The 125,068-nt window shown below is 41.9% G+C and overlaps 5 protein-coding genes across 18 annotated transcripts in view; 4 read left to right on the top strand and 1 right to left on the bottom strand.

The window, feature by feature from the left end:
* Nucleotides 1–4,749: 4,749 nt before the first annotated feature.
* Nucleotides 4,750–13,466, bottom strand: stx2b (syntaxin 2b). Its single transcript, XM_080049242.1, has 10 exons — nucleotides 13,192–13,466; nucleotides 13,011–13,085; nucleotides 12,834–12,933; nucleotides 11,928–12,002; nucleotides 11,734–11,807; nucleotides 11,422–11,530; nucleotides 6,532–6,605; nucleotides 6,206–6,343; nucleotides 5,865–5,975; nucleotides 4,750–5,474 (listed from the first exon to the last, which is right to left on the bottom strand). The coding sequence occupies exons 1-10, from the start codon at nucleotides 13,219–13,221 to the stop codon at nucleotides 5,397–5,399; spliced, it is 864 nt and encodes a 287-aa protein (XP_079905368.1). The 5' UTR covers nucleotides 13,222–13,466; the 3' UTR covers nucleotides 4,750–5,396.
* A 1,343-nt stretch (nucleotides 13,467–14,809) lies between these two features.
* Nucleotides 14,810–45,472, top strand: adgrd1 (adhesion G protein-coupled receptor D1). Of its 2 annotated transcripts, XM_080039443.1 has the most exons (26): nucleotides 14,810–15,109; nucleotides 15,215–15,251; nucleotides 15,613–15,729; nucleotides 16,339–16,437; nucleotides 17,326–17,448; nucleotides 17,551–17,727; nucleotides 19,105–19,362; nucleotides 20,615–20,682; nucleotides 21,198–21,347; nucleotides 21,483–21,533; nucleotides 23,776–23,899; nucleotides 24,216–24,323; nucleotides 25,600–25,675; nucleotides 26,445–26,586; nucleotides 36,722–36,795; nucleotides 37,356–37,479; nucleotides 39,618–39,721; nucleotides 39,933–40,044; nucleotides 40,618–40,771; nucleotides 42,162–42,228; nucleotides 42,491–42,557; nucleotides 42,692–42,783; nucleotides 42,899–43,025; nucleotides 43,114–43,155; nucleotides 43,385–43,477; nucleotides 43,582–45,472. In XM_080039443.1, the coding sequence occupies exons 1-26, from the start codon at nucleotides 15,035–15,037 to the stop codon at nucleotides 43,675–43,677; spliced, it is 2,757 nt and encodes a 918-aa protein (XP_079895569.1). In that variant the 5' UTR covers nucleotides 14,810–15,034; the 3' UTR covers nucleotides 43,678–45,472. The 2 variants fall into 2 exon arrangements, with proteins under 2 accessions (XP_079895569.1, XP_079895570.1); XM_080039444.1 differs by lacking the exon at nucleotides 16,339–16,437.
* Nucleotides 45,473–46,154: 682 nt separating this feature from the next.
* On the top strand, nucleotides 46,155–59,581 carry ulk1a (unc-51 like autophagy activating kinase 1a). The gene is made up of 27 exons (XM_080050773.1): nucleotides 46,155–46,642; nucleotides 46,731–46,823; nucleotides 46,917–46,958; nucleotides 48,360–48,392; nucleotides 48,511–48,547; nucleotides 49,689–49,862; nucleotides 49,983–50,056; nucleotides 50,149–50,250; nucleotides 51,326–51,384; nucleotides 52,672–52,754; nucleotides 52,858–52,908; nucleotides 53,016–53,104; nucleotides 53,285–53,447; nucleotides 53,536–53,596; nucleotides 53,799–53,888; nucleotides 54,098–54,223; nucleotides 54,472–54,611; nucleotides 54,999–55,099; nucleotides 55,409–55,533; nucleotides 55,795–55,910; nucleotides 56,219–56,335; nucleotides 56,869–57,023; nucleotides 57,142–57,317; nucleotides 57,435–57,553; nucleotides 57,765–57,922; nucleotides 58,031–58,166; nucleotides 58,295–59,581. The coding sequence occupies exons 1-27, from the start codon at nucleotides 46,553–46,555 to the stop codon at nucleotides 58,336–58,338; spliced, it is 2,754 nt and encodes a 917-aa protein (XP_079906899.1). The 5' UTR covers nucleotides 46,155–46,552; the 3' UTR covers nucleotides 58,339–59,581.
* A 278-nt stretch (nucleotides 59,582–59,859) lies between these two features.
* Nucleotides 59,860–88,943, top strand: ep400 (E1A binding protein p400). 7 transcript variants are annotated; one of them, XM_080045091.1, is made up of 53 exons: nucleotides 59,860–59,996; nucleotides 61,543–62,870; nucleotides 62,985–63,092; nucleotides 63,219–63,291; nucleotides 65,317–65,711; nucleotides 65,810–66,109; nucleotides 66,502–66,687; nucleotides 66,812–66,952; nucleotides 67,057–67,135; nucleotides 67,307–67,338; nucleotides 67,437–67,494; nucleotides 67,585–67,674; nucleotides 67,817–67,930; nucleotides 68,034–68,206; nucleotides 68,296–68,473; nucleotides 68,556–68,692; nucleotides 68,804–68,973; nucleotides 69,231–69,405; nucleotides 69,513–69,649; nucleotides 70,167–70,353; nucleotides 70,651–70,820; nucleotides 71,332–71,519; nucleotides 72,401–72,697; nucleotides 74,742–74,906; nucleotides 75,395–75,547; nucleotides 75,807–75,877; nucleotides 75,997–76,286; nucleotides 76,615–76,817; nucleotides 77,149–77,318; nucleotides 77,497–77,693; nucleotides 77,834–77,945; nucleotides 78,166–78,459; nucleotides 78,607–78,681; nucleotides 78,831–78,968; nucleotides 79,066–79,110; nucleotides 79,281–79,434; nucleotides 79,935–80,170; nucleotides 80,257–80,430; nucleotides 80,527–80,574; nucleotides 80,698–80,834; nucleotides 81,171–81,227; nucleotides 82,438–82,516; nucleotides 82,861–83,031; nucleotides 83,127–83,172; nucleotides 83,254–83,360; nucleotides 83,515–83,710; nucleotides 83,795–83,934; nucleotides 84,096–84,314; nucleotides 84,499–84,670; nucleotides 85,022–85,158; nucleotides 85,339–85,500; nucleotides 85,600–85,674; nucleotides 87,770–88,943. In XM_080045091.1, the coding sequence occupies exons 2-53, from the start codon at nucleotides 61,575–61,577 to the stop codon at nucleotides 88,079–88,081; spliced, it is 9,219 nt and encodes a 3,072-aa protein (XP_079901217.1). In that variant the 5' UTR covers nucleotides 59,860–59,996; nucleotides 61,543–61,574; the 3' UTR covers nucleotides 88,082–88,943. The 7 variants fall into 7 exon arrangements, with proteins under 7 accessions (XP_079901217.1, XP_079901216.1, XP_079901215.1 ...); XM_080045090.1 differs by having other exon boundaries at nucleotides 74,742–74,915; nucleotides 79,938–80,170; XM_080045089.1 differs by having other exon boundaries at nucleotides 74,742–74,915.
* Nucleotides 88,944–111,275: 22,332 nt separating this feature from the next.
* The window catches only part of ncor2 (nuclear receptor corepressor 2), a 93,440-nt gene continuing 79,647 nt past the window's right edge, over nucleotides 111,276–125,068 (top strand). For all 7 annotated transcript variants that reach the window (XM_080043209.1, XM_080043213.1, XM_080043210.1 and 4 more), the window contains exon 1: nucleotides 111,276–111,479. The gene's annotated coding sequence lies outside the window, so the exon portion shown is untranslated. The remainder of the gene's footprint in view (nucleotides 111,480–125,068) is intronic.

The raw sequence follows: 125,068 nt of genomic DNA, 5'->3' as shown, positions 1-125,068 counted from the left end.
CTATTACATTAATTGTGCAGCGCGAAAGAAAAAAAATAAAAAATTAAATAATTTTTTTTTTTTTTTTTTTTTTTTTTTGGGGGGGTCGGTTGGTAGTCAAGGCGGGAGGCTGGCGTTGCTAAGGCGGCCGCCTTAGCTATAAAGCGCTGGGGGAAACACTGGTAGTGTACCTTTGGTGGCTTGGGCGTCCTGATTTAATCTTTTGGGGCCCGAGGTAGGTAGAGAAGTACTCACGTACAAGTGAAAGTCGTAAATCAATATAGGCCTAACAACTTGAGTAACATTGCAAAATGATCTACTAATTTATAAAGAAAATAGTAGAGAATAGCCTAAGTAAAAGATACAATACTACAAGCTACTGTTTTTTCCCATTTATACATTTAAACTCCATTAAGTACACCAACAAATAAAGATGTTTTCGTGCTTGTTGTGTCCTGTATATTAATATAGTCATGCAAATAAATCAGCAAAACAGATAACCCTGGACCATGTCAAAAAAGTAAATGGAGTGTCAACATGTTACAGTTTCCTCAAACTCTGATAATAGCCTATACTTCTCCCAGTTCCCAATCACACAAACACACAGCACAGATAGGTCGCTGTAATATTTATATGTGCAGTATTACTCTCAACATCAGTACCATCTTTTAAATATATATTTTGGATGCAGTAGAAGGTTGGTATTATTCATAACTATTGCAATTAGTACTTTCAAAATAACATTTAAGTATTATGAATGAGATAGTATGACCACTGTCATCATGTGCAATATGACTTTTTGTCACCATATGACTTGTAAACATCACAGGCTATCTATTTTTTTCTATAAGGCACTGTTTCCTCTGCATAACTTCACACTTTGTTTAGGTATTTTCTTTCATAATTACATTTTTTGTAGGCTATTCTTTGGTTTTGTTTCTGTTATATCAGAGCAAGCTGGGAAAATAACTTGGTTTCTGCTCTTGAATAAAGTTATCTTATCCTAACTTGGGCCAGTAGGCAAACGAGGACACGATGATGTGACGTTTCATAATAGTGCTGATTAAATTCTCATTGCCTGTTGAAGACCTTCCCTGGTTGACATGTTGTAGTCTATCCATCATGCCCCCATAAATTGAAGTTGTTTTATCTCACTTTTTGGACACTTTTTCTCCTTGTTTATTTTCTGTCTGAATTCATGTTCTTGCATTAATTAACATGACATAACGCACATTAGCACGAATATAGCATGAGTGGGCTAGTCGTAGTTTTGAAGCATGATATTGTATTGTGTTTGTGTAGCATTAAGCTAACTTTAACACAACACAAGTTCCTGCTCTTTGCCAGTGTAACGGTTCACCGTTGTACCACATAGACTGTAAAAAAAAAAAAAAAAAAAAATTAGCCTACAGACCTTTAGCCGGAACTTCTGAACTCTTCTCTGTAGGCCTACCGCACCTTAAAAAAATGGTAAAGAAAAAAGGTGAGGCCTAAGGTGCTCCTCTTCGAAAAAAAATTGTTTGTAACATTACGTGAGCTACAGAGTGTGTGGGTTCTGAACGCGCGTAAGCCTGACTATTTTCCTAACAAATTTAGGCTAACAATTTTTTTTGTTAGCCTAAATTAGCCAATGTACCTCTCCTACCCACCTGCAAACCTTCAACCCCTATAAGCAAACGCAATGTGTGAAATGTTAATTATATCAAGCGTAGTTGGTCATAAAACCTAACGTTTGGCAAAAACAAGCTAGCTAGCCCTAAACATGTTTGGCTGATATTGATTGGTCAGCAGCACTAACACCTGCTGAAGTATTAAAGGAGTAGCCTATCCTTAATTCTAAAGAGGCAACCTGTGAGGTGTATGAGCTGAGCTCTAATTTACCCAATGATCCAGTTTTACATGATGAGAGGGTAAACAGTATTGCTAAAATGTAATTACATAAAGTAAGACTTGAATAACAGAGTAGAGGGCACCACAGCAATATGCATTGATGCACCCAGTCTACTAACCCAAAAATAAGAAGTTGGCTACAGTCCTAGAGGCTTCACATTGTTTCACTCACTCACTCACTCACTCACTCACTCACTCACTCACGTTTAAGTAGAGTAGAGGTAAATATTTGGGAAACCAGAAAACCCCTTGACTGGGCAGAAGAAGCTAGTCACTGTTGCATTAGTTGGAGGTTTCTCAAGTTACTACTGTTTAGGACGTTTCTCTGGATGAGCATGTCGTACAAAAGGAGGACCTAGTTATAGTAGGAGTTGTGGGGAACACTTGGCATAGACTCCACATAATCTTACACAGTTCCTCCTTACAAAATGGCAGGGTGGCAGCGAGGGAGACAGATGTTGACAGCAACAGCTTGGAGTAAACTGAACAGGAGATCCATGGAGGCCAGCAGCAATAAGACAAAAGATAAAGGACGCAGCAGGTGAGTGAGGGCAGGTAAGGAGAAGGACCCAATGGCCGGTAGTTGTACCATAGTGGGATGACAAATGTAAAGTAGCAATGAGAAATAATAAAGGAGCAATCAATCTAATAATACTAATAATAATACATGATACTGTATGTGTAGTGCTTTTCTGTGTTCAAATCTGCTTTACATGGTCAAACAGATAAAAACAATATACTTTATTAAGGCTTAGGATATAAAGGAAAATAACTGCTAAAACAATTTAGTTTAGTGAAAATAAAATTTAATTAGTTTTTTCGATGTTGAAAAAACATGATGTTATGGAAGGAGGGGTTGCTGATCAAATTACATCTGATAGTAGTCGAAATGGAATATTTGTAATTGGAAAATGGAAGTGGAAGAACTGTTCAGGTGGAAATGGGGTCATCATAACAATGAAATTAACATGTTGTAGTGAATGGAACTCCTCAGGAGGCCATTATAGGTCCCACTCAATTGTCTGATAAGATAAATGATATATTTGTAAATATGTAATGGATCACTGTTTGCATATGACACTGCTTTGAAGAAAAGAGGGCGAAATTAAGTACGAAATTAAATTGTACAGTGATATGGGGATTTCAATTAGTCTTATCTGTGGAAAAACAAAAGTAGTAGTCTGCAAAAAGAAAGCATGTTAGATTTAGTGGTGTATCATGTAAGAAAAAAAAGTATCATGGGGTATGTTGCAAAAAGCCTGGAGAAGGGAGCTGATATTGATATAACATGTTTAAAGTCATTATCAGATCCAGTCTGGATTATTGGAAATATGGTATTTAGATCAATTAGAATTAGAATTAGAACTTTGAGGCAGGAGACATTTTTCTTTACGAAGGGTACAGCCAGTGTCGGGCTCTGCTTTATGGACTTCTCTTCAACAATTCAAGAACAGTTATTTATTTAAGATAAAAACTTCAATTTCACAAAAAGAATATCATGAGTGTGGAGGGAGGAGAGTGGGTATTTGGTTTGATGAAAAATAAAAAATGGAGGAAGGCTATATCCACAAAAGGGTAATGTAACACTAAGGATGCCAACTGGTGTAAAACATCAAAGAAAAATAAGCAGGGAAGCAGAAGACGAGTGAGCACGTAAACAAAGATGAAAATACAGGACTGAAAATGAATGACTAAAACTGGCTGTTATATTCAGTGTATATTCTCGCAGACTCCAGCATGGAATATTAAATAAGGAGTTATTCAAAACAAAAATACACGTAATAGAATGAATCCATGTCTCAAAATGTTATTTCTACACATTTGTTCTCATTTAGCAAAAATTGCGACACCAAGGCCTTGCCACAAAAATTCTCGAGGTTTATACATAATTTCACTTGCCTTGACATGTAGGAGGTCTTGCTCAGTGACCTGAAAACGCCCCCATATACAGACACTCACTGGCATTGCACTCTTGAATGGAAAGTTCCCTTTGATGTAATTCAAAGAGAGAAAAGAATTTGCCCTGTGGGGACTTACTTCCACTTTCTTCACTAATCTTGTTTGGTTGATTACATGGAAGTCAAGCGCTTTGTGCTAAGTGCTTATTAGTCCTGATGTAAGCAGCACCCTCTGCTTCTTTCTGTTTTCCTGTAAACAAACTGAACCTCCAAGCTTTTAGAATTTCAAAAGAACAGAGAGAATAACCTCAATTCTTTCTGACAAATTTGGAGATATTTACAATTTAAAATATCCGGAGCGATCTTGCATTTGCAACTAATTAATTCTACTTTATACCTTCAAAATGGAAGGGAAATAAACAAACAATACATTCTGCAAAGACGTTTTTATTCATTACATTATTTAATTATTCCGTTTTATTATAAAAAAACATAACTTACAAACACATTAAACAAAAATCTAATGTATCAACATGAAAATGTGTGCTCTTGAAATACCCTCTTCCAAAAGTCCTACGTTGTGGCATCGCATGACTATTTTCACATCTAATATTTCAGTCATCACACACAGTGATTGTGATAAATATAGTTCAATAAGTTAGGATTTAACATCAAATGTCAAAAAGGCACTTTGTTGAATGAATGTACAGTATGAATGCTTTTCAATCGAACTGAAAATATATATTTTTTCTGATTGAGACACAGCTAATTAGGAATGGTTACAGGAAATATCTTTTCTTTTTGTTGTATTTCTGAAGGACTCCTGAGCTGCAGTGGTTTTACATTCAATTCACATGAATTACAGTAAATATTCAAAGTGACAAGAGAACATAAAGAGCATACATGTAAACACAAATTATACAATCAATTTGTAAAGAGAATAACAATAGTTGAGATATCTTTTGAATATTTAGGCAATAATTCTACCAAGAGTAACAATGAAAAAATGACTCCAGAAAGTCACTGTGCCTGGTCAAGAAATAGTCTGGGAAATAACCCCCTGTTAAACCTTGACATATAATTTGTATTACATTTGGACAGAGCCAGCAAGCTGTTTTCTGTTTCCAGTCTTTATGCCTAACTAAGCCAACCGGAGGCCGGTGATAGCTCAGTTTTTAGCGTACAAACATGAGTTTGGTATCAATCTTCTCATCTAACTGTTGCAAACAAGGCAAATACATATTTTTCCAAGATGTAAAACAATTATTTTTAGTCATTAGACAAAAGAACAGTCAAAGTGATACCCAACATGAAAATGGCAGCAATGGAGCAACATATAATATGTTCATAATATCACAGCTAAGGGAAAGGGAAGTGTGCCATCAGGACTCTTTATGCTAGCTGCACATGGCTCCAGAACAGTGTATCGTGAGGTCTGATGTTACTGGAGCAAAGCAGATCACACACATTACACTTTATTCACTGTGGTCAAGATATCCTCTCTGTAAAGCTGTTGGATAGTGAAAGACTTACTATTATTATTACCTTATTATAAAGCTGTTCTAAGCTTTAACACTACATTGTCAGACTACAGCTGACTGCTATGGAGGTTGTGAGCCATGAAATCCATCACTCAAAGACTCCAACTATTATGATGAGAAGAAGGAGGACTCCGGCAACTCCACACATGGCAAGGCAGAGACGTTTCTGTCAAAAAGAGAAGGCGGAAGGAGTCAGAAGTGTTGCCTGTGGAGAACGGTGTTACAACAAATCCTATAGAGCATTCATCAGCTAAATGAATGATTCATTACATGAATATATAGAGATAAATGGGTGAATAAATGCATGTTGTGTTTTCAGGATTTGAAGTTGTGGATGAAGTGTTACCTCACACAGTGGTTCTCATACAGGGGGTTTGGTTAGTCCAACAGACAGGCCAACAATTAGTGCAATGACGGCAAGCAGGATCAACAGCGCAAAGGCAATGATAATGTATTTCTGCCAAGTGAAAAAGAGGTTGTTATGGCAGAACTTTGATATCTTTATGTATATATTTGTGAGATGTTAAGCAACTCCTAATTAGGAAGGAACACTTACCCGTCTGGATTTCTTCTGGTATCTCACTGCTTTTTTGGTCTCTTCCTTTGCACTGCAAATGTATTCGGCTGCGTTGGCGACGTTCTTCTCAATGTTGTTAACCATTTCCCCCTGTAAATGAGAACATTTGAAATGCTTTTTTTGATCGCGTCTAACGTTTTGGGTTTCGTCTTGGTAGTATTGGTATACGGAACATAGTAGCTACACACTGATACACATGTGAGGTGTGAGGAACAATCTCAAAGTAGAAAATATTAGACACTGACTAATAGGACTAAATGTGGCCTGTTTCTTATTGCTATTGAAGAGTAGATTTTTTTCCAATCAGATATAGCTGTTACCTGAGTTTCTACCAACATTGCCATGTCCATGAACATTGCGTGGAGCTCTCTGATGCTAGACTCCAGGCGCATGATGTCCTGGTGTCGTGACTCTATCTCATTTAAGGCCTGGCGTGTGATCTGGGAATCAGAAATTATCTGGGGGAGAACAACAGAACGAAGAGACGTGGTAAAAATAAAAAACAGATTTTTCCAGCTGTGTTTAAAAAGTAACACATTATAACACACCCCAAAATATTTCTCCTCCTCCACCACTAGATGGCAATAATAGGCGTTAAATCCCTGCAATAACAATATACTGCACAGTAAAGCATGAGAAAACTTACATCAGATGTGAAGATTGATGGATTTCCACTTTCTAACATGTCCTCTAGTTCTTCATTGGTGGTCAGTTTTCCAGCTAAAATAATAAATAGCAGGCAAAAATTATCCAGCAATGAGTTGAACCTAACTCCATTTGATTAATCACATAATGATGAAACCCACCCATATCAAGGAAAAAATGTGGCATAGTACTCGTAGTATTTAACCAGCTCCTAGTACTGTAATTGTGTTTTTACCAAATGTTATGTTAATATGTTGAGGATCATCCACACGTAGGCAACGTAGTGGGAGACACATACACTCACAGAGACTTGAAAGTGTGTGCGAGTGTGTGAAAACAATTTACCTAGTTGTATTGTGTTTCTTCTCACCATAATTTGCCTTTCTCTATATAATGTGATTAGATACAGTACTGTGCAAAAGTTTTAGGCAGGTGTGAAAAAATGCTGTAAACTATGAATGCTTCCAAAAACTGAACTTTTAATAGTTTATTTTCATAAATTAACATAAAGCAGTGAATTAACAGAAGTGAAATCTAAATCCAGCAGTGTCATCAGCTCAGAACAGCTCAGAACTGTCAGACACCAGTGGGACCCAGGTACACTCATCTACTCTTCTCAGTAGGACACCATTAATCCTGACCAAATATCCAACTCCATTTGAAGATATGCAGCACAAACTTGCAAGGAACCTCCACCATGCTTCACTGTTGCCTGCATACACTCATTATTGTACAGCTCTCCAGCCCTTAGGCGAACAGCTGCTTTCTGCTATAGCCAAATATTTAAAATTTTGACTCATCAGTCCAGAGCACCTGCTGCCATTTTTCTGCACCCCAGTTCCTATGTTTTAGTGCATAGTTGAGTTGCTTGGCCTCGTTTCCATGTCGGAGGTAGGGCTTTTTGGCTCCATGAAGACTATGAAGGCTTGTCGGGACAGTAGATGGGTGTACCTTGGCCCCACTGATTTCTGCCATTTCTGAGCTGATGGCACTGCTGGACATCGACTGATTTCGAAGGTAAATAAGCTTGATGTGTTTTTCATCTGCTGCACTAATTTTCCATGGCCGACCACTGCGTCTACGATCCTCAACATTGCACGTTTATTTGTGCTTCGTCGAAAGAGCAGCCCTCCCTTAAAATCTTTATCTGGGAGAGACATTGCTTATCCAGTATAACTACCGAAGGTCTCCCAGGCTGTCATCGTAGTCAGGACTGGAAGGAAGTGGAGGGCGCAGGAAGCAGGCGGAGTCACGCTTGCGTCACAGCATGCTGGTCGGCCCAGTGGCATCCGGACGAGCAGGGCTTGGTAGCATTACAGCTAGAGCTGCAACGATTGATCTATGAATCGATTATTAATCGATTATTAAAATAAGCGCCAACTATTTTGATAATCGATTAATCGTTTTGAGTAATTTTTTTATAAAAAAATTCCAAATTCTCTGATTTCAGCTTCTCAAATGTGAATATTTTCTGGTTTCTTTAATCCTATTATGACAGTAAACTGAAATATCTGTGTGTTTTGGACATAACAATACATTTGAGGACGTCAACATGGACTTTGGAAAATTGATCAACATTTTTCACCATTTTCTGACATTTTACGGACCAAAACACTAATCGATTAATAATCGATTAATCGAGAAAATAATCGACAGATTAATCAATTATCAAAATAATCGTTAGTTGCAGCCCTAGTTACAGCCACGTGCTACGACAAAGCCCTGGGCAAAGACAGCCGCCGATTGGTCCAAGAGGAAGTGAGAGCTGGCGTGGAGGATCTGTGTGCTAGCCAGATGGTGGGGATGCAACAGCAAGGCGCATGGACGAGATGGGAACAGGCAGTGGACCGCAAGATCTCCTGGTCTGAGTTTTGGCAAGCTGAGCCTTACCGGATCAAGTTCCTGATTGTGTCTGTCTATGACGTCTTACCCAGCCCATCCAACCTCTTCTTCTTGGGCAAGTTTGATGCACCATCATGTCCTTTGTGCCTCAGAAGAGGAACGCTAGAGCATATCCTCAGCTGTTGCCCAAAAGCCCTGAGAGTAGGATGCTTCACTTGGCGCCACGACCAGGTGAAGTCGATAGCAGAAACCATCATCACCAGCATCACTCAGAACAAGCCTCTCCTACCAGCAAGGCAGGCGATTGCTTTCATTCGAGCAGGGGAGAAGCCTACACCCCAGCTAAGGGGGGCAGCGGGACTCCTTGGAACCGCACCGGACAGGCAGATGAAGGCCGACCTGGGAAAGCAGCTCAGATTCCCAGAGCACATCGTGGAAACCACCCTGAGACCAGACATAGTTCTGTTCTCAGATTCAACAAAACAGGTGGTCCTCCTTGAGCTGGCAGTTCCCTGGGAGGAGAGCATGGAAGAGGCCAATGAGAGAAAGTGTGCCAAGTACGCCAACTTAGTGGAGCAAACGGGGGTGGCGTGCCGGGTGTGTGCCTGTAGAGGTGGGCTGTAGAGGCTTCACAGCGCAATCTCTCTGCAAAGCATACAGCATGCTTGGAGTCACAGGTGCACGCCAGAGAAAGGCCATCAAGACCACCACAGAGGCAGCTGAGAAGGCCTTTAGATGGCTGTGGATCAAGAGGGGCGATTTGTGGGTACATGCTACTTAGACACAAGCTGGGACTTGATCAATGATGTTGAGAGACCTGAAACACCCAATGACCCCAGGTTCCATCACTGCTGATGTGTCTGAGTGCACCAATAGATGTATATTAAACTACCTTGTTCACTCACTTAGCATTTTTAAAATTGATAAGAAAGTATTAATATTTTTAAAATAATTCTTAGTTAACAGCATTTCATTTTTTCACACCTGCCTCAAACTTTTGCACAGTACTGTATGTATAAATTCTGCGACAGAACATGAAAAACCCTGAATTCAGGGTCTTAACATATTAAGTGTTTCAGAGAGGGGTCGCTAAATACTCTTATTTTCAATAACCTTTTAGTATGACTGGATACTAGAGCTAAAGGTTCTTCTCATCAGACCTTTTTTTTAATAAAATAATAAGACCCACAAAACTAAATCTCAGAGAGATGGCGTTTCTGAAATCTTGAGAAAACGAGGTATAATTTAGAGGTATCGATTTTACACTGAGAAGGCTGCAGCTATTGATAGCTTGTTAGGAGGAAATTGAGTCCTGAGACTTTTGAATATAACAACACTCCCACTTTGTTTTATCTTAAGACCATTAAAAACTCTGTGATAGAGAAAACTCCCAGAGTAGTTAGTGTTGCGCTAATGTCTAGAATAAAAACAACACAAGTCTTTGCTTATCCCTGCTACAATATATACTGTTGTGTTGTTTAATCCCAAGATAATACATTAGTCTGGCGATGCTGTGAAGCGTCTGTGCATAAAGCCCACGGCTCGAGGAGAAGAAGCCTCATTGTACCTCCATCGATTGAGCCGACAGAAAAATAATGTCTCTGTTATCCTCCCGGGGGAAACTGCTACAAACACAATGTTGGCTTTCCCCCATGTAGTGGGAGATGTATTGTTAGCAAAATAGCAAATTAAGACTTCATCCCAAATGTTACAAACCCATTATGAAAAAAAATGCCAAGGTGTTTGACACTTTGCGGGTTACTGTCTCCAAAGATCACACTTTTTTTGAGAACCAAATGATTCCTCGTTTCAATATAATGCAGACTTCTAATTTAGATAATTTAATAATGATTACTTATAGCCGCTTCCTGCTGTTATTTTGTGTATTCTTGGGTAAGCGTTGTACTTGTTGTGACTAAGATTAGGAATTGTCTGAGGAACAAAGCAGCCCTAGTAGAGAGACAGCTGCTGAAACTCTATAAACAGAAAGCTTTCTCTTCCTGAAGCCATGTCTGCTGTTTGGGAAACGCAGTCCCCTGGAGAGACAGATACGTGTGCAGGTGCTGCCACACACCTTCTGCGACAGCTATTCCCTCAGAGAGAGAGAGTGCCAAACACAGCTAAAGCCACTGCCATAGATACAACTACTCAGAACTCATCGAACAAACAGTGTGTCAGTTATGAAAGTTGCAGTTTAATGGTGTGTGCCCACGAGCGCACAGACCGGTGGGTTTTCTGTGGCCCATGTCAAAGACAGGTGAACTACTGTAACACAGGCCGCTGAGCCCTTTGCCCCGTCTCCCAGGGCAACACAAACACAGCGAGGCGTCTCCTGTATCAGGCCCTTCCGTAAACAGTGTGGAGGAATAGAGCCTCTCATTAATGCCGGCCGCAGGGACTGTGGGAGACAGTCCTATTTTTTGCCTTCCACTATTGTCTCGTGTTACTTACGGTATATGTGCCTAAGACAAAGCAACTGACACACACTGTCTTTGCATTTGTTTGTGACAAAGATGACCAAACAAAGCTCTCTGGAAAATGGTGGTAAAAATCCAGTTAGCACAAGTTAAAAAACTGCTAAGCTGGCATGAATGTTAATACACCTATACATGTATACACTGCTGCTTCCTGCCCTAATCGTGCTATTTCAACTGTTATGTTATTTATCCTCATATAACTTGAATGCTGCTCTATTGTATATCCCATGCTTGGATCGTTCCTACTACTACAATAACTGCTCATCAAAACTCTGAAACATTGTGTTTTGGTTTGTGAATTTGGTTTGTTCAATGACAACCCTGACATCTTGAGGGGACCTGGCTGCTGGTGTCTGTTTATCAACAGAAGGAAACCAGTGTGGTCTGTTTCCTGGATCTTGTCCTCCTGACACAGCTTCAAAGTTTTGTTTGTCATACTTACTTTAGAGCTTGCACTCACAAGTTGATTGTGTTAAAAAAGGAGTGTTTGTATTTCGCATTTCACATCAATAATTATTATTTTTAAGCAAAGTTTCCCATTTCCTCCTTTCCTCCCATTATTTGTCACTTACTTATCTCGAGCTGTCTCTGGATCCTTCCTTTGCTTCGTTCCCGAAAGGACACTTGAGTCTCATTGTATTGGGTCATGACCTCCACAAACTTCCTGGAGAGCACCGTGTGCTGGAGACGGCGAGAACAAAAAAGGACGCAGGGTGAGAATGTGGGCAACTTTGTCCATAACTTTGAGAAATCTACAAAAAAAAAACATCCCCATTTCCCTCCTGATGTGTGTGTGTGTACCACTGACGGATGTGTGATGACGATCATGTTATGCAGGATATGTAATACGTGTGGAGTTATCGGTCATCAGTGTGTTTCCTGACCTGTGTTTTCTGGATCCTGAAGTCCACAGAGGATCTGTTTGCTCCATCATCTTTGGGCATGCTCTGCTCCATGGCTTCAGAGGGGAGAGAGTCACAGTAACACAATGTCACACAGCAGCAGGCAGCATAAGCTATTTGTGGGATGTAGCAAACAAATATCTATGGGCAACAATCACTTTGTGGATCCGACTCACATTTTAGCTTAGTCCGTACCACGTTGGCATTCCCTTTAATATCGTTGGTCAGCGCACTCAGTCGGTCCTTTGTCCCTTCACACAAATACACAAATATGAAACACGGAAGTTTGCTCATGAGAAAAAACAATGTCATCCAGTTAATCACGGACTCTCTCTCTCTCTCTCTCTCTCTCTCTCTCTCTCTCTCTCTCTCTCTCTCTCTCTCTCTCTCTTGTAAATATTGAACTTACTGGGATTTTTTCTTGCAACCTAGCAACAGCCCAAGCAATATTGCAGGGGTCACACAGCACAAAGCTTTTGTTTCTTTTCTCTGGTGACGCTTTCTACATCATGGCTTGTTTAAAACACTGTACCACATCACATTTAACACAACCACTGATGATACCATGGCTCTGCAAACTGGCTCTTTGTCTTGTAGGCTCCTCCGGGCCCTCGGCTCACACACTGAACAAAGCCAGGAACTGATGCACACACTGTGCTACATTCACAAACGTTCGATATTATACAGCTTTAGATCACTGGAAACGCTTGAAACACACTGAAACTCTATCTGATAAGTAGGACAAAATTGACATTGAACGCATGCCTGCAAACATCTGGAAATGACAGCATGTTGGAATCCCTGACTGTTGAAAGATTCCTAACAGGACGCGTACGAGGCAGAGCCTGAGATACAATGGTTGGCGAGTTTTTGGGGACAAAACAAAGCTGTTTCCTTCACAGGTTTCCGGATGAGGAGAAAAATGAAACAAAGGAAGTGAGACTTTGGTTGTATTTCCACTCTGTGCCTCAGAAGTCCAACTCCAAGCGGAGCCAAATTAACCCCTTAAACATGTCAACATTGAAATCAAAATGCTCTCTGTCTCATCCTGAACAATTTCTTTCATAAGGGCACAAACTTACTGTCATCAGGGTTGGGCGCAGACAGGATCATGCTGTGCATCTTCCTCACCTCTTCCACTTGGTGGGAGATCTTTTCAATGAGGCCTCTGACTTCTTCCACCTATAGACCAATCAATAACACATCAGCACCTCCTCCCCAAACCTTTTCAAATCCTGGAAGTTGATGATGATACCCACCCTCCTGAAAAAGCCCTCCATGAAGCCATCTCTGTCCAACACGACTGCAACGTCCTCGTCTGCTTGTGTCCTGCTCTTTACGGATGACAAATGGGTTTTTTAGTGACTTTCCTTCTTGTGTGTGAGAAGACAGTATGTTCAACCTGTCAACAGTGAAGAAACACCAGAAAAATACACTCACAACAGTCAGCTCAGCCAGCCGATCCTTCATCACACCGTTCACAGCTCGTCTCCGGTCGAAATAGTTCTAGCAAAAGATCCGCGGGGTCATCCTGAAAGTGTGGAGTAACATTGGGTCACCTTATTGTGGATTGACGACGAGATTGTCGGATCGAGATGAGAAACAGATCCGGACCAAAAGCAACTGCGTTAATTATTAGACGATAGGTGTAAGTTGATATAGGACGAGAATGCGTCAGGTCCAAAAGTGTCTACCCTATCGAAACTGGTTCTAAAATACAGCTCTAACAAGTAGGAGCTCAACAAACTGAAACCGCGTGTTTCTGGTCTACTCTGAGCCCAAATTTCTCACCGCACAAGCGTAATGGACGCGTAACAGAACCACAATATCTCTTTCCCAAGGATACGCCTTTTTCCCACCTCTCTCTCTCTCTCTCTCTCTCTCTCTCTCTCTCTCTCTCCGTCTCAGGGGAGTTACTATTCCACCTTCAATTAATTTTAATCGGACCATTATGATGAGTAGACTAAATTAATGTAATATTATCATATTTCTGGAAGAGTAAACATAAAAGTACCAAATATTAGCCTACATCATTCCATAAAAAAAACATCTCAAGCATACTTGTGACACGGCAGCCTACACGAGTCCTTTGTGGTTTATTCTATAAAAAAACACTGATACATTTTTCCCCAACATATGATGCATTTTACTTCGACAGAAAAACACACACACACACACACACACACACACACACACACACACACACACACACACACACACACACACACACACACACACACACACACACACACCATGGGACAGATATACGAGAAGGTTTAATAAATAATAGATAGGAACTGCTGCGTGCCACTAAACTATTCATATTCGGGCCACACAGAGGCGCTGTTCACTTGGATATGTATGCGAGTAGACATCGGTAGCCCGTGAAGGAAGTAGTAGTGCTTTGGATGACTCTGCCACCTGTGGATGTGAAGTAACCCACATCCCAATTGACACACATATGACATGTTATGCTATTTATATTGATTACAGTGTAAGGAAAGTTATCTTATTAATACACATTTGAGATGTTATTAACCGAGCCCATCCGGTCACATATAAAAGTCATAACTCGTGTTGCTACAGTCAGTGGTCTCTGCCTGCCTGTCAGTTAGCCGTTACAGTCCGCAGCATCCCTGTTGTTCCCAGAGAGTCCGGGGTGTTGTCCTGGAATTTAACCTAAATGTAACTAGTTATAGACCACGTATCTAATTCGTATCTTTTTATCTAAACAATTTTTGGATCGCTCAGCGCAGACCCTGATCTCATCCATTCCGCGCGCACTCTCCAATTACGCACAAATAATGCAATTTACGCACAGCTCGAACGCCCCTCCTCAGAAGATCCAAAAAATGACATCACGTTTTGCAATTCCCACGTTCAGTCCAACAAGCCAGTACGCCTCCACGGAGCTCCTCTACCCCTAGCAATTTCCAGAGGCAGGCAGAGAAGCTTAAAGAAAAAGGCTCTAGTCCGCTGGAGGAATAAGGATCACGTGCGGCACGTTTTGCTCGTGGAAGTGGAAGTTGGACATCATATTTGTAGCATGAAAAGGCAACTTCTGGAGTTTTTTCTGCCTCGTGCTTGAAAACTAAATTATAATTTTTTTCTTCTAGCACTGCTATTATTATTTACCTATATTTCTGAGCTTGGACACATGGACTGATCTGAAGTGTTCCCATCTTGGAATAATGAGTGACTCCTTCTGGATTCATCTCTATTTGGGGATTTAACAGTTTGTTTGTCTTTTGTTAGTTTTTCTGCTCTTTTTAAAAGACATTATATGGTACATTTTCCAAAAGCTATGGAATATTTTTTGCAAATTCATCTTTTTACAGCTTTTCTCTCCTGTATTAAGGTAAGCTCACGAAGGAAAAACACATCACAAGCAAAGTCCCACGCTCTCATATTACTGTCTGTTCATGTGTAGCAGCTTTTTGAAATAGATTTGATTTTTTTGCAGGTTTATGCTCAAGTGGTACAACCGTCGAAGCATAAAGGTAGTAATGCTTTTTTTGTGGGTGTTGTGATTGCGTTTATGTTTTTTCATACAGTGAAAAGTGCAATACTTGAATAAGATATAAAGTTGGGTCTGAAATATAAAAAAGATGTGATTTACCATTTATCAGCTCAGTTCCAAATCAGAGAAGCTTATTGATCTGTTTACTGCTTTTCTCATTAATCAGAATTGTCTGTTTAGCTTTTACAGCTGTTGGATTCATTATTATCAATCTTTTAGTTCCCCCTCTGAAATCCAAAAGGTAGTGCCAGGAAAATACATTTTTGATGAATGGGTTCTGAGCTTGATTGGGGGAAAAGCCCTTTTCTGGATGCTTGTTTACCCGTAAACTCTCCGCCCAGGCCTGCAGGTGTTGGCCACAGCCTCACATTATTGGCCTCTCGATGCTGTGGACGGGATCCATGAACTGTGGGACCAGATTGGAAACAGACCAGGTTATGTTAACGGAAGTAACATAAGTATGTGCATACATAAACCAGACTGCATTATACTCCCGGGAATGCACCAGCTCAATGTCTTTGTCTTGATTGCTCTCTGCATGGTCTTGACTCTTGAGCTGTTTTGTTTTTTGTTTTTTTCACCACCGACCTTCCAGCCACAGCCGTCATGCTTTTTGTTACATCCAAGCTTTATTGTACGTCAGATTTATCACTGGAATTAGAATAAAATGTGTGGTGTTTGGAGTAACTTGTGATTTAAAATGCTGCAATAATTTCCACATAATCTACAAGAATCTAAAAGGTAGTAAAAGTCTGGTAAAAATGTTTTTTTTTCTAATTATTCTGTGTTAGGTTTTCTTTTCAAAAGAATGATAAAGTTAAAGGGGGATCAGGTATAGACTTGAGTATGATGTGTGGAGTCACTCTGAGTGATGGGACATCCTCAAGTTAGGAGTCAAAAAGACCTGAACCTTTTTGAGCGCTGCCACTGTGCACCCAGCATCACTCTGTCTCATACCTGCACACCACGTCCCTCCCGTTGTTCTTCCTTTCACTGTTCTTCTTGTGTCTCCTGTTGTGTGTCTGTATAGGTATGAATCACTGTTTCTCTCCGTTGTCTTTGTCCAGCTCTCAGAATCCACAACCACACTGTGCTACCTTCCTCCCATAACTCTTCCTATGTGTATACCAATGACTCTGCCTACACTAACATTTCTGCAACAGTAGGTGAGAACAAAACACTTTCGGCTCACTGAAATTTATATGTGCACCACCGACTGCTCTCTCTCTCTCTCTCTCTCTCTCTCTCTCTCTCTCTCTGGTCCTCTCTGTATCTATCTACACACGGTTGAGCTGAGCATTTCACACTTTTCTCCTCGTTCAGCCTTGGTGAAGCACAAGACGAGCAATACTAAGCCTTTTAATGAATCATTATCGTTCATTAGCTCAAGTCAAACCAAAATTGTAACATCTATTACACTTCATTTGAGCCCCTTGTTTCAATCTATAGTGCGTAGTAGCAACTTTTTCATATGAATGAATGTCGGTTACATTTAATCCTTTGCCAAATGAGTTGACACAAAGTTGATCAAGCCTAGCAGCTCCACAAAACTCTCTCTGTATTTCTCAGTATGGCAGCGTTTATAAACTGGTGTCGCCCCTACACTGATGGAGCTCAACAAGCGCCCACAAAATGTTTCTCTTGTTGTTTCTACTGCTAAGAAAAAACTGGACATACAACAGAAGGCATAAAATTCAAAAAAGAAAGTGATCACTGTAGGCTTACCTCATGTAGATGCGCCAACAGTGTTGTTGTAATTACTCAGAATTACTCATGGGTCAACAGCAGTTACTATGTACTATAGCTTTAAGGTACTTTTATACCTTGTTGAGATGCAGAGAAAGCTGTAAAACCCAGATGTCTAACAGTTTTAAAAACAATTATCAATTGGCTATTTAGGGGATAATTTGATTTATCGGATGAACAGAGAACTTAACTATTTGAATATGTTGGCACTTAAGTAGACTTCCTGGTAAGCAGACATAATACTAACTAATAATAATACATCGTCATTTTGGAGCAAAGTGATGCCATTGATTTGTCCTTTGCTGCAGATATTGTTGAAGGAATGGTCAACAAGGGCATCTTTTTGAGTGGAGATAACGGAGGTACCTTTCTCCACTTTGGAAATTACCAGAACTCTTGCATTAGTGACCCAACCTGGTGTGGTCCTGAGGGTGAGTTGACTTTAGTTTATGCATTTATCTATCAATCAGCTTGTCATTTCTGAACCATTTCTTGGATTGATGGTGACAAAGTGATTTTCCAATGTTATCTAGGTATCACCTTCTCCTTCTTTTGGAAAAACCACGAGGCAGAGTCCCGTTTTGCTGTAGCCACTGGAGGGAAAGTTATCTCCAATGGCTTCTCCGTCTTCGCCAATCCCTACGGAGGATATGTGGAGTTTTACACACGAGGCAACAACCACAGATGGAAGGCCAGCATCGAAGTTCCAGGTACTGTTAATGAATTTGCCCTTGTATTTTACTGTTCTCCGAGTTACATTCCCATTAGGCATGCACCCACAAAGGATGTTTTTTTCTGTTCAAGGAAATATTTGTCTTATTTGTTTTGTTATTGTCAACCATGAATTGTTAGTTATGTGTATCTGCATTCATGGTTTGTTTAACTGAAACCAGATGTAGCCGCATGGAGTTGATTTGGCAAGTCAAGCATACATTTCATAAATCTTGCGCTGCATCACAAAAGGTTTATCATGGACATGTAATGAACTCGCCATTTCCCTCATAAATACCCTAGTGTGGGCGACTAGTAAAAGTCAAGTGTGACTAATACTTTGAATTCAATTCTGAAAATACAAATTGTATCTAAGAGATGAAATGATTTGGTCAACTGGTCTGACCAAATGGGAAGAAAAACATATGAGGCTTAACGTTATGGGAAACTTTTACGGGTCGGTATTTTGTTCTCAAATGTCATTTTTGTTTTAGCTGCAATTACTCAAGGTTGGGTTCACGGGCGTCATAATTCAATTTTGATTTGAGTGTACAGTTACCGAGGTTCAAACATCATCTGGTTCTCATACAGAGTGACAGGACAGTTCTCTCTTTTGTGTTTCACATGTGTGAGGAAAAGCCTTGGGGGTGCCAGATTAAACTTTAAGGTGCCCTACGATGTAATTGCCAGCAAAGGCAAATAATGTTACATTATACATTGAGACATCTCTTCTCATAAAGAAGTGAAAGCAAGAATTAAATTGTTCAAGTGTGGTCTTTGGCACATGTGTTTTATATTCTGACCCAAATGAGATGTGTTTTGCTCCTCTGGCTGAAGTGTTTAAAAAACAGTGAATGTATTGTCCTCTGGGACTCCCATTATTGTCAATTTTCTTATTAGAAAAAAGGGAAAATAAATTCCTTGTATTTTAAAATTGAGTGAAAAGAGCTTGCAGGACAATTTAGAGCTGAAGCAAAAGAGTAGATTTATTCATTAGATTATCGAAAAATACTGACATTCTTGTCGGCCTCAGTTGTATACTAAAACGCTACACTAAGATGGCATACATGTTCAACATTATAACTCCTAAACTTTAGCAAGTTAACATAGTCGTTATAGTGTGTTAGCATGGTGACGTTTGCATTCAGCTCCAAGCACACAGCCCAACTGAGCTGTTAGCATAGCTATAGTCTGTTGTTTTTCGGCTAAATATTTTGGTTTGAGATTTTTTTTTGGACAGAACAAGATATTGTTAGCTATTAGCATATGTTGCCATATGGATGGATGGATTAATTGACACCTAACATTTCCTAATACCTATATTCCTATATCCTGATTTCCTGTGCGTCTCTAAATAGTACATTTCCTTCTTTCAGGTCCTTACTGGACCCACACTCTCTTCACATGGACTAAGACGGATGGCCTTAAAGTCTACATCAATGGGACTTTCACCGCTGGTGACTCAGCTGGCACGTTCTCAGAGAACTATGGTGACCCCCACTCCGACCTTGTCATTGGAACACGCAACGACAGGTCATATACTCACTATGTCACTGGCGCCTTTGATGAATTTGTCATCTGGGAAAAGGCCCTTCCTCCTGACGATATTTTGCTCTACTACAGTGCAGCGATAGGTAAGGCATCACGCTCGACTGGATGCTATTTCCTGCCCTTTCTAGGACATGGCATATCTATTATAATGCTTCCTCCCTCCTGACTCCGCTCAGAGAACACGAAAATTTAAAAAGCAATTTCCGTCTGTGTCCCTGCTGCATTCCATCCACGGCATTCATGCATGACAACAAGATACTGAACTATACAAATATACCCCAGCTCCCTGTCAAAATGGCTTTTCTTGCACAACACATTTTACATGACCTTCCACCATAAAAGTGCCATGGCTCACATAGTTCTGCCTTATTAGTATGTATTGGAGTGCAGAGGCACGTTGGGTTGCTGGGGGCAGATCGCTTTTGAATTAATGTGACAGACAGGTTAAAACACTCTAGGACAAAAAAGAAACAGACTCTTGGCTGTTTTGTTCTCTCACTGTTCACATCCTTTGGTCAGTAGAGTGCCATAAATGGACAAAAACATTGATGAAAACTGAGAAATAATATCATTATTAAGTGTAATCATTAATTGGACCAAATGTCATAAGAGTCTGAGAAATGTTCAAAGCCCGATGAAATGTAAGTTTCTGGCTAGTATGATACTGATGATTACTGATTAATTCTTACTGGGCTTCAGGAAGAGCTGCATCTGTTCACCATGTATGAAATATAAAGTGCATTCTGCCTTGATTTCTTCCCCAAAGTCGTTACCAAAAAGCAATATATTCAACAGATCATCACCAGACACTCGGAGACTGTTATGGTTACAGAAAAATATTTTTACCTCTCCGGAGCACTTTTTTTAAATGTTACATTGAACCAAAGAAAAGCAGGAATGGTTCCGACCGATACCTCTAATGTACGTCCATATTTGGCTTTTTTTCTGGTAGCTAGTTAACTTACGGCTGTTTTCATTAAATGACAGCAAAGACATAAAATATGTCTCAACCTTGTACAGAAGCTAGTGGTGGAGTACTATGTGGTTGACTATCTTAGTTTTGTTGAGGTTGTAATCCATCTCCTTTCATGACTTGGCATGATCCAGCCTCATAAACTGTAAGCTGTATGCTGATAAAGACCAGTTACATCTCAGCAGCCTAGCTTGGTCAGGTGCAATAAAGGACCTAATAACAAAAAAACAAAGCAACAGTTAGCTACTTCTCAAATGGGCAGCAAAGGAATATCCAAACTAAAAGATTGAACACACAATACTGTATATTCACGTTACCAGTCTGGTTCCTAACCTATTGTAATAGAGTTTTTCGTGTTCTAGGTCAGGCCTTGGTTTCTGCCACAACACCCGAAGTCTCCAAAGAAGTCACTGCAACTACACCAACCCTTGTGAGTTTGTCAACCTTGCAGGGGCTCAGAAACAGATGTGATACCTTAATATAGTTGTATAAACAACATGAGTGATACTCGTGGTCTTCATAAATGTAGCATAGAAATGGTACGAATCATTTGCATACAGTTTAAGCGGGCCAAAACATACAATCTCATCATGGAGATGTGATGGCATGTTACTTTGAAACATTTATTTCTTATTGAAGAATTGTTTCCTCTTGGAGAGATAAAAGGAGCTGGAAAAGAGGGGGAGATTGAGAGCACATGTGAACAGACTTGTCCTGTTTTATTAATGGGCTTTGGAGGTAGAATAAGGATAAAGAAGTAGAAGAAAGTGGAGACAGCTGCTCAACACTACACGCAAAATGGCTCCCTGTAGAGCACTGGGCCGAAGAACAGTATTCCCCCAAATGCGGGCTATCAGTCACTAACGTTCCTGTGTGTGTGTGTGTTGGAGCTCGCCGCCTTTTGATAGTTAAGTTGACTAGATGCCTGATGTGTTGTCGCCCCAGAGAGCCACTGAAGTGAGTCCTCCTGTCGTCATCAGTCAGCATGAGGAGGTTCAAAGCTCCCAGGACCCGCAGTCCATGCCAGTGTTGGGCTTCCTGAAGGCACTGCCCAATAGGACCATTCCTCACAACACTGCCAACAACCTCACACAGGTCTAGGAGCACAGTCCAACGCACGCATTACACTTGAAAACACACTTCACACACACACACACAGACACAGACACAATGCCCACCCATGTGCACATGATGCAACAGTTCTGTGATGTCCATTTTCTTTCCACCCAGGCTTTTCTCAAAAGTGTGGAAGAAGTGCTGTCCTCTCCGGGGTTGCCAGAGGTAAATGAGTTCACGCTGTTGTGCAACGTTCAAACGTGACCAAGTGTACCATATGCAATTTTTAGTGAATACTTTTATCCCAGGCATTTTAAGAGTTTGAGATTTTAACACTGCATATTTTTGGCCCAAGGGGTGCCAAAGGCAATAACAGTATCTGGCAGCTTACGCTCACGTTATAACGCTATGTGGTCAAATCTAGTGGGGAAAACTAGTAGACACTGCAGCTGACTCTGAAGAGCTCTGCAACACAAACGCTCTAAATGTTCTGTACTGTGTTCTTATAGACAAACGCGTTGTCTGCAGAAGAAAGACATTCTGAGCAAGTGTGTGGTTTCAGTACATTGAGTGCTCATAACAAGCGGGCTTGTTTTTGTAGAAGCAAGCTGAAACAGATGTTCATGTATGAGAATGCAAAAGTTGGACTGTAGATACAGTGTTTAGTAAATCCCCCTTGTGATTACCTTCTCAGACAACATCCGTACCAAGTTACAAACATTTGACTATATCAAGTTTTTGTATGGCTTTAAATCTTACAATGTACTGCCTTCTTTGTACTTAATCTAATTCAATTTTATTAGATTAATATATATTTTTTTAAATGATTACCACTGTATTGCAACATCGGGATGTGTAATATAACCTATGCTACATATTTGTAACTAATGACTTTGTGACGTTTGATAGGACAAATTATAATAACATTGTTCTACTGACAAATGGAAAGTAGAATAAATATGAAACAAGACTCACATTTGCTCAAGTCAGCGTACTCCGGTGTTTTGTCGCTACAGCTAACTTGGTCTGGTGTGAACAGTAATTTATGTTGGCTATTGTTAGGTAATGTTTATGAACTTTAGATAAATATCTCTTCATAATGTACATTACTGAGTCAATTCATGGACTTTAAGACTCCACTTGTCCTACTCTAACATATTTTAGCATGATAGCTAAATGCTAAGAATTAGTTTAGCGCCTTTAGTACTATCCAATAATAGTCGTCTGTAGCCACAGTTGCAGCTGCCCCAGGGTGTATTCACACATGCCGTGTTTAGTTCGGTTGAAACGAACTCAGATGCACTTCCGCCTTCGGTGCGCATCTTTCAGGCAGGTGTGAATAGAGCAATCGCACTCGGGGGCGGACCAAACAAAAGCTCCGAGACCCAGCTGAAGAGGTGGTCTCGATGCGCTTCAAAACGCACTCTGCTGCAGTTCGTTTGTGGTGTGAATTTGTCCGGACTCGATCCGACCCAATTACAGGAAGCACTGTGCCTTTTCTTTTTTAGTAAATCGCCGTCAGCTTCACATTATGGGAAAGTGTTGTTGTCGCCATTGTTAGGAAGATTAGTTGTGGTTTGACCGGGAGCCCCCAGCGAATATATTACATTTGATAGACCGGACGCGTAAACATGCTGATATGTTCAGCGATCAGATGAAGGAGAGGGGAGCGTCTGAAGTGCGTGTTTTTATTTTGCTTCCCATGTTACGGGACCGTCAATACTATCCCCGTGTCAGTTTGGAGCTGAGCCGCGCCAAACTCACACCCAGCGGACACACGGCTAAAGCCTATTCCTCGCGAGCCGCGCGTCCAGCAGCAAAAATACAGTAAATATTAAGTTTCACATTGTAGGCTACAAGCCACACATTGACACAGGCCTACATATTATAACCATATGAAACAACCATAATTTTATGTTTTTTTTTTATTTATAGGCTAGACGTAGGCTAGGCCTTTTTATGTATTTATTATTTTGAACCCCATATGTATCAGTTATATATTTCGCAGTTTTCACTTCGTGCTTCCTGCTTCCTGCTTCTCTCCACCCCAGAATGTCTGTCCAATGAATGAATGACCTCAGATCACTTGTGGGTTTACTTTGTAATGCTGGTTCACTTGCAAAAGGGGTAATATGAAAGTGGACCACACCAAAAAAAAAATCTAAACTCTATTTGGTCTGGACCAAAGCAAGTGAACTAGCGGACTTTCCCAGTGTGAATACACCCTTAGTGACTTGGTCTCTATTTAAATGGTCATTTGTTTAACCTATATTTGTTTTTAAAGCTTTCTCTTATGAGACTTTCTTGGGGTACTAGCCTACTTTTTTTTTCTCTTTATATTTTAACATTTAGCCTAGGAAGACAGACCTCATTTTGCGAACTCATTCAGAAGATGCAACACCATCCAAAAGGTTAGCAACTAGGGAATTGATTGTGAACACTTTTCTGTTGGGTCATTGTTGAGCAGCAGTCCACCCCTGTGGTCAGCGGTCTGATCGAAACCGTGGACAGAGTGATGGAACATATGGTGACTAACCTGGAGCCCAGCCCGGGCACTCTCATCTCCCTGGGTGGAACATCTTTTGTTGCAGGTCAGTATGCTCTCAGCTCTGTGTGGACCCTGTTGGGCTAGAATAACAGCAAGCATCAACTTGACATCATTTGTTTTCTTATTGAGAGGACAAATTGGGGTCAGATTATGCCTCTCGCCGGTGTGGGTCTTTTTATTTTATTTTTGGCATAATATTTAGTTTGCCACTTGGCCTGCCTTGTGTGTTTCTCCCCATGAGTTGCCTCACATCTTTTTATCCACCCCTGATAAAAGCAGATGGGTTCTTGTTGCCTGCTGCTTCTCTGTCTGTTTTCTTTCTCAACAGTTCTCGCTCTTCTCCTATTGACTCCCCACAGATTACTCTCTGATGAAATTCCCACAGAACTACAACCTGCCACATTACCGCTTCCCCACGCAGGGCAAGAGCTACATCTCCGTGCCTGGAGAGGCTTTCGCCATGCAGTGTAAGTGCCGACATTACAAACTGCTGCGACATGTCTTGAGTGATGTACGAGGTGAACCTGTCCTAGCTTGAGCATTCTCCAGATAAAAAAGAAGGAGCTTTCACATTTAGCTGTGCTCTGATTCTGCCAAGGGAAAATTGTCCAGCCGGGAGCCTCTTGTTATTGGCCAGTAATTTATTATGGTTAGGTTTAACCTAAGACTACAAACTTAGCACACAGTGTAGGACAGGAGTGCCATGAGAGCTTTTGTGTGACTTTATGTTGCAGCTTAGAAATCCAACTATGACATTAATTTTGGCATTACCCTTTTATTCAAAACAGAAAGAATGAGCGAAAGAGCACTTTCCCTCCACTTTCCTTTGTCGTTAAGAAGAGGTGAGGTGAGCAGTAATTACAGTTGGCATTAAAACTCTGTTTGTTTGACTTTGTGTTCAGGTCAGATTCCCTTGGCTCCACCAGGCCTGCTTAATGCACTCTGTTGCCATACAATATGTGGAATAAACCGCTTTAGTATTTAATTTAAGGACTGAAGAAATGGAATATATGTTATAACTTCACACATTAGAGCCAGGGCCGGATTAATTTATATATTTTAGTACCTGGCTGAATAAAATGCTCCATGGGGAGGTTTTATATCCTAACTAAGCGTAGAGCAAGCTACACATTGGTGCTTTTGGATACTTTGTTATATTTTTACTTATTCTCTCTCTTCCCCAAGAGAGTTATACGAGCATTCTGACCACCTTGAGATCTGTTGTGGGACTTGCTGGGGGGCATTCTTTAGAAATGATTTTCTGGAAGGTTAAAAACTCCCCTGCAGCATGTCTCCTTTGCACATTTGTTTGACATCAGCAAGCGTTTTGTTGTCACAGTCAGCGGGGCTTGGGTAGAGAGCCTTTGAACGGAGGAACAGGACCATTAAGGATTTCCTCCAATTTCATTGTTTATCTTGCAGTATTGAGGTGGGACCGAGCTGGACGATAGGTCAGATCAGGGGGGGGGGGGGGGATCAGACCCCCTGCTCTCCTGGTGAAGTCATGTTGAGGTTTCATAAGATTTCCAAACATCTCCATGGCTTGCGGCGCTCTCTCCCTTTCACCCTTGTGCGAGCATACGGCCGTGCTATTAGCCCGCCGGTGCCAGCGTGCAGCAGCAAGGCAGCGTTAATTAACTTCCCTTCTTTGTGAGCATTTTAGCATCACTGCATTACATTCCCAGCCCGCTGGCCAATGCCGTTCATGTTCAACCAACGTGTGTGTTGTCTTCCTTTCCCCAGCTCAGACCACCATCGTTGGCCTCTTTTACCACAACATGCACAACTACTACAAGGAGATCAGCCCTGTCAAGACCAGGTAAGACAGTATAAAAAGTCAGATAGAGTGGCCTGGCACTTTTTAGTAATCCACTCCAAACCAATCACTTGGCTCTTGTACTTGGTGTGGGGTTTATCTAGGGAAATATACTTTGAACAAAAATGGTTCACCTCGAATAAGAGTTCAAGCCACTCACCAAAGCAAACTTCAGGCTTCTCTCTTTGTACTTCCTGTGTGGGGGACCGGGTCCACTGGCACTCAGACGCCCCTATTTCCTGAACCACAGAACAATGGTCCCTTGGGACCGGGCCTTATCTGTCCTCTCGCCTATCTCTCATCTCAGCACTCAACCTCCACTGACTGATACACCCTGCTATTAGCCCTGCATATCTACCCACCCACAGTACATTCGGAGCTGTTTTGTGACTGCTTGTTTCTAATATGGCTCTACCGCTGCCCGCCTTCTCTGCGGGTGAGAGTGTCCCCTCTGTACCATGATAGAGAGGTGATGCTTGTATGATTCTAATGTCACATATCGGAGTGCCCTGAAAAACTACTGATGCAATACTGCTGGTTGTCAGTGTGACAAATTACATAGACAGATGATCAAAGTCCCACTTAAATGCTACTGCTCTGGTCCAGTGTGTAACACCCATGTGAGTGCAAGATTACAATGTTTTTTTCTGAATTATCTTACTATTTGTTAATGTCACTTTTGGCCTATTTTCTCTGTTTCTGCCTCTATTTCTTTGTGTTAAACCACCTTTATACATTCCCTGTGTCTCTTCCCTCGTTTTTTGTCTCCTAGGATAAACGAAGCCGCTGATTACAAGGATCACAAGATCCAGGTTGCAAGCTCTCTTATCTCTCTGAAAGTGGAGCCTTCACCGGCCCTGTCAGTCAACCTTTCCGGAGCACCAGTCATCAAGATTGTCCTAACCCACGTCCTGGTAAGAGTCGACCCATTCAAATGTCACAGTTTCCTTCTCATGAGACTCCTGTCTTTATCAGCCATTTTTGCTTTTCTGTGTGAGTCAGTCATACTGGGAAAATGGAGAGTGCTTTTCCAGTTGTTGGGTGTGGGACCAGCCACCTTATCAGGAGAGAGAGAGCCACGGTTTGCCTGTGGTCACAGTAGCCGGTTTCCCCCCATATGAAATATATCAGCTCTATTTTTGGCTTTTTTTTCTTATGTAAGAAGATGAGTCTATCAGTGACCGAAGCCTGTGCAGCTGGGCACTCACCAGCACAAAGAGCAACGCCTATTTTGGTTTTCATTAGCCTGCCCTAAATTTTTCCCTCACGGAGCATGTGGCTTCCAGAAAGCGAACTGATTATGGACATTTGAACTGCAGGCTTAGGGGGCTTTGAATGGAACAATAACTTTCTTTTATGAACAACATACTTTTTCTTTGCTGCTTTATTGAAGGAGCTGTGCCAGTTTTCCATGGGAAATGAAGTTCAAACTCATAATATAAATTAACAAAAAAATGTGTATCGCATTAGGTTGCTTCCCCGAAAAGCCAGAAATGCAGCACTGCACTTCACAGCCATGTATATGGTTTTGATATTTAGCATATTGACATAATTTTGAAGCTATTGTTTTCATAGGAAATAATTGTGCTAATAGCACATTGGACTATCGTACAATAGTAGTAATGAGGCAGTTAACAAAACCAGTTGACTAAACCCCCAACAATGTAGCTCTGCTTTATTTACAAGTCCAACTTAAGAATTATTCTCTTGAAAAGAAACAGCAAAACATTTTTAATCTTTCTCCCCTCGTAGGAGAACAAATGAAACCCATGCAGCGTAAATTTGAAACCATGGCAATATTGCTTTGTTTGCCGTCATTTTCCCTTGTGAAATAAATGTTTATGCTTCAGTCATCTGGCTTGGTGCCTGTGACAATGATTACTGTGTTTGTTTTAGCGGACACCATGGGAGAGGGTTTATAATCCCCTTTGTTATGGGAGAGCTGGAGATGCTCAGCAGCTCTGCTGGTCTGTTGAGTCAAGGTGTTTCTATTTTAGTTGGATTTCTTTCACCTCTGATGTAAAGATAAATCAGGCTTCTCACATACTTTCCCCTTTACCCCGTCACGAATAGGCTGTTATACTTATTACTAAGGCGCATGGATTGAAACGCACCATGCCAGCACTTTTCAACTCAACTTAGACTGCATAGCTCGGACGATGATTTATATTTAGGAGCTGAATAGTAATTTGGCCCACACGGTGCTTTTGGCTGTGAACGGGTTGTTTTGCTATAACTGGTTTGGTTCACAGACCCGTTGTTGGATTTTTTTCTTCTATTTTTGGAGTTTTAGCCTCTCGGGCAGCTGGCGGATACTTATCACCTCCCTAGCTTAGAGGCAGAGAGGGTGGCTCAAACTGTATGCGGTGGACCTTTCCCATCATTGTTTGTGTTGCTCTTTACCGTGTGCTCAAGTTCAACCTCAAAAATGTCCTGTCACGGCACCAGTGCAGTGGCCAAGAGGAAGGGATTTACAACTCACCTCTCACAAAGTGGACAAGCACCCGGAGACTTCATTAAAACCTAGATAGGGGGGAGGGAAGGGGGGGGGGGGGGTTGGCTGAGTGAGTTTGAAGCAGAAATGCGTCAGCTTCCTCGTCTGTCTTTTCGTGCTGTCATGGTTAAGTCAATTGTCATCTGTTTTCCCTATCGGACACCTGCCATGATATAGTATACCGTTCTGTGGATTGATGGAGTCACCAACTTGTAAAGAGTCTTGTGTCGGGGGCAGGTACCACCCACTGAAGGTCAAACCCATGTGTTTGTTGTCTTGAGTGACCTTGCAGCCTTGATTGATGCCCTCTGAGTACACCGAAACTGCACGGTGAGATCATGCCATTCCCAGCGGACTCGGTCAGAGCCGAGGTGCCGGCATCATGCCGTTACGTGGCACGGAGCAGGTTTTAATACCCAGACAAGGTGTTATCAAGGCTTCTGGAGGCCCACATGCTTTCTCACGCCATTGGGCTGCCGTGTTGATTGGACCCTGGCTCCCTCTGTGATTTATTACAGCTGTCTGACTCTGGTTCAGTTTGAGAGAGCCTGAGTAGAGAAGAAAGGGAAGAAACTATGGTGGGATGGTGGGAGGCCGTTGGGGTCTGTAGTTAAACATTAATACATGCATAAAAAGGCCGACGCCTCCCCTCTGTCCTCTTCCTCTGTCAAAGCATCACACCGATGGTATGAAGTGAATGAATGGAAAGATTGATTTTCATGAGCAAAGTCAATTTATAGGGTCAAAACTGGGGGGATTTAAAAAACAGATTTTGACAAGGGGGCCAAACTGTTCAGGCTTATAAAGGAGTGTGTTACTTTGGCGGGTACACAAGAAGGGTCAAGGCGAAGGGTGGAACAGGGTGGCAGCAATGTAAGAGCGCTGGTGACCTCTGTCTGGGCCACACATGGATTTTATTTCATTTCATTTGGCTGGTTAGCTTGACATAGCTTAACGACTGGAAACAGCTAGCCGGCCTCTGTCCATAGCAAAGCAAAACCAGATCTGCCCACCAGAACCTCTAAAATTCACCTCCATGGGGGTTATGTGTCGGGCTATTTCTTGACCAGCTGTAATTCCCTGTTTCCAGTACTATGCAAAGCTAACAGCCAGCTGTAGCCTTCCATTAGAAGAAAAGACATGCGAGGGATATCACTATGCTCATCTAACTCTCCCCCAGAAAGACAATAACACTATGTTTCTTGGCGAAAAGGTTTAAAAATGAAGAAACTGTTAATACTTAATTCATCAAATTACTGTAACCTAGGTCACTATTGCTTTATCAGCTCAAATAGACTGGCCATGTGACGGGAGCAAAGAATAGAAAAAAGTGTGTGACTACATGGGTTTCCTTGGGTTCCCTCTCATAACTTAAAGAACATGAAAGAGTTTGGTGGGATGTGACAAGAGAGGCCAGGGGCAGAAAGGGAAATGGGTGGCTTTAGTTGACAAAAGACGTCTAGACTTGTTAGAGCTTCCTATACATTTGAAAATGATGCACTTATTGTTCAACAACTTTGATCATAGGCACTCAAAGGTTATGCAACACCTTCCGATACCCTTGCTCATAATTGCTTTTATAATTTATCAGCCCTGTTGGTCACAATAATAACCGCTCTTCATTGCCAGTCTTTTTATAACTCACAGCATACGCCCAGTTTAAACCTGGTGTGCAAAATCTCTCCTCTCTCTCTCTTTCTCTCTCTCTTTCTCTTTCCCCCCTCACACACACACACACACACACACACACACACACACACACACACACACACACACACACACACACACACACACACACACACACACACAACACAAACTCACACTCACAATCACACACACACACACACACACATACTCACACATCCATACAGCAAACCACATACAAACACAAGCTGTGTGAGCCAACACCCTGATAAATCACAGATGGTTATTGCTATTCCCCTCTTGCCAAAAGATTTGGAGTCTCTCTTCTTTGGGGCTTCTCCCATTCATCTCTATCGCCAATCCAAACCCCTTGGACCAACACACCCCCCACTACATGCTGCTAAGAGACACGCCGCTGATTCTGCCTATAAGGGTTCATCGGATGAGGGCAAACAAGATTTTGCGCTTTTGAGATAATGTTCATTTGGTTAATTCATCCATCCATTTTCTGCTGCTTATCCACATTCAGGTCAAATAATCTATCAGTGTATCAACAGAAAATGAATCTGCAACTATTATAATAATCCATTAATCGTTTAAGCTTTTTTATTTAAACAGAAATGCAAAAAAGGTCACTGGGTCCAGCTTAAAGGTAAAATGCAATTTCTGACTTTTGACATCTTATCTAATAGTACAGTTAAAATATTTGGATCTTGGCCTTTTGGATGAAGAGAACAAGAATCTTAAAGAGGCAGCAAGAAAAACTTTATTTATTCCATGTGGTATTTGGGCATTTAAAGCTATACTGCGTGACCTCTGCCACCCCCCATGGGGAATTCAGGCAATTTACAACAACACTGTGGGTGCATCTACAGCAGTGGTTCTCAATTATTTTCTGTCATGCCCCCCCTAGGGGACAGAAATTTTTTCGCGCCCCCCCCCCCCCCCCCCCCTAAATTGAAATACTGCTAATATTTATTTATTTATCTGTACAAAACCACTGTATGAGTTTCTGGCATGAGCATTCTGCATACAATCACCTTATTATCAAATTAGATAACAAAAATTATCTGAGATAACTTCTGCAGCAAAAAAATTCAAAGTTCAGTTTATTAGCTCAATTTGTAACATTTAAACAAGACTGCTCAGTCTGTGTGAATCTCAGGACAGAGAAACAAGAGCAAATGATTCACTGAGGTTTGCATTTAATGCCCCACCATTTGAGAAGCACTGATCTACAGTATGGCGTAAGGCTTTGTTGATCGCGCCTTGATCTTATTCCTGCTGCTGTACGTCCAGGTTTTTTCTTTGCAGTTGAATCAACAATTTAAACCAGGGGTTCTCAAACTTTTTCTGGACAGGGACCCCTTACATGCAGGGAAATTCCTCCAAGGACCCCTTGCTATCGTCACCCCAAATAAGCCTCCTTATAACAATATGTGTAGTCTACATTCGGAATATTTATAGATTGAAACCTTCAACATCACACCAGTATTCCTTCACCCCTCCCTTTATTATCCCTTCTTCTTCTTCTGTCCCCTTACTGTCTTCCAGAAGGTGTCTCAGCTTTCTGTTATACAGTGTTTGTCAAAGGAATTTGTGAGACTGCGATGGGGACTCAGGACCTTCTAGGGGGGTCCGGGGGCATGCCCCCCGGAAGGAAAATATGAACCTTTTAAATTAAAATGCATCAATCTGGTGCATTTTGAGAAGAAAACTAATGCTATACTATTTTCTGGAATATTTTGGATACACAGAGTTACCAAAAAGCAGATTTTTTTTTGCAGGTTTAAAAAATATTTTTCTGTTATTGCCTATCTACTATTTTTTAATGTCTCAATAGGCCCCCGATCTTCGTAGCCACAAACAACGTTATTTAAAAAATAACGAAAATGTACTGGCGCATGATAGGCCCCTGATCGCTGTATGCCCCTTGTTGTCCTTTCTATGTGAAGAAGTAAAACGCACCACTTCCTGTCCGCATCAGCTGCTGCGCGCCAATGTCGCTGGACGCCAACAGTTTGTAAACAAGAGTTTGTGAGAGTTTTGTGGAGCTGATGAGCCTAATCAACTTTGTGTGAGACACTTAAGCCATTGCCAAAGAGTTGACACAGTGTGGGAACTTTCAGTTTCCCAGTTTTCTGCACCAGGGTCTGCAAAAAATTATATATTTTTTCTTTGTCCAACTTCACCCTTGTTTTGAGTTGTGTAGACTTTTTATTATGACAGTCTCAAATGGCTCCAACCGCTCATGTTTTCTACACATTCACGTTCTTGCAGGAGTCAACTTACAAATGCACACATGTTGTTCCCACAGAAAGAGAGAAACCAGAGAAATATGACAGTGGCCTCATGTGAAAGCCTGCGGGGATTTAACACATGAATTCACTTCTCCCATTGTCGTACAAATTCACTTGTAAAAGGAAAAAACACACCTTTGTTTTTTTTGTGTAGAGCCAAAGTAACAAGCACAGTACAGTAACTCTATCATTTCTGGGTTATTTAATTGTCCCCAGTTTTCCTCACACCCAGCATACCTATCATCACATCTCGCTGTTTTTCGGTGTCTCGCTCCGGGACAGAGCTAAGACCACAGCTGCACGTCTCACTACATTTCCCTTGACGGCATGATCTCACTCAAGGCCAGTTGTGTTTTGCTGCATGGATTACGCTTGTTTCCTCACATGCTGTTCGTAGATCAGCTTAAGTTTGACCCCTGATTGAAAAGCCTTGTCATAATAACACTAAGATCTGTACTTCATCATAGCGGCAGGTTGCGTCAGTGTGTTGCTCTGATACATCGACCATAAGGTGGCTAAGTTGTTTCAATGGGCAGATTTTTCTCAGGTTTTGAGCCGAGGTTGCTCCCCTTGAGTCTCCAGGACTCTGTAAAGTTACACCATAACTTGGTGAACTTTCAGACATACTGCAATAAAGTGTTTCCTTCCCTTGCTAAATATAACAGCAGCCAATGTAGCTTTTGCAAAATACATGTATGGCCTGACCCTCCCTCTAGAACAATTGTCAAAATTTGGCCACACATTAGCCAGCCTTTGTGTTGACTCATACTTTAAAACATTCACCTACTGTACACTGTGACTGTAGTTTTAAGTAATGTCTTGCCGTCGTGTAAAGTGGGAGTTTTAGTGCTGTCGTGGGCCCCGCTGGCAGCTGCACTGTTAAAAGATTGATATCGATACCAAATGCAGAGAGTGCGGTCCAAATTACACCCTGGCTCGCTGCGCTCTCAAATATTTGGAAGGTTTGAGGGAAAAGGAGAAGATCGTCTACTTATTCACTCACACTGTTGTGTAATTTCTTTGCTGCTTTTTAAATTTAGCACAACCAAAGCCTGCATTTAGACTCCTCTGCCCCTGCGGCTGCTTATTGTTGTACCAGTGCTGGATGGAATGGAGTGGGTGTGTGCAGGACTTATTTTATGAGTGATATTTCATATTTATTCAAGGTCTACTCACTAGGCTTTTCTGTAGCGTTCAATTACGTTTCATGCTGACAAGCTAATATCAAGCTCTGGAAAAAGTTAGTGAATGGATTCAAAAATAAAGATTTTCTTTGTCAAACTCCAGTCATGCTTAATATTTCATATACTCTCAATCAGAACTTGGATCAGATTTGATTCAATTTTATCGCCCACTGTACTCTGTCAACAGTAGTCTACTGTTTTCACTGCAGCTTATGATAGTTTACACAGAAAGGGTATTTTTAAATATTGACATTTTCTGTAAAAGTCAGAAAAGCCTAAATGCTGGCGGTGAATGCAAAAGCTGCAAGTTGAGCAGTTGGAGAGGTTTACTTAAATAAAAATAAATTATCTCAGACCGCCTGTTTGGAGTCTACTGTTAAAACAAAGATGATGGGTGGTTTGCAGCTTTCGCAATCTTTTCATTCTTTGCGCCTTGCTTGAGAACCAGCTGTCAAAAGCTAAGATTTAGATTGGCCGGGAGTCGCCCAACGTCTTGGGATTTGCAGAGAGACACATGCTCTCTGCGTTTTTAATGCCGAAGCGAGCTCGACCACAGCAACTTGGGCTTCCAGCTCTGCCAGTCATGGGATGTCTGAAAAGACACCACAGAGGACAGCGAGGCTCGCATTTATACAAATTGCCGGGTTCTGTGTGTCATCTGCGACTTATGTGCTTTTGTGATTTTGAAGAGTGTTTATTTTCATCCCTCATCGTTTTACGCAGCAGGGCTCAACACAGTCATTAAAACAGCCAGAGGACGAGGCCTGCTTTGGGTTAGGGGGGGGGGGGGATCAGACGCCCGCCAGTGGTTCTCATGTTGATGTTGAAGGCCTTTTGTTTCCAATGACAACCAATTGATTGGCCCATCCGAATACACCATCAAATGTGTATTATGTAAAACGATATCTCATTACAGGCATTTTACAATAATGGCATGACAGCTCAGAAGTGTTTTCCCTTTTTAAAAAGTCGTATCATGATTTGTGGGATATGGTTACATGGACGCACCAGAAACACCTTAACTATCTATGATTTATCCTCCTGTCTCTATCTTAATGTTCTCCAGTATCATCCCTTCACTCTGAATCACTCTCCTGTCGCCAGCCTTCACTCTCATCTTGTCCTCTCCTTGTCTTCTTCTCTTCTCTTTATGAGGCTCAGAGTGATTGCCGTGGCGGTGTGTGCTGCTCTTCTGTTGTTAATAAAGATTTGGAGCACCAGCTCCAGTCTTGGCTCGTGGCTGAGGCCTCGGGGCGAAGAGGAAACAACGGCGTGCGCGCAAAGCTCCTCCAGATCTCCTCCAGATCTCCCCAATGCATTTTCTTTTTTTTAAGATAATTTTTTGGCATTTTTCAAGCTTTATTAGATAGTACAGAGTTGAAATGGGGAGACAGAGAGAGGGGAGATGACCTGCAGTAAAGGTCCACGGGTCAGATTTGAACCCGCTACCACCGCAACCAAGGCCGGAGCCAATATGGTACGCGCTCTATCCACTACACCACCGGAGCGCCCCTCAATGCATTTTCTAACACTCACCAGTTACTTTCAGGTTCCTGCACCTCGAGTTTTTCGGCTTTCGACTGGAAAACACACGCTGGATGTGCCACAAACAGACAGTTGCTAGAGAGGAAGCGCGGCCAAACAGCCCTCCCTCATGTGTGATGGTCTGTTAGTCAATGTATATTTTAGCTTGTGTCTGGCGCGTATTATGGTTGGACAATGATGGATCGTTTCCCTATGAGCCAGGGTTTACATTGTGTGCCTAATGGGGTTAATGAGCCTTCCTTTAAGGCACGGACAACATCAAAGCTATAGTGCGTAACTTTTTCATATGCAGTAAATGAATGTCTGTTACATTCAAGCCAATCACCAAAAGAGTTTACACAAAGTTGATTTAGCATATCAGCTCCACAAAACTCTCTCTGTATTGCTCAGTATGGCAGCAATTACAAACTTCTGTCACTCCCTGACACTGGCACTGGAGCTCAGAAAAATCCCAAGAAGTACCCAAGAAATGTTTCAGTTGTTGATTCTACTGCATAGACTTAACCTGGACGTACAGCAGAAGGTATACAATTATGCACTATTGCAGAATGCAGACAGGCTTACCTCATGTAGATGCGCCAACAATTTTGTTGTAATTACTCAGAATTCCTCACGGGGGTGACAGAAATTACGCACTATAGTTTTAAAGGTTCTGCAATTGTAGAGAGCAAATATGACGAGGCGTACAGTGTGCCTATTACAGTTTGTCTCTCTTCCACGCGTTCTCTTTTAAAAGGAACAAGAGATGTGAGTTATCAAAAGCCCACAGGGGAGCGATAAATTCACCCGCGGGAGTTGCTTTTAGCGCCTCACGACCGGCTCTTGATGACAGGGTGCATTTACGGCACGCTCTCCTGGCTCTTGGAAGCGTCGCGCTGCCTTGCTGGGCCGCATGAATATCCATCCGCTGCATTCATCACCAGGCTCCCCCATACATGATGACTAAAGAGCCGCATGTGCAGAACAGACAGAATGAGAGCAACGATTGGATTACACAATGAAGTCAACGTATTGTGTGCTATGCTTTGTAATATGAATCACTGGAGCCTATGGGCCAGGAAACAGACGGCTCTGACTGTCAGTTTCACTCTGGCTCTCACTTTTTCCAGAAGGAAATAGTGCAGACACAGTCCATCTAATCATACACTTATTCAGTCTGAGATTTCGAGGATTTGGATTGGGGGGGGGGGAGTGAGGAGAGGTGTGCATTCTCTCAGTAACCAACCAGCCTATTGAAGTGTTGTTTTCTTCACAAGACAGTATTGAGGAGGGTAGTGGTTTGACCTGAAAACCAGGGCCAAGCCCCAATTACTGCATTCTTGCACCGTAGCCATTAGCTCACTGTCTCCAGGGACTCCAAATCTCATATTAAGGAATGACACGGAAAAAGTGAGTTATGAACAAATGAGATTCTTGAAGGCAGTAGGGATTTAGACGCTCAATAGTGAAATAATCACCTACTACGCCGAGTGTCGATCTGTGCCCTGTCTGCCCTCTGGTATGATCTCACATCTCTGCAGCTCGAGTCTTTTGTTATTGGCATTTAGAGCAACCAATTTATTTACAAGCTGGACAGTATTTTTAGCCTCCATATATCTTGCATATCAAGATGGGATGCTTCTGTTGAGCATATGGTCGGGTAAAAGGAAGCCAAAGAGCACGTAGGAAAGAATGCCGCTAATTTGGGTCTAGTTTTCTCGATCAAAGCATACTTTCCGAAACTCATTGCTCTGAGTGCTGCTGGGAAAACAAAGCTTGTAATTGAATGAGCCGGCACGATCCGAAAGGGAAAAATGTTTCCCCCATATAGCTATCACTTACGATACTTTTCTCTGGTAATTAAAGATATGAATTTGATTTGAATTTTCTCTCCTTTTTTCAGAGCAAAGAGCAGCAAGAGCAAGTTCTGAACCAAAGCAATAGAGTCTTCCTCTACTGTGCCTTCTTGGACTACAGGTGCGTTCATGCAGCATTCAGATGTGAAGCCAAATAAATTGAATTGTTATTTTAATTTGAATAAAGGGCCCATCACTTGTAAAAAAAAGGTTTTATTTGCCTTTCCTCATTCAGATTAAACAAAAAGCTTTTACACAAGTTTCAGTATGGTGTATCTTGAGCAACAGCCGTCTGTTAAAAAGAAAAAGAAAACAAAAAGACATGGTTATCTGATGGATGAGGCCAAACGCTATTTAAAAATCATTAATCCTTTTCAAAGGGAGTGTGTTTTAGTTGGATGCAAAGGCTTCCTCTCCTTACTCTCCTTTACCGCTGAAGCTCAAGAGAAGATGTGAATTATTAGATTGCCCTGTCACACTGCCCTGGTACAGTCAGCAAATTCTTTTCCCTGTGTGCCTCCCACAATGGATCGAGGTTGAGTGATCCCTGCCAGCACTGCTCCTATAAATACCTTGTATCTGTTTTTCTTAATGTGAATTCTTCATTTGAACATCTTTTTTGTTATCATACCTCAGAGTATATTTTCTCTGTAAGTAATGCCTAATTGTCATCTTTCTCAGTTCCAAAGAGGGAGTGTGGTCCAACGAAGGATGTGTGCGCTCAGACGGAAATATGACGTACTCTGTGTGTTTGTGCAACCACCTTACCAACTTTGCCATACTCATGCAAGTGGTGCCCATAAAGGTATGACATATTGCTTTTAGCTATTGTTTTTTATATTGGATCCTCTGATAACGCAAATGTACCCTATACGTGACCAGCACCAAACGTCTGAGTAGCAAAGTTAGCAGCTAGATGGTGAAAACAGTGTAGCATTAAGCAGCAAAAGAGACAGATATTTATCTCATTAGTTGGTGGCATTTTAATAACAGAGCCCATAGGAGAGTTTATTTGGCAGATTCAACAGAAACACTGCCCACAAATAAATGCCTATTGTACTCACTATATGCCAGATGTGTATTAACCTGTGGCCAAGTCACCATTTATAGGGTGATAATATACTGTATGTTCAATTTTTTGTGCCTCCCCCAAGTGGTCATATAATTAATTATTATAGGTTTAACACAGAAGACATTTTGACACGTCACAGAATGAATAAACACACGTGTAAATGATCAAATTCATGATTCATGGCTGAATTCCATTTAGCTGCTTCAATTTGAGGGTCCTGGTCATGGATGTATTAAGGGAGCTGGATGCGGTGCTACCACTCAGCCAGTGTTCCAGCAGGCACACAAGGGTATTGTCAGAATAAGTCTGTAAAACTGTTGTCATGACACCTCGAACTGCAAATAAGGTAAATTATTGCTTTGTGTAATAGGAGTTAGCAGGAGCCGTAAGCCAAAAAAAACGTTTTGGTTTTGTCCACTTGGCGAGCAATTTTCGTTCAAATACATGGGTGTTGTATCCAGTTCTTATAATACGTCCATGGTGTCTGTATTTTGCTTGCTAGCACACTGTCAAACTGTCATGGCTCATACTTGAAAAGAACAGAGCCATTGTTTATGGTAATAGGAATACTTGGGCTTTTTCCTACCATGACTCGTCAAAACGTCTTCTATTTAAAAAAAAAAGGACTACTAATGATTTAAACCACAATGATTTTCATTCAGTTTCAATTCATTTCATCATGTTTTGTTATTGGGACAGTTTCAGAAACCTTTTAAGAGGAAGGTTTTCCCCTCTTCTCCAGCCATGTTTAAAAGTGTGTCCCTCCCTCTGTGTCTTCATCACAAAATAAGTAGCCTAGATTTGTAGGAACAACATTGGACAGGAAGCAGTGGTTTACCACAGAGTCACAGAAGCCACCACTGCAGCCTTTGGACATTTTACATCGTTCCTCACTGTATGTCAATTGTAAGCGGACCTTCAAATTCACAATGTCGGTTTCACTGGTGGTTTTTATTCAGAAGTACTTTGGACAACCATAATGAAGTGTGGTTCTATTGGGTCTCTGCACGGGTCAGTGGTCTATTTCCTCAAGGACCACAGTGTCTCAAGAGACCCCAAAATTACACTTTTTTAACCACCTTCCAAAAAAAAGGTCCCTTCAAAACATCAGGGATAACTACCACCCCCTTCTCTTCTTCTCACACTGTCCTTCGGGGTATAGCTCACTTCAACCGTATCTACACATAAAGAGATTTGGAATCCTAAACTTGTGTACATTGTCACCACAGTCTAGCTTTTTATATATATATGTATAAATAGAAATGTATATAGAAAAGAGGACCTCTTGTTGCAGCTCAGTAGGCCAGTGCTGTATTTAAGGAGCAGAAGTCTATTTGATGCTATACTTTCCCTCAGCCACTCTCTAATTAGTGGGCCGCCTTATCCCCCAGCTGCGAGGGAACATCCCACGTATCCCTTTTCTGGAGGCCCGAGACTCCTCTGCCCTCGTAATGACAAGGCACATGTGAATACAGTTAATGGAGAATCAAACCCAAACCCTCAAAAATAGCCTGAACTCCCAAACAACATCATTGCATTAGGCCGTATGCCACGGAAATGTGCTTATGGAGAAACATATGTATTGCTGTCGCCCTTTAGCTTCTTGTACATTTTGTTTATCCCAAACCCATATAAGAATAAGTATTTATCTTTACTTTAACAGTGACTTCTCACGAGAGCAAAACTGCTTTTCTTCAAAAACAGTTTAAACATGTAGAAAGAATACACTTTAATAAGAGGCAGTTTACAAATAACTTTGTGTGTGGTTCTTGTTGGTGGTACTGTGTACATAGCCCACACTGTAGGCAAAATGACGATTTTTGTAGATGTTGTCTTGTCATTTGCTGATGTTGATGTGTCTCCATACACAGCTCACCACCGGCCACAGGGTGGCACTGTCAACCATCGGTTATGTGGGCTGCTCCATTTCCATCGTCTGTCTTGCCATCACTCTGGTCACTTTTGCGGTCCTGTCGTGAGTGTCATCAGTTAATATCACCATCAACCTGTGATAGAGTACTCCACTCATTTTCAACATAATATCACATTCCTTATCAATCAATAGATTTACACATAAACCCTTCGCACACACATACTGTATACACTAGTCTACCAATGTACTGTAAATCTGTGTTAAGAATAATAACTGTTCTATAGCATGTGAATGTAATGTTGTGCTTCTGCAGGTCAGTGAGTACCATCCGTAACCAGCGCTACCACATCCATGCCAACCTGTCCTTTGCCATCCTGGTGGCAGAGATCTTACTGCTCATCAGCGCTCGTTTCGACCCGGGCACGGTGGGTACATATACACAGCACAGGGTAGATTTGGGCGATGAATGAGGATTGTAACTAGCCTGGTTCTACCAGACCATCATACTTCATTTCATTTGTACAGAAGGTCTGGAATCGCTCAATTGACAAACGTTAACTCACTTGAAGGCGGGTGTCTGTTGAAGTTTAAAACTATTTGGATCTGCCCAGTGCCACTCTGGATCTGCCAACCAACCATGTCATGCGGCATCTTCTGAGCCATTCCTTCTGTTCGCTGATTGGACCGGCATAAATCTGTCTGCAGAAAACCTAAGAATATACCGCACACACCCAGACTGACTACTGAAGGGAAATTAAAATTGAGCGGAAGTAGTAGGCGGGCGGTGCCAGGCTAGATTGTAACAACGATGAGATGACAATAAAGATGAATTGTTATGATAAAGTGATTCATGATGATAATGTCGATGATCAGTACGCTAAGATGATGTTTGAAATGCACTGCAGTGTATACATGTAATATGTGGTGAGGGGGGAGCTATTAAATGATTACAATCTATAATGAATGATAATAAATCCTGGTTATCTTCCCTGTCTCAGCTGCCTTGTAAGGTAATGGCTGTCCTGCTTCACTTCTTCTTCCTGAGCGCCTTTGCCTGGATGCTGGTGGAGGGCCTCCACCTCTACAGTATGGTGGTCAAGGTGTTTGGCTCTGAGGGCAGCAAACACTTCTACTACTATGGCATTGGCTGGGGTAGGTTCTCTTCGCAGTTTTTAATTAATAGAACATTTTTATAGGAAACCTGGAGCTGTAGCTAGCCTATTTGCTTCAGAATATATCATAAATACCTGCCTGCGTACTTCAAGGCGATTACTGTAAATGTGATTGGACCATTTTGTAAGTGACCTTACTGGTCAAATATTGTTCTTGAAAAATAAATAACTTTGACCCTATTAAATAGATCTGCTTTGAATCCCATTCCAGTGTAACCATAGCCTTGTCTGATTTCAGTGAGACAGAGTTTGATGGACAGATAAAAAGGATCTGAGACATACGAACACCGTCTTTGGCTGCTGAGCAATGCATAGTCTCTCCTTCACATGCTGAAGCCATTAGGGTGAAAACGATCCCCCCCTTTTTTTTATTACTTCCTTTCTTCTGGCCAGAGTAATTTTTCATTTTGTGTGGCCAAGTGCAAATTATGTACTGGAGACTTGTCTGACTGTTAGAGGTATAGCAGTTATACTTAAAAAAAAGAAGAAGAAGTAAATACTAATTTTATAATTAATGGCTGCTGCTATTAACTGTGATGAAGGCTGCTGACTACTTTATGGTTCATTTCCTCCTTCAAAGTAAAAGTTTCCTTGTAGTATATTGGCTACAGTCCAAGGTAGTTGTAAAGTTGTATTTTTCAGGGAAATTACCAGCACAGCAGATACATAACACTGGATGTAAAAAGACAGGCACTGCAATGGGTGGAGCTTACCATGTTGGACAATATGAGGAGTGTCACACTGTTTAACAGGGCAACAAAGCTGTGTGCTAAAATTAACTGTGGCATACTGTCAGATGACACTTGATAAATGATGTTGTAAACACTATTTGGCCTAGATATCTACTCACCCGTATGTCTCTGCGGCCTTGGTCAAAGTTGGTCAGGCCTCAATGATTCACACAGTGTTGTTTTTTTGTGAGACTTACTTAATGCTAACATAACATTTGTTTGTAGTCAAGAAAAGTCTCAAAGCACCGTCTCACATGACCTTGAGGCCCTTTTATGTACATGGGGCAACTTTTAAAAACTAATTGAATACTTATTTTCCTTGTGTTATTTTTTGAGAATTTATTTGAAAGTGTTGACATGAAATGTTGGTAGAATGGAAATGATCAAATCAATCAAGACGGTCACGTTGCAATCATAATGTTTGCATTTTAGCCAATAGCCCTCTAGAAGAACCTGACTTGGTGCAGGTTACCACACAATTAAGCTGCCGTGATGTGTTATTGGTACCTAAAATAGAAATGGGTTAATCACTAGGGGGACCCCGCATTATATTTCTTGCCCCGGGGCCCCATTGCCTTCATGTGAAATGTTAAGTAAATGTGTAACATGTGCGTTTGTTTCTCCCTTTTTGTTTTTCAGGCTCTCCATTGGTTATATGCGTGGTGTCCATGACATCAGCTCTGGGCAGTTATGGTGAGGTTGACAAGTAAGTATGACCTGCCCTTTTGACAAAAAAAAAACACCACATTATATGGTATTCAATTTATTCCGTCAGCGCTTGATGGCATTGCATAAGAATGACATCACCTGTGGAAGAAATTGGAACCATGCTGTGTTCAGTGTTACTCGAAAGCTTTTAACTGCACATGTCTTTCCATATTTACATCACGGCCTTTTAGTATTTTTCCTTGGAAGGCGACCACTGTGATTTTTTTTGTGATCTTGCCCCCTTTTTCTTGCTTTCTCAGCTGTTGGCTGTCGCTGAAGAATGGAGCCATCTGGGCATTTGTGGCACCGGCCCTGTTTGTCATTGTGGTGAGGTTTCTTTTTTCTTAACACCTCCCAATACACACTTTACACTTTGATTGTATTCGAGCTAGAAATAAACAACACTTTTTTTTCCTATGCCACTGTGTTAAATACATTTAACCTCCTCTCTTGTTTTCCAGGTGAACATTGGCATTCTGATCTCTGTGACCAGGATCATATCTCGAATCAGCGGAGAGAGTTACAAGATGCATGGAGATGCCAATGCGGTCAAGTGAGTTTTATTGCTTTTCTTAATCAGCCCAATGCTCTTTCACTTACTAAAAAAGTTGTATCTTATTAAAAGCTAATCATATACACATGGTTGTCTCTTGCTATTTTGTTTCTAGGCTGACGGTGAAGGCAGTGGCTGTGCTCTTGCCTATACTTGGCATCTCCTGGATCTTCGGGGTTCTTGCTCTCAACACTCACTCTTTGGCATTCCTGTATATTTTTGCTGTATTCAACTCGTTACAAGTAAGTTGTTCACCACAGAATCGTTTCTCTTCCCAAAAGGAAAAATTTGACAAAAGTTAAAGAAAACAAATGTCCTTTCCTTTTTTAGGGGTTCTTTGTCTTCTTGTTTCACTGCCTTCTCAACTCTGAGGTATGGTGCTAAATCAAATCAAATCAGTTTTTTATTTACACAGCCATGTATAACAATATGTTCAATATGTGTTTGAACATTTTCACGTGTCACATTTTGTGGGAGAAAGTTCGCCAAACCGTTAACAAACCAGAATGTCATTTAGCTGCAGTGTCTCAATTATTGGAGCATTCTTTTGCCATTACCATTCTCACCATTGTCTGTTATGGCTCTATTTGCTTTCTGGTAGGTCAGAGCTGCTTTCAAACACAAAACCAAGGTGTGGTCTCTCACCAGCAGCTCCATCCGAAACATCAATGTGAAGCCGTTCAACTCCGACATTGTGAGTGCAGGCTTTTTAAAGATTTGCCAAAAAAACAAAAAATTAGCTGATTAACTCTTAACTGTCCTAGTCTAACATAACAGACTCCTTCCCCTCCCTTCTAGATGAATGGAAACAAAGAGGGCATGACTCCCACCAAGATGAACACATGGGACAAAAGCTCCAACTCAGCCAATCGCATGGACCTCTCCGCCGTGTAGTAACCGTGAGATGGCTCACCTCTGTCCGTGGCAGGAGAGCGGTCCGAAGCATCACCAGCGTGGAATGACAAACACTGGCCAGAATATTCTCCCACTATGTTATGTAATGATCTGGACACTCATACGCTCAAATGAGAGTGATACCAAAGGAGGAGGGGTTGGGTGGCTGATTAACAGCTTCACCTTTTAAAGACAAACAGACTCTGAGGACTGTGCCTTTCATATATTGTCTCATCAAAAACGTACTGTGTGCCCCCCCCCCAAAAAAAAACAAGAGCAGGGATTTCTGAGGAGGTCAGTGAAGTGACAGGGAGCCTTTTAGATCTATATGAGTGTGTAGCTCAGGATCTAGCTAGGACACTCTGCGCAGTGCAGAATCTCTACTCGTCTGTTTGCATGGTCCCATCTGTATATTACAGTTGATTTACTGATTGGCAGTAGTGCATTTAAATGGATAGTTTGACATTTTGGGAATCATGCTAATTTGCTTTCTTTATGTGAGTTGGAAAGATTTGAAACCATTTTTATTTCTGTTCAGTAAATATAAACCTTTCTTCCGGAAGCTGGTTATCTAAGGAATTAGCTGTCCACTGGTAACCAAATCTACCTAGCAGCACCCCCAAAGCTCATTAATCATCGGGCCTTTAGTTTAATCTGTATAAATGGTTTCATGGTTATGTGCCAAACTAGCTAGCCAAGATATCCCCCCCCCCCCATCTCTTTTCAAGAACGTGTACTAAGCTAAGATAAAGTAATCTGTTGCCGGCAGTAGCTTTATGTTTAGTGTTTAGACATGAGAGTGGTATGGTTCTCTTCTCTCAAGAAAGCAAATACTTATTTTCCACACTTTCAATATATTCCTTTAAATCACAGTGATATGTTTTGACATGTTCTGTTATGTAACATTAACATTTAAGAGTATAAGTATTTCCAGTGAATAGTTGGGTACAAATACGTAAACCATAGGTAGAAAAAGACCAAGGAAAGCGGTATATTTTCCTTAAATATAGTGTTAGATGTATGCCTTAAAATCAATTCACTAGCTGTTAATAGTATTCTTCATCACAAAAGAAAAGATTACTTAGTATACCCGGATGAACTTTTCCAAGCTTCACATGATTCATACAGCTTTAATCCAATTGTGTGGACAGTGCGACACTACAACTGCCTAACACAACAGCCCGATGTAATTCTGATATAATGTATTTATTTATTTTGTGGGTTCTGAGTTCTCTATCATGTCTATTGCAAAGTGTCACGGCTAAACAATCAGTATTTTCACCACGTTAAATTCAGTGTCTGTTTTGTGTGTTTTCCTTCTCTTGAAATGAACCGACAGGTATGTTTGCAGTACCTCACCGTCTTAGTAAGCTGCAGTATGTATGTCATGCTTCATGAGGAATAGTGAATACTGGTGGTGTTTTGGAGACAAAATTCTGTGAAGTTTTTATGGTGTGTTTCACTTTTTCTGTTGAGAATTTCTTTCAAATCTTTCCGAAAAATGTTTGTACAGTGAAACATGAAATGTGTTTCATGACAGAGGAAATTGATTATTGTCTGAACATACTGTGAGAATGGAGGGCTAGGACATCTTTTAAAATGTCATGGATCTTACACTGTACCAACGTTAAGTTTCCTAAAAACAGGATTTACTGTAAGTCACTCTGCGCTCACTTTGCCTGTCAGATTTCAAAGTTAAATATTGCAGTATTTCTGTGCTTGTATGGACTTCAATGATTGTTGTCGTATGGTACTATGGTTTGTGCTTCCAATTATCTTTGTTATAAAACGTTTATGATAAGAAATCAGTTTCGTCTTTATTACATGGTGTGTGTAGTGTGTGCCTGTGAATTACGTTATTATTCATCAATTTTGCGTTAAGATGGTTTTGAAGAATACCAGTACCTGGAAGTTCTTGTCAAAGTATCTGTATTGTAGACATCCTGAATTATTTAAACAACTATAATGCAAAAAAAGTCCATCTATTATTAAGTATATGTTTATACTGGTCATTGAAAGATCCCTTCATAATGATGGCCTTTCAATAAGTAATCGGAGACTTGGGCAGATAAGAGTTTATATAAATATGTTGAAGATATGGTATTAAGATGTAATTCGTGTCCTTTATTAAGAGAAAAACATTAATTTTATTGTATGTGGGATAACCTACATAATACATGTATGACCACATGGGCATCATAGGCCTACATTACTAATGCAAAAATGCATTGTGCAGCTGGACTCCACAGGACACAAACACTCGCCAATATAACTCTACTTTCGGAGAATGAGTCCTTCTAGATAAAAAGTAAATAATAATAAATGGCCTAAATAAGTCGTAGACAAATTAAGCCATTGAGTTTCAAGTTTACGAGGTGTCCCTAAACGCGCCACCGTCAAACATTTGCCTGTGTTTGCGCATGCTCGCAGTGAGATATGAATAACTCATGCGTATGGTTCTGGAAAGGTGAAGAAAACAATATTATCTTAGCTCAATGTCTAAGTATAACCAGCGTGTAACAACACCTAAGTGGACTTTTAACTTCTACCGCTTCGAGCAAAGTGACACGGACTACATTTTGCCGTTAAATAAGCATAGGCTACTGGACCGCTGACATTGTTTTTATATACGCACATTGTTCTAACTTTTTTTTGTTGACAGTAACTTCGTCACGCACGTTGTCATCGATGTTTTCTTCGGCTACAGGGCTCGTCACGTTTGGAAACGGTGTATTGTATTGAAGACATGGCATTTGCCGGCACGAGGGACGTATCGTGGGACTGTACGAGTGTTTCAGTTGGAAAATAATCATCTTGAACCTGCTCGGATACTTTTGTTTCACTCGTTTAGTTTGTGTTTGTTTTGTTATTATCCATGGAGTCCGTTGGGAAGTTTGAGATAAACAGGAAAGACCTGATTGGTCACGGTGCCTTTGCAGTTGTGTTCAAAGGCAGACATAAAGAGGTAACTTCTACATTTGAGACAACTTTGTTTTGTCATTTTCTGTAAATGTACGACTTGTATTTATATCTTGTTTTTTTTTATTTGAAAGAAACGTGACTGGGTGGTTGCTGTGAAGTGTATCAACAAGAAAAACTTGGCCAAATCACAGTCTCTGCTTGGCAAAGAAATCAAAATATTGAAGGTAATAAGTTATACACTTTGAATGTTGCAATACATTCTGTGTCAGACTCTCTGTGCCTTTTTAGTTAAATGTTTTGCCATCCTCCTTCTCTAGGAACTCAAACATGAGAATATCGTCAGGTTGCTTGACTATCAGGTAAAAATGTTTTTTCTTCTCTTTTCCCCCTAACTCTGTCCTCAGAAACCACACATGCTATACTGTGGACACCATGTTGGACACTGCTGCTGCCACATGGTGCAAATGTTGACATTTGTTAGTGATATGTCTGCTGGATGATGTAGTTTTTTCATGGGCCAGCAAACCCAATGACCTGAACTGGAGTTGTAGTTTATGCAGGTGTTTCTTTTCACTTTGAATTGGCTTGTGTCTGAATTGTGCTATATAAATAAACTTGCCTTGCCTTTAGAGGCCCTTCAAACAAATGATTCTAAGAGTGAAAAGTGTGTGTATGATGATTAATATTATGTATTTATATGTTTGCATCTGAAATGTTAAGCTAAAGGTGCACACAATATTGGGTATTACACTGTATGCCAATGGAGTAAAGCGATATCCGACCTTAACACTTTATAAACGGCTCGCACATAGCACAGTAGGCTACATTACCATTTGCTTGGATGTGAGTTTTTTGAGTGTGTGTGTGTGTGCTTTCCTCTTCTCACCTTACTAACACCTGCCATACAGATATGGTGCGAGACCAGCTCTCCCCTAACAGATGGCAGGGTGTAGCCGGTTAAACAATGGCTTATAAAACACTGAGTCTGAGTATACCGTCTCACAACAGCATGCACGGCTAATGCCTATAGTTGATAAGCTCTGTGTCAGGCTGCAGGAGCCTTATGTGGACAGCAGTGTGTTAATTCATTTGGCATTGACACAACCTGTAAACTCAATGACCTGTTCCATTGATATTCCTTACACTGTAATAACCATGTGGTGTTATTGATGCAGTGGGACAGGTGGTGCACACTTCTTAAGTTTTTCTCTGCAGACCTTACACACTCTACCTTGGTGATTAAAAAGACTACCAAGGCTACTTGTCCCCACCACCCCACCCCCCATGACTTTCCATCCAGGTGGGGCCTGACACACTCAATCTCTCACTCTTTAAACCCGCTCAACCCATGTCACCTCACCGGGTTGTGACTTTTTTCAATGGCAGAGAAGCAGGGTGCCAAACTGGGGAGGGCCCTTGATTATTCTGTGTCCCCTAGAGCTGGACAGCAGCCATTACCGGTTACAGTTTCAGTCCCCCGAGTGTGTCATAGCTTTAAGGGGGCTCAGAATTTCCTGGAAATGACCACTGGTAAAAGACCAGAAAGAGAGTCAAGTCGGTGTCAATTGCGTAACCTTGGTCAGACCTGCCAAGTTATTGCTGGACTCTCGCTATAAGTCATAATTTCCCCCGCTCTCTACATGAAATACATGTGATGTTTTTATTAACCCTCGTAAAATCAGTTTTTAACCTCATTCTCAGCTTTAGCATGTTTTTACTATTCCATTGATCATTTACATTGTATTTGATGTCATCCACAGGAAATGGGAGGATGTGTGTATCTGGTCATGGAGGTAAGTATTTTTAAACAATATAAATGTCTGATATGTTTTCATGTCGAAATACACATCACATTCACTAATAAGGCAGCGTTGTCAAAGTGATGAGACTTGTTTTCCTCTGTCTTTTCAGTACTGCAATGGAGGTGACCTGGCAGAGTATCTTCACTGTAAGTTTGCTACAACACACAGGGCTAATGATTAACACTGCTTTAGAATAGTGAAAGAAAAAGGTCACATTGACATGTAAATATGTATGGTGCAACTCATTGTTGTAATAGCAGGCCAGTTGCGCTTTTAAGACGCTTGGCTAAGCTTTTTCAGTGTGTTTAAGGAATAATAGGATTCTGAGGAGAGCTGAAAAGTGCAACCATAGAATTCAGGTTTAAGTTTCCAACAGTTCAGTGGATAAATTAGCGCCAATACTCTGATGTGCTTAACCCAGATGCAATTAAAAACCCTAGCATTGGCTTGTGGGATTTTTCCTACGTGATCGCAAAATACAGTAGGTGGCATGTCATTGTTTTTTTCTGTCCACCTTGTGAGTATACCACATTTCAATTATCCACACAGATAAACAGAAACACTTTTCTCAGTGGCTGTCCTACTGAAAATGTCCCCCTCCTCAAGTTTCGAACCCTCCTTCAAAATTTCATGACACAGCTGATGGCTGGTGCTGATTTTTCTCAGGCTAAATTTACCGCCCCGGGGTGGATGTGTCTATTTGAATGGAAGTGGTGCGTTGGTGTAATTCTGCCACTGCCCCATGCGGCTTTTATTTTGTAGACATTCCTAGTCTGTGCCGCTTCCAGGCAGGGTTTTCCAGCTACTTGCAGTACAGCGCTCACCCAGGCTGTCACAGTTGGCAAGGTGCACTGAGCACCCACATGACCTCACCCATCTGCCACTCACTTATCCCCTGTCCTCCGGTGGAAAAACACTGCAGCTATAAATACTGGATATGCCCGATTTGGAGTGTGTGTACCAACATGTCGAACTGCCCTGACATTAATTTCCAACATGTAACCTTATCGTAAACAAAATTCTCTACCACGAAGGCTGAAAGCAGTGACGCTAATTAGAGTTGTGTATCTTATTGGATAAGCTTGTAATTTCAGATGAGAGTTTCCATGGGCATATTGTTTTGTCAGACATTAAAATATCCAAAAATAGCCGGCACGCGATGGTGTCGTAAGAACACTAGCGCTTGTATCCACTTTAAACAAATATTAATTAAAATAGTATGGGTCAGTGTTCTATTGCTGGATTAATAGTCTCATTCATCTTTCTTTCTCTCTCTTTGTCCCACAGCAAGGGGCACGTTGAGTGAGGACACCATCCGTGTGTTCCTGCAGCAGATCGCTCAGGCCATGAAGGTCCTGCAGAGCAAAGGCATCCTGCACAGAGACCTCAAACCACAGAACATCCTGCTCTGCCACCCAGAGGGGCGCAGGCCCACTCCCAGCAACACCTGCATTAAGATAGGTAAAGACCTCACTCTGCAATACTGGAAGGACTGAATGAACAGTGTGTCTGAGTTGGTGGTAGAGTTGGTTAATTTCTTATTACACACTCATCATATACCTCATTCCTCTCACCCTCCAGCTGACTTTGGCTTTGCTCGTCATCTCCAGACAAACACAATGGCAGCCACGCTGTGTGGCTCTCCTATGTACATGGTGAGTATATTGATGTCTCTGAACTCTGGCCAACAAGGTGTCATGTCAGTGTGTCTCTAAGCTGTAAGTTGCTTTTTTTTGTCTGGACACAGGCTCCTGAAGTCATCACGTCCCAGACCTATGATGCTAAGGCCGATCTGTGGAGCATAGGTACTATCGCGTACCAGTGTCTGACTGGAAAGGCCCCGTTTCAGGTGAGTGGACTCAAAAGGCATACACACACACACACACACACACACACACACACACACACACACACAAATCTCTCTTTTTAGGTAAATGGAATTAGCAATTAAACCCACAAATGCTTGGTAAGGCCCACCTACATAAACAAAAACAATGTTGAAATTGAAGTTATGCTTCAGCTTCTGAAGAGGGCAGACTTATTATTGTCACCAAAAAACTGAACATGATGCATGCCTTTCACAACACATAGAAACAACATGATCCCTTAGAGCCATTAGAAGCCACCTGCTTGCTGGGTGACTCTCTTACTCATCTCCAGTGTTGTTAGTTGGAAAAAGCTGGAACATCCTGAGTACTTGTTAGTTAAGAGCCTTGTTTACAGATGACGGGGCATGAGGAAATGGCTGGTAGCCATTTCTCTGAACCCTCAGTAAATATTGTTTCACAACCCTGGGTATTGCTTTCCACTGTTCATGCGGCTGCTCAGTTATTTGCAAATTGTCTCATTCTTCAGCAATGTTGAGAAACCGACTGATGTTTTGTCTATTCTTCCTATTATTTTGGCGGCTTACGTGTTTGAAATCCACATGGATCCAAATGTATTGGCAGTGAAATAGGAAGAAAAATTCTGTTGTTTGAACTTTTGTACCTTCTAAAGTTTAAACATGGTGCAGTTTCCTTGAAAGCATTTTCCCCGAGAACGAGAGGGAAGATTTGAATCTATTTAAGCCAGGCAGGACAGTGAGTTACGTCCAAGGGTCAGTGTGAGGTTAACTGCCGCTGCTGCTGTTGATGAGGAAGATGATAATGATGACGATGATGTTTACAAAGCTGGCTTAGCTGGCATCTCCAAGCATTCCATGTTGTCATCAGGGGGATCACTAAACAACAACACATTATTTATGTTTGGATTATGGGCACTGTGGTACAACTAGCTTTGTATTTTTATAATGATGTAGATTGTTTTATAATGATGTAGATGATGTTAAATTGCTTGTTTGTAACAATGCATCTGCAGAATGTTTTTTTTTCCAAGCATAACCTATGTTTAATTTATTTGTGTGTTTGTGTGTGTGTATATAGGCCAGCACCCCGCAGGAACTCCGTCTGTATTATGAAAGCAACATGACCCTCTTACCAAGGTTAGTGCACCCCTGGACCAGCTCATTCCAACACACCTATAGACTGTATACACACACAGTATCCTCGTTGTGTCTAAACTGGCGTTTTTAGGAAAATCTATCTACTCTGTACTCTGCAGTTTGCTTATGAGTGACTGACGACTGACATGGACTGTCTGCTGTGTGTGTGTGTGTGTGTGTGTGTGTGTGTGTGTGTGTGTGTGTGTGTGTGTGTGTGTGTGTGTGTGTGTGTGTGTGTGTGTGTGTGTGTGTGTGTGTGTGTGTGTGTGTGTGTGTGTGTGTGTGTGTGTGTGTGTGTGTGTGCTTGTCGCTGTGCACGTGAGTTACAAAACCCATTAAAAAATGTTTTGGAATTTGGAAATCTAACAAAAGTATGATGCTAAATGTAGTGATCCTGCCTTTGTTGAACTTCTCTATATTAGGTGTTGGCCTTGACATCAGTCGGCCAATGCCTTTTAGTTCTCTTGGCTATTTAGAGGCACTGATTTGCTCAAGTTCAAGACTTGGATGTGGAAAGCGTTCAAAGGGAATGGGATTAATGGATTGTTTGCCCACTGTTTCCATGGCGCACTCTGCCAGCCTGTGTATGTCTGGTCACGGTGGCCATGCTTATCTCTCCCTGTGATAAAGCTGAGTGATAAGATAAGGTGCTGTTTGTGTGTGATGAGGAGGCATGGTTTGGTGTTTTCTTGTCATTCTATTTATAACCTGCTCCGAGCTTTAAGCTGCCAGCTAGCGGCCTGCGCGGCTATCATTTTCCACTTGGCCCACATAGCTTCACACAAAGTAAACACACACACACACACATTCACGTGCACAGTCTGTACTTACTCCCAGTGTCATGATGCCCTGAGGTTTTGCGCTGAAGTCATATATTGGATTAAAAAATGTATATCTTTTTCACATTCACACTGAACGTACGAAACACAAGTGACCTAATTATCATTTTCTTTCAATGCTATATTGTCAGCAAGACAATTGTGAACACACTGAAGCAGCAAGTTAAAACTATTAGCGTGTGCTTTCAACATGTAGGCCACACATACGGAACACAGTTCAAAGCAGCAGGCAGTGATCCAATGGTTTTCCCCTCTTCCTGGATTATATTGTGTTTCTTACTGTGTTGGAATAAACCAGTAATTTGACTATAATCACGGTTTCTCCTCGGGTCCTCCCATATACCTTGTATTAGTTTGTTTGTCAAAAGTTTGTTTTTTACATTATTCATGTTGCTGTGTTCTAACTTATTCTAGTCAATCTAAAGAGGAAACATTTCTATTTTCCCAGCATCCCAAAGGAGACTTCCAGCAACCTAAGAAACTTACTGTTGGGGCTGCTGCAGAAGAACCACAAAGAGCGGATCAGTTTTGGTAAGCCTCAGCCTTTCATCATTCAGACACCCCCCTTTTTCATTTCATTTCAAGTCCATTTGAAAAGAGCGTCTATTACATCTAAATCTTTCCTCGTTTGCAGATGAGTTTTTCCACCATCCGTTCTTGGAGGCGAGCCCACCCACCAAGAAATGTACGGACTGTATCTTGCTTGTCTCAGCAAAAACCTAGAATCCATAACGGTGCTGTAACCATGGGATTAACACGAGGATGCTTTATTTTTATTTTTTTATTTGACAGGCTCTCCAGTTCCCTTACTTTCCCACCCCATTTCAGGCTCTGGCAGTTCCTCTAGCAGCTCCACCACATCTCATCTGGCCTCCCCTCAAGTGCGTTCACCTTTCTTTTGTAAAACTATAAAACTAAATCCTGTGGTAAAAGTATTTATAAAGCCATTCAGCACACTCATAGTGTATTTGTTAACCTCTTAAGTTATTTATTTAGTCATTTATATCATATTATTCATTTATTATAATTGATCAAACTGTCCTTTTCTAAAACTCTCTTAGCTTTCTGATGGACAGATGCACCGACCTCGGCCCAAAGTGCAGTATTCACCATCCCCCACACTGGACCGCCCAGGCTTCCTGTTGAAAGAAATAGCCAATCAAGAAAACAAGAACATTGCATCTTACACAGAGGACTATGTCATGGTGCCTGCCCAGTTTCCCAGTAAGACATCAAAGCCTCAGTTTACAGATACCTTGACTTTTTTTTGTGGGGGGGAGGCAAAAGAAGTCTGACTATTTCTGTTTTGTAGGTGAGTGCACGTGTGAGCTGGAAGTTGAGTCCCCTATTGAGAGTTGCCTGATATACAGCGGGTGAGTAGGCTTGCACAATATCTTGTCAGTTAATTAATATCATTGATAATTACTTAAGAATATCATTTAAGCAGTGCGACACATGCGATTCTGCCTTTTATACAGGTGTACTTTATTGTGGGCTTTGTTTTTTGATATGTAGAAAAATATTAGTTAATGTTACTCAATTGTGCAGACAGAGCTTACAAATCCATCTCTATAGGAGCTCACTGCTGGCTGAAAGAAGCCGCGGATCCCTAGGAAAGACACCTCCACCTTCTCCCCTGCTGCACTCTCCATCCAAACCTGTTTGGTAAGAGAAAGGTTTAGGTTTTTGGTGAATTGAAGATGAAAGTGTTGAGTGCGAGCATAAAGCCAACAGTGTGCAAAATAATTGTATGCACCATATGAGAACTGATGGTGTTAGAACCAGGTTAGAACATGTGCATTTACATTGTTGTTACTTCATTTTTCAATTTATAAAACCCCTCCTAATCGTTTCTTCCTCTTTCATCAATACAGCAAGCCTGTAGGCTTGACCGGTCGCAATTGTAGCCAAGCGGTGCCCATTCCCGTCCCAACTCAGATCCACAACTACCAGCGTATGGAGCAGAACCTGCAACCTGCTGGCTTGCATGGCTCCACCAGGCATGTACAGCCCCTCAACTACTTATCTCTTTGTGGAAAGTGTATTAAAGAATAGCCCATTGAGATGAACCATATCGTTTTCATGGGGGTCCAACGTAAAACAATCGATACAACAGACAAAATCATATACAACTTCCATACACATTAAGGCTCTCATTTACTAATCCACCCACATATCATTCCCATGAAGCCAAAACACCCGTACAGAGTTAAAAAATAAATGTCTAACTCTGTCTCATGTCATTCAGGGTTGCACTGTGCTGTGCTGGCAGCAGCGGGGAAAGCTCCCCACAATGTGGAGGCAGAAGAGCTCCAGGTCCAGGATTTGTCCTCAAGTCCCCGAGCAGGGCAACATCAGGAGCCAGACCACAGCAGTCCTCACCACTAGGTAGGCCTCTCCATTGGCTTCTGTTTTACCTGTCTTATGAGTGTTTTTTTTTAGCAGAGCTCTTCTACAGCAACCCTCTCAGCCACACTCCTACAGTTTAACACGCTACCTGGGAATTTGTCAGTCTAATGTGACTCATTGTTGGCCACTAGGGCCATTTGGGTGTCAACAAAAAATTCCACCATATGAAATAGGTTGTACTCAGTACATTCCCGGAGTTGTTTTATGGTGTGTTGCTATTGGAATTTCTCTGTACCGACTTTGACTTAGCCAGACTCATCGACTTTTGATTAGGCCTTTTGACAACATGTCTGAGCCTGTTTCATTCTGTGCTGGCGATGTTCTCCTCTGCCAATGTTTTTAACTCTATAATACTCTGTACTCTAGTGGGAACGACACCAAAGACCCCGGAGCAAACTCTCCCGCTCGGCACAAGAACAGGACAGATCATCGGCTCTCCTGACATGCAGGAAAACTCCAGCCAGAAGGTCAAATTCAAAAGATCTCTTTTACATTAACAGCACGTCCAAAAATAAATATTTGGTCATGTATCTACACAGCATCCTTTTGGTCAGACCTTGACATTTTAGTTTCATAATGCACACTGCATCAGTTGGTGCAGTTATGTTTTACCTCCCTTCGACAGCAAACGTGACTTATACTTTACACTTCTTATTAGGGTAAAGATTTATACCAAATGAATGTTTGACTTTAATCTTCAAAAATGACCCAGCTGTACACTGTACATGTTGTTGATTAAATGAGGTTTCATAACTTTCAATTCCATTTGTCAACAGCAGGCTCAATCAAGAATGCTAAACCGTATCAGGACAGTCCCGGACATGCTATCCCTCGACCCGTCTCCTCCTTCCCAGACCAAACACAGCAGGAATTCGCCCAGTAAAAAGGGCCCTTTTAAAAGGTCAGAACATATTAATATATTGTTGTGAATATAATAATTATGATTATATAATAAAATCTTACAAGATCATATGACAATGGAATACAATTTTAATTTGTTCATCTTTTATGTCAATACTCAAAGTCAAATTGAGACTTATGTCATTCACATGATAACTGCCATCTGGCACTGAGAGATGTAACCCAGTATGAAAGATATCTGATGAATTATTAACTGCTCTGCTCTGCGGCTGTGGTGTCGGTGGCTGTATTGAATGTCTAGATCGCTGAGCACTGGCAAGCTGTCGGATATGCTCCTGAAGGCGGCCTTTGGAGCTAACCTTTTTGAAGAGGGAAGTGACGAGAGCTTCAGCTATGAGAAAAGCATGGATATAGCAGGTACCAGTGCCAAGTAGCTCAAATACATCTGTACTGACTCAGTTTGTCTGTGTTCACCTGCATTTAACACTATGTATTGTAGCTGTTGATATGGCCAAATATAGTTAGGTTTCCACATGTATAGGACAAGTTACGAAAAATCGCCACCATAACATTATGCAATGGGGAGGTTTTATGTTATCGTGAAATGTATACTTACAAAGTTGTAAACACCTACGTTGAGGTATCAAGACCATGTCATTTGATGTCATTCAGCTGGGCTACAGTTTCCAAGGAAATTGTTTGACTCTTCCTATTCGTTCCCACAGCTCCACCTTCTGGTTGCCATAGAGGCTTTCAGTACTCGGACAGCCCGCCGCCTGCAATGTTCATCATGGGTTCGCCATCCACTCCTCCTGATACCGTTGCACCAAGGATGTTCTCAGGTAGTTATTACAACTGCCCTGAATATGGATTTCCTGTTGATTGCATTCATTCATTAACATTATTTTAGCTTTTGTTGTTGGTTTGTGAGAAGTCCACTAATTAAATTTTTTTTAGATCCAGTGAAGCTGCAATTTAATTTTGTACTGCTTTCTCCAGTTTACAGTTTTTTTAAAGACTTTATTCAAATTAAGTTTTGATTACTAGCTGTAGTTTTGTGTGACTGTGCGAGACTAAGTAAGAAGTAACTCTCCAATAAAATAAATTTAAAAAAATCTAAAACAGGACTGCTAACCCTTCTCAACCAGGTAAAGTTTGGGGTAACCAATTTGAATATTGGGCAGATACAAGAAGAAACTGTGGTTCTTCGGAATAATGTTAGTTTTTTTAATCAAAATAATAATAAACGTGTCATAGGGGCCACCAGGTTTCTGTCAACTTAAAACTTGTCATCTATCACTCTCATGCTCTGTCCATTACTCTAGCATTTAAGGTGTTCAGGGTAGGGTTTAAGCTATATTTGTCGTCATTGCAGGCTCCCCCAGCTACATAAACTCAGCCTGGCTACTCAACAGTCGCCTTCTCCTGGGAGGAAACAGTAGAAACAGTGAGGGTGAAGCAATGGACGCTACTCTACAGAGCAGTCTGGTCTTTCACCCTCCAGAGCTCCCTGAAGACACACTGATGGAGGTAACAGACAAATACTTTAATGATACTGCAAGCTGGTTTGAGCTGTCATGGATATAATAAAACAGGACACATTCAGATTCCATATGTATTCAAAGTATTTTATCGTTTCTTCTCACAGCCGGCTCATAAGGATGCTCTGAGCAACCTGTGCTTCACCTTGGCTTTTGTCCACTGTGTCATGGAGTTGGCTTCTTCTAAGGACCCCGGGCTGGAGGCCATCAGCGCTCCCGATATTTCCTTCTTAGAGCAGAGCGTGGTGACGGATCAGATCAGCCTTCTGAGTAAAGAATGGAGGTGAGAGGCCTGAAGCCGTATACAGTACATTGTGTTAACGTTCACAAAGTGTCCTCCCTTCCTTAGCAAACCTCTTTGCCTTCTGAATGACTTCTGTTTCTTATGGGCTTATTCCAGCTATGCAGAGCAGTTGGTGTTGTACATGAAGGCTGAAGAGTTCTTGTCGGCGGCACTGCACACTGCCAAAGAGAATATCAAACAGGACCGACTCCTTCCCTCTGCTACAGTCAAACAAGGTGAGACCATTGACTTCTGGTGTTGAGTGTAAAGCACTCACATTTTGTAGAATAGAAAGTTTTGTAGTCTTTCAGAAAGTACAAGATGAAAAACATTGAAATTTGCAGGGAGGTGTCTTACAGAATGGGAATGTTGAAGCTTAATGACAAGGGTCAATTTACGTTTATGTGTATAAGTAATACATTTGAATACTGTATTTCCTTCGTGCAGTGATCAGGAAGCTGAATGAATTGTACAAGAACTGCGTAACGTACTGTCGCTCGCTCAACTGTCGGCTGCAGACCTTCCTGCTCGACAAACAGAAGCTAATGGACCGCTTCAACGGACTAACGGCAGAGAAGCTGATCTACAGCCATACTGTGCACATGGTGAGCTCACCTCACAGCGGGAGATATTCTCTCCGAATCACATCCCATCCAGTCATGTGTCTTGTTTATCTCAGCCTTATTGTGTGTGTCTGTTCTTACTGCATTCAGGTACAGTCTGCCGCTTTAGATGAGATGTTCCACTATGGCACAGCATCAGTCCAGCGTTACCATAAAGCCCTTCTGCTGATGGAGGGACTCTCCCGAATCATCACAGAGCAAACGGACATTGACGGCATTGATAAATGTATGTGGCAGCGCTGTGACACACAACTCACAAGACCATAATTTAATGGATTTCTTATGTTATCTTGCCAAAGCTTTGTCTAGATTTTATTCTAATCTTATTTTTTTTATCTCTCCTCATGTTTTCAGGTAAGCAGTGTATTGAGCGTCGCCTTTCTGCTCTCCAGACTTAACTGTAACCACAAGCTGTACAACTGCATTACATTGCCTGATCCATCTCCCCTCAGTGTAGATGGATCCTCCTAGAGTCTAGACTGTCAATACACACGTGCACTTTGATCTGTCTTAAGGGAAATGACCACTGGAGCCTCTGCTCTTATCCCACCACCCAGTCTGTAACTTTTACGTAAATGCACAGAAGACTGGATGTCCTGTTTCTGACAGTTTTTTTTTTATATATATTTTTTGGGCATTTTTTATGCTTTATTGATAGTGTAGAGACAGAGTTGAAATGGGGCAGAGAGGGGAGTGACATGCAGAGAATGACCGCGGGCTGGAATCGAACCCGGGCCCATGGGGTGGACACCCTACCAACTGAGCTAAGGGCGCCCCCCCGGACAGGTTTTTGACGACAGATTGTGTTAAGATTGTTTGTTTGAATAATTTGATTGGTAAATTGTCCTCAGTATTTAGTTTTTTTTTTTTTACATATTGTGTATGATAGTGTGTTGTGTTTGTGTTTTGCACATAGTAAGTGATTTAAAATGTGTTGTACTTGAAACAAAGATTATTTAGAAGTGAAGGTGTTTGTGTTTGGTGAACAGTAAAAATGTACCGGACAAAAGGATTTAGAATATTTTGGATGAGATGACCAAATATTTCAAATGTGTAGCAGTAAGTAGCCTAATGGCAAAACTGTGCCTGTTTTTGTGTGCATTTCTTTGTCGTAGCAGAGTAGTGAATGTAAAGTTAATGAAGTATGTTTCGGCCCCATACTGAGTAACTGTCTTAGTAATGTAGACTCAAATCATAGACTGCAATATGTTAATTGTTGATTTAATTTTTCCTGACCGCCAGAGGCCGTGCTTAGCACTGGATGTTATCCATCTCGTGCATGCACTGGTCAAGTATTTACGGTAATAGGCATATCAACAAAGTCACATATGACTTGGGATGACGTTTTAAAGCAACTGATCCAACAGTACCGTAACTCAGGTGAAGTTGTACTCAGTCATGAGGTACTTTAAGTGCCATTAACCATATGCCACATTGCACATATTTACCTGCTGTTTGTGTTTTGTTAGTAATTTTAAGATGCTGGGATTAATGTAAAAATATTGTGTTGATTTTTGAATACATTTGTAAATTATTTTTGCCTCATGGCTTACTAGTTTACTACAATTACATATTCAAAATGTGTAAATGTTTGTAGGAGATTGTTAGAAATGTGTCAGATTGATTTTTCTACTTTTACGTTATGACTGCTTGTGAAATTTGCCAAATTGTGTGGTTACACACACAATGCAATGAAAATAAATAATATTTATTGTTCAAAACTATGGATTATCTTCTCTGTTTTATTTTCCTGCTCAATGATAGTTTCTAAGAACTCATTTGAAGAAACACACATTAGATTTTTTGACTGAAAGCAATGCTGATTTGCTTATTTTCACATCAGGTTAGCACCGCTTCCTAGAGCTTGAACGACGTCCGGGTCACACAAAGGTTGCTGCGGTCGCCATGTTGCTGAATGAAATTAGCTCCAAAACATTGAACGGCCGCTAGCAATATCGATATTTTATTTTTACGCGGAATAACATTTGTTACAGCATGTGACTTAATGTAAACATGACTTAGGATTTATGAAACAACTACAGAAGCCCCATTCCCTGTAAGTAACCCAGTAGAGGTGATACAATGTATTTATTCATTGGTGGCTGGCCTGCTAGCAATAACAAGCTAACATTATTAGCGTTGGCTAGCACCCGTCCCGTAGTATTTGTTGTTGTAATTAATGAAATGGGATAGACAGCACTATTGCAGATGTTACGTTTTAATATTTGTAATCTATTTTCAGTATATGTACCACCTAACCCTAAGCCCATAAAATGGTATTCTGACAAAAGCTGGTTGTCAGCTTGCGCTAGCTAACGTTTCGCCCCGGAGCGAAACTGGAAATGTCGTTAACGTAACAAACGATGACATTTTCGCCAGTGCATAAACAATATTATTGCACGCAGGTAATTGTTCGTGTAACTGTAGTCTCCTTACTACAGTGTTGAGACAATTGTGTGGGTCTACAACAAAATGGAATGTCTCTATGTTGTAGTTTACTGTAATAAGCTATAGATAACAGTGCACAGCACCATCACCAGTACATCACCTTTGTTTAAAATGCAGATTGGCTTTGGCTCATTCACAGCGATAGACTCGACTGGATCATTACAGGACAATTATTTCTGATGGCACTCGCTAAAAGGTTCACACAGGTGCTTGGGTGGGTTGTAGCTGTATAACGTAGATGTAGGCTACGGTTAAAACCTCATAATATATAACTGCTGGCAAGATGTGTATTATATTACAGCCCCTACCTTTCTCTTTTTATCTTCAACACACCATCTCTGTACCTAATAATCATATTGAAATATGGGTGATGTTCCAGCTGATAAAGTTTGCTACTGCCCTCTTTATATCTACATAATATAGTGTCAATGCATTTGGACCTGTATATATTTACATTGTTATATACCAATTTAATACAATAGTTGGGTGATATAGAGAGAATAATTAGTTCCAATGTTATTCATTATATATATATATATATCTCTATATATATCTATATATATCTATATATATAGATATATATCATGAAATAGTAACAAATATCATGATATATGAACATTTCTGTAAAGTAAATTGAGAAATAGTTTGTCGATAAAATAACTGGAGAAGAAGTCCTGCTAAAATTAATCCAGTCAATTGTTTACCTCACAAATCAAGGAACACCACATTCATTGTTTATTTATGTCATCACACTGATCACAGTGCTGTTAAGTCATGGGAAAATCTGTCAAATATTGCCATGAAGCACCACTGCTCATTAAGTTGCAGCCCTGGAAACAATGACCTAGAGATGGTAAAGGGAATAAATGCTTTAATAATTCTCTGACATTCGACAAATTGACATTTTCTAAGCGCTGTCATATTGTGGACAACATTTAAAGCTACAATTCATTAAGATGTTTGAAGTCTGGGAACAGGTTGGATATAGTTCTGTTACGATTTTAGGTAATTATGTGTTACTACTAGTGTATAATAATGATAGATGTGTATAGCTATATTTGGTGTCCTACCGGACAAAGCCTTCTGAGCTTTTTTGAGTTACATTCAATATTCAAAATCACTAATTGTTGTGCTTTGCTGTGCCCTTTCCATAGAGTGTGTTTAGACATAGTAACAGTGTCACGCAATGCACCATGGAAGTGGATCACAGAACATGCAACGACAGCTCCAGAGGTCCAAGTCTGCCAGTGGGGCTGAAGCAGAGGAGCAGCAGCAGCAGCCCTCCATGGCAGTTACGCAGCAACAAGCTACAGTTAACCACCCTCAATCTCCTGTGACCACATTTACTTCTGCTGCCAGCCCTTCAGCCCCCCAGTCGCCCAATTATCAGATCATCATGAGCCGTAGCCCAGTCACTGGCCAGAACATGAACATCACGTTACAAAACGTGGGGCAGATGGTGACTGGTAACCAGCAGATCACCCTAACCCCACTCCCCATCCAGAACCCAGCATCCCCCGGCTTCCAGCATACTACACCACAGTGGAGGTTTGAGCACGCTCCGTCCTCTTACATCCAGGTGACCTCACCTGTGCCCCAGCCCATGCAGCCCCAGAGTCCCACCCAGCACAGCCCGATCCCTCTGACAAGACCGGGAGCGCCTGCAACAACATTGGGAGTGTGCGGACAGAGTCCAACACGATTTGTCGACGCTGGTATGTTAGTGCGGCAAATCAGTTTAGGTAGTCCATCGGGAAGTGGCCACTTCGTTTACCAAGACGGGATGGGACTGGCCCAGATTGCCCCAGCCACACCTGGCCAGTTACAGCTAGCGTCTCCAGGCGCACCAGGCTCTGTGAGGGAGCGCCGGCTATCTCAGCCTCACTCGCAGACGGGAGGCACCATCCACCACCTCGGACCTCAAAGTCCTGTTGCCACCGGTACTGCTCTCTCCACTCTCGGCAGCCCCGGTCACATCACCACTACTAACCTACCTCCACAGATCAGCAGTATCATTCAAGGGCAGCTGGCCCGCCCTATGATATTTGAGAAGGCAGCACAGGGTGTGGTCACCACAGCATCCTTCAGTATACCCTCCTCCATCACCACCTCTAGCCCCTCCCTCACCAGTCCAACCCAAGGGATCTCCAACAACCCTCTTGCGCCCACCGGCATGGCTGTGGGCACCATGAAGAAGCAGGTTCCCAAGAAGTTAGAGGAAATTGCTCCTTCTACTCCAGAGATTGCCCAGCTGAGAAAGCAGTGCTTGGAGCACCACACCAAGAAGATGGAGGGTCTGAAAGAAGTGTTCAAAGAATATCTGATTGAGCTTTTCTTCCTGCAGCATCTCCAAGGGAACATGATGGACTACCTTGCTTTTAAGAAAAAGCCCTGTGTTCCCTTGTATACTTACTTAAGACAGAACGACTTGGACATTGAAGATGAAGAAGACGAAGAACAGTCTGAGGTCATTAATGATGAGGTATTACATTGGCTGGCTCTTAGTGTGAGATCAAGTAGGAATTTTACAATTAGAAAACTGTACGTTTAATTTCTCCAATGAAAATTGTTCCTCTTTCAAATCCCTCTTTTTCAGGTAAAGGTTACTACTGGAAAGGATGGCCAAGCAGTGACTCCAGTTGCCATAGCAACACAGCTTCCTGCAAATGTTTCCGCAGCTTTCTCTGTCCAGCAGCAGTTTCAGGTGATAGAGGAAACACTGGTCTTAAGCATTTATAACAATGCCATTATCTTTGATGATCTTAATTTCTATCGAGATTATTTTGTAAGAGGAAATCCCTCACTAATTCCTTGAGAGGTTGTTTTGCAGGGACACCAAACCACCATTACAAACCCTGGAGACATGGATGCCTTTAAGAGGCAACAGGCTATGGTGCAAGCAGGTAGGGCAAGGATCGTAGACTCCTTTCTCTCCTATGTTGCTTTTGTTTCCTCCCCCGTTTGCTTTGTTTTCTGTTTGTTTTCTTTTCTCCCTCTAATTGCTTCTGCTTTTAGATATTTGGCATCCTCTACTAGCGCTCTGTGTTGAAGTCTTAACCCAAGGAAGGAGAGGTGACCTGTAAGGTCTTCAGAAGGTCATTGCTCTGTGCAGAGTGCTTTCGTGTTGCGTTATGAGGGTATTGTGTGTTTTGAATCCCAGATCAGGCTAAGAGGTCCCGGATTGACGTTGGTCGCCACGGGCTGATTTTCCAGCATCTTGGTTTATCTGCTTTAGGATCGCCTGGCGTTCCACTCCAGCAGCTTATGCCAACTGCGCAAGGTAGGAGTGCTACTACCAGGCCGTTCTGTGTACTGTTCGATGCGGCCGGACGTATCCCCTTCCTCAAACTAAAGGAGATTTTAAAAAAAAATTTAAAAAGTGAATCACAACATTCATCTTCTACAACCAAACTTCAAGCAGCATCAGCAAACAGATCTTCATCCATTTGGTGGATTTCTCAGCAGTCCACAAGAAGTTCAGGCTTAGCTGTACCAGCACCCGCTCTGTTGTCAGGATTAATGGGGAAGAAGACAATCCAAGTCTGAAGAAGAGTAGCCACTCAACAGGAAGATGCCATGTCTTATGATTTTCCTTTGTTGTTTTAACTAGTGATCACCCGTCGTTATCCATCTTTTCTTTTCTGAAGTTTGTTGCTGTAAGTCATCTTTATTTGGACAGATCTACCCATGGGGATGGATTTTCGTCTAATTTGGAGGTGGATCAAAGAAAGTGGCAACCCTGCGAGAATGAATTCACTTTCAAATGGGTTTGCTTGATTTCCCATTTTATGAATCCACATGTCATGTTTCCTTTTGGTTTCCCATCATCATTCCTTCAAGTCCTCCATCTTTGATTGTCCGTCCTTGCATCATCAACAGGGAATCAAAATCATCAATCTTAAATTCATTCGTCACATCTTCAAGAGTGTCTGAATTTACTTCATGTTCACATTTAGTTGGTTTCCTTCCATGTTATGTCATGGCATTTTGTTCTGACTTGGCTTCTTTCCCTCAGTCTAAGTAGGAGGGGAATCATGTGGAGGAGTTGCGCTCACGGGCGCAGGTTTTTGCGATTGTGGTGTTGTAGGTGTGTCAGGGCCAAGTGTTGGTGACGTCTAGGCAAGCTGGTGTGACGTGCAGGGAGGTAAGGCAGGTGCTGCTTTAGTGTGCTCAGCTCCGCTCAGGCTTGCTGTCTGCAAGACCCCATGTGTGTCCTTTTGCCCACCTCTGTGCTTTGTCGCTATTATGTGAGGCATCCCGATGCCTTAGTTTTTGCTAGAATGACATCGCTTCATGCATGCGAAACTCATTGTGTTGTGAGTGTCCGCTCTGTATTTTTATTTACCCTTTCTTCTCCCTGTCTCTTCTTCTATGTTCTTTTATTTCCTTTTCCTTTATAACATTTCTATATCTCCTCTCTAAAAACGTCTTATTGCACGTATACTTTTTGATGTTTTTAACCACTTTCTCTCAACATTTGAAATACAATGTTTTGGTTTTGCATAAATCAAAGTAGTATTTTATTTGAAAGACATGTAGATTTTCACATTGATTTTGTTTCTTCTGTAACCATTCTGCTGTATGACTTTCATTAGTATCCGCTCAGATCATCTGGAAGTAGAACACTACTGTTGATTCATAAAGTACTATTAAGATTCATCTAGTTCATCAAGGCCGGGTTCTGAGGAGCACTATAAGTTGACACTTAAACAGTCATTTAAACATACTATTTATCTACTCATTAGCTTCAAATTATGTTACTTAATTTTAATAGCATTTAAAATATTTTTTATCTAGCAAGAGCACAAACATTTAAAAAAAAGCACTTCATATGACAAAAATTGACAACTTGATTTTTACCGTCTTTCTCTGTGTTGCTCTCCAACCACCCTTTTGTCCGTCCTATAATTTGGTTACTATGTGTACAGGCGGGATGCCGCCTAATCCCCAATCGGTCGGGATTGCAGGACAGAAGCAGAACCAGCACCAATACGACCCATCCAAAGGACCTCCGGTGCAGAATGCTGCAAGCCTTCACACCCCTCCGCCCCAACTGCCTGGCAGGTTGACCCAGGGTGGCCTCCCTATGTCAGGCCTGCCCATGACACTTTCTCAGCAGGCTCAGTTAGTGGACAACACAGCTCAGCCTGGTGGTCAGCTTCAGGCACAAGTGAAGGTGCAGGCAGGTGGGCCTGTACTGGCCACAGTCAACCCACACACACAGCTCCAGGCCCAACTGCAGCAGCAAATGCAGCCAGGTCTTCATCTCCAGTTGCAGCCCCAGCAGCAACAGTCCCAGGCCATGCTACAGTCAGGACAAGCGGTCAGTCTACCACAAACAATTTAAATACATCATTGCTTAATGGTGGGACTGCGAGTAGTCTTATTAATAATGTTTTTTTTTTTCTCCCTTCTCAATAGACGGTGGCACTTGCTCGTCCTGGTACAGAGTCCAATCCACCAGTGCAGAGGATTATGACCAACTCAATATCCATGACATCTTTGTCTCCTTCTCCCCTATCTACTCCCAATTCTGTTCCAACCCCTCATACAACCAGTCCACTCCGACCTCTTGGCTCTAACATCAACCCAGGCACTCAGTCCAAACTGACTGGAACCAACGGCATATCCGCCGTCAAAATAGGTGGCTTTGGTCAAAGTGCAACCATGCAGTCTTCGCAGGAGGGTTCTCAAGATAAGCAAGTTGAACAGGCCAAACTGGTGAGTTCCCAAAGCACACTCAGTTGGCAAAAAAAGAGGTCTTAATAGTTAATTAAAATATTTAAAATACATATGATCTTTAGATCTTAAATACTGTATTTTTCTTTTTTCATAATTGTTATAAATGAAAGCAAATATTTCTACATTAAACTTCTCTATAGTTATTTATTTTGACATTTGATAACAATAAAATAATTGACATACAGATATTGACAATGCCCAATGAGGTCTGTTGTTTTTATTCTTTATATATTCTGCCATTGTGCAGTTGAGTATGCTAATCGAGTAAGGTTTTCATTATCGGATTCAACACACTATCTCTTATTGGAGCCACTGAAACAAGCATGTCTCTCCATGATTTCCATTCTGAGTTCCCATTCTGTTTCTCCCAGGAGAGTCAAGTGCATCAGCGCATCTCTGAGCTAAGGAAGGAGGGCCAGTGGTCAGCCAGTAGGCTCCCCAAGCTTGTAGAAGCCTCGCGTCCAAAGTCCCATTGGGACTACCTCCTGGAGGAGATGCAGTGGATGGCAGCTGACTTTGCCCAGGAAAGGAGATGGAAAGAGGCTGCTGCTAAAAAGGTATGGCAAAAAAAATACACAGGGATGAATGTGAAACTACAAATCAACACAAGGAAAGTAAGGTGTGTCTGTAGAAACTGATGTATTGTTGAAAGCCAAAATGTTTCTAATGTCTCTGCCACAGCTTGTTCGTACGTGTGCTCGTTACCATCAAGAGCAGAAGAAAAGTGAAGAGAGGTCAAAGAAAGAAAGGGAAATTCATCTTCGTCACATTGCCAGCACAATTGCCCGAGAGGTGGAATTCTTCTGGGCAAACATTGAGCAGGTGTGTATATTTATTTATTCTTTTTTCTGTATTATGAAACTTTGTCATGCTTTCTACATAAGTGTTTTTACCAGTCTGAATAAGGATTTTTCTTTTTCTGTCAGGTTGTGGAAATTAAACTCCAGTTTGAGATTTATGAGAAGAGGCTCAAAGCACTCAGTTTACAAAAAGCCTCAGCCAAAGGTACGTCCCACTGAGCAACTACCAATTAGAAAACTCAATGTGTTTGCTCTGTATTGTGAGCTTTTACTTTCTCATTCATAGGTTCTGATTCAAATTATGCTAATTGACCTGCCCTCTAACTACTGTTTTAATAACCAGATTTTTTTTGTATTGAACTTATTTGTGTTACAGTACCTGGTCAGTCAACAGGTGTGAAAGCTGAGGTAGGTGCCGCACTGAGACTCAGGAATAACGATGCATATAGATGTATTTCTTCTTATTTTATATATGTCTTAATATATATATTATTTGATATTAACAGGAGGCGGCGACATCAACCAAAAAAAGGAAAGCAAGTTCGGCCTTGGTTGATGAAGACGGTATGTGCTAAACTATTTCGGTTCATAAGAAATCAAATTTATACTGTTGGTGTATCTTCCTTCAATCTGCAAAATAATTTTCTCTTTTAGTCCCAGATGAAGAAAGCACCATAGAGGAACAGGAGGTCCTGGAGGGGCAAGCAGACCACAAAGCAGAGTTGGTTGACCTTGCCAAAAATGGTACTTATTTCACTTCACAAAAAAGGACAAATCCCTATAAATCTTTAAAACATTTTCCATTTTATGTTCCTTAGTGAGATATACCCTACACGCACCAAAGTTACTTATCCGTACTGCAAATGCTTTTGTATTTGGCTTTTAGCTGAGATGCCTCTGGATGCCTTGAAGAAGCAGTATGCTGGGGCATACGTTGACAGCTTTGAGTGGCCTCAGCCTAGTCCTCGCAGTGATGAGGAGGACATGGATGAGACTGAAGGTGCTTAAACTTAGGAATTACATTTGAAGTCCATCCTCAAACCAGAAAGGTAATGGCTGTGAATGTAGTGACTCTAAAAGAGTTGGTATCCTTTATTTTCCAGAAATGGATTGTCCTGCGGGCAGCCCGCCTGATGCAGTGGTGATTGACTCCCTGCTTAGTATGGAACAGTACAAAGCCACTTCCTCTGACTCTAAACCTGCCAAAGACATAGCTGAAGTAGCTGCTGCCACAGAGCTCATCCTGCCTAAGGGCAGCTTAAGGACCACTTCCTCAGTAAGACACACATATAGACACTAAAGAAACATTTCTTTAAAAAACAAAAAATAATAGCTGATTTACTAAATTAACTTTTATTTTACTAGACTCGCAGCCCAGCTCCTTTTCTACTGCATGGGTCGCTGCGTGAGTATCAGCAAATCGGTGTAGACTGGCTTGGACACCTTTACAAGAAACACCTCAATGGCATCCTAGCAGATGAGACGGGCCTTGGCAAGACCGTACAGACAGTAGCTTACATGGCTCACTTAGCTGGCCAAGAGGGTATGCATATACATGATTTTAAAAGGATTCATCATTTTAAAAAATTTTATTGAAAAAAGACTTAGTTTATATTTTTCCACAGGAATCTGGGGACCCCATCTTATTGTAGTTAGGACGTGCAAGTTGCTAAATTGGGAGGTGGAGTTCAAGCGCTGGTGTCCTGGCCTTAAGATCCTCCTTTACCTTGGCAACAGAAAGGAGCGCAGATCTAAGAGAATGGTAATTTTTAGCAATATTTAAAAAGGAAACACAAATTGATGAAAATACTCATACAAACATACATAAATAGATGAAAATGCAATAACATATTATCTGATTCCTGATCTACAGTGGTGGGGGGAAGCCAACAGCTTCCATGTATGTGTAACATCCTACAAGCTGCTGATGAAAGACCAGAGCCATTTTCTGAAGAGAAGGTGGAGGCACCTGGTCCTGGACGAGGTGCAGCTCCTCAAAAACATGACCGAGAAAAACTGGGAAACAGTCTTTGCTCTCAGAAGGTGAGCTTGGTGATAGATATTGTATTCAGCCCAGTTCCGTAAGAATCTGAATTATGTTTATGAAGTCTTATTAATTACTTGGTTATCGGAAATGTGGATCACATTTAACAAACAGGGCAAAATATTTCACTGATGACCTCATTTCTATGTCAGGGAGTTTTCGTCTTTCTCTATGAAAGTCCATTGATAACATTGTCAGTTGCATTTAACAAGGCTCGGATTAATGAGTAAGTGAGATATGTCTGTGTATCTTCCAGTGAGCAGAGGATTCTCCTCATCAACACTCCTCTACAGAACACACTAAAGGAGTTGTGGACCATGATCCACTTCCTTCTGCCAGGAATCACCAGGCCCTACTCTGAGTTCCCTGTTAAGGCAGGCACCGACCAGAACCAGGACTACTGCCACAAACTGGTCATCCGACTGCACAGGGTGGGTATAGTGCCTGCAAACTCTTCTGCCTATTTAACTGTGCCACGTAAACATTCAGACACGATTGATGCAGATAACATATAAAATCCTCTTACTCTTAACTGTAGATGATCCAACCTTTCATCCTGAGGCGCTCCAAAAGGGACGTGGAGAAACAGCTGCCCAAGAAGTACGAGCACATCCTAAAGTGCCGTCTTTCCGGCAGACAGAAGAGCCTTTACGAGGATATCCTCACTCAACCAGGGTGAGATATTTGCACCACACGGATAGTTGCTTCTATTGTGATATTGGGGTTCTCTGGCACTGAGAGTGATATTTGATAGTATCATCACAAATGAATCAGCCTATACTGTAAACAGATGCTTAAGACATGCTAAGAAAAAGTAAATACAGAACAAATCACAAAATTCCAGGACATTTACAAATTAATAACTGGACATCAGTTTAATAGTAATTAAAAAATGTTTTATGGCCTTTTGACAGGCAACACATTTTTTTCTTAAAAATTAATTATTGATTATATTTTTCATGATATTTTTCCACATGTTTTGAATGTTGCATACATCTTACCAATAACACCATAAAATGTTTCAAGCTTAACTTTAATAAATCATTTTTACTAGGAACAACCGTATATGCTCAATTTCTGAAGAAAATATGAAAGATACAGTATTATGTGTCAAGAGGTGTATGTTTTATAAAATCAGTTCTTTGCCTTTTGTTTTTATAATAATATATTCTGTCTGCATTTCCCCCTTTAGCGCTCAGGAGGCGCTGAAGACAGGTCATTTTGTCAGCGTGCTTCAGGTGTTGATGAAGTTACAGCGAGTGTGTAACCACCCTGAGCTGGTGGCTCCCAGGGAGAACAGCAGCTCCTACTTCTGCTCCTCTCTACAATACAATGTCCCGTCACTGGTGCTGGGAGCTCTAAGGAAGGACTCAAACAAGGTATGCCCTTGTGCTTTGCATTGCTCACGTGCGCGGCACCTCCTTCTTTGTCTGTGTGTGTAACTCTCTCAACTAAAAAATTATATTTTTACAACCAGGCCAACTCCTTTAATATCCCTGCTAAAAGGATAAATCGGTTATTTGATAAAATGAATCCATGACCAATTAGATTTTTTTTAATTATTATATAAATCCTTCTTTTTGATATAGAACCTCATGCATCTGTTTTTCATCATTGCATAATAATTCTGCTTTGATTCTCTTGTGCTGTGGTCTTTAATCTCTTTATCCTCCTAGATCGCAAACATGTCCATATTTGATCTGATCAATAACGAGAACAGACTGACTCGGTATCAGACTGAAGAGGCGGTGCCCAAACTAAAGGTCACACGGCAGCTCATAGAGGAGATCTACACTGCTCCAGATCCACCGCCACGAGCCAAGCCATGCCCAATAAAAGCCATGAGGTCAGCAATAACATCTCCACGTATCATGACATGGTTGATGTGGATATGCTTGGACGTTTTCAAATGTCGCTGCAATGTAAACTTAAAGGTGCACTTTGCAATTTCAAGGGAGGGGGATTTGTTAACATTTGCAGAGCTTGCAGTTAGTTTACAAACATATTTTCTCTATGTTATTCTAGGTATTGAATAATTCTATCATTATAAATCTAAACAAATTCATTTTGAGGCACCTTGAACCAAATGTAAGATTAGAATATGTTTGAGAACAAAACTTTGGGCCCTTTTGCTGTTAACAACAGTGAACCAGTTACTGTTATAGTAACTTTCTAACTTCAAACTGTGTTCCAAAAATCCAATTTTCCTTTGAGTAAAGTTTGTATAATAAGTTATTTGAGTATACTTTAAGAAAAACTAACTTCTTTCTGACACACCCAAAGTTACATAGTGCAGCTTTAATATTGATATGCTGGCGTTTAACATATGTGATACGTGTGATTTTGTTTCTAAATAGATTGTTCCAGCCAGTGCAGTATGGGACAAAGCCTGAAGGTCGCCTGGCAACTATCACAAGTGCAGCAGGCCAGCGTCCTCCAACGAGCTCGCCCGTTACCAGCACCTCTGTTTCTACCAGCAGCCAGTCAGCCCAGGCCAGGGGCAAGTCCCCCGTCACCACGGCAACTACAACACCCACTTCTCACGGTAAGACCATTCCTGGGGTATTATTCCGTAGAGGTTAAGGACATTTTGTTTTCACAGTGGTTTAAGGATTCCAGAGCAAACTTTAGATTGACTTCATATATAGCAGTTTCGTTGGAGCATTTACTGTTCGTGCTTACACTAGTTTCATCCTTGTGATGCTGTTTTGAACGCAGATTTTGATGCTTGGAAAAAAAGTTTCACACTGTACCCATAGCTACGTTTTGCAATAATACATATTTCCAGCACATTTAAAATACATATACAGTGTGTACACATTTATGCACAGGGCTGCAAATTGTGAAGGTCAGGTCCTCTTCCTACAACATCATAGAGAGGTTTGTGACACCTGCACTGACAGGCTTCGCTGGTTACAGATGTTTCATTTGTATACATCTATACCTTCATGCATCAGTGGTGGGCTGGCCATGTTTTATTGGCAGCACAGCAATTAGGGTAAGGCTAAATGTAGGTATTTTATCGTGACACTATTGCAAAGCTAAATCCTGCAATGCCCTTAAGTCACGACTGAATTTTAGCAATTACTAGCCCTGTTCCCTTGTAATAGCTTGTCAAAATGATGTAAGATGTTTGCAAGTGGTAATATTGCACAGTAAACTTGTCAGATGAAGGTAGGCAAAATCAGTTACAATTACATTTCACAATTACACCAACTTTGTTCATTGTTGGTTATACAATATTCATTCATCAAATTGTTAACAGTGATTAAACTGATCAGTGGTTAATCCATAACATCCCATATCTTCTTTTGTGTGTTGTCCAACCACTGCTGAGTGAACATGTGGAAGAAATTGTTTGATCATACTAAATACTGGGTTACCCCTAACATGTAGTCCCATACCCCATTGCCTTGTACTCCACAGCGGTTGGAACAGCTTCTCAGAGAGCCCAGACTACCCTACCTGTCAGCAGCAGCAACTCTGCCGCCTCCACAGTAGCCTCCTCTGGTAACAGTGGCATTGGACAGCATGTGTTGGGGGCTGCCCCAGTGGCTTTGAGCCAGACCTTAGCTGGCGCGGTTGTGGGATCTATAGCTCCCATCGGTCAGCCTGGATTAGCACAGGTCCCCAGGCCAGCTCTAGCCCCCAGCCATGCCATCCAGCCCAGCTTACTGTCCCAGAGGCTGGTTCTTACATCCCAGGCCCAGGCACGGTTGCCTAGTAAGTGGCCTCCCCTCCCCTTCCCTCCCTCTCAGCATCTACCCCTCCACCTGTGGCACAACAGTATGGGCAACTCTGCACTGAGGCCTTCACTTGGGGCACTGCTGATATGTGTTCAGGCTTAACTACTCCAGAGAAACAGCTTTTAAAATGGACTCAAATGTGCCATAGTATGAGCACTGGTGGTGCAGAGATGCCATGTGTAAATAGTTATACAACTCAACTGGGGGAAAAACAGGCCCATTAAAATGCTATCTGTAGCCATATCAGCAGCATCTCCACAGCCTCAGCATTCTCAAGTTTCTTTTTCCAAAAAACCTGCATGTACACTATGAACCACCCACTTATGTTACAATGCACATCACTGCAACGTTTAACTGAATTATTATGTTCAAGTTCCCCCTACTTTTTAATCTTTTTTTCCCAGTTTACTAATATTCTTTTATCTCTTGCATCAGCCCAGCTGCAGGAAGAAATCCCAAAGCTTTGGTTGTTTCATTTTTTTTTCTTTGCCAATGTTTTGATTTCACTTTGATGTTGAGCCTCACTGCAAAGCATGTTAAAAATGGTCCCACAATTGCCAACACTTTCTGCCTCAAGTGTTAACAGAGAAACCTTTTCAGTAACTACATACAGTATTTGAATATAAAAAAAAAAGATTAATAATGTCGAACTTTATTTGGAGGAAAGATTACTGAAACCCTTTGAATTAGAATTTTTAAGTAAACACGTTTTTTTAAGTGTAACGTTGGCCAGGTTGGAGTTGGTTAAAGTTTTTGATCATTTGTTTGCATAAAATACATACACACACAAACACACACTAGGGGTGGGAAAAATAATCAATTCTCCGATGCACCGCGATTCTCTCTCGAACGATTCCGAATCGATTCAGAAAAGTTAATAATCGATTTATTTAAATAAATAAAAAATTACTAGTATTAAATACTAGTATTTCCTGTGCCACTGCGCATGCACACCACACAAGTGTGAGTTGTTAAAAGTGGTGGCAAAAGGGCTGAGAGCAGCAAACCCATATGACCTGCACTGGCTTTGTGTCTAAGTTTTTGTATGAGAGCTGAATTCCAAGCCATACTTTTTGCACAATGTGTTCAAATGACATAGAAAATAATAGAATATAAATCCTATAGAAACATGATTTACAAGAGTAGAAAGAAAATTAAATCGGTTTAGTTTTTACATACTTCCATATTGTGTTGAAATGCAAGCTGCATTGATTATTGCACTGTTCATAGAAAGTCATATTTGTGACGAGAAAAGCTTTTTCTCTAATACAATATTAGAGAAGGTAATTTATCTGTTGATTGTCTTTAATGATCATCACAAAAGTAGGAAGTGATTAGCAAACTCTGAGTAGCAAACTCAGATGTGTATATAAATATATTTTTGAAAATCGCACAAGGGTATGTACGTAAAAAAAAAATGCATCGGGATGCATTGATAATCGATTTTGAATCGAATCGTTGACCTCTGAATCGGAATCGAATTGAATCGTGAGGTGCCAAGAGATTACCACCCCTAACACACACACACACGTAAAACTGTGGTTTCTGAAAACCCCACATTAGCACCTGTATTATATTAAATACATGTATCTCCAGTCTGGTAATGTATTTAACATGCACAAACTTCTCATTAGAACTGAGGCTTGATATGAGTGTTTGACACCAATCCCCAAGTATAATTCCTGGTGACCAGTGTATTGCCTTGAAAAGGAAGTCAAGTGCTTTATGTACGTGTATGTTTCAGGCTCTCTGTCTCACCTGAAGACTGCCCTTGTAGCCATTTTCTTTCCCTTTTCAGGGTTTGTTAAATAGGAGCTACTGCGGTTTCTGTTATGGAGGGCGGCTGCTGTGTTCGTTCCTCTTATTAATCCACCCCGGTTCTGCATGTCTTGTCTCTTTTTCACCCTTTAACTAACTGATGCAGTCAGAGTATATCGTTTTGTAACTGTTACACTGTCACACGTTATCTGACTTTTTAATGCTGTCTTTGATAAAGTGTCTGTCCTTCCTTTCCGCTGAAGGTGGAGATGTGGTGAAGATTGCCCAGTTGGCCAACATAGCAGGCAGTCAGAATCGCATCTCCCAGCCAGAGACCCCTGTCACTCTGCAGTTTCAGGGTAACAAGTTCACTCTGTCCCCCAGCCAGCTCCGCCAGCTCACAACCGGACAGCCCTTGCAGCTCCAAGGTACACTCGGTAATGTACATCCCATTGTCACACCTTTTTACATTCTCTTATTCTTTCCTTTGTTCCCTTTTGACATTTCCACAAAATATATCTTCTTTTGTCTGATTATTCTCTTATAGATATACATTTTGAAATTTACATCAAATAATAGATGCTAATTGAACTTGTTTGCAAGTCCTCAAGGATTTGAAAGTGTCCTTGTGCCCTATTGTGTTAGACCTAACGTCTACAATATATTTGAAACTTTCAGTTTTTTTTAATCGCTGCATGTCCCACTCCTTTGTCCCAATGTTTCCTCTCTTAATTTATTATGAGCTGTCAGTAACTTTCAGTAAAGGCTCAATTCCACTAAACAATCCTTATTGAATATACTGTTCAAGATAAACATTTTGTCTCAGTCCAACTGAAATTAAACTGCATTTCTTCTTGCGTAGCTTTTGACAAAGGCACTTCATATACTGTTTGCTTAATATGTGTCTTGGAATTAGGCAACATCCTGCAGATTGTGTCAGCTCCCGGGCAGCAGATCATCAGGCCCCAGGGTTCCATGGTAATGCAAACAATGCCTCAAGCTGTTCCTGCCTCAAACGCCTCAGCTACACCTGGCACACCTCATCCTGCCCTGTCAACAGCCCAACAAGGTGACTCCTTCAGAGCAAACATAATGTGTTGTTATCTCTGATGAGCTTAGTGTTTTTGTCTCTGTCTGTCCTTTGCGCTGCTACCGTTAAAGCACAAATAGACGTGCAACAAAATCCAAGCAGCCTAATGAACATGCACTGCAAGAGTTATAATAATGCTCAAAAATTATTGTTGGTCATAAAATGCTACCTTGCCACACAATTACGCCTATTCTCCTGTACAACAACAGTATTATAACATTGTTTGTTTTGTTTTAAGCAATGGGAGTGACGACAAATGCCACATCAACCCCCACCAAGCCCAGTGCTGCAGCTAATGCCAGTTCTCAGGTCAGTAGTTTAACTTTTTAATAATCTCAAATCAAAACATTTTACAATATACGGACAAAACTTTTTAACAATTGTAAATAATTGTGACTGTGTGTACCATCTCTCACTGTACTGTTCAGGAGTCTTCAGAAGAAAAGTCTCAGCAGCTTAAGGAGCGCTTGAGCCGCCTGTTTGAAGCAAATGAGCGCCGCTGTAGCCGCAGAGTGTTGTACGGGTCAGACGTGCTGCAGGCCTGCGCTGTGACCTCAGAGCCTGCTCACACTGCCCTGACTGCTGGAGGCTGGAGGTGGGTGGGCAGGGAGAGCTGCCTCAGGGCCCAGAGAACCTGTGTGGCCACCACCTCTACTCTGCAGTCCACTCTGCTCTCTGTGGACGACCGCCTGGACGCTGCTAACAGCCTTATCAAGAGGTACTTCAGCTCAAATATTGAAGCCAACCCACGTCATTTTATTCTGCCCATGTAGTTTGAAACCATTATCAAACACCTTTTACATCCATGAATTGTGGTTATGTACTTACTATCTAAGTTGCAGCACTGGATAGGTAAAACTGTTTTTTTTTATACAGTATTAACCATAAGCACTATTACTACCTCCAGCTTGTAGAATATATTTTAAACTTACCTAAAAGGGTCTTATCACTGTGCATTTCAATGTTTTTTTTTATTTTCTATTAATCTATATAATAAGTATCTGATATATTTATCCGTGATTGTTGACTTTATTGTCTTCTTTTAGGCTTGTATGCGTGGGGCCTCCAGCTGTAGCCCCACTTCCTCACCTGTATGCAGCCAATCCCCCGGTTCCCTACAGCCTTGAGGAGAAGTCTCTTCAGCGTCGACTACAGGAGGCCTCTGCCCCCCACAGTGTTGACATCCACCACCTGGCATCCAGGCATCTCTTCCGTTTCCCTGACTTGCAGCTGATGCAGATGGACTCTGGTCAGCGCAGCAACTTTCGGATAATGTTTCACACGTAGCAAGCCGGGACTGCAAAACATTAAAAACATTTATAGATAATTAGAGCAGAGCTAACTGAAAACTAACATGTATTGTATATGGAAAAAAACACCAGGAATAACAACCAGGTCGTGGACACAGTAAATGTGTTGACATGTGGACACAATGTATTGCACACATTATGCATTATACATAGTTACTGTTACTATACACATAAATAAAATGATCTGCCGCTGAGTAAACTTTGCTGAAACGCCACAAACTCAAGCGTCTGGCCGAGAGTAACAGGTTTTGATATTTTTCTCCTCCAAAGGTAAACTGGAAGCTCTTGCCATTCTGCTGCAGAAGCTGAGGTCAGAAAGCCGTCGTGTCCTCATCTTTACTCAGATGGTGAAGATGCTAGACATCCTGGAGGCCTTCCTGGATTATAGGCAGCTCACGTATGTGCGCCTTGATGAAAGCTGCACTCCTGATGAACGACAGGTAAAAATCTTTAGACGTTTAGCTGTGTTAAAGATATCTAGTTTGCTACAAATCACTGAGATATGAAAAGAATAGAAAGCAATTACATGAGAAAAAATAAATAAACTGTAATCATCAATAACTTTGTGTGTAGCCTTTGTCCCATTGTGTTCATGTGCTTGGTGTTGTGTCCCTGCAGGAGAATATGAAGAAGTTTAACAGGAACAGGAAAGTGTTCTGCAGCATCCTGACAAACCGATGCTGCTCTACAGTTGGGACTGTGTTTGACGCCGACACCATCATCTTCTACGACACAGACCTCAATCCGAGCATGGACGCCCGCACCCAGGAGTGGTGTGACAAAATAGGACGTTCCAAAGATATACACATATACAGGTGATATTAACAATACAGGGAAATCTCCTTCAGTGTGTTTGGTGTTACGTAAGTTAATACATTTCACTGGTAATACTCTGGACGTAACTTTTACCTCCTAAATATTGATATTGTCTTTTTGTTTTGTTTTTGTTACTCAGGTTGGAGAGTGGGAACTCCATTGAAGAGAAGCTGCTGAAGAATGGTACCAAGGACCTGATCAGAGAGGTGGCTGCCCAGGGAACTGACTACACCTTGGCTTTCCTCACACAAGTAAGATGAGCTGAATGAATGTGGTCTTGTCCTGTCTGTCACATTGTCTCAAACCGGTGAGTGAGGCAACAAGCTTAAAAAAAATGTTGACTCTTTTGTTGACTTTTTCTTTTCATTAATAAGTAAAATTGTAAGTTTCTCCATCCCTGAAACAAAGACCAATTGTACTTTAATTCAACCTGGGAGATATAGTGACTGACCTGTTGTTGTGTGTTTCCAGCGGACAATCCAGGATCTGTTTGAGGTAGAGGCCGGCTCAGGGGAGAAGGTGGAGGAGTTTGTGGTTCTTCACCAGGAGCCCTCAGCCTCTGAAGCCATCTCTCCCAGAGTGGCTCGACCCTACATCCAGGCTCTCCACAGCATCAACCTGGATGCTCTACCAGAGGAGGAACAGCAGCAGCAACTGGAGGAGGAGTTAACAAACAAGGAGTCAACAGCTGAAAACCAGGAGTCAGAGAGCCAAGCTAAGGATGAGCCTGCTCATAAAGAGGAGCTGAACGCAGTCATGGAGCAGGTAGATTCACTATGACTTCACTTAAAACATTTCATAGGTTTGGAAAGTATAAGTAGAAAAAAAACAATTAATAAATTAGAATACAATTGAGTTATTTTTTTCTGCCTGCTCTTTATATTTGCATTTATTTATTTATCCCTCAAACAGCTCACACCAATCGAAAGGTATGCCCTGCATTACCTGGAGTACCTCCACGTCAGTGACGATGAAAAAGCTCTGAAGGTAACTGAAAGCTTCTCTGAGGAACTTTTTAAATGTTCATGAAACAATTACCTGTAACAGCAAACGAGACCATCAGCGAAAACAACGCAATTCCCATTACGTACACCTGTCGTCCACTTTGATGAATTTGACTGATTGGTTTTCCCCAGGAGCGGTTGGAGTGCTCTAAGAGAGGCTGGGAGCTGCAGCAGCTGAAGAAGCTGAAGGAGGAGGAAGAGGAGGAGGAGCAGCATATGATGGAGGGAGACGATCTCTTCACCTACACCAGAGAGGACGCCTACAACATGGTGGGTGGACATTGTGATCTCTGCTAATCAGTCAAAGTGGTGTGTGGATCGGTGTTGCACTGTTGTTGACATTAAACTTTTCTATCTGTTTCAACAGGAGTATGTGTATGATGCAGAGGACGGCCATACAGAAATCATGCCGGTAAGACACCACATAACATGCAACTGGAAAGACATGAAGTTATGCATATTATCTTGAGTGGGCTGTAATGGTCGTATATGACCTCATCTTTAATTCTTTACACAAATCCTTGTATTGTCTACGGGATTGTTAGGATCTGGATATGTTCTAACTGTATGTTTCCAACACAGCTCTGGACTCCGCCCACACCGCCACAGGATGACAACGACATCTACATAGATTCTGTAATGATGCTGATGTATGACACCACTCCCATGCCAGAGTCCAAGCTGCCTCCTATCTACGTCCGCAAGGAGCACAAGAGGCTCAAGATGGACCCCTCAGGTGAGAGGCCATTCCCTCCCTGCGTTCCAAATCACATACTCTTTATTTTTACTACACGTACAGAAGAGTTTTTGGGCCACAGGAGAGAAAGAAAATCAGATAAGGAAGATTTTTTTTCATTATGTCGAGAAATGTCAAGAACAAAGACGAATACTCCAACATGCTATTGGAGTTAGTGGGGCATCTAGGTATTTTCAGCATACTACAATTGACATGCATGTATTGGAACATCCTACATCTTTTTCTGGCATACTAAATAGTAGGGAAGTGCTGGGAAGTGATTGGAATGCAGGGATTGTGTCATTAAGGCATTTACAATAAAATGTCACTCCTGCCCTGGTTGTGATTACATATTTAGCTACATATACATCTACTGTATTTATTTCTGTGTAGTTTAAGGAAATATAGTTTTTTTATGCTTTTTAAGAATATATAATTGCTGAAGTCTGATTGCAGGTTTCATTTGGTTTCTCTGCCCTTACTCAAAAATGTTTGTTCAGCAGCAGCCAGGAAGAAGAAGAAGGGCCACGGGGAGACAGTCATTCCTCCACGCTCCCTTTTCGAGAAAGCCAGCATGCTGAAAGTACGCCGCGAGGGCAAAGACCAGAAGAAGAATTTCTCCCTCAAGCAGCAGGCTCCCTTTGCCAAGCCCCTGCCCTCTTTGGTTAAACCTGCCATGGAGGCAGGCCAGGACAACCCAGAATGGCTCATCAGTGAGGACTGGGCCCTGCTTCAGGTACCAGCTCTTTCTTTCGAAGCTGGGTTTTGGGTAAATAATAAATCCTGAATCTTGAACTAATATCATTGTTGTGTGTCTGACAGGCTGTAAAGCAGCTGCTAGAGTTGCCTCTGAACCTTACCATCGTGTCTCCTGCCCACACTCCTAACTGGGATCTGGTGAGCGATGTGGTCAACTCCTGCAGCCGCATCTACCGCTCGCCCAAACAGTGTCGCAGCCGCTACGAGAATGTCATTATTCCCAGAGAGGAGGGCAAGGTAATAGACACAGTCACTTTTATTTGCTTTAACAACTATGACTCAACCTGTACTTGCTTCTCTTAACCATGTCTCTATTTATTTTTATTTTTTCAGTTGGTGTACGAGGCAAACCCCAAGAAGAAAACCAAGAGTATATACAAGGTACCCTGTCTTAGTGTTTTAATGTGAATGTGTGCTTTGCTCTTGAATTCCTGGCCTCACTTTTTTCTGTCTTTGTTTTGATCCTCTGTGTGTATATGTCTCCATCTCTCCCTCCATGCTCAGTCTAAGAACAGCCGTCCTCTGAGGACCTGTCAGATCTACACACAGGATGATAATGCCACTCACATTCAGCTCTACAACAGTCGCTTTGAACTCATGAAGATCATTGCCAGCAAGAGGAGCCCGCCAATCAAACCACTGTAAGAACTTGATTGGTTACAATTTCCTATTAAGGAGCTGACACTAAAGAAGGGAGATTTACAGGAGTTTTACAAAACTGAAAGAAAGCATTTCATGATGTATAAAGCGCATGCTCGGTCGTACTGATGCAATTATTGAGTATGATGATGATGAAATGAAATAATGCTGAAGCCATTGTTGTTATTGTAAGGCAGTAACATGGGCCATTGCCTGATTTATGGAAACCAACAAACGTTTCCATTTCAAACAGTTAAAAAATAAGAAAATGGGAAAATCAAGTTTAGATAACATATGTAGCTTTAAAAATATATTAATTTAATTTATTCTGTTTACAGGCTCGGTATGAATCCATTCCAGAAGAATCCCAAACATGCCTCGGTCTTGGCGGAAAGGTGAGTTTAATGTTGCCATTTTTGTACTGTTCATCTTAAGCTTAAATCTAGAAATAAAGAAAAAATTGTAAAGTAGTAGATGAAGTAGTAATAACATCTTCAGTGTTTCCCACAGAATTTTTTGAAAGTGTGGGGGGGGGGACCCCCCTAGGGGGGTCCGGGGGTATGCTCCCCCGGAAGAAAATGTTGTACCTTTTAAATGTTAAATGCATCAATCTGGTGTACTTTGAGGAACACTATTCCTATATAAATGGTGATTAAGATGGAGTTTAACACACTTATCAATGGTTAATGAATAAATAATTTTCTATGATACACATTTGAGCCATCAAAAAAATTAAGCAAAGGTGGTGGTTACCTGTGGTTCAAAAGAGTGAACACAAGCGCCCTTTTGTTTTATTGGATTGTTGAATTACTAGTACTCAAATAACTGTGACTACAATCACGAAGGATAGCTCAAAATATTCTTTCCAGCAGAGGGTGCTCTGCTGGAAAGGCAGCAGGCGCGCAAATTACCCACTCCCGACTCGGGGAGGTAGTGACGAAAAATAACAATACAGGACTCTTTCGAGGCCCTGTAATTGGAATGAGTACACTTTAAATCCTTTAACAAGGATCCATTGGAGGGCAAGTCTGGTGCCAGCAGCCGCGGTAATTGCAGCTCCAATAGCGTATCTTAAAGTTGCTGCAGTTAAAAAGCTCGTAGTTGGATCTCGGGATCGAGCTGACGGTCCGCCGCAAGGCGAGCTACCGTCTGTCCCAGCCCCTGCCTCTCGGCGCCCCCTCGATGCTCTTAACTGAGTGTCCCGCGGGGTCCGAAGCGTTTACTTTGAAAAAATTAGAGTGTTCAAAGGCAATACAGTCACAGCGCGTGTTGACACCGCAGGGGGAGGGGCTGATTGACTCGGGGAGATTGAAGCCTCGATCCCTCAAGCGGCGCTTTGATAATACGTCCATGATTGAAGGAAATATTGTTTCTTGAGATCACAGCGCGAATCACACGTTAAAGATTTTTATGCGGAAATGCTATTGTTTCCAAGTGAAACTCGCGCATTGCAAATGAAATGTATACATGTATATTTTTTAAATAGTAAAATATACATAAAAAAAAATTAAAAATTAAAGTGTGGCGGGGCAAAATGAAAGTGTGGCGGCCCGCCACGGAATGATACATTAGTGGGAAACACTGATCTTCTCTTCTTTTCTTCAGTGGGATCAGCTACGACAAGCCCCTACCTCCCATACAGGTGGCATCTCAACGTGCTGAAAGGATTGCCAAGGAGAAAAAGGTGATTGTCGCCAATGTGTATATTTTACCATGTGCTATGGCATGCTAGGAGTCAGCCAGTCTTATTTCAACACGTAAAGTTAGCATTTAGTTTGACTGTTAACACGGCTTATCGAAAAAATCAGCTGCTGTATTCTTTGCTGGGACTGACAAGCTGGGTGCTGGTGTTACCCCGAGATACAAGTAGTTTGCTATCTCCTTTAGAATGCAACTTTTCAAGGACTGTTTGGCTGTTATGTCTCAATATGTGTACTTAGATGTACTGTCCCCATTAAGAAAATGAATGTCTCCACAAAAGTTCAAGGTAAATTACTTTTTAAAAACAAAAGTGCATTGTGTTGCCAGGCCCTTGCAGAGCAGCAGAAGGCCCAGCAGTTGGCCCAGCAGCAGCAGGCTGGAGCTCCCGGGGCCCAGGCTGCACCGGGCCAGGCCGTGACTCCTGCTGCTGGCCAGGCTCAGGTCCCTCAGGCGGCTGCCGTGACTGGAGCTGCTGCTTTACCTAATGCAGCTGTTCTGGTGAGAATTAGAAAATAAACAATAAGCCTCTACCTATGTCCAGGTCCAAAACTGGCCACTGAAGGCTCTTATACATCCCTTTCAATGTTTTTCAGGCTGGAGCCATAAAAAATGCCACTGTGGGCACAACCATCCAGGCTGGTATGTTGACACGCATATGGCTCAAATTACAGAGTTGTTGGTGTTCCAGTGGTTAATTTAGTTCTCTTTGTTTTCTTCCAGCCACTGTGGGGGGGAATGTAATTGTGAACACAGTAGCTGGAGTTCCTCCAAGTCCCTTCCAGGCCAACAAACGCCTGGCACCCCCAGTCATACCAAGCACCCTCTCTGTGAGTCCTGTTCATTTATCACTGCTGCTCTGGCTTATCTCAGCCACCTACTGACTAATGTTACTACATGACGCAAATAGCCCTTGGATTGAGGACAGAATATGTATTGGAGCCTTTGCTCATTATTTTGCTGTTACTGTTATTGTTGGTCCAGCCCGCTGGTGCAGCAGGAGCCCAGGTGGTCCACGCACAACAGAGGACTGTTACTGCTGCTCCTGCTGAACTGGTTGCCATAGCTGCGGGTCAGGGTGTTCGAGCCGTTACCCCGGTGACAGCATCTGCTGTAGTTACCACCACCCTGAGTCCGGGTCAGTCACAGACTCGCCCACTGGTCACTCAGGTCACACCAGGTACTAAAGTGAACACATGTATAAGACATTCCTCAAGCCGCCATAAAAGTTTTACAGATCTGACATGTGCTTTTTAATGTCCAGCTGCAGGTATGCAGTTGCAACAAGGAAAGCCTCTTACCCCAGCCCACCTGCAGATGCTCAGACAGCAACAGTTACAACAGCACCAACAACAACAGCAGCAGGCTGCTTCCCCACAGATCAAAGCGGTGGGCAAACCCCAGGTACAATACCTGAATCTTTATACAATGCCTTCACAAAATGCAACAGTATGGGTAAATGTGCTGGTAATCTCTGTTGGATGAATTGGACAGCAGTGTAGTGGTTATAATAACAAAATGTATATTGTTGTCTTATCTTTAACTGGTAATCTGTACGTTTACAGGAGTTGTTAAAGATGCACAAGCATAAATTGCAGCTGCAGCAGCAGCAGCAGGTAGCTGCAGCAGTGGCAGCAGCCCAGGGCCAACAGGCTGCGGGGGCACAGCAGGCAGCCCAGGTCCAGCCCGCACAAGCTAACCCCCAGCTAGCAGCTGTGGCAGCTCCCAGACCTGGAGCTGTTCTGACCAGCACCACTGTGGCCAACCTACAGGTCGCCAGACTGGTAAGATTATGAATCATTTAATCGATTATACATAAAAACATATTACACTTGTGGAAATAATTGAGAAATGTTTCACTATATGTGTATTATTGGCCAGAAAAACTTTTGTCCTCTGTTTATTGGTGTTATGTTCATATCAGTGGTTTGTGACAGCAATCATACTGTATGTATTTTCCTTTCACAGACTCGAGTACCCACTCAGGGCCAGATTCAGGCCCAGGCAGGACAGACAGCCCAGGTGACCCTCACCAAGCCTCCTGTGGTGTCTGTGCCAACTGTGGTCTCTTCGGCTGGTGTCACACTTCCAGTCACTGTAGCAGGCATTGGTATGGCTATTGGTCAGGCCACGAAAACAGGTAAAGTTTTATTGGATCTCTTTGACAGTTAACATTTTAACTTGATTGTTGCATTGTTACTCCTCGTGTCCAAATGGGTTTTATAGGCCCATTTACGGTTGCGATTGTGAACAAATGTTATACTTGTGTTATGGATTGGCTGCTATTATTTAATTAATACGCTTCTTCTTGCTTAACATTTGATACACCACTAGTTGGAATATATATTATACAGTATTTTTTTGTTGATTTGAGCTTGCACCACTTGTACTGAACATTATTTTTATGACATGCTGTTATCACTACAAAAACTTCACAAACTTCTGAAATGTCTTAAAGTGAATGTATTTCATTCTGCCTCCTGTCTGTCAGGTGGGCCTGTGCTGACGCCGTCCTTCCAGGTCCAGCAGCTGCTTCAGATGAAGAAGCAGCAGCAGCAGCAGGCGGCAGCAGTTCAGGCCCAGCAGAAAGCAGGGCAACAGCCAGGGCAGGCCACTGTACAGCAGAAGGTAAACACACCACTCCAACAGACAGTGGATTGTCACAGGTTAACAACTGATCCTTTGTTAGGTCTTTGTCCAAAACAGCAGCAACAAATACAGCATAGTATACACAGATTTTCTAAACATGCAGTATTGTTTAGTATGTGTAGTTGGGGACTGTAATAGCTTTAGTTTCATTATTTCCAGATGGGCACCCAGCAGGTGACAGTGCAGGCACCCCAGCCGGCCCAGCAGCAGCAGAAGGTGACCTACGCTGCCACCACCCAACTCCAACCAGGAATCAAAACCCAGTTCTTTACTACATCCCTCGCCCAGGCTCAGAAAACCACTGGAGCCCAACAAATCCAGGTACATCATCAGCAGTCACTACCGTAAACTAAATATTTGCAGATAAACCTTTGGTTCGTGTGTTGAAACAAGATTTTTCTTGTTTACTTCTTTTATCAGGTAGCTAAGCTCCCACTAGTGCAGCAGCAGCCCACGGTGGCCAATATCCAACAAATCGTGTCTTCAGCTCAGCAGGTAGGGCTTTCAGGCTGATCAGTTGAACTGGTTGTTAATGCTGTCCCTAAACTATATCACAGACTTGTACCTCTTTATGAGCCTTTCATCCTCAGGAAGTGTCTTTATTGTCAAGGTTTAAGATTAAATGTGACTGGGCTTTTGAATGTGGAACTGCCTGAGGAAAGTGGGCTAAAAATGATCATGTTAGAGGTAAGGGCCGACTAGTAACAACGAGGTCGCAGGTTCGATCCCCGGCACCAGACAGGAGGGTGTTATTGGTAACACTAGTGGCGGCTGGTATTGCATCTATTGCCTCGTTTCCACCGAGTAGAGCGGGTCGGGTCGGAGCGGCTCAGAGCGGGACAGCTCACTTTTAAGAATCTCGGTGTTGTTTCCACCGCCGACCCTACCCTTACTGGTAGGGCGGGGTTTAGGCTGGACTGCGATAGCCGCCGCCAGAATGTGGGTCAAACTATCGGGCTGTGGAACAACTGTGGTCAAGTCAGCGGTCTCTTGTTTTTGCATGGTCAAACCAGCCGCTTCTTTATTTATTCCCCCGTGTTGTTGTGAGCACAGAGACGGCTCGGTGCAACTGATAGAGACAGTGAGCGAACAGCGCTGGCTGCGGCAGCTACGTGACATCGTAGCAGTGGGACACAGTGTAGCCAACTGATTCTTTTAATGACGAGGAAAAACACCACACAATAAACAGTGCTGCGCTCACATTTCGCCAAAACACACTGACTCTCTTCACTCTAGCCGAGGTGACTACACAAGGCGGAAATGATTCTTTCGACCAACTGTGGTCAAGCCAGCGGTCTCTCGTTTTTGCTCGGTCAAACCAGCCGCTTTTTTATTTATTCCCCCCGTGTTGTTGTGAGCGTGTATTTACTACTATCTAGGATATGGCGTAAACACACAGACGGCTCGGTGCAAATAGAGACAGTGAGCAAACAGTGCTGGCTGCGGCAGCTACGTGACTAGCAGTGGGACACAGTGTAGCCAACTGATTAATTTATTGATGAGGAAAAACACCACACAATAAACAGTGCTGTGCTCACATTTTCGCCAAAACACAATACACTCTTCAATCTTGCTGAGATGATTAGGCCTACACATGGCGGAAATTATTCTTTCGGCCAATCAAATGACGGCAGTGTGTAGCTCCGCATTTTCGGCACCCTTTCAGGCGGCTAGTACCCCTACGGAGGAGTACTGAGATTTGGAGCGGCTCAGAGCGGTTAGGTGCGCTTAAACCGTACCCTACCCAACTTTTGGCAAATGAAAAGCCAAACTACCCGGACCGAACCGCTCCGACCCGCTCTACTCGGTGGAAACGAGGCATATGGTGCCCACCATCCCTACCATTGTGTCCTTGAGCAAGGCACTTAACCTCAAACTGCTCCAGGGGTGCGGCACCGCTGCAGACCCTGCTCGATGACCCCTTTCTATACAACTGCATGTGTGTGTTAGAGATGTATAGGCGGGGATAGCGAAAACGACATTTCGATTACCGTGTGTAACTTACCTTGCATGTGTGTTCATTGACAAATAAAGACTTAACTTAACTTAAATTATCTTTTCTACTTCATGCTGCCTTCATGTTATGTTTGATAAATGTATTGTTTTCTTATGTATTATCTACATCAAAGGCATAAACTATGACATTTACTAATTTAGTAAAAAAAAATGTATGATATATCAAGGTAAAAGCACCATACGCTTATAAATGCCCAGGAATGGGCGTACTGCCTTGCTCTAGTCTAGATAAATAAGCTTATATAGTCAGAGGGAAATCAGATAGATTTGGAGATGTGTGGGACATTTTTTATTTGCAATTCCTGGAGAGTGATCAAGCTGAAATGAATGAGTAAAGGTTGAAAAATAGCCAAAAGGGATTTTTTTTTTGGATTATTATTATTTTTATTAGTGTCATTCCTTTTGTTTATCTTTCTCAATATATGTATTTTAACATTACTTATATGTTTTTATGTTTATTTGTTTTAATTTAATTTGATATTTTTACTTGCCTAAAAATGGAATGGTTCACATCTCAACTTCTCCGTAGTGGGGTCAGGAGTTACATTTTTTTTCGTCTGTTGTTTCTCTTCAGATCCAGCCTCAGACAGTGACTCTGACCCAGGCCACCACGTCTTCTCCTGCCCAGGTTCAGATGATTCCCGCGGGGACGGCCACAGCCCAGGTGGTCCAACAGAAGATCCTCCAGCAGCAGCAGGTGGTGAGCGCGGCCACCTCGCCCCAGATCCAGACTCCTCCTCCCCACAGCCCGGCCCAGCAGCCCCCCTCCTCAGCCGAGTCCCCCGCCCAACAGCCTGCCCAGACACAGCAGACAACCAAGGGTCAAGCTCGCCAGGGGGGCATCAGGGCCAAAACTCCTGCCAAGCCTAGCGGAGGAACCAGCTAGGACACACACACACACACACAAGCGTAAAAATGAATTTACCATGTGTTTTCTTGCAGTACAGAAGTGACAGTATGCTGAAGTTGTCCTGAACCGTTCTTATGGATCCCACAGCAGCTAATGCCAGAGACAGACTTCCTGTCACATTGTTAACCACACCACACCTTTACCTCACCCACCTACCCCCCAGCCAGCTTAGACCTAAGCCTGATTATAAAAAAAACAAAAAAACATTTCAGTGCCCATAGCTAAACTGTTTTGGCAGATCAATCACAGCAGTGGGACCGCCCATAATTCTGGTGGGTTCCATAATTATGCTTTGTTGAGTCACCAGTCTACATTGTTAATTCTATTCTTTATCTTTCTCGAAATGTGGATTGTCTCTCGAAATGACGACTTAAAAAATCTCCCCTACAACTACTGCCTGGTTCATCGAACAACAGACACAGCAACCATGCCGTTAAAGTGATTATTATAATATTACGCAACAGATATCTGAGGCTGAGGCTTGTGGGTAATTCTGCATTGGGAAACGAGCTGTCCATTAGAATAAGTGTATTCATAAATAGTCCTTTTTATGTCTAATTCCCTTGTTGTCTATAAATACTGAATGGAGAATAATGCACGTTCCTTTAGTCATTTGTTTTTTTATTGCAGCAAATACACTGTAAACATGTACTTTAGTATTTTGTGTTTTCTCATAAATTGTCTTTTTTTATTGATGTCAAGGAAGAAAAAAACTGTAAATATCAATGAAAAAACATTTGTACTTGTAAAGTAGTTGTGTTTTCATTGGGTTTTTTCAGCCTAATTGTAATAAAGTGTTTTGTTTTTATACACAAATTCATCTTTTTCCCTTTCATTAAATCCGTTGTAAGTACTTGGAAATCTTGTGAATTCTTCGTACACCATTTCCTGGTTTGTTACAGCACCTGCAACTGACACCTGACAAAAACCAATTGGCTCCAAATGCTACGCCGGCTCTTGAGGTTGGCATGCAGTTGATCTTGCCTCGCCTTTGGACAGTCTGAGAATGACATTAGAGACTAGAAAGCCCCTCTCAGCACTGTCTGCCTGGCCCGACTGGCTGCTGACTGTGGCAAATGTGTGAGCGGAGTAAGTTGGACACAAGGGCAGAAGAGCTGTGGATTAACCCAGCCAAAAGGCACATGAAGAAAAAATTGTCTTTTAGTTTTTACACTTTACAAATTAACCTTCTAAATCTCTTAAAGGTGCTCCGAGGAACTTAAACTTTGTTTTAATTCTTGCATCTCCTTTCGGACAAAAGCGTTAGTGTTTTTACTACGCCAGCTGTTGTTCCTGGTTCACAAAGTCATTAAGAAAAACAATACGGGGGCGCTCGTGTCACAGTGGTCAGAGCGTCAAACCCTGGGCCCTGTTCCCGCAGTAGACCCGGGTTCTAATGCCGCCGTGTCAGTTCTCTGTATGTGTTCCCCTCTTTGATCCACTTCAACTCTGTCTCTCCAAAAAAAACTATCTATTAAAAGCAAAAAAGCTAAAGAAATTATCTTTAATCTTAAAAAAAATATATATATATAATTATTTGCACAGATGGACTCGATTGCGGTTACAAGTAATTAATGATTATTAGAGGAAAAATGAGACCGTTACAGAAATATTTAAAAGTTCCTCCTTTTAAAAAAAGAAAAACAACTGCCCCATTTTCACTTTCTGGGTGCTATTAGGTGATTCATATCCATATTCGTCCACAGGGGGGCACTGTTGTATCAGTATCACCTTGCAACCTTCTTTGGAAATGGCGCACTGCTACTCTGGATTTTCCAGCTCATTGAAATTTCCCATCTGCTCCCCAGCACACATACCCTGCGTCTCATCTGTGCACTTCTACTCAGTGGCCGGTCCACATTCACCGCTAAACGAGTGAGACAAGGGAGGTGAAGTGGAAGAGTGGGCCGAGATATGAACAGATGGGCAAAGCTGGTTACTTTGGCCTGGACATCACTCCATCCCCGTGCTCAACCCTTCACTTATTCTTGGAAAAACTGTCAAATGTAAACAGGAGTTATGGAGTTTTTTTTTTTTTTTAAACTGCATGACATACAGGTGATACGCATATTATTAGAATATGATGGAAAATGAATTGGAATTGAGGCAAAAATTCATGCATAAGGGGCCCAAACCAAGTACTTAGTACATATCGACGATTATACTTTATATAGGGCCGACATTTCTGTAGGCTATTTAAAATGCCTTTTTTATTGATTTTTATGTAATATTAAAATGTTCAGAGATTTTGAATGTAGGGGTTTTGTAGCTGTAAGCCATAATAAATACAATTATAACAAATTAAGGCTTGAAATATCTCGCTTTGCATGTAATGAGTCTATATAATATTTTAGTTTCACGTTTTAAGTTGAATTACTGAAATAAATGAACTTTTGCACGATATTCAAATTTTTCGAGTTTCACCTGTAAAGGTCAAAAACAAGAGGAGCTATAATGGTCCTGTACATTTATTAAAGCTGGAACAGCCGGCAGAGCTCAGAGCAGCAGAGGGGTTGTCATGGATGCGGTAAAGGAGAGTGAATGAATCACACCACTTTAATTCATAGTTCCCATCATTAGCTTCACGCCTCCCCCTCTGAGTATGTGTGCATTTGATGGATATAGCTGCGGAGAGGAGAAAAAAAATGAAATGTAAACACAGTGTGTAACCACTTCTCCCTCCATCATCAATCTTTGATTCAAATGTCAGTTTACAGCAGACTGGGGTGTGTAAGTGCACCTTTTACGCACAAGTGTAAACATGCAAATGCGTCTACTTTGATATTTTTATATAGGCCTATATTTTTTAAACCTGATAAGCAACCAAAGCTCTTTCTTTCAGGAAATGAGTGTGAGACATTAAGAGCTGGAATTTCAGTGTGTAGCAAAGCCCCCATGGCAGCACTTTGGAGTGCAAGCTTGTATTTTGATATCTTCATATCCATTGATGAAGTCATGCATTAGGAGGGGGGCTGAGGCTGTCAGAATGGGTTTCATCTTTCTGCAAAGACATCAACCTTCCCCACCATGAGAGTGTTTATCTCAGGAGAGTCTTTAAAAACCTCTAAACAGTGTCAAATGTGTGAGCAGGGGATGAGGGCTGCTGCTCCACTCTTGTGTGTTTCCCTCCATTTGCGCTGAGCCGTGAACAACAGCCCTCTAAGCATGTCGGAAAGCAAAGGAGCCGTGTGAATGACTGCCTCTGGAAATGGGGGATGATTCAATCGTTACGGGTGTTGACACGACAACAGTGAAGAGATCAACATGGCGAGGGCTTTGTTGTTGCCTTAGTGACAAGCAGGGTTAAAGGCAACAGACGCAGAGGCAAGCTCAGCACACTGTGGGGGTGAGAAATAAAAGCATCCAGGTACAAAGGAGCCAATGGAGGTTTGTCTTGCTGCACCCTAAACAAGATAAAGGCCAAATCCTCCAATGATGCTGGTGATGATCACCGCTATTGGAAAACAAGCAGGCCGTCTATACTGAAAGGTTGCCATGGCAACCCTACTGCGACCCCTTTAGTTTGAATCCCAGGGCTGGTGGTGAAACAATGGTTTATGTAGCACACACTGCCAATACAGCTTTTCAGTCATGCCTTCATGGTAGGGCTCGGTACTGGCAAGGAACACATGATGCCATACACATCACAATACATTGCGATACGATGCATATCGCGATATACTGCAGTATTCGGCTTTGTATTTGGAAGGGGCCGCTCTTATTTAGTCATCCCTGTCTGCTATGCTGGACAATCAACACCTGGAATGGCACCCAGCTACTCGAGGAAACTAACCATACTGCGACATCTACAGGAGCGGATGTTAGTAGTCAGTATATCCATTTTTAGACTCAAAGTCCCCGTAAAGAAAAAGTTATTTAGCAATAGGAGCAATGGTTTAATTTCCCACTTTGCTGTCCCAATGATGTGCCCTTGAGCAAGGTGTGGCCACACTTGTGGTGCTGCTCTATGCGCGACAATAGAAAGCCTGGTGCAAATGGTTCAAGAAATGGCAACAGCACATGTTGCATGATATTGAGATGGTCCCTTTCTGATGCACACTAATGAAATGTGACATGATTTGCATGATGTCCTCCCCACTGTAATGAGACAACTTAGCTCTGTTCAGTCTTCTCCCTGTGCTCTGAGACTCCTCCTGAGGCCCGGACAGGACAGGCCTATTATTGGAAATGATGAGTCACAGGTCTGCCGGCTGATTTCACTGATTTGCAAGGGGGAGGATGGTTACGGGGGCGGGTATGTGTGTGTGTGCGTGTGTGTGTGTGTGTGTGCGCGCGCGCGTCTGTGTGCCGGTGGTAATTGCTCTGCATGCAAGATGGGCTGAGAGAGCATCGGAGCTGACACGCTCCACTTCCCTCCACATAGTGATAGGAAGTGTCATTTGCCACTTTGAAAACGTACCACAGAGACCCACAGTCCAAGTCTGCCACATCCCACACCTTTTCACAGATTCTCTCTCTCTCCCTGTCCTGACTTTTCTTCCCTGCTTTTGCCTCTTACTCTCTCTTCTTTTCTTCTGCTTGCTCACTGCTTACTAGGCCACTCTCATCTCCTGTGCTATCCTCCTGTGATATGACAGTCATGTAAGCGAGTGGCTGTGAACCACAAATGGGATTTCCAGTCTGTCTTTCTCCACCCCGAGTCTTCTTGGCAATCACCTTGGCCAGCGGTGTGGCTCCTCCTGTGCCCTGTCAACCAAACGCCAGCCTCAACACACAGGCCCCTCACTCCTCAGCCTGACTGCCAGTCCTATGTCTTCTTTATGTGCTCTGTGAAATATTAAGATGAAAAGCCAAGTCTCCCACAATGAACTGCACTCCTCGGTTCTAGTTTCTCCTTTCCAGGTGCGTGCCAAATCCGGTCACCCACTGTAATTAAATGTATCCACTATCCTGGGTTTGAGCATAAATCACAATCTCCCATTCAGCACTTATGATGTGTTACAGTCTAAAGCCTGTCAGATCTCGTATGTCCCAATGTAGCGTTAGATTTTTTTTCAACAACAACCTAAATTTGGCAAACAGCAGCAATGCTGAGAAAAAACTGGTGTTTTGTGTTTATGTTGTGTAAAAAAGATTTCACACAACATATAATATAAATTGTAGAGATTTTCCAGTCCATGGCCGATGTAAAATGTTATGACTTCAGTGCCATACCCCAGATAACCCTGATAGGTTGTTGTTGTTTTTTGTTACAGACATTTCAAAAAGAGAAGACCTTATAGGGCTATTTGTACAGACTGTGCAGTGTGTCGAGGCAGAACTGTTGCTGCGGCAGACGGAACGCAGGACAAGCTCTTTTTCATTCTCCCTGGCTGCTTCTGAGCAGAGAAAACCAAAGTGGCAAATGTTTAAACCACCTAACCCACTCAGTGAAACCGCAGAGCAGAGCCTTAGCGGTGTAGGATTGGAGGGCGGGGGGGGCACACGACAGAATATAGAATGGTCTTTAGGGGGGGATGGGTGCGTGTAAGAGAAGATGTAAAAAACATGGAAGACCCCCACTGTTGCCCACCCCTACACGCACATACACCCCCACCCCCCTTTACATCGTTCCACAACCCTCCCCCCCCCCCCCCCCTAAACAAACTGACACACATGCTGAAAGATGAATGTCCAACAAATGGAAGCAAGAGGTAAGTGAGGGCCCCGTATGAGAGCTGTATTGTGCAGCCGGGGCCTCCAACCCCGAATCCCCTCCCCCCCCCCCCCCCTCGGAGGCCAGTAATCAAGGGGGCCCCAGTTGTTGGGGGCCAGGGGGTAGGGGAGGGGTTGGAACAGGCCAGTGGCGGCTGAGGAGGAGGCAGTTGCTGTCTCACTAGGATGTTATTTATTGGCCTACTTTGAATCTCCTGCTGCCTCCTGCACTCCCTGTCACTCCCATTGATCTTGTCCTGATCCGCCCCGGCTGATGGCTCTGGCCACTCTCCTCCTTCTCCTCTCATGGCGTACACACTGTGTAAAAAGCCTCCTGTTCCTGGCGTGATGTCCAGGGGGAACGGCGAAAGTGTTCCAGGAATCACTTAAGCCCATTTGACTACAGGCCATGTACATGTTTAGCATTATTGAAGGTTAGTCATTGTTTACATACCTTGCATGGCCTCAAGCTTTGCCATGGGATAAGCTAGGTTGCTCCTGTGCAAACACTGAGTAAAATAAGCAACCGTACCACTATCGGCAACAATTGGTGTGACTTTTATGTTCCTTCGTTTCTTTTCATTTTTATGTTAAATCTGGGAGCCAAGGGACATACAAAAGAGGGATAAGAGGGTTCCCAGAAGCTACACAAATGACCTCCTTCTACTTCACAGACATGTTCCCACAGCAGGTAAAAACTGACATTTGCCTGCGATAGTTCTGGACACGGCTGTGGCGACGAGTGGCAGGGACGATGTTGCACAATTTGTTAAGTGAGAGACTCATGAGTCACTGTGTGGCAGCACTGGTGTTCTGATCATAATCTTAACATTGACATGCTGAAATACACCACAACGTCCGTCCCAATATGCTGAGGTTTAGCAAGTGTAATATTTACCCTGTTCACCATCTTATGAACATTATACTAATTTGCACTAAATGCAAAGTAATGGATGAATTCAAACTAAATAATTGGGAAGTTAAGTGAAGTTACAAAGGATTAATTCTCTAGGGGAAAATGAATGTCGTTGCAAAGTGTCAAGGCAATCACAAATGATGAGTTATTTCAGTCTGGACCAAATTGGTGAACTGAACAACTGATTGATACTGGCAACTTACAGGTATAGGCATCACCTTATCAACAACTTCAAATGTTTTGTGAAATTCTTGACATTTTGTATTACTGTATGTAATGGCTTTTCCTGTAGCATTACCGAGGGGTAAGGGTTAGACGGTCCAGAAGATGCCGTATTGTCGGATATGTCAATCCTTTTATTGACTACAAAAAAACAAACTGTTCCAAGGGTTATTGTTCTTTCAGATAAACACAAAATAGGCTTTTTCCAGTATACAAACATTTGCAAGAGAGCACGAGCACGGTCAAAAACTGTGTGGCCTTCCCCATTACACACCTGAATCTTATCCCAGGTTGCCAGGTATTTATGCTATCCACCCTCTGCAGACACCAAGGCCACACCTCTCAATCATTAATTAAATAAACAAAACAAAACAAACAGCAATTTGGCTCCAACAAGACGCTGACACAGGCAACAACACAGCCTTTCCAGGAACCTTTGCAACTCCTTTGTATCAGTATATAAACAACACTCAAATCAGCCTCCACGGGAATGAGGTGTTAAGCACACATTTCCTTTGTTCGTATTATATCCTGCTCAGCGACATAGAAATCCAAGTATAGCTTTCCTCAGTGTGGTTTATCTCTCTGTCCCATCTGAACTTCCCCCGGTACATGTTGGATCTTTTTTTTTTCTGGTGGAATGCTGGGAAACGCCTGGAATGTCCCGACCATGATAGGAAACATGTGTGTGAGATGAGGAGGTTGGTTGGCGGGAGATAATGGAATTCACTGTCAAATGTGTGCTTGGTGTGGGGGGATGGGGGGAGGGGAACTCAGGTGCAACACACAGATCATACAAATCAGCTGTGTTTGGTCTATATAGCAAAAAAAAAAAACCCCTTGGCAGTGTTTCAGTAAATGTCACAGTCTACCCAACACACAATGCACACAAGCTGCACAAAAACAAAACACATCCCAGCCACAAATATTCGTGAAATACAATTGATAAGAGTTTGAGTCATGCATGTTACAATTGTTCTGGTCAAATCCACAAATCTCCATCTCGCCCCCCTGAACAGCTACCGCCTGGGGATTCAGACTTGCAGACAAACTATCTCATAACACCTCTGTTTCAAAGTACCTCGTATGTACACACTACACACACAATCAAAGTGCTTCAGGCTAAGTGAGGCATAGCTTTAGCTGTAGCAGAGAGGATGATCCTCGATTTAATATAGTGATACCCTGACCCTGATTATTATTTTTTTCAGGTCAAAGTTTTCACCTATCTAGTGGCACAGAACTGTGGATACTAGTAGGATACCCTTTGTTACGTTTAAGACTAGGCTTAAAACGTTCCTTTTTGATAAAGTTTATAGTTATGCTGCTATGAACCTAGAGAGCCAGGGGACTTCCAATGACGCACTGAACTCCTCCTAATAATTCATGTCCCATTAATTCTTATTGCTAAAGCTGCACCTTCCCTGAGGTGTTTGTGCTTTAGAGCTATTACTTTAATCTATACAATAAAATGTACATCATCTACTGCATACACAGGTCCATTTCCTATTGTTGTTGTTGTTGTTGCTGTGCCTGTCTCTTCCTCCCCTCCCTCTTGTTCTCTCAACCCACTGTTTCAAATGTGGATATGACCTAATGTTTCAATAGTTGTCTTTTTTTGTTCTGTTATTGTAATGTTTTGTTGAATGGATGTACTTTTGGGTCCTGTGTTGACGTCTTTATGCTTGTCTTCTCTCGTCTTCTCTGTGATGTTGTAAATGGAGCTGCTGCGATGCAAAACAAATTTCAGACTTGCACTGATAATAAAGATATATATCGTATCATATCTTATCGTATAATATCATATTGTATCATATTGTATCGTAGCCCAACTGGTCAAGATAGATGACTGCCCACATATTTCCATTTTCTGTCCGATGTTTCTTCCAGTTAAAGGGGAGTTCTTGCTTGCCGCCTTTGCCAATGTCATACTATTTGGAGATTGTTGGGTCTCTGTGAATGTAAGAGTTTGATCTACACCTGCCCTGTTTGAAAGTGTAATGAGATCATTTCTCTTGTAATTTGGAGCAACTGAAATAAAATTGCCTTGACCTGACCAAACATCAGCATGTTCTGGTGAGCAGCTTGGCATGCTAATCTTTGCATTTAGCTTGAAAGCTGCCTCAGCCTCAGAAAGCTGCTATATAGGCTAGCGAATAGCGTGGCTGTAGAGTCCTGTGTAATTACTGTGCTGCGTTGAGCATTAATTAAAAGCAATTATGACCATTATTTTCTCAAGTCTGCAGCTCAAAATCATGTTACAATGACTGTAATTTCCTGGCACTATATTTAAATCCATACACATCCACTTGACTGTGGAGGCCTTTTGGGTTTGTTTCTGTGCATAGTATTGTAGCTGATCCATAATGCACTGGATCACCCATGGCTATTGTGTGGCAGAGGCAGAGGCTGCATTACTATGTGAGGGAGCTTCTGCAGCGCCTACAACTTCCACCCTGCGAGCACGTCGATAACGAGCAGCAGCCTCTCTGACAGAATCGTTTACTGGCCGGAGGGCATGGAGACGAAAGTGGAGTGTGCATGCCTGCCTATAACCTACTTAAGCCTCACGCTGCACAAATGGAAGTGTTGATATGCAACATGAGATGTCCCACTGGATTCCTCCCTGCAAGTAGACTGACCAGAATAAATGTGTGAGATTAATGCCAGAGGAAGTACTGTTGGTGTTACTTTGTGTGTGTGTGTGTGTGTGTGTGTGTGTGTGTGTGTGTGTGTGTGTGTGTGTGTGTGTGTGTGTGTGTGTGTGTGCGCGTGCGTGTGTGTGCGTGTGTGTGTGTGATTGTGGGTGAGCTTGCCTCATTCATAATTTATGTCAGCATGTGAGATTAGGGGCATTATACTAAGCAAGTGTATCTCATTGCAAAATATACATTCTCTCTCAAGGTGTTTAGTCTACAACAGTGGTCAAAAAGATGATCCAAATGGAGTCTAGGAGAGAATATGTGCAGGTATGAGAAAGAAAAAGCTGCAGGTTTCTGTGAGAGGTTATAGTCTTTGGCTTGGGCGTGTGCTCCCGCTGTCAGCTGGGGAGCTATCCCTTGGTTTCAGTGACTGGAGTTCAGCTCTTTAATTCTATTTGCCTCTACGGGGAACCTCCCCCCAAGCCTCTCACACACATTTTTTAAGAGAGCTTTGTTGGGGCTGCTGGGGGAGGATGGGGGGTCCGCACTCCAAGCTCCCACTGAGTCTGGACAAGACACATAAATCACACACACACACACACACACAAGCACGCACACACACACACACACACACAGACACAAGTACTGCTATGTCATGAGGCGATGGGGTCCAGTATCTGGGCCAGGGGGCCTCTTCTCTGAAAGTAAAGAAGGAGGGGGTTGGGAGAAGGAAAGAGAAGAAGGAAGAAGTAGAAGAATAAAAGGAAAGGGGAGGGGGGGTAAATACTGTGCACATTTAAACTGTTATGTGTACTTATTTTCATTAGGGCCTTCTATATATTGAGTCATGTTCTTACCTTGTCTGCGTGGGCTTCCATCCAGGTGTATGTTATTACCTAACCATTAGTCAGTCACCTAACCATTAGTCAGTTTATCTTTAGGCCCAACACATATCAGTACATATAAAGCTGTACCATATAGTCTAATTATGGGTTAATGCATAACAATAGAATGACACAAGTTTTTTCAAAGCTTCTATGTTGTAATTTTGGACGGATGGTGGCAGAACATAAACAAATCCAGGTGCACACACAACATCCTCCATATAGCTGGCATATAAAGTCACTATGGAGAATGTATCAGCAAACAATGGCTTATTTACACGTGCAGCCTTATTAACCCATTTGAAAAAATAAATTGTGTCCACCTGATGAATCTCAGTCCTGTGTTTACACTATGTTTAGCTGAGAAGAATGTCTGGCTCTTTGGCCATGCACTAGATATTCCACTCTATTCAACTAACCTTGTCGACGTATGCTATGCTGATGAGAGCTGTAAGCCTGAACCATAGAATGTGTGCACAAAATAAGCTAAGGAATGTTGAAAAGCTGTGTAGCGCTGCAGAGTTGCTGGTTCTTCTCTGTGTGTAAGAACAAGGCAACAAACTTAATGACCCACAGGAAACACCAAACACCTGTATTGAAGAATGTGTCAGTACCAATTTGTTCCCAACAAAATCATTCAGTAGGCTACATAATGTACCAAATAGATACTATTACAATAGTAAAAATGCAGTGTCATGTCAAAGGATGGCCTAAATATATAAATAACATACTATGGAACATTTCGAAAAACAGCATTTCATTAAGATTTGCTGGTGTAGACATCTGTAACAGTATTATTTCAATGGGCTCCTGGTGCTATTGTCTGGAAGAACAGAGAAAATAAAGACTGAGTTGGCAATTCGAGAAAATATCTTCTACTACGAGCCAAAATAAATAATCAAACTAATTGACTTGATAACATGAATCATTGCAAAGTGTGGTGACTCTTTCCTTGCTACAGAGATTAGTATGATCGACCTACACCAGCTGTCTCACTCTTCCACCCACACACAGTTTAGAGAGCCAAACTGACGGATAGACTGATACATCAATGGATTCATATCTTCTTATGTAGCCTTGCAGAGTCTCCTCTTCTTTATCATGTGCTCGCTAAAGATGTTGATGGCTTCAGCTTCACACAGATCCTCTCTGTAGCTGTCACACACACACACACCAGGGATAAACACACTCAGGAGAGCAGACACACAACGTTCCTGTTCCTCTAATCCTCCCGCACTTCATCCCACACAGTTTATCACTGCATTTTGTAGATACACATCTTGATGCGCTGCACATGGGGTTCAAGTAAGAGAGATAGGCTACTCCACATACAGCGACTTTTAAGGGTGGTGTCTTTTCTTTAGCCTTCCCAAAACTAAGGCCCTGTTTCCACCTGGGATTATAGGGGGGCGGCAGTTGAGTAGGAGGTCCCTAATGTGGACACAATCACATTGCCGTTTCCACTACCATTTGAATGTGGACACATCGGACACAAGCAACGTAAACCACCTCCGAATGTGGTTTTTGTGATCCGATCTCAATGCGTCTTGAGAGTGTTTTCACCTGTAGTTAGAGCTGTATTCATGTGATCAGATCACAAAAACCACATGTTAAAGACAAGTGGAAACGGGGTCTTAGAAACAATAGCAAACGTGTTACATGTGGATTGGAATGTGTGTTTCTCATCTCCAATATTTTAGCCGCAGTTGCATGTACTGGCTAACTAGCTTAGTACCTGCAATAACTAACCTAGCATTACTACTTAATGCCAAGAAGCATTCATTCTAATTTTTTTTTGTATTAGGGCCACGTATTTAATACAAAATAAATAAATATAATTATGAAAATAAAGCCAAACTGTTCTTAATATTACGACTTTATTCTCGTAATGTTGAGCTTTGACCTCCTTTCTCGTAAAATGTAGACTTTATTCTCGAAATAATTATTTTTCTTTCCTCATTGTGACGACTCTAATATCTTCAATGTGATAGTTATGGTGTAGGCTACCTGTGTGTCCAAACAGCCCTGCTCAGACTGCCCCTGCTCAATTGCTCCACTAAACCACAGACCCAGACACCAGCTGGGGACCAGACCCCGGGCTCAGAGAGAAAGCAGGAGTTACATTAGGGAGGCCCAGGCCGACAGAGCCGGCACCTCCCCAAAACCATAGTGGAAAGGCTGAAGGGAGAAGGGGAGCCTCTGTGGGGGGAGGTGGAGTGAGGGGGCGTTGAAGGAGGAGGAGGAAATCATATTTTATCTGAGCTGCGGTTGTCAGCCTTGTACCTGGAAGGGAACAAATCCTGTGCTGAGACACAAGTGAACGTCTCATATGACACACACTTTCATCTGAGGATTTTTTTTATATTGTCCCCATGTGGGATCTCTTTCAAAATGGGCTCATTTCATCTGATTTAAAAAGCTCTTTGTAAAGACAGGGAGTCTGCGTGTCTGACCTGGGTTCTGCTCCTCTAGTGTTGTTTTGTGTCAAACAGCAGGGGTGTTTCACATGCTTCCTTGATATTACTTGAGAAGAAACCAAGAAGTTAGTTAGTTCGTTATTTGAGTATATCACATTACATATACACATAAAATATACCCTATGGGTGAATCCTCAAGGCTTTGGTGATCCAGTTGATTTCTTTATTTGTTGTCATTTGCACCAATGTGCCAAAGTAGGCTACATCCGTTCAGGCATGTGTTTGGTTTTTAATGCAAATGAGAAAACATTATTACAGATAATAGTGATTCTGAAGCGTTGTATAGGACATGTTTTTAAAGTGAAACATTGCTCAATGCAATACGATTTGGAGTTTGTCATACTCTATTTTGTGTACAGCTTGAGAAAAACTGTTGCAGTCATAGCAATAAAGTCACAGAAGTGTAATACAATAGTAAGGTGCGGAGGAGTGGCAGTGTCTGTCTATAGGAGGCTGCTCCGACCAACCCACACACACCTACACCCATGACACACACACACACACACACACACACACACACACACACACACACACACACACACACACACACACACACACACACACACACACACACACACACACACACACACACACACAGGCACACCCCAAAGCACAGAGATCCATATATCCTGTCACAGTTCCCAGACATTGATAAGCCTGGCCTTTGCCCCTCTTCCATATCACACTGACTCATCCAATGTACACAAGATGCCAGTGGACCTCGCCAGTTGTCTCTAGTTCTAATATCAACTGGGAAAAGCAAACAGGGCAATGTAAATATTTGATTAAATATGTGTGAGCCGGGACCATGGGAGTCCTCGGGGTGGATCATGCCTGTGTTGTTTGTGAGTGTGTATGAGTGGGTGCCTTTATCGGAGAGATGTGAGGAGACAGGAAGAGAGAATGGCTTGACATTTTGCCTGTTAAAACATGCATTCATAGCTATGCTGCGATGCGTCATCCCATAACATTGGCGCTGGCAAAAAGAATATTTTTACAGCTGATGAGACTCACCAAGTAAACATGTACTCAGATTTTAACGACTGAACATTTGTTCATGTGCCCAGCACTGACTGACAAAGACATTTGAACTAAGTGAAGCAGGTGCTGGCAAGACATCTTAGCTTATCATTTAGCTGTCACGTGGTCCGTATTGGATATTCTGGACGTGACTTGAATGCTTGTGTGAACATGTGCAAAGTGTTAACCAGCACTTGGAGCTTCAAGCGTGGACTGTCTGCGCCTCAAAAGAGCGTCATTAATTAACATGTCATTATCAGAGCTGAATGGTTGGTGGCTGGGGGAGATTAATGCTGTGAGGAGCTGCTAGTGGATTAAAGGTCACATCCTGTGTGTTAATCACTCCAACACCCCTTGACCCCTGGAAGGAAACACAGTAGAATGGGCACATTATTGCCACTTGGCTGGGCACCCATCATTACCAGGATCAAAATGAGGACTGTTCCCCCCCCCCCACATTGAGACTCATTATTATAACAATAAAAGAGAAAGATGTGACGTTTTTGGCAAAGGAATGACAAGAAAGAGATGAAAGTGGAAGAGGAGGATAGAGATAGAGATAGAGATGAGCAAGATAATAATGGTTATGTTAAAGCTGTAATGCGTATCTTTTGTCGCCCCCATGAGGTATTCTGAGTAATTACAAAAACATTGTGGGTGAATCTACATGATGTAAGTCTTCAGTGATCGGGCATGGATTTTACATCCAGGTTTTTTCTTAGCAGTAGAATCAACAACTGAAACATTTCTTGTGTGTTTGGGGGATTTTTCTGAGCCCCTGCGCCAGTGGTGACAACAGTTTGTAAACGCTGCCAAATACAGAGAACTGAGAAATACAGAGAGAGTTATGTGGAGCCGATAGTCCTTATCAACTCTGTGTCAACTCATTTGGCGATGGCTTGAATGTAACCGAAATTCATCCACATGAAAAAGTTACGCACTATAACTTTAATACCTTTGGCAACTTCAAATGGTTGCAAAGGCCACTGAGTTCAAAGCCGCTCCTGAGGGCTGCAACCATAGCTGCTGTTGTCAAGTTACACAACGGCACAGAGGCAGGAGTAAAAGCAGAGGATAGCATTACCATTGAATCATGTCAAGCAAACCGTGAAGTGAACGTATACAGTACATCTTATGCTATAGCCTTTCGGCACGTAAAGTGTATTGTCGGCCTCCTTCCCCTCCCCCCCCCCCTCCCCAGTCTCCTCTCCCTCTCTTATACGGATATGAACACACAAAGACCCAATGCAAGTCTGCTACAAACACATTCATAGTGTGAAACGCCTTGAGCACCTTCCAGGGTGGATATAGATTCATTCCTGGGTGTTCAAGTGAAAAACGCTTGCAGCCTGGATCAGCGCTTGCATATCATATTTCTGCAGCCCACACACACCACCCACTCTCCAACATCTGACAAGAATCTCTCAGATCGGATGTGACTCACTAGCTTTGGCAGTCGAAGGCTAAATTCCTCTTACGATGACCACTCAGCTCTTTCCACGGCCTCCATTGTGTTTTTTTTTCTCCCTCTCTCGTAGTCAACCGTGATGCCTCTGATGTGTGTTGTCATAGTGAGCAGAACACACTGTTTTACAGGAATCCACGTACTGTCAGAATGAGGATTTGATTACACTCACATGAACACCATCTGACAGCTGTGATGGTTTATTTCACATAACTCCGCGTCCGCGCCACATGTAGTGAATTATATCGTCTATGAATAGGCGTTTTACTGAGCATTCCCAAGAGCATGGCCAAAGACGTTCTTGCAAAACACACCTCGAATGTTGAAAAGGTTGAAAAAGGAACATAGACTGTGACTTCTCGGGGAGCATTGTATAGCTGCTTACTATTCTCCCAGGACCCTGTATTCCTGCATCAACGCTTTCCAGGATGCAGGCGTTAGGTTCACTGCTCATTTGATGGACTATTTTCCCTCCTCCCCGTGCAGAGCTGTGTGCATTTTGACCTTGGTGTCAGCAAAGCGAGACAGAAGCTGCTGAATAGGATATCTCCTTCTTCCTCAAGGACAATATGCAGCAGCACGCTCCTTTGTGGGTTTTTTCTTCAGATGATTTTGTAAATAGGATACTGTAATTATTTCATATAAAGTGTTTCATTTGCATATTTAGAGCAGTATGTATGATGTACTCTTTAGCACGTGATGTGAATCAAATATGCTGATATACAGTATTCCATTATTAAAGCAGGTAAAGATATTTGTAGCCATGCTAGCGTCATTTCATTTATTGTTTTTTCAAATGTTTAAAGAATTGTTGGATGACATTGAGCATGTTAGCATGTTGAAATTAGCTCTTTAGCTTAAAGTCCAAAGTGCAGCCTCATAGAGCCCTTTGCATGGTTGTAGAATATAGTGTTGTTATAATAATCCAATTGTCACCACTTGCACCATACAACAGACACACACAACAGAAAATAAAGTTATTACCTAACCTGACTAATATATCAAATAGAGCATTTAGCAGCTTCATAGGAAGATGTTTCCATTAGGACTTCTAGGTGGTGGAGAACCAAAACGGAGCTAAAATGAGAGTAAATATTGGACTTACATTCACTTGGTAGCTAGAAACATGACTCCAAATGCCTGTTGAATGTATTGGTAATGAGCTAACAAGTTCACCTTATCAAACGTCCTCGAAGGGGCAGAAAAACAAAACAATTGAAGCTTACGTATTGTATTTTTTAGGTTCTTTGTTTCTGATGTGTTTGTGCGGCACACACAGAATCGATAAATTACGGATCTACAGGGAGCAAACAACAAACACTGAAGAGGCACCACCAGTAGCAGGGAGTGGAACTACTAAATCTGTGCACCAGACGAGCAGCTTAAAAATAGCTCAGTCTTCCATTGTCCTGTCAGGGTCTGAGTCCTGGGCTGTCCCAATTCACAGGAGAGCCCCGAGCTGCATGCCTGGAGTCTCCTCTCTGCTTTTTTTTGACAGCGATATGTAATCAGGTTGTCTGTTTGTTGAAAGGCACGGCTTGAGTGGAGGAACTAAACTCTGAACTCTGAGGCTTATTAATTACAGTGTAGCCTCACAACACGGAGAAGATGTACGCCTATAGCACAGTGTGGAGGTTTATTGAGTAGAGATATTTCAGTCGACTTCATTCCACTCAGTTGAAATAACTCTGCTTCCCCTGTCCAAACAAGAGCATTTCTCAAAGGGCAAATCTGGATTTTTGATTCAAGTTGTGCGAGATTAAAGTCTAACATTTGCTCAGCTCTGACGGAGAGGTTGTCGGAGAAAAAAACAAGTGTGGGTCTCAGAGATTGGGGGGGGGGGGGGGGGGGGGGGTGATTGACATTGATTTCATACTGCGGCTTGTCTGGGTGTCGAGCTTCCTCCTTTCAGCTGTGCTGCTGAAAAGCCCTTCCTACAGGGTGTCTTACTCAGCCTCGACACTTACACTGCCACCGTGCCCTGTGATCTCAGAGCAAAAAGCACATGAAAGATCACTCTCAGACAGACAGACACACACACACACACACACACACACACATACAGAGAGAGAAAGAGAGGGAATGTGTGGCAGAGATTACTTCACACTATCAGCCATTGCACTTATCTCTGTACTGCTATCGACTCCCTTTAGTCCATAAACTCAGTTGACATTTCACCTAGTTGTAGAATTCTTCCAAGGCCTTATTAGCTCAAAAATGCTATGTTTTTTTTTATTCCACTGCTCTCTGCTCCAGTAAAGAACGATTTCCATATTTCACATCTGCCCTCTGGGATCATTTGAGAATCACTGCTCTGTTTATCTTAGGCGTGTGTGCACCTGTACTGCTCTCGTTTGTCGACGGCATTGCTCATGAATGAGGGAAACCTTATCGCCTAGTAACCTGGTCTCTGCTTTGACATTCTCTCTTGCGATATAGCTCCCTTACGTCATCTGACTCACAGTATGCACGCTTATCTTTTCACCATCCGCCCACGGACTAAAGACATTGTGTCCATATATGGGAAACGGTGAATGCAATTAAATCGATTTCCATGGCATGTGCTCACTTGTTGCTGCAATGTGCTGCTAAGTGTGTCCTGGGCTGTACATTGAGCCACCCACTACACAGCTCCCCAACCCATCCCCCCACCCCAGACACTTTTGCTCTGGATGTGTGTGACTACATTACGCCAGCTTCCTCTCCCCCCACTGAGTGAGCCCTCTGAGCTGCTCCCTGGGGTGAGTGTCGGGCGTGGAAAAATCAGGCCTTTTTCCCTGTCGCTGTGATGTTATTGATGAGGTGAGGTAATGGATCTCCCCGCTGTGCTCGCAGGGACACTGGAGGATAAATCAGACAGTGGGTAAGACCCAACCAGCCATTCCACCTCTCTCCAGACTCAACTGCCATTTCATTAGCTTTATTTATGGGGGTTCTGCACTCTTCTGAACCCCTCCCCTCTCTGTCCTCCCACTGAAAATGCAGCTATTCTTCTTCTTCTTCCTTCCTTATAGAGTGCTATGGCAACCCATATACACCCCTTGTCCTCCTCTCTTTTCCCTTTTTCCTGGAAAACCTTCCCGGGGAACAAATTCCTGCCTATATGTGGAAGTGACGGCTGTATAGATAATGCTGAAGCAATGAAGGACTCAGCACTGGCTGGGCTTTTAACATTAGATGCAGTGGTGCAAGTCCATCCAGCTCAGCACTTCCTGCTGCAGAGACATATTTGAGTTGGCTGAGCCGCAGCAGTTCACCTCTGGGCTTATGGCTCAGCCACTTAGCGAGAAAACTGCAGCCAAGACACAGGCTTTGTCCTTGAGGGAAGTGAAAGGAATTCCTTATGTGTCCTCACTGGAAAGGACTTACTGAACTCTTACCTTGCCCATGCATGTGATTAAAGGAATAGTTCAAAAAAAAATTATTTTTAGCTTTTTCTGCCTTACTCTCTGGCTCTAGAAAAGGTGACAGAATTTTAGAACCAAATACATCAGTTACTGTCACAGGCACGTCCTGGTTTCTTTCCAGTATGTATGTGATTCTTAAATGACATAAAGTGCAAAAATATAGAGCGCAACATAATGTTGTAGATAAACAAGTCTCAAGAAGCACCGAAAGCGTTCAGTGATGTTGTAAAGTTTTTTCTTTTGACCTGTTCCCCTTGACTACCAGTGTTTGGGCTAAGCTAACCTGGATGAGAGACCTTTGCTCATATATCAAAAATGCATGCACAGTTACAGGAACGGTTTCTGTAGCCTTTTCTTGAGCCGGAGAGTGGGGCAAAACATTTTGAACTATTCCTTTTAGTGTCAACCCCTCTGTCAGAGATGGTGTCGGTCATTGGGTTTCTCTTTTATGATTGAAAAAGCTATCACTTCCATGTCCATGACAGCAGAATAGGCTACCACTTTGATTATTTTGAGCTTTTTCATCACCGATTGCTTCTCAACCTCCGAGGTTTATCACCCAACTCGGAACTATACTTTAGAAAGTCCACAATTCCTTGACCTGATTTAATCTGTAAGAGGCTTCGGTGTTATCACAGCTAGTGTTGTCTGTAGATGTTGTCGTACGCTCAGAGAGCCCCATGAAAGCTATTTCATGTTTCTAAAAAAGCATGACCAATGCCAGAATTCGATCCATATGCGAATATTGATATATCGTACACGCACAATACATGCCATGTCATGTCTCTGTACCTAATTTATGTAAAGTTTTAAAACATAAACATGAAAGGCAGTGAATTCTTCTGCCCCCTCATGCTTTTTCTGTTAGAAAGAGACAATATGGGGCTTTTGGTTCATTTCATGGCAAACATTGATGTCATGACAGTCATGCTTGAACATGTCCATACAAGGTCCAATCTAGTTTTTCTCTGCATGAATCCATGCGATCTAACAGATGGTTGACTGAGCTAAGCACCAGCCAGCGATGCTGTGCCACTGCCAGTTTCATTACAGGGGTTCGCTTGGACACGGGACAAGTGTGAATATGTCTGTCACGCCCACGGCAGCCTGTGACCACCAAGGAACTCAAGGAACAATTTGCAACACGAATAGAGAGAACAGGTGACATGATGGCATGCCTCTTATTATGATACAGAATTGTTATTGAGTATAGTAGTGTTTGATATGGCAATGAATTAGTTTGGCGCCATTAAGATTCACTTGTCAAATACAAATCATTAAACAAACCGCTGTGGCTGGTGTCTACATTACTGTGGCATTTAATTGGTCTGAAAGATAAATCAAAAAACATTCAAAGGATTTCTGCCCAACTAAGGCTTAAACTCACACACTTTCAGATTGATAATAAAAAATGCATGGGTTTATATTATAATGTGACAAAAACACAAGGTTGTAAAGACTATTATGTCTCAGCAGTGAAATTTGGTGTACATATGATCTTAATAAAGGGAAAGCAAAGGGGGGAAAAATTTGAGAAAAGCATGTGCTGGCGCTTGGCCAGGTGTGGACAGACTCAGGAAGTTAAGCCGGAATTCCAACAATGCAGGCAGTCGTTAGGCTCTTCAGTGAGATGCTGCCATTTTTTCTCTCAGTGCTGTCTTTGTTGCGGCGAGGACGAGGAGGATGTGAAGCCTTGTGGCTGTGAATACATTTCAGCTCTCACTCTGGTATTCGGAACCTGATTTGTGAATGACACGAAGAAAACAGTGTCATGATTAAGCAGATAAAAATAACAGGCTTTTCTCTCTCTCTCTCTCTCTCTCTCTCTCTCTCTCTCTCTCGCTCGCTTTCTGTCGCTGCCTCTGATATCTACAGAGAAAGATCTTTCCCCTAGGCTGTTTGACTGGAGCCCATTCGTGGCAATAATAAATGCCACGCAGGAGCGCTGGCAGAATGAATGATGTCTGCGCCGAAAAATGTACATCATAGCCAACAGGAAGAACCTGGCATGTAATTATTACATGTGTTATAAATAGCATCACGTGCCACATGGTATCTATTCCCCTTTATCCAAGAATCACATTACAAATTGAACACATGATTTCAATTAAACGGATTGTATCTGTTTATGATTTGGTGTTTCTGATGTAATTGTGCTTGAACCAAATGAGTTTAAGCCAAGCTGAACACGCCCCAAGTAGTAAAGCGGAATGTTAATAATGTGTTTCTAATCAGCAACAGTTTTTTTTTTGGAAGATGGCACCAGCAAAAAGACTACTTGAATGTGTAATCAAAGCCGATCAGTCACAAAGGAGCGCTCCATTAATCTGGCAGACTCTGGATCGCGGCTTGGTCTTTTGAGAGCCTTGTTTTGATGAGGATTTTTCCCTCCAGCCTCCTCTCTGCTCTGAAGGATTTTCTGTTGTTCATCTTTTATTTCAGAGCCGTAATGACTGCCTGCAGTGCCTCTATCAACTGACAAGCCTTTGAATCCTCCAAAGTCTGCTTCGCTGGAGCACTAAGTCTCAGCGGTGCCTTTCATGTGGGCTCTCTGGATCCATTGAAACCATCCTCTCCACTTCTTTTTTAATAACTCGGAGAAGAGCTATACTTCAGGTGTTTCTGCCTCAAGTGGGCGTCAAATATATTTTGTCGCAACCATGAAAAGTGTCCCCTTAATATTGAGAATTTGCTGGTTGTGAAATTTGAGGGTCTCTCTCTAGAAGGTTTCATCTGGCCATTTGGGGCTTTGTCTGAAGTTCCATTGGGCTCTACAGGGGATCTGGCTGCAGATGAAACACAGCTGTTGACATCAGAACTGCCAAGTGAGAAACATTTGTGCTTTATCAGTGAGCCGACAAATAGGGCATAGCATAGCAGAGAGATAGGGGATAGATTATTCCGACATGCGCCCAGGGTCCAGAAAGCTCATGCAGCTGAAGTAAACAGTTCTCCTTCCTGCTCTGTGATGGCTGGATGAAGAGATGGTGGTTATACTGATGGTTAGAGGGGGTCTTCCAAACCACAGAGCAGAAAGAAAAACATGAGGAAGGAAAACAATCCCATGTGACATCATAGGGAAAGCTGCTGCTAAAAAAATGTAGGTCAGGATATAGCCTGCCTGAAGTGTGCCAGCTAGTTACGACTTACGAGGCAAAGTCTCCCATGCCTTGTCCAAGACGAATGACATAATATAAAATCTAAGTGATACAACCTGGAATGAAGTCAAGCTAATTAACTCAAACTACCAAAACAGGATCACATAGCCGCTTTTATGAACCCCACTGACTGACTTCAATACTCTTGTTCAAAACCCTTTCTGTGACTGAAAGAGTTGCTGTATGGGTGGTGGTTCAGTGTAGCTGTGCAGCAGACGGAGAGGTTTCAGCCCATTTAGAGGGCACTGGCTTCAGCGGAGTCATCAACTATGTACACAGCGTGGTATGTTGTGATCTCCCAAATACTATCCTTCAATGTTGAGTCACTGTATTCACAGCTTGTACTTCTCCACGGGCATCAAGCAGCACAGATGTAGACTTCCTGGAGTGTCAACGCATGAACTGACCCCTTTTGGCACCCCTGAGTTCAGACCGGAGCAGGGTGTGGAGAGAGAATACAGAGGGTTTTGTCCTCCAATAGTAACAGAGGGACAATAGCAGTTGTTCATAATATGACAATGTGTGCCAATAATACATCCGAGCAGCAAGAATGTAAACAGACAGATAGATAGATAGATAGATAGATAGATAGATAGATAGATAGATAGATAGATAGATAGATAGATAGATAGATAGATAGATAGATAGATAGATAGATAGATAGATAGATAGATAGATAGATAGATAGATAGATAGATAGATAGATAGATAGATAGATAGGCCTACAGTAGATATATGGATAGATATGATTGCCTAGATGTATAGGCTATCGTTTTTGTAAAGCAATATCCTACAATGGGTGCAGTGTAGCCTAAGCTTTGTGATCAGATCATATAGGCTAGTAGCCACACACTTACAAAAATCTAGCCATGAACCAACATGTATAGGCAATATTATATTTAGATGTAGACCTACATATAGGCCTAGTAAATGTGTTGTGCAAATCAGACATGTAGGCTAAGCCTATTCAGTTAGGCATTGTAGTAATAAATAAATGAAATGAAATAAATGAAATGAAATTAAAGAAAGTAGCCTAGCCTAAAGTGCAGAGCCTGAGAAACACAGAAACGGTGGAAAATACTAGGCTAGCCTACATGTTTTCTTTTGTTCTGGTGCCTTATGATTATCACTGTCTTTATCACGTAATCACATAGGCTATTTGTTGTGGTCATGGCATGGGAAAAGTGCAGTCCATGAGTAAAGAGGAGGGGCGAGAGAGCATGCGGACCTATTGAGAGAGAGAGGCGGTTCAGCCCCGCTATGGTCTCATCAGCAGCAGCGGCTTAGGGAGTATAGAGCCAGTAGTAGGCTACACTGTGTTGTGTAGGAACAGGCACGACATAGCTGAAAATCAACAGCGGAGCAAATTAAAACGAAAACCACTGTTTCTTTTGGATTAATTTAAGGAGCGATACACTCAATCGAAGCGAAAATCTCTTTCGGCGACATTGGACCGATTCACTGGAATTTGGACATTAACTACTGAGCGATAACAACGCCGAATGATTTGTGTTGCCCCGCCGCTAAGGTTAGTTAGCTTCCATTGCTTGGCTGTCCGTTGGTTCGGGAGAGGAGAGGGGGGTCTGTGTTCTCTGTTGTTGGGCGACGGGGTCCGGCTATTCTTTGGAAGGGAAACGTATATAGGCTAGCATTATTGACCTTTTCGAGGCTATACGTTACGTTATATAAACACGATTCGTCGAACTTTTGGGAAATGTTATGTTAGATAACAGGTCAACAAGCTGGTCGCACACATTATCACAATACTCATAGTTTGATAGATATCATCAATTGGTATATTATGTTATAAAAAGAACACGTGCTAAATGGCTAGGCAATGCTAGCTGACAGCTAACACCGTTAGCTTCTTGAGCTAGCTGTCAGAACTGCGGTGCAGCTAACGCCAATTTTATTGGACTGGATTAATCCCACACTGGTTCTATCGGTGTGAACAATTAATTTCCCTAACAACTCTGCCAATGTCCTGTTACACTATAAAATGACAATTTGGCTCTATGATTCAGTAACGTTTATTGTGATGGATGGCTTCGATAGCTTGCTAACTTGGCTAATCAAAGCAGCGCCCTGTTTTCGTTTGTAAACAATGGTTTAACATGAAGTTGACGTAGTGCGTTCTGGCCATAGCAAATCTAACATTAGCTGGTCACCCATTGCTATGTTGTCAGATAGTTGATAATCTGTTATGTTTTGCTGACAGTTTGATGTCATGTCAAAAGTAGGCTACTTTAAGTGAGTTAGCGTTAATGGTTGGTTGTCTTACATTGATAAATTGCTATTGCAACAGTGTTATTGCTTTTGATTTGGGAAGTGATTTTTAAAATACTTTATTTTAAGATAGGAACTTCGTTTTTAGTTACCGGTAGTTTGTTATAAAACTTACCACTTTTAGCAAGAGATAGTCATCCACCTGTACGCTTGTGTTGTATTATTGAGGCTGTCTCATTTTCCATCAGAACATACGCTAGTTAATGTCAAATTGCTAGGCACATCTTCCTTAGGCTAATACTACTACACACAGTGTTGTTGACATCTTAATATAACAACTAAACAAGGGACATAACATTTCCCCTTGAAGAAGTTATCAATAACAGAAACACAGTCATGACATTGTTGTGAAAATAAGCGGATGTCGGTTTTTGTCAGCTGCCTTATCTTTACGACCACTTCCATGATAAGCAGTCAGACACACTACTAGTTTGAGAACATTTCTTTACTCTGTCATCCCTTCCTCTGGAAATGAAGGTGACTGGATTTAAATTGTGACACAGCCGAATGTGGCTTAAACCTGCAGTGTGTAGAATTTTGGGTTTTATTTCCTAGCAGATTTTGTAGAAAGTAATTATAAAATCCATAAGTACATTTAATTTAGTGCATAATAGCTGAAAAAAATGTTTTGAATTATAATTTTTTCCCTTAGAAAGGGTCTCATATATGTCCATATTTCTGTATATTTTGGACCAATGCCTAGTGCCGCCATCTTGAAAGTGTCATAGTTGGAATGTCATCAGGTGCATTGTTTAAAATTTAGAATTGTTCTTGTCCTTGAAGGCCACTGCAGCTCCTGTTATTATTCGAAAGGGTTGGGGTTACCCAGGGAGTGTTGCATTCTAGAACTTTCTAGAACTTACATGATGATGTCATATTACACACTGCACCTTTAAAGTGTTTGATAATTATGAAAACACTCGAAACTACTTTAAACATAATTGCAATAGCAATTCCGCACTATGATGGGTACTAGTATAACCTATAACACCTCTTTTAAATGTAAATCAAAGGCAGCGGGCAATGACTCACACTGATCATTCAGGAATGTATGAATAGTTAATGTTTAAGTGGTGTGCAGGTTGAATGCTGCCAATGTTGGTGTGTTTTCTTTGTGAAAAACATTTTTGAGTTGAAGATATTGTCAATAAACGTAATGCTAGCTATGCTTTGTTCACATCTGGGTGTGTGCCAAACACGAAAAACATAAACATAAAACTGTGAAGGTTCATGGACAAACCTGAACTGAAACTGTCTGCATAGGGAAATACCAATAGTGCTGAGTGATAGGTTGTTTTTTCTTGCCTTTGGTCACCTGTCCTTTTTGATTATGTAACAGGGTTTCCCCCAGGAAATGATTACGCCGAGGTGGTAAGCCATGATCTCGAGGCATCCCATCTCGTGATCCACTTAGTAGTTAATGACCTACACACATTAGCCAGACACTCAATACATACTATATAGCCCCTATATATGGCCCACCTCTTCTAGAAAAACACTGAGAAATAATGCAGCCATAATGCTTTCTGTAATTGCACAACTAAAGCCAACTATCATTAAGCCCAGTTCAGACCAAACATTCGCCTCGCAATGACTTGCAACGAGACGGTTTTAGACTGTTGTGGGGGAGAAGACGCAGCAGTTTGAACTGCTCGTTGCATTGCGGCTGATGCTGTTGCAAGCCGTTGCAAGCAGTCGCCAAATATTGAACCGTTGAATGTTGAATCGCCAAGTGCAAGCAGTTCTGTCGCGAATCTTTGCTCTGAACTGGGCTTAAGGCGTCTTGTTGTGAAACGGTTCCAATGCCTGAACCCTTAGTCATAGCTTTATTGATGTGGAGTGGTAAATGCACAATTAAGGACCTATTAGTTCTTGTCAGCTGATGAGTTGTAAATATTGCAAGGAGGAGTTAGCAAGAATACAATGCACAATTATCATTACTGTATGAATAATTGGCATATATATTATGGGTGTGATTTATGAAAAAATAAACGAAAATAGTTGGATTCCTGGTAACGGAAAACAAACACACAACGAAGCAAGAAGGGAATGAAGGTGTTGGTACACTAAATCAGTAATATAGCTGGTTGGATTGTAAAGAGTTAAACCAAAGTGAGGAGATATCTCTCCCTTTTCCAAGAGGCTAATGGGGGCAAAGATAATCCCATGCTCAGTGTGGTGCCTTAGGGACAGTGTTTCACTGCTAGTTCAGTTTCTTCCCGTATTATGAAAAACAACAGTTATAAAACTCAAGAGGGGAGAGGTTTTTGCTTATTTTATTGTCTATGAAAGATGAGTCTTTGCGGTGAATTCTTGCGGGAGGAAAAAGAAGAAAGCATCATTATAAAGCACAAACGATTTTCATTAGAATTCGAAAAGTATATTCTTCAAAAGCATGAATCTCATATTTTCAGTAGGGCTGCAGCTATCTGTCATTTTAACCATATATCATACAAATAATCAATCTGAAATGTCAATAATAGGACTTTCAGTGTATTTGCTTAAAGGAGCAAGTGTAAATATGGGAAAAGTTGGCCAGTTGGCTCCTTAAAAAACATTGTACTGTGTTCATGTTACGTAAAGTTTGTTATTGATTATTATTCATCAAGGAGTAAGAATGTAGAATTTGTGAAACTTTTATTTAATTAATACATTTATTTCATTGGTTCTTTTCTCTGTCCAGGGTTCAACATAACTTTTTTTTCCTACTGGCCCGCCGGGCCAGTGGATCCGAGTTTTACTGGCCCCTTGTATATTTTCACTGGCCCTGCACACACTTTTTTTTCTTCATAATTTTGTGTCAATTATTATAATACCTGTATTAGAAATATAACCAGAAATATCTATACTGTAACAGTATAGATATTCCCTTTAGATTTGGTTATCTTTCTTTTAGTTAATTATATGAAATGTTGATATTGCTCATACACATAACATAAATCCAGGCAAACATATTGAATTTGAAGCCTACAACTGAAAGTATGTTGAAAGAGTGGGCCAGTATTTTAAAGTCCAGTAGTTTGATGGTTGTTTTTATTCTTGAATTTGGGCAGTTTAATGAATAGTTCACCTGCAGAAGTCACGTTCAAACATAAAAAAAAGTAAGAGATGAAGGTCTGATCATTCTTTGTGGTGTGGTAGGCTGTTTTTATTACTTTCTCATTTCGCATTAGGGATGTTTTCCACTTGCGCTCAAGTTGACTTTAAAAATAGAATAAAAATCCGAAAATCAGTGGGTTATGCCGTTTTTTTTAATGGGAGATTTCACCGTATATGGGAGTTCACGTCTGGTCGTGAGCGCGCTGCAGGAGTGTCACTTCTCCATGAAGTGTCAGCTTCACATAAGAGTCCGGTGTGGGACCATTTTTTCAAACTATTGATAAAAAACAATGCAGTGCAAAATATGCAGCATAAGTTAAACGCTCGTCTAAGACTATGACGTTAAATCACCTTAGAAACACACAATGCCTTCGTCCGATCACAGCAGCGTTTCACCGTGTGATCTCGCCAGCGAGTGAGCCGTCGCGCAGATGAACTGTGGTTTGTGGCTAAAATAATAACCGGGGATATTCTCCCCGTTAGCGATTTCAATGGGAAAGACTTCGGCGATCTGATTGAATGTCTCGAGCCTGAAAACACAGTGCCAAACTGCGCGACTATAGGAACTGTACAGTGAGCGGAGTCCCTCCGTTCGTTTCTGTCTACAACCGACACAATCACCGGAGACGCATTCACAGCGTTTAAATAAAGCCTCTCATTTGTATTACCATTGGGGCTTGGATGCAAATACTGTAACATTACGGCGGCAGATAAAGGAAAAGTGCAGCTATAATGTTCTGCACCTCAACCTCTGCTGTGGGAAGAAAGAAAGGGGGCAAAGCAAGTCGATTGATTTGTCGACTCGCAGGCGGACGGTAGGCAGCTCTGGGGCAGGGTTTTTTGTACGGGATTTTGACAGTCCTTTTGCTTGTATGGTTGGTTGAGACCCAATCACACATACTCAGGGTTCAACATAACTTGTAGCTCAGAGCGCACCCGCTTGTTGCTCCGCCTGTCAAAACTCCCACGCATCGTTTGTCCACTGGCCTTTCGTTAAAGAATATAATTTATATTAGGTTTATTATATTGAGTCTTAAATAAACACTGCTTTCATTCCGACTCTCAACGCGCATTTCAATGAACCATGATATAGTCTACAAAAAGATAGCCTACTGAACTGTGATTGGCCAGTCACTGGCCCGCCCGGGCCAGTCACTGGCCAATCAACTTGCCCTGCATATGATTTTACTGGCCCCGGGCCATCGGGCTATACGTTATGTCGAACCCTGCTGTCACTTGCATACAAACTGCTGTTTTACTAACATAACACCTTGTAACTTATAAATGGAATGGCACTGACAGATACAGGCTTTCTGTATAACATTTGGAAATAGCTTTGTGAAATTATAGAAAGCTTGGGGGTGTTTTGTACAACCATTTCACAAGTTTTTTTGTTAGGTAAATCTGTTACATGATACTCATTTGAATTGATTGACGATGGCTGTTAACCTGTGCAGATAACTAGCTAGGGGTAGTTGAGTTTACCTCTGCAATTCTTTAATCCCTTATTAAATTTGCATGGTTGTAAGTGCCCCTTCATATTGTATTGTGCTGACAGCAAAACCCATAAACTAAATGCTCTTTGAAGAGAGAGGTTCTAGAGAAAGATGGCTTCCTTACCATACTTTCATGCTGATCATTGATTTTACACACATTCAACATGCTAAAATGGCTGAACAATAGAGGTGTGGTAATTTCTCTATTATGAGATGCATCCCGATGCCGCCGTGGAAAGATTCTCCATCGATGCAGAGACACGGATAATCGATTATGTTCCGCAAACACAAAACAATACACACACAAATGAGAATGTGGAAAGTGAGACGAGGGGAGACGGGTTCCCTCTCCCAGTGGAAATTACTCCCTAAATATATCCGGGGCTAACTCAAAACGTAGGGCCCTATGATTTCCGCGATAACGAAAACGCGGACGGAATCACGGAATCGGGCAATAAAAACGGAATCTGCATGTTAACACGGAATGTCACGGAATTCGCCATTATTTTGGTGAAATTCAATTTCCAAGGCAAAGGGAAACAACACGGTTGAAATTAAAGCAGAACTAGGGAGGAATTATGGTTTGGCGACATCTAAAGACCAAACTACTGCCGTGAAAAGTAGAGCCTGGCTGCAGTAACGGTAATGTAACACACGGCGCCAAACCCCTTTCACAAATCTGTCTATTCAATGTTTACTATTAATTTATCCATATACGTAACTCTGGCATGTACATAACTTAACCTATTGTTAATGATATGGTCTTTAATACATTCGGCATATGATTAAAGCATCTAAAAGGCACGTAATCATGTTAAACGTTTACTGTTATAAGTTATTAATACCACTCGCTCCCGCAGATACACAGCACAGGGAGGTCTTATATTCAGCCATTGCTAAAGGGAGTGTTGTATTATGGAACGGCCGCTTCGGTACGAAATTCCAGTCTCAACAATGTTTCCTACACGCAATTATAACTAGCGTCTACAGCCCGTTGTTTTCATGTAGTGTAACCTACCTGTAGTGTTACATTATTCAGCTGTTGCCGTGATGTCGGCTAACGCTGATGCTAATGATAACTAGCTCTCTGTCGCACAATAGACTGTAGGTTAGTGTTGCAGCCCGCTGTTGGGTGAAGGGCTGTCCCACAGGTAAAAGCCTGTCCAATATTCATCTAGTCCAGCTTCTTGAAAAGTTTACAAGGACTTTATTATTTATGTAAAAAAAAATATTTAATGCTTCACTTGAAGCACACAATTAATGGCTTTATTTTCTTATATAGCCTAGCTACCCAACAAATCTGTTTTTTAGTTTTTTTAAGCACTAAAAACAGTGCAATGTTGTGATGTATTTTAAATTTAGCCTTATATCTGATTAAATTGTTAGAATATTATTTGTTCGCAATAATTAGACACTCGTTCTGATGACGAAATGAGTGTTAATTGTAAAAAAAAAACGGAAATCATGAGATTAAAACGGAAAAAACGGAATTTGTGAAAAAATAAAACGGAATTTGGAAAAAAATAAAACGGATTTCATAGGGCCCTAAAAACGTTCAAGTTGGTAAGCTCTGTGCCAGTGCTCTGCCAGGAACATTACAAACAACGCACATGTATTTTGATATTTTGCATCCTGTTTTGCATAAACAGCATAAGTTTTGTCATTGTCATTTTTTATTCTTAAAGAGTCTTAAATGTAAAAGTAGTCATGGGCACTGTGCAGTCATATAGAAAAATGTGTGGATGCAACACATTGTAGATGCATGGAGAATCATTTTGCAAACGAATCATTGACTGGAGAATCGTAATCGTGAGGCAAGTGAAGATTCACACCTCGACTGAACAACAAATGATGATGGCTGACTGGAGCCATTGAAATGTGGCAACATACAGCCAAACTCATCCCGTTGGCTTGGTGTGCCATGGTCTTTTTTTTTCTTCGTATCTGATAAAGCCTTTTGCCAAATCTCAAAAATAATTTTGGAGTTGATTAGTAGGTCAGATTTGACACATTATTTGACAACATCTTCCTTGGTCTTATAATTTCCACGGACAGTAATTAATTGCAGCAGAGATTTCATACGCGAGTTTCTTTTAAACTAGGCAAATCCAGTCATGGTTGTATTCCGATGTTATTTTTCCTTCAATGAGCGTTACACACTGCATATTTAACTGAAATTGATATGACAGTACATGAAAAGATTATAAAGAAATGACACAGCTTTGGTATGTTCGTTGCGGTGCGCTTTATGAACCCTAAAGTTAACATGTACAAGAGGGAAATATGAGGCAGTCACTGTTAATCCCAGGCATTTTCACTCCTCCCGCCCAGTTTTCCTCTCACTGAATGAGTAACAGCAGCTGTCTAGATTGTCTTGCTCACTAGTGGCTTGCACCTGGTACGTTTCGTGTGTGGAGAAAGTTATCCTGGACTCGGTATGGTACAATATTATGATCATCAGGCACAGCTGGCCTATTGCAGTGCCTCAGCCATCAAAGTGTCATTGAACTGGACACAGTGCAACCTCAGTTCCCGTGGCCTCTCTGGTTCTGAAGTTTGGGCGGTTGGATCACTTTCTGGGGAGCCAAATGTGCAAAACTTGGTGGTGACATGTTTGGGGAAAGTGTCTTCTCATATTGGCCCGTGCAGATGCTGGATGGCCAACCCACTTTGATATTAGGTTGCACTTGTAAGCGTGCTGTAGTCAAAGGGAGGGGGAGGGTATGTTGAGGCTGCTGGTGTATAGGGGTTAATGGGGTCTGGGGGTCAGACTGATTCTGCGCCTGTCACTCAGTGCAGCTCAAAAGAGCCACAATATCTTCTGTCCCTCCAGGAATTTGTGAAGCTCCTTGCAATTCAATTTAACAAATCAGACTAAATCTAATCTGAGTCACACATCTCATTTTTACCAAATTGTCATGATTTCCTGCATAAAATCCAATTCAAAACCATGGTTACTTAATTACAGGGAAAGTTTCCTGATGCACCTGTATTCTCCCCACAGTGCACAATGCAAGAAATAACAAGAGCCCACACCTCAATCTTCAAACAAACCCGATACAATCAACATGTTGACTGAAAGCTGGTCAATGCTTCACAGGCTAACTGTGATTTCATACCTCTGCAAGTTGGAAAATTGCTTTACAGTTCTTAAAAAAAATTTCTTCACAATTGATAAGATTAATACTTGGATAAAACCAGTTGAGATTGTATTAGTCTCGCACCACCAGACCGAACAGCTCGTAGGATGGTCTGGAAGCACGCTATATTGTTTCGGGGGGAGGGGAGGGAACTGTGATGGCCTGTTTTCATTTCATTAAACCAATCACAATCGTCTTGGGCGGCGCTAAGCCCAGGAAGCCGCATCGTGTCCTTTCAAAATAGGGCAATTCGGTGACTGGCAACCATGGATCGAGTATAAAAGATGCCGACCGATAGATGCTTTCCCATGAGCATGTTTTCTAATGTGAATTTAAAGCAGCTTTCGTCTGCAAAGAAAGACGTTTTTATATATTTTTTATTACTGCTTCTGGTCTGGTCGCACACCCAGTCCGATTTTCGGTTCGCGCGTGCAGACTCTATGGTCACATATCCGTATTGGTCGCAGATTTCAGTGTGGCGCAGCAACGCGATTTGAGAAGCCTATCCCTCCAGGTGAGGGAAGGGGAGCTGGAGCCTTGTTTGAGACAGTTATTTGTCGTCATAATGACTGATAACGGGGCTGAACCATCAAAGAAAAAAAAGAAAATGCAATGAAAAAAGCTAAAAGGGAGAGTGGTAGACGGGCGGGAGGAGGACGTTGCCAAGCAACGTGTAAACTATTTCACGAGAGCGAAACTAGACTGCAGTGTTTACTCCTAAATGAATGAGCGGTTGGCACTAACACAAAGTTTACTTTGCTTCACCATCATCAGATGACCATTATTCATCTGAAATAGTCATTGTTTACAACAACATAAAAACATTACCTCATCGTGATCCATATACTAACTGCCGTCTCTCGTTCATTCGCTTTCTGTGAGGACACGGAATCTTTCGGCTCTGTGACAGTAGTTAGGTGAAACTGCTGCATCAACTCATTGCAATCAGGTGTGTGTAGCACTGACTGGCATTAGTTGATGCTGTGTCACTAACCACTCTCACGGAGCCGAAAAGAGTTCGGTGCCTCTTTTCTGAGCCTGTTACATGATATTACATCATAAAACTCTTAAATCTTATTTATTTTCTTACATGAAATGGCCTTGCAGTTTACTCAATGTTTAGACTACCAGTATTCCCTCTGTCTTCTGTGTGGATGACTTGCTTGCTGACCATGTTGTCAAGCTGCAGTTGCGTTGTAATGTTGTGATAGAGAGACTGCACTGATACCCGTTGCTGTTCCAAATGACCTGGCAATAACTGTGTGAAACTGCTACCCGTACTCGGCTGTGTTTTGTTTTTATTCAGCCTTTGCTGCTCAACCAAAACGAGAATAGTTAGTCAGGGTTTTGACATCATCTTTACTAGCATCTTTTAAGACATGAGAACTAAATCAATCATTGTCAATTAAACTGCTTCTTCTGCTACTTTTTCCTTGGTTTTCATTGATAGAACAAGGATAATTGGTCAATGTAATAAGCCAAACTAGATAAATAGAACACCAAAATAGCCATACTTGCAGTTCTTATTGTGTTCACTTGGAAGACCAAAAGAACATTATTTAAAAGCTTCATATAATATCCCTTTGATTGCATGTTGTTGTTTTTATTCATCTATTATTGTTAAGGGGTAGGAATAGATCATTTTTTTTTACTTCCTCTTACCCCCTTTCGAGCATGTAGAAAGTGTATGTTTATTTTTTTTGCTGTTTTAATTTATTTATTCATCTATTACTATTTAAACTTGATTTTTTTTATTGCATGCATGTTCGAAATAAAGAGAATCAATTATTCATAAGGCTTTCTATTTGGATTTATCTGGCTGTGAAATGGAGCTGCTATTCAAACCAGCGCAGCCATATTTAAACATGGTAAAAGACGGGCAGACAGCGGATTAGCAAAGATTAGAAATGGCTCTGTGATTAAGTTATTCACTTGACTCTGTTACACAACACAGCCGACAGGACATAACTTGTGTTTGTGTGTAGGCTACCTCTGTGGGTAGCATTACATTTGTTTCCCTGATTAGCCTTACTCCTCCACCAGGAATGTGTGTTATTTACAGCATGGTTTGGTTTTCTCGTTCTGGAAGGCGTGCTGCCTGGTAAGGGCAGCTGAGGGCAACCACCTCAGGGTTGATGATCTTAGGGTGGAAATACAATTTGAAAGGCAACAGTGAAAGGTAGGAAGGCCTAAATGCACTGTAATTACAGGTTATGGTGTGCTCATGTGGTAAGATTGAACTCCTGTCTTGACATGTGTGCTGAATCCATGACAGTGCAGATTGGAATAGGGTTAGGCGGTATCCAATATTTGATACCATTAAACCTTCCCTAAATGGTATGGCTTTACTGTCGGGTAATACCTATTTCTACATCAAATGTAGACTATTTGTTTTAGTATCTCACCTAACACTACATTTAACAAGATTACATTGAAATAATCATGATGAAGTTGCCTTTGCTAATTACACATGTTTTACTGAACAGCGCTTGAACACATCTCATACTTTTAAGATGCCATACAATAAAGCAGCAGTGGAAGTTTTTTGAAGGACCTACTCATTTGTGATCGCCATCTTTTCTCTTTTAATGATCCATTCTGAGAAGAGTGTTGTCACGTGATGCATAGCGAGTATGAGCCCTTTGTCTAAATAGCTTTGTCCTGTTTTGACAGGTTCTTTTATTTTACAAATTCATCATTTACAGTTCTGTCAACACTGTTATAGCATTTTCAAACAGGCATCAGTGCTGCTGCTGCTGGACACAGACACACTCTCTTGGCATTAATGACAGTAATTAAAGGAATACCATTTCTATTTGGAAATACCCCGGGATACCGTATTACCGTCTAACTGTCCATTCCTAATTTGGAACAAATTTAGTCCCCTGTGGGAAACAATAACAGCAACCTGCTGGTGTGACGTCTAGCCTGTGTTTTCTAATGTTTGGATATTTTCCCAACCACTCTCTGTGCATAATTCAAAACGGTGTGTATCAAATCTAGGTGGGATGTTTTGTGTTGTCTGTATAAATAACATCAGCATGGCTATAAGCGTTTGGCGGTACGCACAGTTCGCACACTGTAAATGCTCACTTGAATCCCCTCATGTATAAATGGAGGCTCTGTAAGGCTGCCGTCATGAGGGCCGAATAGGCACTCGGGTTGCATGCTGCCATACAGAAGAACATTTCAAAGCTTGTTGAATAATTAAGTGGCAGTTAGGAAGTAGGTCAGCCCAGCAGACAAGTGCACTCCTCAGTTTTATTTCCTGTTCCTGAGCATGGATGGCTGAGTGTCAGGTGGCCTTTAAGAACAGAGCTAGAGGAGAATAGAGAAGGATTTGTAAGTTGAACCTCATCCAGCAGTGTGAAGCTGTCGCATTGTGTCCTGCTGAGCTGAGCAGCGTTTGGTGTGGTGTCATCCAACAGGGTCTGCAGAGAATAATTCTGGGCATGAATAATTCACAAATTATCATTCACAGTAATCATTTAACCTCAATCAATGTTTGATTATTTGACAAGGATGTCAGTTATTTTGCGCAATGTCTTGTGGGAAATCAATTTAGAGTAATTTACTCTTAAACCATTTGTACAAGAAATGGTTAGCCTGTCAATCAGGTGGGCCTATTTAACTGCTGTCATCTGGCTGAACATTATTTAAAACATTTTGGTTTAGTGTTTGTATGATTAGCGTTTGACCGATTTGGATTTTTCAATGGCCGATGCCGATATTGGGGATGATCGGGAAGGTCGGCCGATTTAATGTTGATAACATTTTATTATTTGTATTATATATTTTTTGCATTTGATAAAATATAACAATTATTTTTATTAAATAAATGTAAAGTTAAATAAAGAATTAATAATTAATGTTATAATAAATAAATAATTACTTGCCTGTTGAGTGTGTGTGCAGACCTTAGTTCTGGCTGGCCAGCGGTGTGGGGGGGAGGGGAGAGCCTTGTGTAATTTCACACAGTGTTGCTGAGGCGGCCGGGAGCAGGGGAACAGGCAGGAAATCTAGCTGCTCTGCTGTCCAGCATTGATACAGCTGGATGGTCACATCTGGAGTAACGGGCCAGCCAGTCACTATCACTAACCCTGTTCATCTCTCTCCTCCTCTGTCTCCTCTCTTCCCTGGCAGACACACAGGTTTTTCAAAATCTAAAAGAGTACATTGGTTGGTCATTTGTAGCCAGACATTGTTGTATTTTCTTTTTGCTCTGAAAGCGCTGGTCTTATGAGGTCCACGTGTTAGTGACAACCTCATGAATAAACAATGTAGTTGTTAGAAATACATACACGTATTTCTAACTATTGTGCATGTGTGTCCACAGTACACCTGTGGCACCTAGTTGTGATATTTTTTTTTAATCAGTTATTTTTTCTCACCGTCTCCCAGTGCAAGTTGGATGCGAGGAGGAGAGCCCCTGCTCTTTCCCTGCTTCAATGAACACATTGGATGCTGGTAGAATTCGCTGTGGTTTGGGCTTGGGATCAACACAGTTTGTCAACGCTGCCATACCGAGAAATACAGAGATGTTATGGAGCTAGAAGACTTATTCAACTTTGTGTCAACAATGGCTTGAATGTAACTGACATTTAAACAAAAAAGTTATGCAGTATATTTAAACACTGTCTTGTCAGACAAAATTAAAGCTAAAGATGATACATATTTAGGTTTTATGTGCTGCATTTGAACATGGTTAATATCTCAATGCTACTTCCGTTTTCAGTATCAAAACCACTTTTGTTTGAGTCCTCGCCTGTGGCTAGAGGTATTACTTTGGGGCGATTTCTACAGCTGTATACTTGATGGGGAGTGTGCCGCAAGGTCTGATTCAAAATGAAAGGTGTGACAGGCTGTGGTTAGAGAGATGATTGTACCTCGTCGTCAGAAAAAGGACAGCTGTGCCAAAGTTGAATAAGTGTTCACGCTTTTCTCGCAGTGTCTTCAGTTAGATACTGTGTGATGTACTACTGGTTTCTTGTCTGAACGTTATGCAGATGTAGGCCCACATTAGCTCCATGGTGTCGGGATGGTCTTCCACTGTTCCTAATAGCGACGCGCTAGCCACCTGCCTGCCATGAGCTGAA

Source organism: Ammodytes marinus (assembly GCF_949987685.1).
Source record: "Ammodytes marinus genome assembly, chromosome: 2".
NCBI classification, from domain to species: domain Eukaryota; kingdom Metazoa; phylum Chordata; class Actinopteri; order Uranoscopiformes; family Ammodytidae; genus Ammodytes; species Ammodytes marinus.
Note: the sequence above shows the minus strand (reverse complement) of the source record. Positions and strands in the feature narration are given on the sequence as shown.

Coding starts and splice junctions, on each gene's coding strand:
- stx2b (XM_080049242.1), bottom strand. CDS start 13,221: ATGAAGGATCGGCTGGCTGAGCTGACTGTT. Junction 11,531..11,733: donor TCAGGATCCAGAAAACACAG/GTCAGGAAACAC, acceptor CGCCGTCTCCAG/CACACGGTGCTCTCCAGGAA. Junction 6,606..11,421: donor CCAGAGACAGCTCGAGATAA/GTAAGTGACAAA, acceptor TTATTATTTTAG/CTGGAAAACTGACCACCAAT.
- adgrd1 (XM_080039443.1), top strand. CDS start 15,035: ATGGTACATTTTCCAAAAGCTATGGAATATTTTTTGCAAATTCATCTT. Junction 40,045..40,617: donor CTCGTTTCGACCCGGGCACG/GTGGGTACATAT, acceptor TCCCTGTCTCAG/CTGCCTTGTAAGGTAATGGC. Junction 42,558..42,691: donor CGGCCCTGTTTGTCATTGTG/GTGAGGTTTCTT, acceptor CTTGTTTTCCAG/GTGAACATTGGCATTCTGAT.
- ulk1a (XM_080050773.1), top strand. CDS start 46,553: ATGGAGTCCGTTGGGAAGTTTGAGATAAACAGGAAAGACCTGATTGGT. Junction 52,755..52,857: donor CAAAGAGCGGATCAGTTTTG/GTAAGCCTCAGC, acceptor CCTCGTTTGCAG/ATGAGTTTTTCCACCATCCG. Junction 55,100..55,408: donor AGGAAAACTCCAGCCAGAAG/GTCAAATTCAAA, acceptor ATTTGTCAACAG/CAGGCTCAATCAAGAATGCT.
- ep400 (XM_080045089.1), top strand. CDS start 61,575: ATGCACCATGGAAGTGGATCACAGAACATGCAACGACAGCTCCAGAGG. Junction 63,093..63,218: donor CTGTCCAGCAGCAGTTTCAG/GTGATAGAGGAA, acceptor GTTGTTTTGCAG/GGACACCAAACCACCATTAC. Junction 77,946..78,165: donor CCTTGGCTTTCCTCACACAA/GTAAGATGAGCT, acceptor GTGTGTTTCCAG/CGGACAATCCAGGATCTGTT.